Raw genomic sequence first — 144,179 nt, 5'->3', positions numbered from 1 at the left:
CGTCCCCACATTGAACGTGATAGAAGCCGCCATTTGAAGGGAAACAGTGCGTAAACAGGTTCGTTCGTGCGCTGCTTTTAATTGTAACAGTATAATGGAAGCAAAGACGAAGACGGAAACAATGTTACATTTCACAGGTCAGTCATTTCTGGTTGTTTGTTACTTTCTGTTACTTGTATATAGCATTTTCATGGAGAAATAATACATCATGGGCGTGTGTTTTTGTTTAGGTTTCCCCTTACAAATGATTTTCTAAATCGGAAATGGATAGTTGCTACTCGGAGAGAGAACTCAACCGACAGCAAATCATTTGCTGAGCTCTCTTCATTTTGAGGAGAATTGTTGCATGGAAAATTATGTAAATAGACGTCAACTGAAGGACGATGCTATACTGAGAGTATTTGGATTTCAAACTCATTTAAAAAAGGTATAGTGTCTTGGAAATCGTGCAATATAGGCCTAGGTTAAATAGTGTGGAAATACTGTCAGTGTCTATAATTTTGAACGTTCCTTTTCCAGGTCACCAAAGCAATCAAATATATATTAAGTATGAATCAGAGGTAGGTCGAATAATTGCGTTTAGATACTTAACATGTGTTGTCAGGTGGTGATTATACTTCCTAAATTGTCAAATATTTGATCAAATGTTGCAAACTCAACCACTTTTAGAGGTGCTATCAGCGATAAAAACTAATGTGCGAATGAAATTCCTACGGTATTTAAAGTGATATGGGTTATTACAATTAATCATACCAAAATTCGAGTGTAGACAATACTGTGCTAAACAAAAGCAAGCGTGCAAAATGTACACAGTAGTCGGCAAAAAGCAAACAGAACTTGACAGGAAAATTATGCGAATTAAATAATAATCGTACTGTCTGCTACTTTAAAAGTTTCATGTAATTATCTAATGCAAATAACTCGATGTAAACTCGCTCCACCTTGTCAGGAAAGAGCCTTACATTCTTAAATTTCGCGTCTCTATGCAGACGTATTTTGGACATTAGGAAACTTCATTCATTTAAGTATACTTTTAAAATAGACTCGAGTACTCAGTACTTTTTTAAACGAACATGTGTTTAATTTGTGCTTCAATTTGCTCTTGTTGCGTCTCATATACGTCAAATCACAACCCCAGTACTAGGATTCATCCCTGCAAATGGCGGCGATCAGCTGCTTCAATTGGGGGGACAGTTGCCTCACTTCCCCGCTGCGGCTTGGCAGGGGCTTGGATTCCCCCTACACCGCGGCGCCCGGCAACGGCAGCGGCAAATGTTTCCCTTGTTGACGCGGCGGCTGGCGGAACTGGCGTTCCCATTTGGCAGTCTCTAGCGGTTGGCCAATGATGGACCGCCACTGAGGTATGGGACGGGACCCCACTGAAACGAATGCCGGACATTTGCCACGCCGAACACTTGCCACACTTGCCCCTTCGCCAGGTAGATTGAGTAGCGATCCCTCAGGTAAGGGTCGCCCTTCCTCGTACTACTTCTGTCCGCTTTCAAACCGCCGTCTCCACATCTTACTCGATACAACCAGTACGTAAGGGACCTTCTTCTTCGACATCTTGGCCAAATACGGAGCTTCTTTTCCGAAATCGAAATATTTATAACTTTTGGGAAACGAAAGCAATACCGTCGACTATGTCAGTATGTAATTAGTTCTGCCAAGTATAAATATACATCCCTTAGTCTGTAGGGTAGCTGCCTTTCACGCTTACTGATTGCGATAGAAACAGTCCATCGGCATGGGAGCAACAAGAAAGGAACGCAATTGTACGCTAATCATTTCTTTCTCATCACTGCATTTGTGCCCACTTTAATTACTACAACTGCATGCCCAAAAGACAATAAGGAAAGAAGAAATGGGAATGTGAATGTTTGAAAAGAACAACGATATACTCCATATTAATTCACTCTCTAAAATCCAGTATCCTTTGCGGCGAAACACTAGTTCATAAAGTGCAACGGGACAGTGTTCAAAACATGACTGAAAATACGTTCACTAAATAGCGATAAGAACATCTGTGACTGACATGTCATCTAAAGTCGACGTACAATTTTAAAATGTTAGAAATAGGGAAATGAAGTAATACAGAATGCTATGCTTGCAACGTACATTGTTGTTCTACATTGTTTAGCTCTGGTATTTACAGAATCACAGAGAAAGCATCCTAGGTTTTGGAGGGAAAAGCCATAATTGTGATGATCTGCACTACATCAGAAACAAGAAGCACAACTTCAGGAAAAATAATGTAATGTGTGTTTCAGCTCACAAGCGACATTGAAGCAGATACTTCCTGTGACTTAGTATGGGCAGAGGTTATATTCGAAAACCGGAATAAATTAATAACTGGCTCCTTTTACCGATCCCCGGTCTCAGATGAAACAGTTGCTGAACAGTTCAAAGAAAACTTCAGTCTCACCACAAATAGGTACGACACTCATAGAATTGAAGTTTGCAGTGACTTCAATCTGCCTTCCGTATGTTGACAAATATACATTTTCAGACACTATTGTAGATAGAAAACAACTTCCGTAATTGTTCTAAATGATTTTTTAAAATTATTTTGAACAGTTAGTTCACGAGGATATTCAAATTGTAAATGGTTACGAAAACACACTTGACCTCTTAGCCACAAATAATCCTGAGCATCACGACGGATACAGGGATTAGTGAACACACCGTCGAGCGAGTCTCAATTCCGTAACAAAGAAATTCACCAAAACTAAACGGGAAATATACCTGTTTATAAAAGCAGCTAAAAATTCGGCTGACGCCTTTCTAAGAGACAGTCTCCAATCCTTCTAAACTATGTAAGTGAAGACCATATGTGGCTTAAGTTCAAAGAAATAGTATCAACAGTATTCATACCAAATAAATTAATAAGAGACAGAACTGATCCCCCATGGTACACAAAAAGCTGCTGCAGGAGCACCGAAAAAGACACGTATAATTTAGACGATCGCAAAATCTCAAGATTGGCGAAGTTTTACTGAGGCTCGAAATTTGGTGCGGATTTCAATGCGAGATGCATTTAATAGTTTCCGCAACGGAAGTCTCTCTAGAAATGTAGCAGAAAATCCAAAGAGATTCTGGTCCTATGTTAAGTAAACCTGCGGAAAGGCTCAGTAAGCGATGAGGAGGAGGAGGGGGAGACAAGAGACCCAACCCTCCGGAGCAGGTAAAATCGTGGCAAATGTCCGACGTGGCAAATGTTCGAACACCACTGAAACGCCCGGTGCGTTTGATTAACTGTGCCGTGAACCTACTTGAAGGAAACACTAATTTGGGTGAAGACATAACAGTTTTTCATTTTCTTTAAATGCACTCTTTCACAGATTTCATTATTCATGTTTTCTTGTTCCACCATAAACAGATTTCTTGACGACCGTTCATGATTGTTCACTATCTCACTTAGAAAACCGATCGCCCCGAGTAAACATCCTCGGAGTAGTGAAGCAACTTAAATCACTTAATAAAACCAAGTCTTCTGGTACAGACTGTATACCAGTTAGGTTCCTTTCGGAGTATGCTTAACAATCATATACAACCGTTCGGTCGGCGAAAGATCCGTGCCCAAAGACTGGAAAGTTGCACAGGTCACACCAATATTCAAGAAAGGTAGTAGGAGTAATCCACTAAATTACAGGCCCATATCGTTAACGTCGACATGCAGCAGGATTTTGGAAGATGTGTTCAAACATTATAAATTACCTCGAAGAAAACTGTCTATTGACACACAGTCGACATGGGTTTAGAAAACATCGTTCTTGTGAAACACAACTAACTCTTTATTCACATGAATTGTTGAGTGCTATTGGCAAGGGATTTCAGATCGATTCCGTATTTCTGGATTTCCAGAAGGCTTTTGACACTGTATCACACAAGCGGCTTGTAGTGAAATTGCGTGCTTATGGAATATCGTCTCAGTTATGTCACTGGATTTGTGATTTCCTGCCCCGCGGGATTAGCCGAGCGGTCTTAGGCGCTGCAGTCATAGACTGTGCGGCTGGTCCCGGCGGAGGTTCGAGTCCTTCCTCGGGCATGGGTGTGTGTGTTTGTCCTTAGGATAATTTACGTTAAGTAGTGTGTAAGCTTATGGACTGATGACCTTAGCAGTTAAGTCCCACAAGATTTCACACACATTTTGAACATTTTTTTGTGATTTCCTGTTAGAGAGTTGACAGTTCGTAGTAACTGACGGAAAGTCAGAAAGTCATCGACTAAAACAGAAGCTCCCCAAAGTAGTGTTATAGGCCCTTTGCTGTTCCTTTTCTATACAAACGATTTGGGAGACAATTTGAACAGCCGTCTTGGGTTGTTTGCAGATGACGCTGTCGTTTATGGACTAATAAAGTCATCAGAAGATCAAAAGAAGTTGCAAAACGATTTAGAAAAGATAACTGAATGGTGCGAAAATAGCAGTTGACCCTAAATAACGAAAAGTGTGAGGTCATCCACGTGAGTGCTAAAAGGAATTCGTTGAACTTCGGTTACACGACAAATCAGTCTAAACTAAAAGGCGTAAATTCAATTAAATACCTAGGTATTACAATTACGAACAACTTAAATTGGGATGAGCACATAGAAAATGTTGTGGGGAAGGCTAACCAAAGACTGCGTCTCATTGGCAGGGCACTTAGAAAATGTAACAGATCTACTAAGGAGACTGCCTACACTACGTTTTGCGTCCTCTTTTAGAATACTACTGCGCGCTGTGGGATCCTTACCAGATCTGACTGACGGAGTACATCGAAAAAGTTCAAAAAAGGGCAGCACATTCTGTATTATCGCGAAATATGGGAGAGAGTGTCACAGAAATGATACAGGATTTGAGCTGGACATCACTAAAAGAAAGGCGTTTTTCGTTGCGACGGAATCTTCCCACAAAATTCCAATCACCAACTTTCTCCTCCGAGTGCGAAAATATTTTGTTGACACCGATCTACATAGGAAGGAACGCTCACCACGATAAAATAAGGGAAATCAGAGCTCGTACGGATAGATATAGGCGTTCGTTCTTTCCGAGCGCTATACGAGATTGGAATAATAGAGAATTGCGAAGGTGGTTCGATGAACCCTCTGCCAGGCACTTAAATGTGACTTGGAAAGTATCCATGTAGATGTTAATGTAGAAGTAGATTACTTTCATAACAGGTTTTAGTATTGCAATTGCAGTACTTAAACGCAGTTTATTATAATGATAGTACATCTAATAGTACATCTAATAGTCATTTACTTATAACTGAAAATGTCTGACAGTTAATCGTCAATATTTGCTATGTTAATCACTCTGTGAGTGTTAGCTATTGAAACTATCAATGAAGTAGTATCAAGAACTCACAATCAGCTCCATCTCTAAACAGCCATTAACATTATCATTACCAAGATAGACATAACTCTTAACACATCACAGTGGTACAAGTATGCATGCCTACCTACACCAGAGGTGATGAACAGATTGAAACAATGTACGATAAAAGAGATTATTCAGATAGTTAAGCGAGGCAAAAATTTAAAATACGACCAGATACTGGAATACAGTATAAGAAGAGAAAATAGAAACCATAGACTTGGAGGAAGGGATGAGAGGGGAAGCCACCTGATAGAATTTTGCACAGAGCATAAGGTAACCATCGCCAACACGTTTCTTCAGAATCATCAAAGAATAATACATAGTTGGAACAGACTTTTCGAAACCAGACTTAAAATTCCATTTCCCGGTGCTATCCCAGACCGACAATGATTTATTGGTTACGAACTGCAGTTTACAACTAAAGATACAGTAAACGGTGCACATTAAGAAGAAGGAACCTTAATAAGTTAAGACCTAGAATTTTTCCATAATCGTAAAGGTACTGTCAGGCAATGGCTGACTGAAACACAGGAAGGAATCGACTACAATACGAATGGATACCTTTGAGAGAAGAATTGGTGAATGCAGCAGAGGAAATAAATGGGAAAAAGGTACAGTATAAATCCTTGGATAAAACGTGATGAATTGAATTGAGTTGACCACAGGGGACAACATAAAAATGCAGCAAATAAAGTAGCCATGGGGAATAGAAATGCCTAAAAATGACGTTGGCAGAGAGTCCAAAATCGCAACAGCGATTTTGCACTTGGAAAATATAGGTGCTTACATTAAATAATAAAGAAGAAAGATAACTTTGCTCAAAGGAGAAGCAACTGTCAAGAGTCCATTTGGCAAGCCAGAACTAAGCAAATAACAGAAGACTAGAATGTGGAAAGGATATGTAGAAAGGAGACGGCGAGGGGCTATACAAATATGAGCACAATGTTAGATTCTGTGAAATATGTGAACACGTAAGGCAGTACCGATCCTACCACTTAGCTAAGTAGACAGACTGAAAAAAGGCAAACCTGTGTTTATAGCGTTCGTATGCTTAGAGAAACATTTTGACGATCTTCACTGAAAGGCATTCTTTGAAGCTTTGGAGGTATCAGCGATAAAACACAAGGACACAAGACTGTCTACAACTTGTACAGAAACCAACTGCAGTTCTAACACTTCAGAGACTTGAAAGGGAAGCAGTAATTGAGAAGGCAGAAGTAGAGAGGATATAAACAGCAGACCGTCAATAGCAAGAAAATAGTTTCTGAAAAAGATAATTTTTTCACAGCGAATATCAATTTCAATGGTTGGGTAGTATTTTATTAAGGTATTTGTGTAGGTGAGACGTGGACGATGAACACTTCTCTCAAGAAGACAATGGACGCTTTCAAAACGTGGTGATAAAGAAGACTGCTGAGGATTAGATGCGAAGATTGTATAACTAAAGAAGATGTACTGAATTAAACACAAGAGGAAGAGGAAAGTATGGTACAACTTGTCTAAAAGAGGGGTTAGTTAACAAGAGTCCTCCCCCGGTAGCTGAGTGGTCAGCGCGATAGAATGTCAATCCTAAGGGTTCGGGTTCGATTTCCGGCTAGGTGGGAGATTTTCTCCGCTCAGGGACTGGGTGTTGTGTTGACCTAATCATCATCATTTCATCCTCATCGACGCGCAAGTCGCCGAAGTGGCATCAAATCAAAAGACTTGCAGTCGGCGAACGGTCTACCCGACGGGAGGCCCTAGTCACGCGTCATTTACATTTAGTTGATAGGACATATTATGAGACATCAAGGAATCGTCAGTTTGGTAACGAAGGCGAAATTGTAGAGAGAGACCAAGGCTTGTCGACGATAAGCAGATTATAATGGATGTAGGATGCATCATTTATGTAGAGATGAAGAGGCCTATACACGATAGACTACAGTGAAGCACTGTATCAACACAGAGATGAATTGTGATTCTTGTTAATGGAGCCCAACAGTAAATAACATCATCTTTCATTACGTAGATCAGTTGCTTATTTATTGCCAGAATATTTGTTTAATATAGCCCCCAGCACATATACTTGTGATGTATTTGTGTATGCATCTCTATTACTCTCTGCAAACAGTCTTATGATAAAGCTAAATTATTGTTTTGGCCAGTTTTTCATTTGTAGCATTTTCCATAAAACCTGTATTCCTTCACGAAACAATAACCAATAACTGGGTATGTATTAATTATGACTTTCGAATGCACTGCTAGTTCTCAAACCATGTAGAAGTCATCGATGGCAAATGTAGCGTAATGCGGTTCCATATACGCTGCCATATGTTTTTCCGTTGACTTTAAGTATCGTGCGACCATTCTCAGGTATATCAAAGGATGCACTAACGTCGTATGAAACTATTTTTAGTTACCGTTTGTGTCGTGGAAAGCAGGTTAATCAAAAAATAGGTGCGGCATTTTAGCAACCAAATATGGAATCAGCAATTGGATTATAACGCTTAAAATGGTAACTGTAAAACCAATTATTATGGTCCTTCGTAACTACTTGCAAGACTGGGATTAGTGAGACTTTATGGTTACTGAAGGCGATGCATAGAATGTTATATTTGGTACTTTATGCCAAGGTGTTTGATATAACCATTCGATCACGGATGTAAAATCTTTCGGTAAAAGGCTATATATCCTGCCTGTGAAGACAGTTTTAGCGATGCTGGAAAGAGTAATTGACAATTTGGTGTTATTACATGTAATTATGAAGTATTCTAACCGTTACAAATAAACAAAACGAAATAATTAAGAAGTTTGTCTACGTGGCTGTCACCTGCGGCAAGCACAGAAATATTCGTCTGGTAAATAACAAGCGCCATTTTCTTGATGTGGTGTATTTCATTTTTTCGAGACGCTTTTCTACTTTTGCTTAAAGGTATTTCCAGTGGAATCTTTGCGATATTTGTAGATTATGAAACAGTTCACGTCTTATTTTTTTACGTTAGTAAGTGATATAGTTAATCGAGTTTTTGGCTGTCATCTTCATTTCCTCTCATTTGGTCGAGGCTGTAGGTCGCACTATAACTTCACTTACGAGATATAAGCACATTTTCACGTTACAAACTTTTTTCTTCACCATTTTCATCTTCTTTGTGCTAACTGGTGTGGAGCACAATTATCGTTCTGTCACTAGCTTTGGATATTTTACCAAAAACTGACTTAAAACCGTAACTACTGTCTTCAATTTATGTCTCATCTTATTTGGGTTGTTTATGTACATCTTGCCAACGTAACGAAGTGCATGCTGAAAACTAAAGCCTGTTCATTCTGTTCCCTTTGTATCTGTGTGTGTGTGTGTGTGTGTGTGTGTGTGTGTGTGTGTGTGTGTGTGTGTGTGTAGTTAGTCAGGGTGAGTTGTAGAAAGTTGAATGTGAATGTAATATGTCAGAGCGTAGTTGAAAGTTTTTGTGTTCAACTGATTCGAGTTTTGGTTTAAATATTCTTTGGGGGGTTATTGTAAGAGTGAGGACAAAGAGGTTGTGTGCTAGTATGTTGATAACAATCATCTGTTGAAATTTTATTCTACTATTTTATCTATTAACGCAAGCAGTCAGTTTACTCTTGCATGAACCCCTCAACAAAATATTTAAACCAAACCTCAGATCAGTGGAACACCAAAACTTTCGACCACTCTCTGAGAACTATTGCATTCATTTTCAACTTTATATAACTCGCACTGACTAGCCACAAACATATACAGATATAAGGGAACAGAAATAAACAGACGTTAGTTTTCAGCATATAATTCATTAGGTTGGAAACATGTACACAAACAAACCAAATAGCAAGAGACATACAGTGAATACACTGTAGTTACGACTTTAAATCACAGTTTTCGGTAACATGTTTTCAGCTAGTGACAGAAGAATAATAGTACTCCACACACATTAGCGCAAAGAACGCGAAAATTGTGATGAAAAAAGAGCGAACATGAAAATGTTCTGAAGTTCCATAAGCTAAGTTTTAGTTCAACGTCCATCATGTGAGCAGGTGAGAGGAAACGCAGATGTCCGCCAGAAACTAGATTAGCTGTAAGTAATCACTTATTTGGATAAAAAAATGTGAACTGTTTTATAATTCACAGATATTCCACCGAAGATTCCTTAAAGCAAAAGGAGAACGCGTCTTGAACAAATAAAGTACATTGTAGCAAGAAATAAGCGTTTGTTATTTACAAAACGAAATAACCAATGCTTAGCAAATTACAGACCAGCAAATTAGTTTCAGTTTAACTTCTCTAGGTCTATGTAGAATATTGTAAATATTAATGTGTTCCATGTCATTGTAATTATCATTTCACATGCTATTAAATGCCATTTAAAAAATCATCGACCCATTCTGAAAAATAGTAGTTACTTTTACACCTCGATAGATTAAGAGCTTTTGCATACTTATCATGCAGCCGGCCGAAGTGGCCGTGCAGTTAAAGGCGCTGCAGTCTGGAACCGCAAGACCGCTACGGTCGCAGGTTCGAATCCTGCCTTGGGCATGGATGTTTGTGATGTCCTTAGGTTAGTTAGGTTTAACTAGTTCTAAGTTCTAGGGGACTAATGACCTCAGCAGTTGAGTCCCATAGTGCTCAGAGCCATTTTTGAACTTATCATGCGACGAAATACATGACTCTCTACGAAATGTCATTTGAAAACACTATGTTTCGATTTCTTCAACCGTTTACGAAATTTGCGGCTGATACAACCACATGATTTACGACGAGCAGGGCGAAGTGCGACCGATCCAAGCGCGAACCGTCCGCCGACATATCATTCAATATCTCGAGAACGGTGATAGCTAACGTTCTGCTCTCAATTTTAAAAACAATTTCGGTATGTTGGCTATATTTCATACGCAGTAATGTACTACCTAAATTGAGCTATACGCAAAGTCCACGCAATGCGTTTTTACATCTGCACGCTGAATAAAATTTCGTGTAATGGATTATGTAAAAGTGATACAGCAAGTAACTACTAAGAATAACGAAAAGAAATTCAGTCCTTTATCGAGCGAAGATATCAGGCTGTAAAGTGCAGAAGAATCAATTTTTTTCTCCAAATAGATTCCTTGAAATCGGGTGGTAAGTATTCCAGAGCTGCCGCCGAGTCCGTGCCAGCGCTTCGGCGAAAGTTCGTGTAGCCGCGGGTTCCGTACCTGACGTCACGCTCAGGGCGTTCTGTGATTGGCGGCGCGGACCTGCAGCCGTTCGACCAAGACCACCTACAATAGATCGGACCTCAAGGCAGATATCGATAGTTGACAATATGGCAGCAGTCGTGGGGGAAACAAACCAGCGTGCTTGTGTTTCCATAACGCGTGTGTGTAACCAACGACCTATATAAACAACATAGACTGGGTATGGCACCGCCATCTTTGAAGCAACTTGAAAACTTAGCCGCCATGTCTTGTAACGTCAAGGTGCAGCCTACTCTTCGTCTGCTAATACTGAATGTTGTTATTGTTTACTACGCATGGCGTAAAAAAAAAAATCTGCTCTGACATTCTGATTTATCTTCTGTAAAACATATAGTGATGAAGGCTAAAAGAAATGTAACACACTTCTGACATAGACTAATTGAAAAGTTTATTACAAAGTGTTGCAGTTCATTTCGCTGCAATGCCATATAGATTAGGTCAAAAGCAATTTTAAATAGTTCAGTAGGTCCAAAAACGATCAATTGATAGTGCAGGACCTTTCATTGTCCCTTAAACAATATAAGTTTGTATATATTTGCGGAATATGTTTCCCTCTTTCTTCCATTGGCCTTGTTTTTGCACAAATGGTGTAACCTACAATTAAAATACTATTTTAACAGCATCCTGACTAGAAAAGAGTAATGTGACTCTTCTCCAATTTCATCTGGCACCATTAGATGGTCAAAATCGAGTAAATAAATTCGGCCTGTCACCCAACATTCTGAACAATTCCGTACACAACTACAGAAGGAAGTTCTTCTTCCATATTAAGGTTTTGACAGTCCTGAAAATCCTTTCTGCCACTGTTAACAACTTGGATACACCCTTTGAAGCAGTATAAAAACTATTTTTGATGTACTTTTTGCAATGAAACCTGTTTTTCCATCAGTTTGAGAAGAAAGAACTTAAAAAAACTACACATTAAACTTTTTTACAAACTTGCCTGACAACACTTCCTGAAATGTACTCTACCACCCTTTCCGAATATAGAGTTAACCTTCCGTACTCTAGAATGTAGTAATAATGGTCAAATTCCTCAACACCATGTGAATTCTCTACAGGATTTGATATTGGTACCAAAAGTCTCTCCAAATCTCCTCCAGTGCTATTAGAATTTTTTGAGGGCTCTATTTGTGTTATTAAGCACTTTCTGTGTGCCGATCTAAACTGCAAGGCATTGGGATTATTCCTATTGCCCCCACTTCTGCGAATGCTAGAGAAGAATTGTTCTAAGTGATCTTGGCTCATCCTCCTTGTCAAAATAAACTTAAGCACTGGATATTCAGTCCACACATACATTTCCGCCACTTGTTTTAAGCTTCAGAGATCTAACACCATTCCAAAAACACCCATTTTTCTACCTGATAAATATAGTAGATCACCATTACAAAGTTTCAGTTTCCTAAAATACTGAATGGGATTTTTCAATAATTTTACAGACTGTTGTTTTATTACCTTTAAACACTGGTGTTTTGGTGCCTTTGTTCATAAGGTTGCACGAATTAAGTAAATCAAAAGCAGTATCCACCATTTTTATGAACTTAACAGTGCCCTCACAATTGACAAACTCTGGTAACTGTAAGTCTCTGCAAAAAATCATTGCATCAGCAACAGTATTACTCAGTCTGGGCAGCCAATCCTACCTTCATTTTCTGAGATTCAAATTGAATGTGTGTCCTCCCCATTTTATTTGCCACATGCAACACTTCCTGTTCTTGAAATTCAACTAACCTATTAAAATCTTCCCCCATTATTACTTAACCATCCCCATCTAGAAATTATTTTTTTACACACAAAGCATTCCTCATTAATTTCAACATGTGAGCAGCATCCAAAAAACAAAATAGTTTTTTGTCATCATTTGAGGGATGAGGAAACCAGCATTGGGAGTCAATTACAAAAATGGTTCAAATGGCTCTGAGCACTATGCGACTTAACTTCTGAGGTCATCAGTCGCCTAGAACTTATAACTAATTAAACCTAACTAACCTAAGGACATCACACACATCCATGCCCGAGGCAGGCTTCGAACCTACGACCGGAGCAGTCGCTCCGCTCCAGACTGTAGCGCCTAGATGCGCACGGCCACTCCGGCCGACTCAATTACACCTAATTTGTCCGTAACACACCTGTTAGCTGCAGCACCATCACAAACCAACTATATGCACTCCTGTTTCCTCCAATTTATGGAGGCACTGCTGCAGTAAATTAAGTTTCACATTTGCTGTTAAACCATTAAGAAAACAATAGCCAACATGAATTTTCCAACTCCTATTAATCCCAGTGACCATAAACACTAGTGCCTCTTTTGCTATTTGGCTGTCATCACTTTCCTCACATCCTTGCCCTAAGTCAACATAACCCCAGACATTATTACTAGGCCGCAGATTTTAGGTAAAAACCTATTTTGTTCCTGAGTTCCTATTTGCATAAAAATTTGTACTTATGCGTTTCATGACTATTTATACTTAATAGCGTTAACTCTATAGGACCTAAAAAGCCTATTTCGGCGTTAGTGCCTATTTTTGCCTATTTCGGCTTTAATATCCTAAAAAATGCCTATTTCATCATATAAGACAGTGGCTCCAAGTTTTTGCAGCGTAGGTAGGAGGATTGCCAGGCCTGATGGCCACCACAAGTTGCGATGCCATAATAAATGTGGTGTCACCGCCAGACACCACACTTGCTAGGTGGTAGCCTTTAAATCGCCCGCGGTCCGTTAGTATACGTCGGACCCGCGTGTCGACACTATCAGTGATTGCAGACCGAGCGCCGCCACACGGCAGGTCTAGTCTCATTTGCCGAGACGATAGTTAGCATAGCCTTCAGCTACGTCATTTGCTACGACCTAGCAAGGCGCCGTTACCAGTTACTACTGATGCTGTAAAACATGTACCGTCAAGGGCGATGTTCACCAATTATAGATTAAAGTTAAGTATTCCAGCAGCTACGTACGTTTCTTGCTAGTATAATTTCCTTGACCTGTTCCAGACCTCACGCCAGCCTGCGTGAGCTGAAACGCGTGCCTTTCGGCTTCCTCTCATAGTGGGTTGGCTGTCTTGCCAATCCACAACAATAAACTCTTCTACTTTTTTTCACCGCTTGCATCTCTTGTGCCACTGTTCCACAGGGGGGATTTAGCGTTGATGTCAGCTGCTATCACTACCTTTCTTCCCTGTAACGCCGTGGTTACTCTCGTTAGATGATCTAGATGCTGTTCAATATTATCTCTGTACTGAAAATACACTTTTATGAGAGTGATAATTCCCACAGGGGATTGCAGCTCCACGACGTTACAGTGACTAGTTGTGAAGTGCGAGAGTGTAGTGACCCTCAAAAGTTTGTTCGTGATTATGATTGCCGCTCTCTGGTCATCCCCTCTGCTGACTATTTGCCAGGTAGTGGCAGCAAATGTAATTTTCCCAGCTTGGGAGTAAGGCTCCTGTGGACAGAGTCCATCTAGTCTCTTCTCTTCCACCTCCCTTCGGAGCTCCTGCATCACAAGTCGGCTGTTATGAGTATTAAGTTGTCCAATATTTATTTTTAAGGAAAGTACGTATGTATACGATCATTCGGTCAAGTCTTGCTCCAGTCGAACGCAATTCGTCCGTGTGCTAGTACTGATTGTTGGTAAATGTCGTCAAGATCAAATTTATCACCTCGTCTTTCGAATACTGTCTTTAGCAGGTCTCGCAAGGCTCTGAAGTTAGTGGGGAGATTCACTGATTTTAGCTGAATTCTGTCAACAGCCTCCATAACCCAGAAGGTTACCTTTCTACCCTCTTCATGTCCTACACGGACCACATGTCGTAAGGCAGTGGTCAGGGTAGTCGGCTGCTCTAGTCTCGATAGTTGCATGGTGTACTCTAAGTTGGGGTTCACCCTTACTGGGTCGACAGGTGATAGTCTGACTATTGGTGTGCCTTGTGTGGTGGAGTTTGCACTTGAAATTGCCACTGTATTTTTCTGAATCGGTTGTTGTTTATTTATTTGCTCGTCTTTAGAAACTGCCACAGCCACAGGATGCCCTTGCCATTGTTGGTGTATTATCGGCTTTGTTCCCCGGCTTTCAGAGGAGGGAACTGCAGCTATGAAGGGGACGTCAGTTTGTATACCTATGTCCATCGTGTGGAATTCAGTTTGTAGAGCTTTATCCACCGTTTCGATTTTAGCGGCGACCTCAAAAATTCCTTGAATCTGTTTGCCCTCATAGCGTCCCTCCTCCTTTTGCTCGGGAACTTTCGCTATGGCATCCTGTTCGGTATCCCGGGCTCAGTCATACTCGATTCTAGAGATTAATCTCTGTTCGAGCATTCGGTATGTCGGGCAGTTTCGTCCTGTGGCTCCACAAGATTTTTTACCTCGGTTTCTACAGGGTATGCAAATTGCTGCTGCCTTACAATCTTTGCGATTGTGACCATTTTCACCACACTTGGTGCATGCCGACTCCCTGGTACAGAGCCTCAGAATGTGGTCCACGTCACCACAATTGTGGCAACGAGGTACCACGACAAAATCCCTTGTACTGATGGCATGAAAGCCGACATATAATCTGGCCATTGTTGTAATGTTTTTCCACATTGGCACAGTTACTTCAGCAACGTGATGAACAACATCACGACCCCGTGGCCCCTTCTTAAATTTTAACTTGAAACAAGTTTTGAATTCTTCCTCATTCATTCCCTCAAAGTTTTGTTCTCTGATTGTTTCGCAAAGTTCTTCGTTAGTCATAACCGTGGGTACATCATACGTTATTACCGTGACTTTCTTTTCCTCAGTGATTCACATTTGACCACCGTGTTTAGCTTCTGATTATTCAACAGTTTGTCCTTGTCCTGTTCAGAGGCAACTTCAACAATGACAGAGTTCCTACTTGGCTTTATTCCTTTAATTTTAATTTTGCCTTTGACGGGATCTATGGTTGTAGTGAACAATTCTTGGATTTTCTTAACGCTAGTGTCCTGACCAGGCAGCGTCCTAAGAAAGACTGCTGTGTCTGGCCTCTTTGTTACTTTGTCAATTGTGTCTCTTGTGGTGCTTGGCTTCGTGGGCACTTGGGCGACCATGGCCGCCCATGTCTTTGCAGGTTGCCTCCTCAATCTATTGTTTTCTTTTCCTAACTCCTCTGCCTTCAAGTTTTGCGTGGGCAATGGCCCATGCTCCCAATTCATTTTTTATTATAGCAAGTCTTGCTTGACTAATTTTCCCATTTTTGACGTGTTGCTCCATGAGGAACATGATTCTCGAATGTCTCTGTAATACTGTATCATTCTCTGCCTGTCCCAGCTCGTCTTGGGGAGAGGAATCAGACGCAGCGGAAGCCCGTTGAGGCGCACTCGAATCACTCGTTTCGTTTGTAGCCATGATTGTAACGAGTGATGAAAAAGGTGGGAGCCCGTCTCTTGCCCCAGACCAGCTCCTCTGGCATGGGGGGGGGGGGGGGACTTCTGCAGCTCACCCACCGACCTCGCCCCTAGTTCAAGGGCACTCCCGAGCTGCTGGGTTCAACGCACCGTCGCCAGTGCACTGGTGCCCCTCGGGGACTCCGTCATCGACGATTTCACGCGACACTCCTCGGCAACTGCACCCCGCACCCCGGAGAGGCCTCTTGCCCTTCGCCACCGACTTGCCCGAGTTTCCACCTCTCGGCCAAGGACCCACTCAGGTGGCGGGCCGGTCCCCCAGTCGTTCGGCGGTCTGGACCCATCTAACCTGGTCCAGGCGATGTCACCACCTCCTGGGTTTGGCAGAACACGCCCCGGTTACCCAGGGGCGCGGCGAAGCGCCCTTGCAGACTCGCGCCGCGATCCCACGCCGACAAACGTAGTCGCCGGCATGCAGAGCACCTGCTGGTCTGTGCCCTGCGAGCAGAAAGGGACTGGTGTTCGGTCCCTTGACACAGCTCCCCCTGTGCCATGCACCCTTCGCTTTCGCATCGGGTTGGGTCGTAGCTCTCCCTTTTGTCGCAAGGCAGAAATGCCGAGCTTAATGTCTGGCACCACAGGAAGGCGGAAAGAGCCACTTGGGAAGGAGAGGCTATGAGAGACGCGTCACTTCCCCTTGTGAGGACTGCTGCGGCACGGCCGCCTAGAAGTGATACGCCCCAGTGCGAGCCTCCGTGCCTTACGGCGGACCGGCAACGGGCAGGGCCGCGCCGAACGCGCCGTCAAGCGACCGACCTCCCGCGTTTCCTTGTGACTCTGTTGTTTGGTCTTGTTGTATTCGTTCTGTCCTATGTTGGTCTTGTCCCTCCTCTCCCATTGTGTTGTTGTTCGCAGGCCTCTCCGTGGGTCCCTCGCGCCTTCTGTCCTTGCTACCCCACGACCGTCCTGGTCGCAGTTACAACACTTTGGCGACGAGGTAAACGGTGGTCATTCTTGATATGGAGGCGAAGTTGGTCTGTCTGCTGGAGCAGCAGCAGCAGTTCATGCAGCAGCAGCAGCTCCAGTTAGACATCTTACAGCAGTCGCTGCGATTGCTAAAGGACAAAGTCTATGGCCGGGACGCGTTACCGCACCAGCTTCAGGGTCCTCGGGAGACCGATCCTTTCCCGCGTCCACCGTCGTTTCCACCCTTCAATGACGCTAAAGAGGACTGGGAAACCTACTTACATAGACTGAAACAACATTTCACAGCTTTTAAAGTCACAGACGACTCCTTGCAGCGGTCATTGTTTTTTCCCTTGGGCCTCTCCAGACACGTTCTTTCTTCTCCGCAAGTTGGCACCGTTATCTGATCCTGTGGCTCTCTCTTTCCAGGAGATCTGCCTGTTGCTGACAAATTATTATTCCCAACTCTACCACGTAGTCGCCTCTCGGCTGGAGTTCCACCAGTACCATAAACAGCCTGGTCAATCGTATCGTTCCTGGGTCACGGACTTGCTGGGTCTTTTACGTGCACCAATCAGTAGTGTAAGGCTTCGTATGCGGACTCCCTGATCCGGGACATGGCGGTTCAGCTGGCTTCCGACCCTGAGGTCCGTACTGCGGCATTGAAACTCGACAACCCCTCCTTGGAAGACATTCTCCGCATTGCCCACTCCTTTGAAATTGCTCAAGCGGCTAACGAACGTCTTATGGCGCGACCGCAGGTGGCAACGATCGCGCCGTCCCGGCGGTTTCCGCCCTCGCGACGTCGACGTAACCTGGTCGACAGAGGCCAGCGCTATCGGGACTCATCGTTGTCCTACATCTCTGTGGCATCGGCGCCTTCGGTCGCCCCTCGTCGCCTCTCGCGCGGCCCACTTCCGTCTTGCCCACAGTGCTTTACTGCCCATTCGCAGGCTGATTGTCCCCACCGCCGGAAAACGTGCACGCTGTGTAACAAGGAGGGCCACATCCGATCAGTTTGTCGTAGTCCCACAGGATGACCAATCAGTGCGGAAGCTTTTCCTCACGCTCTGCATTTTCACAGAGGATATCAGTTTTCAGGTCGACATTGGGGTCACCGTCTCCCTGATTAATATGGCGACATATACACGGCTGGGCTCCCTGCGTTGTCGCCTCCCTCTCGCCGTTTGGTCGGCTACGAAGACGGTTCCATTCCCCTTCGTGGGCAGTTCGTCGTCCAGGCGACATACAAGCATGTTCCGCGGCTCCTTACCCTCTTTGTCGTCGACCATCCGTCGGCTTCGAATATTTTTGGCCTGGACGCGTTTCAACTGTTTGACTTTTCAATTTCCGACGAAGTTAAGGTTGTTCCCACGGCTGTTCCCTTTCAGGACTTGGACGATCTGTGCTCCGCTTTTGCGTCGTTGTTTGCACCTGATCTCGTATGTGCTTCTGGCTTTCAGGCACACATCGCCCTCCGGCCGGATCCACAGCCTCGCTTTTTCCGGGCCCGGCCCCTTCCGGTGGCTTTACAGCCAGCGGTGAAGCAGGAACTTGATCGGCTCCAGGCCGCTGGTGTGCTGGAACCTGTAACCTATAGTACATGGGCGACACCACTGGTGGTCATACGGAAACCCAGTGGGTCCCTTTGGCTGTGTGGGGACTTTGGCACTACAGTCAAATGCTCAGTCCCTCGTTGACACTCACCCCATTCCCTGACAGGAAGACCTTCTTGCCAAGCTTGCCGGGGAGAATATTTTTCCAAGATCGACCTGGCTGAGGCATACCACCAGTTGCCCTTGGATGCCGAATCTCAGAACATCATGGTTATCAACACGCCTTTCGGATTGTATAAGTACAAGCACCTTCCCTTTGGTGTCTCTTCGGCGCCGGCCATTTTCCAGCGATTACTGGAGCAGCTTACCCAGCCTATCCTTGTATGTGTGGATTATCTGGATGACATCTTGGTCACCGGGATTTTCCGCCAGGAACAGTTGCAAAATCTCAGCGCCTTATTTCACACTCTGCAGTCTGCTGGTCTACACTGTCGGCTGGACAAGTGTTTTTTTCAAGTGGAATACTTGGGCCACTGGCTTAGCAAAGATGGCGTTCGCCCTTCAGGTTGTAATGGCGCGGCCATTGAGGCCCTTCCTCGTCCCAAGGACTTATCGGAACTGCAGGTGTTTCTGGGCAAGGTTACGTATTACTTAAAGTTCTTGCCCCAGGCTGCCTCCGTCGCTCAACCCCTCAATCACTTGCGTCGCAAAGGGGTACCTTTTGTTTGAACTCCTGCCTGTGGCCAGGCTTTCTCCATTTAAAGGTGATGCTGAAGTCTGTCCCTTGCCTTACTCCCTTCTCTCCGGATCGCCCCTTGGTTGTGGCAGCTGATGCGTCAGCATATGGCACTGGGGCCGTCCTTGCGCACCGGCATGCCGATGGCTCTGAACAGCCCATCGCTTATGCCTCTAAGACGTTGACCCCAATGTAACGGAACTACTCCCAAATTGAGAAGGAGGCCCTGGCGATCGTGTTCGCCGTCCAAAAATTTCATTCCTATCTCTTTGGAGCAAAGTTCACCCTCCTGACAGACCATAAACCCTTGGTTACACTTTTCGGATCCCACTCTCACCTTCCCGAGTGGACGGCTCAATGTCTCCAGCGCTGGGCGTTGTTTTTACGTAATTACGCTTACACTATCCTGTATAAGCCCACCACCCACCATGCTAATGCGGATGCTTTGTCACATCTCCCAGCGAGCTCCGATCCTGCCTTTGATCGACAGGAGGTCCTCTGCTTTCACATTGATTCCGCCCGCCGGGATGCGCTGGAGTGTCTTCCTCTTATGGCTGCTGACCCTGTCTAGTAGCAAGTTCTCAACTACGTGGTCCGTGGGTGGCCGTCCTATGTTACTCGTCGGATGCAGTCCAATTTCAGCCCCTGGCGCCACCTGTCTCACAGGATCTCCATGGTTGATGATGTTCTTCTGTTGGCCACGGAGTCAGATGCCCACCGGGTGGTCATTCCGCACCGTCCCAGCCCCCAGTTGCCGTCTCTCCGCGGGCCTGCCGCCTTCGGGTGGATCGGCGGCTCCCTCCCCTTCCCTGGCTCGGGATCGGCTGTCATGGATACCTCGGGCGTCCCTTCCTCCCCGCCGCTAGCGGTTGATACGCCCAGTTCCTCTTCCCACTGCCGCCCACCTCGGCACCGTCCGGGTCGTTTCCGCCCCTACGCGCAAGTTTCAGGGGGGAGGGCTCTGGTACCGCGCGCCGCGGAATTTGAATCCGTGCCAGACGTCATGGACGTCGAAGACTCATAGAGGTCTCTGGACCGTAAGCTGTGGCGGCGCGCGCCTCCTGGCCCGCTTTTAGTGTGGAGTCGCCACAGTGGAACACGTGGTCCCAGCGGCCAATAGCGGCGCGCCCGATAGCTTACTTAAGCGCCGGCCACTCAATCAGCCAGTCAGTCTGATCTCGTTTAGGTCTGTTTACACCTCGCTTGCGCTGGACTGCTGTCTCCCTGGTTCGTGTACGAGTTTGTTTCCTTGTGACTCTGTTGTTACCTTTCTTGACCCTGTTCTTGTCGATGGTGTAAGATGCTTTTGTTGTAAACACACCAGGACCTATACCAACTCTGTTAATTGCCTAAACTCATTTCAATCACGAATCCCGATAGCGGAAACCACATTCTTTTTCATAAGTCACTTACCTGGCAGAAAATCTTCATAACACGAACTACAGCAAGTAGCAACAACGACCAGCTAAATAACAAGATACCATCGGTGACCATGCAGCTCATTAGAATGAAATTACAATGAAATAAACACCCTTAGCTGCTTACAGGCGTTGACATACGTCAATGGGGACAGATGAAAATGTGTGCCCCGACCAGGACTCGAACCCGGGATACAGTTAAGACTCACCGGCCACCTTCTTCTTCTGTGCGAATGCACAAACAGTGCCCGAACTCTTACGGGAATCGGCAACGCGCCGCGAGTAATGAGTATAATGGGTGGGGGCACTACGAATGTAGTGCGGGACAACACGTTGAGAATGTGGGTTTCGCGGGAGGCGTGCCAGGGATAAATCCCTGCTGTCGCGCTATCGTCTGTGTTCTCGGTGGCTCAGATGGACTGCCGGCACGGTAGCTCAGCGTGTTCGGTCAGAGGGTTACATGCCCTCGGTAATAAAAAAAAATTGAGTCAATAGATTAACAAGGAACATAAATGGATGTCTTACGACGTCCGCGCCGAGCAGATTCAACGAACAAAAGCGAACAAAATGAGATTAAAAAAAAAAAGATGGATAGAGCGTCTGCCATGTAAGCAGGAGATCCCGGGTTCGAGTCCCGGTCTGGGCACACATTTTCATCTGTCCCCGTTGACGTATGTCAACGCCTGTAAGCAGCTAAGGGTCTTCATTTCATTGTAAATAAAAAGATTGTACCTGCTGTAGACTCCAAACACTAGGAGGCATATGGTTCGCAAAACAAAGATTTTGTTGAAGAGCAAATAATATATTTAGAAAATATTACCTTATTCATGTGAAATCCAGTTCCATAATTGTCAATAATTCCATTACCCAAACATTATCAGCCATACATCCATTATCATACCTTTCCTTGCATATTTTCCAACAAGAAATTTCATCTCACTTTACATTGGTTGGCCTACGGACACAGAAAACATGTCCATACACATCCCTATCCACTCGCTAAATGCTAGTCCGACCAACCGCAGAATCTCTCACAGAGGGAGCAGAGCACTGTCAGCGGTATTAACACAGTCTACAGGGCTGCCAACATACAAACAGGTTACTTACGATACCGCTAACTGATCCTCCTTTTCTGTTCCACTCGCGAATGGATGGCTGTCGGTAAACCTCTGTATTGGCTCTAATTTCGCGAGTTTTCTCATCGTGAACATTCCTTGAGATGTATTGGGGGCAAGTAATGTATTGTCTGACACTTCCCGGGTAGTGTCCACTCGAAATTTGAATAGTATGCCTCTGCGTCACGCACAATGCCTCTCTTGCAACGCCTACCACTGGAGTTTGTTGATCATCCCTAGCGCTCTCTCGCAGATTAAACGATCACGTGACGAAACGCGCCGCTCTTCGTTGGATCTTCTCTGTGTCTTCTCTCAGTCCTAGCTGGTAACCGTCCCAGACTGAGGAACAGTACTCGAACAAGCCCTTTATAAGCCACTCCCTTCGTGAAAGAGTTACATTTTCTTAAGATTCTTCCAATGAATCTGAGTCTGGCATCTGCTTTTCCTGCTATTTGTTTTATGAGGTCATTACACTTAAGGTCCCTCTGGATAGATACTCCTAGATATTTTACGGTGGATACTGATTCCAGCAATTTGTCATCAACAGTGTAGCTGTACAGTAGTGGATTTCTTCTCCTGTCTGTGCGCAGTATGTTACATTTATTTACGTTCAAGGTCAACTGCCAGAGCCTACACCATTCGTCAATCTTCTGCAGGTAGTTCTACATCTACATCTAAACTCCGCAAGCCACCCAACGGCGTGTGGCGGAGGGCGCTTTACGTGCCGCTGTCATTACCTCCCTTTCCTGTTCCAGTCGCGTATGGTTCGCGGGAAGAACGACTGCCGGGAAGCCTCCGTGCGCGCTCGAATCTCTCTAATTTTACATTCGTGATATCCTCGGGAGGTATAAGTAGGGGGAAGCAATATATTCGATACCTCATCCAGAAACGCAGTGAACAGCAAGCTACACCGCGATGCAGAGCTCCTCTCTTGCAGAGTCTGCCACTTGAGTTTGCTAAACATTTCCGTAACACTAACACGCTTACAATATAACGCTGTTACGAAACGCGCCGCTCTTCTTTGGATCTTCTCTATCTCCATCATATCTTCTCTATCTCCGACCTGGTACGGATCCCACACTGATGAGCAATACTCAAGTACAGGTCGAACGAATGTTTTGTAAGCCACCTCCTTTGTTGATGGACTACATTTTCTAAGGACTCTCCCAATCAATCTCAACCTGGCACCCACCTTACCAACAATTAATTTTATATGATCATTCCACTTCAAATCGTTCCGTACGCATACTCCCAGATATATTACAGAAGTAACTGCTACCAGTGTTTGTTCCGCTATCATATAATCATACAATAAATGATCATTCTTTATATGTATTCGCAATACATTACATTTGTCTACGTTAAGGGTCAGTTGCCACTCCCTGCACCAAGTGCCTATCCGCTGCAGATCTTCCTGCATTTCGATGCAATTTTCTAATGCTGCAACTTCTCTGTGTACTACAGCATCATCCGCGAAAAGCCGCATGGAACTTCTGACACTATCTACTAGGTCATTTATATATATATTGTGAAAAGCAATGGTCCCAAACACTCCCCTGTGGCACGCCAGAGGTTACTTAAACGTCTGTAGACGTCTCTCCATTGAGAACGAAATGCTGTGTTCTGTTTGCTAAAAACTCTTCAATCCAGCCACACAGCTGGTCTGATATTGCTTAGGCTCTTACTTCGTTTATAAGGCGACAGTGAAAGGAAAACAAACGTCTCAAAAATGATATCGACAGGCAGTGCAAAATGTCTAAGCAGGGATGGCCAGAGGACAAATGTAAGGATGTAGAGGCTTATCTCACTAGGGGTAAGATAGATACTGCCTACAGTAAAATTAAAGAGACCTTTGGAGAAAGGAGAACCACTTGCATGAATATCAAGAGCTCAGATGGAAACCCAGTTCTAAGCAAAGAACGGAAAGCAAATAGGTGGAAGGAGTGTATAGAGTGTCTATACAAGAGCGACGTACTTGAGGACAATATTATGGAAATGGAAGAGGATGTAGATGAAGATGAAATGGGAGATAAGATACTGCGTGAAGAGTTTGACAGAGCACCGAAAGACCTGAGTCGAAACAAGGCCCCCGGAGTAGACAACATCCCATTAGAACTACTGACAGCCTTGGGAGAGCCAGTCCTGACAAAACTCTACCATCTGGTGAGCAAGATGTATGAGACAGGCGAAATACCCTCAGACTTCAAGAAGAATATAATAATTCCAATCCCAAAGAAAGCAGGTGCTGACAGATGTGAAAATTATAAAACTATCAGTTTAATATGTCACGGCTGCAAAATACTAACACAAATTCTTTACAGACGAATGGAAAAACTGATAGAAGCCGACCTCGGGGAAGATCAGTATGGATTCCGTCTAAATGTTGGAACACGTGAGGCAATACGACTTACCTTAGAAGAAACATTAAGGAAAGGCAAACCTATGTTCCTAGCATTTGTAGACTTAGAGAAAGCTTTTGACAATGTTGATTGGAATACTCTCTTTCAAATTCTGAAGGTGGCAGGGGTAAAATACAGGTGGCGAAAGGCTATTTACAATTTGTACAGAAACCAGACGGCAGTTAAGAATCGAGGGGTATGAAAGGGAAACAGCGGTTGGGAGGGGAGAGAGACAGGGTTGTAACCTGTCTCCGATATTATTCAATCTGTATATTGAGCAAGCAGTAAAGGAAACAAAAGAAAAATTCGGAGTAGGTATTAAAATCCATGGAGAAGAAATAAAAACTTCGAGGTTCACCGATGACGTTGTAATTCTGTCAGAGACAGCAAAGGACTTAGAAGAGCACTTGAACGGAATGGACAGTGTCTTGAAAGGAGGGTATAAGATGAACATCAACAAAAGCAAAACGAGGATAATGGAATGTAGTCGAATTAAATCGGGTGATGCTGAGGGATTTAGATTAGGAAATGGGATACTTAAAGTAGTAAAGGAGTTTTGCTATTTGGGAGGCAAAATAACTGATGATGGTCGAAGTAGAGAGGATATAAAATGTAGGCTGGCAATGGCAAGGAAAGCGTTTCTGAAGAAGAAAAATTTGTTAACATCGAGTATAGATTTAAATGTCAGGAAGTTGTTTCTGAAAGTATTTGTATGGAGTGTAGGCATGTATGGAAGTGAAACATGGACGATAAATAGTTTAGACAGGAAGAGAATAGAAGCTTTCGAAATGTGGTGCTACAGAAGAATGCTGAAGATTAGATGGGTAGATCATATAACTAATGAGGAGGTATTGAATAGAATTGGGGAGAAGAGGAGCTTGTGGCACAACTTGACTAGAAGAAGGGATCGGTTGGTAGGACATGTTCTGAGACATCAAAGGATCACCAATTTAGTATTGGAGGGCAGCGTGGAGGGTAAAAATCGTAGAAGGAGACCAAGAGATGAATACACTAAACAGATTCAGAAGGATGTAGGCTGCAGTAGGTACTGGGAGATGAAGAAGCTTGTACAGGGTAGAGTAGCATGGAGAGCTGCATCAAACCAGTCTCAGGACTGAAGACCGCAACAACTGGGAGCCTGTATGTAATATTTTCTGGGTCTCATGAACAAATAAAGCGAGTTGAGTCTCACACGAGCGTTGTTTGCGGAATCCATGTTGATTCCTACAGAGCAGATTCTGGGTTTCCAGAAATGACATGATACGCGAGCAAAAAACATGTTCTAAAATTCTACAACAGATCGACGTCAGAGATATAGGTCTATAGTTTTGCGCATCTGCTCGACGACATTTATTGAAGACTGGGCTACCTGTGCTCTTTTTCGATCATTTGAAACCTCCCGTTCCTCTAGAGACTTACGGTACACGGCCGTTAGAAGGGGGGGCAAGTTCTTTCGCGTGCTCTGTGTAGAATCGAATTGGTATCCCGTCAGGTCCAGTGGACTTTCCTCTGTTGAGTGATTTCAGTTACTTTTCTATTCCTTGGACACTTATTTCGATGTCAGCCAGTTTTTCGTTTGTGCGAGGATTTAGAGAAGGAACTGCAGTGCGGTCTTCCTCTGTGAAATAGCTTTGGAAAAAGTTGTGCAAATCGATACTGTGGTACTGTCCTCTACCATTATTACTTTTGACAGACAACGGCAGTATGAGCGAATAGTCTTAATGAGCTTGCGACGCTCTCCACTTGATCATTTATACACATTGTGAACGATAACTGTCACCCGACTGCAGCACTACTGAAATTGGAATGTACGCAAAACATACGAGGAGAATAAACAAACTCTAAAATCTGCTATGCGCAGGTCTCTCACTGTAGTCAAAGATAGCAGGATCTAGAAACTCTTAAAACAGAAATAAATTTCCTTATTGAAAATGGATTTATCAACAGTTAGTTTTTACTAGAAACTCTGCTTGCACAAAAGCCACTGCACGAAATAAATATGCAACTCTAAAGCACTGATCTAAACTACACTGAAGCACCAAAGAAACTGGTATAGACATACATATTCTAATACGGAGATATGTAAACAGGCAGAATAGGGCGCTGCGGCAGGCAACGCCTATACTGATAAGGCAACAAGTGTCTGGCGTAGTTGTTAGATCGGTTACTGCTGCTGCAATGGCACGTTATCAAGATTTAAGTGAATTTAAACGTGGGCAGCAGCATCTCCTGGGTAGCGACGAAGTGGGGATTTTCCCGTACCTCCATTTCACGAGAGTACCGTGAATACCAGGACTCCGGTAAAACCTTAGATCTCCGACATTGCAGCGGCCGGAAAAAGATCCTGCAAGAACGGGACCAACGATGTCTGAAGAGAATCGTTCGAAGTGACAGAAGAGCAATCCTTCCCCAAATTGCTGCACATTTCAGTGCTGGGCCATCAACAAGTGTCACCGTGTGAACCATTCAACGAAACATCATCGAGATGGCACGTCAACACCGCCATTGGACTGTTGATAACTAGAAACATTTTGCCATGTCGGACAGTCTCGGTAAAATTGTAACTAGGGGATGGACGTGTATGGGTATTGAGACAGCCTCATGAATCCATGGAACCTGTTTGTCAGCAAGGGACTGTTAAAGATGGTGGAGAGTCTGTAATGATGTGGTGCGTGTGTAGTTGGAGTGAGAGCCTCTGATAGGTCTAGATACGACTCTGACAGGTAACACGTACGTAAGCATCCTATCTGGTCACCTGCATCGATTCATGTCCATTGTGGATTCCGACGGACTTGGGCCATTCCAGCAGGGCAATGTGACAACCCACACGTCCAGAATTGCAACAGAGTGGCTCCAGGAACACTCTTCTGAGTTTAAACATTTCCGCTGACCACCAAACCCTAGACATGGACATTATTGAACATATCTGGGATGCCTTGCAACGTGTTGTTCAGAAGAGATCTCCAGCCCCTAGTACTGTCACAGATTTATCTACAGCCCTGCAGGATTCATGATTTCATTTCCCTCCAGACATTAATCGAGTCCATGCCACGTCGTGCGACGACACTTCTTCGTGCTCGCGGGCGCCCTTCACGATTCTGGGCGGGTGTACCAGTTTCTTTGGCTCTTCAGGGTACATTCTGTTGTTCTAACAAGAGATTTAAATGCTGTCGCGTGACGTGATGCGTCTGGCAGAGGAAAATTACACGAGGAAGCCGCCTTCCACAAGGATGTGCGCTAAGATTTACCTTACAAGGGAACCTCCTCATCGCACCCCCCTCAGATTTAGTTATAAGTTGGCACAGTGGATAGGCCTTGAAAAACTGAACACAGATCAATCGAGAAAACAGGAAGAAGTTGTGAGGAACTATGAAAAAAATAAGCAAAATATACAAACTAAGTAGTCCATGGGCAAGATAGCCAACATCAAGGATAGCGTCAGTTCAGGAACGCCGTGGTCCCGTGGTTAGCGTGAGCAGCTGCGGAACGAGAGGTCCTTCGTTCAAGTCTTCCCTCAAGTGAAAATTTTTATTTTTTATTTTCAGACAATTATTATCTGTCCGACTGTGAAACTATTGCGTTCATTTGTTGCAGTTTATGTGTCAAACTCTTATGTTTTCATCACTTTTTTGGGAGTGAGTATCACATCCACAAGAAAACCTAAATCGGGCAAGGTAGAAGGGTCTTTTTACCCATTCGCCAAGTGTACAAGTTAGGTGGGTCGACAACATATTCCTGTCATGTGACGCACACGCCGTCACCGGTGTCGATCAAATGTTGTCGGTTCCCATTGGAGAGGCACGTGCTTTCGTCTACTAATCTCACGGTTTTGCGGTGCGGTCGCAAAACACAGACACTAAACTTATTACAGTGAACAGAGACGTCAATGAACGAACGGACAGCTCATAACTTTGCGAAAATAAAAGAAGTGAACTCTTCACTCGAGGGAAGACTTGAACCAAGGACATCTCGTTCCGCAGCTGCTCGCACTAACCACGGGACCACGGCGTCCTGAGCTCACGCTATCCCTCATGTTGCCTATCTTGCACATGGACTACTCAGTTTGTATATTTTGCTTATTTTTTCCATAGTTCCACACAAGTTCTTCCTGTTTTCTCGATTGATCTGTGTTCAGTTTTTCAAGGGCTATCCACTGTGCCAACTTATAACTAAATCGGAGATGGGTGCGATGGGGAGGTTCCCTTGTTAGAGTAAATCAGTAAATAGTAGTTTACACAGTAAAATACACAGGTACAGTTCACTTCTTTGCAAACGTACTTGGAAAAATAAACAGAAACAGAGGTAAATTACTGTGTACGAGCAAGCTGCTACAGCTGTCCTTCTCGCTTCGTCGTCTCCTGCTGCACTGCTTATACAGAACTGCAGGTGGCAGCTGGGCGTGAACGCATGAGCAGCAAAGGAATGATGACACCATATCAGTACGTCAGCACATTGTGAAGTGCCTGCTGCAAGTCTGTGTCTCAGCTACGTTCATGGCTGGTGACGGCAGCGGGCAAGGTGGGCGCAGCCTGGTGGACATACTGCAGTGACCAACATTGCATATCCCCTCAGCGTTGTCGAAGACAGCCCTGCGACGCACTCAGGTGGAAGTTGCCGACTCTGGTTGATGCCAGCTATAGTTAGAGAGGTCTTGGCCACCCACCATGTAGTGACCAAGACTGCAGAAGATAGAAGATGCTCGCAGGAGGCTGTGCAGATCCGCTTGGCCTGGTCGGTGCGAAGATCAACCACAATAAGCCAATAGAGGAGGTGGAGGCTTGGCTGCTCAACAGTTGGGTTGGGTTGTTTTGGGGAAGGAGACCAGACAGCGAGGTCATCATCGGATTAGGGAAGGACGAGGGAGGAAGTCAGCCATGCCCTTTGAAAGGAACCATCCCGGCATTTACCCGGAACGATTTAGGGAAATCACGGAAAACCTAAATCAGGATGGCCGGACGCGGGATTGAACCGTCGTCCTCCCGAATGCGAGTCCAGTGTCTAACCACTGCGCTACTTCACTCGGTGCTCAACAGTGACCCAATGGGCAGCAATGGCAGACCCCTGGTGTGGTATGCTTCAGATTTGGCTGTCTCAGTGTAGAAGTCAGCAAGCAAGTAGCAGGCTGGGACATCATCAGTCAGCTCAACGCGGTTTCACTCAAACTCATTAGACTGTCATTCTCTCTGGTTCTTCAACATTGGCAGAATGACAGCACAACAGAATGTGTTGTGCTCCGAAAGTTGTGTTACTTACAGGGGCTGAGGCCCGCCTATGATGCAGTGTCTCTGAGTGCATGGGCATATTTGACTCTATTTACGGGACCCATCAGTACTTCTTGCCTTCGATAATAATTACAGGCTCTCTAGCTCGGTCTTTGTTGTCAGACATGTGGGACGCAGCTGTCGATACGACAAATTTTAACTGAGTGTGTTTTATATGCGGGTTGGAGGGAAGGTTTAAGTTTCCCCCCAGACCTGCCCTCTTTTTTAACTAATAATGAGGCGAGTGCGGCTAGAGTTTTACGTTTTTGTGTGATGTCTGGACTTTTTCCCAAAATATTGGGATTGAGATCTTAATGTGCTGTAAAGTGGTTTGGTCATCCACTATTTGTCAGTGGTCACCCAGCCACAGTTAATTATTTTTACCTGTTTTGTACTGGTATTTTATTTTTAGTTTCATCTACCTGTTTTGATGTGCTGTGTCCAATCTTGAAATTTGAGCATTTACAATTCTCGCAAAGATCGGCTCTGAATTGATCCTTGTTTAACAGATCTTGGCTGCACTCGTCAACATTTCTTTTGGGTACTGGCGCTTATAACCTCGTTGTTGTGCGCCCTAAAACACTAACCATCATCATCATCATCGGACTTTGTGTTGACGTTGGACTTCGCAGTGGCGCTTTCCAGCGGAGTTCCATATTGTTACCTCACAGTGGGTTGGGTTGGGTTGTGTGGGGAAGGGGACCAGACAGAGAGGTCATCCGATTAGGGAAGGAAGTCGGTCGTGCCCTTTCAAAGGAACCATCCAGGGATTTGTCTGGAGCGATTTAGGGAAATCACGGAAAACCTAAATCAGGATGGCCGGACGCGGAATTGAACCTCGTCCTCCCGAATGCGAGTCCAGTGTGTTAGCCACTGACCTCACAGTGCCTTGTTAAGTAATATAGCAGTTTTTTCATTTCTGTTTGCCCAGTTCCGATGTCCGTTGTATTCAGGGTACACGATGATGACGAACATCAGTCCAGTTCTACCCTACTCCGTTCTGAGCTCACCTGCTGGAATTTTAACAAAATTTTATGCCTGCACAATTAAATCATTCCTCCATCGTATCAAAAAATTCGTCCCAAATTTTACATCTAATTAGCTTCTACATTATTCTATAAATACAGTTACATAATTTTACATGGTGAAAAACTTCGTTGCGCTTGGGAGCTCGTTACATGAACTATTTCCTTATTATAAAGTTGGTCCGTTCTTACAGTTAAGCTCTTTATTCTTTTTTTTTCTTTCCTACAAATTGTATCAGGTGATTTCTCAAACCTCTGCCTTGGTATATCATTTGGAACTTTGTCATTGGCATAGAAGTTTCCCTGAAGTTTCCTTGAAACTAAGCTTACGTAACAACTACTTGCGGTATTCCCATACACAATGTGCAGTTCAGTAGCTGCAGTTACGTCTCTTATTTTACGGTTACTTTCAGACTGACTAAGCCTTGCAATGACATGCCTTCTTATATCTTTCCTTTTCAGAACTAACTTCCTTATGCTCTTCGGCAATTCTTTGTATACGTTAATTCTTAGCGGTACTTTACGCAGTTTAGGAGATTTCACTTTCATGATACCAGACCCTTGCGACTTTGCCCCGCTTGCAGTTGACCCCTTCAGTTGAAACGAAGTCTCTCCGTATTTCACTGTGCTTTTTAGAACAATAACACGACGTTTTCTCTCCCCTCTCCCGTTCCCCCCCCCCCCACCCCCTCCATTTCCTACAACATTGTAGGTATTTACCCAGATCCTCAGGCACACATTCCTGAGAGTATTGTTGGCTCGATCGTTAGGAAAATATTTCTTTTAATCCTGGTGGGAGTAGAATCCCTTAATTTTATCACTTTTAGGATAAGCCGGAAGATACCTTCCTGGTTGTGGTATCGGAACAGTTCTATAACGTCCAACACACCGGAGTTGACATCTCATTTCTTCTTGGGCAGAAGCGAACACTTGCTGTGTGTTCTTAAAGCAACATAGTCTCCCACATGGTATGTTCGTATTTGTCTTAATTCCCTGTCATTACGTAATTTACGTAACCGTGCATGTTGTGTGAGTGTAATTAACAGTTTCCTTACCTTTTCCTCTCAGGACCATTCTTCTCTGCAGTGTCTTTATCCATTCACTTTTCTGTCTAGATTTACTTATCAAATCAGCTGCAGTAAATTGTGGGTCATGCAAAGGAAGAGTGGCTATCTCCTGTTCAAAAAGCTCCAAGTATTCCATGCATATGGTTAAGTGGTTGTATGCATATATTCTAATTAATCTATTGACCTCTGTAAAGAGACGTCTACACGGATTTCCCTCTGTTTTTGTTACAGTAGAAATGTTTACCAAGTGTGACAAGTAATGTTTTATGCGTTATCGGATAACAGTTCAGCAGGTTTGCCAACTGCTGGAATGTAATGACTTACCATTTTCTTGATGATAGAAGCCGCAGCTGTCGCGTTTGTAGCGTATAACTTAACAGATTTAGCGACTATCATATAGGGCGACGACATATTTATCTCTGCCTCTCGCAAAGGGGAGAGGACCGGCAATGTCCATTCAAACTATCTGAAGTGGCTGCATTGGTTAGTTAGTTTGGATTTTTCACAAAAAAGACAGGTTTTTAGAAGTTGCTGTGTCCGCTTTCTCATGTTGGGAAAACGGCATTGTTATGCATATACCAGATTAAGGTATCTTCGAATTCAGACACGCCAAGTGCCAGAATTACGATTTCGCCTGTAGCAGAGGTCATCATTGCGTATCATGGGGTACTGGTTCCGTCTGTGTACTGGGTTCTGTGAAATCAGTGTTTCATCTTTTGCTAATGGTTTTCTGCGTCCTGTAACTCAGCCACTTTCTTGCACATGTCTAAGTAATACTGATGTTAGTATCTGTCTTGCATTAACAGTACTCAATAATCAATTGTTTGTTCAATTAGCTCACATTTTCGGACAAACCTTGTGGTAATTTTGATAACGCTACAGTGTTATCCCTTCTAGATACGTAAATTATCTCATACCTGTACACTTGAAGAAACAAAGACCAATTTGCTAAATAGGGGTGTAGTAACTTCCATGTCATGAGAAAACTCAGTGCTTTGTGGTCACAATAATAGACTATAATTTGCTTACCATATACACTCCTGGAAATTGAAATAAGAACACCGTGAATTCATTGTCCCAGGAAGGGGAAACTTTATTGACACATTTCTGGGGTCCGATACATCACATGATCACACTGACAGAACCACAGGCACATAGACACAGGCAACAGAGCATGCACAATGTCGGCACTAGTACAGTGTATATCCACCTTTCGCAGCAATGCAGGCTGCTATTCTCCCATGGAGACGATCGTAGAGATGCTGGATGTAGTCCTGTGGAACGGCTTGCCATGCCATTTCCACCTGGCGCCTCAGTTGGACCAGCGTTCGTGGTGGACGTGCAGACCGCGTGAGACGACGCTTCATCCAGTCCCAAACATGCTCAATGGGGGACAGATCCGGAGATCTTGCTGGCCAGGGTAGTTGACTTACACCTTCTAGAGCACGTAGGGTGGCACGGGATACATGCGGACGTGCATTGTCCTGTTGGAACAGCAAGTTCCCTTGCCGGTCTAGGAATGGTAGAACGATGGGTTCGATGACTGTTTGGATGTACCGTGCACTATTCATTGTCCCCTCGACGATCACCAGTGGTGTACGGCCAGTGTAGGAGATCGCTCCCCACACCATGATGCCAGGTGTTGGCCCTGTGTGCCTCGGTCGTATGCAGTCCTGAATGTGGCGCTCACCTGCACGGCGCCAAACACGCATACGACCATCATTGGCACCAAGGCAGAAGCGACTCTCATCGCTGAAGACGACACGTCTCCATTCGTCCCTCCATTCACGCCTGTCGCGACACCACTGGAGGCGGGCTACATGATGTTGGGGCGTGAGCGGAAGATGGCCTAACGGTGTGCGGGACCGTAGCCCAGCTTCATGGAGACGGTTGCGAATGGTCCTCGCCGATACCCCAGGAGCAACAGTGTCCCTAATTTGCTGGGAAGTGGCGGTGCGGTCCCCTACGGCACTGCGTAGGATCCTACGGTCTTGGCGTGCATCCGTGCATCGCTGCGGTCCGGTCCCTGGTCGACGGGCACGTGCATCTTCCGCCGACCACTGGCGACAACATCGATGTACTGTGGAGACCTCACGCCCCACGTGTTGAGCAATTCGGCGGTACGTCCACCCGGCCTCCCGCATGCCCACTATACGCCCTCGCTCAAAGTCCGTCAACTGCACATACGGTTCACGTCCACACTGTCGCAGCATGCTACCAGTGTTAAAGACTGCGATGGAGCTCCGTATGCCACGGCAAACTGGCTGACACTGACGGCGGCGGTGCAGAAATGCTGCGCAGCTAGCGCCATTCGACGGCGAACACCGCGGTTCCTGGTGTGTCCGCTGTGCCGTGCGTGTGATCATTGCTTGTACAGCCCTCTCGCAGTGTCCGGAGCAAGTATGGTGGGTCTGACACACCGGTGTCAATGTGTTCTTTTTTCCATTTCCAGGAGTGTATATATTAGTTGAATTTTCTAAATGTCCAAACCACTGCTAAAGTTTCCAGCTCAGTAGCGGGATAAGTCCACATTCAGATACCATGTAACTAGCAAAACTTATGACTCGGGATTTTCTTTCTCCTTCTTCCTCATGAATTTGAAATAGGCAAGCTCCTAAGCCAGAAAAAATGAATTAGTAAGTAAGTGGAAATATTAATTAATTTCAGGATGACGCAGAAATTGGAATTTACTAAGGCTTCTTTTAATGCAGCGTAGTTGGTCTCACAATCGCTTGCCCAGATCCATGGTGCAGTTTTCTTTAAAAGACCTAGCAGGTTTGAACTGTTCAGAAGTTGATCAGGAACAAATCCAAGGAAAAATGAACGTAAGTCCAAGAATGCATTAAGTTGTTTCTTAGTATGTGGGTATGGAAAATTTTTGATGGCATTTTTCTTATCAGGGTCACGTGTTGTCCAATTAAGGGTAATGAAATGATCAAGAAATTTAACTTTCTCGTCGACAAATATAGATTTTTGTAAATTAGCTGTTACTCTTGCCTTTGAAAATTTGTGTAGCGTCTTTTCTAGTAACTGTGTGTGTTTTTCTCGTGCCTATGTAGCTTTTAGTAGATTGTCAACATATGGCGTAACTTGGTCAAGTACATCAGGTTCCAGTATCATATCGACTGCAGTTTTCAGTACTGCTGTACTTACATTTAAACCAAATGGCAGGACACAGAACTGATTGCTTCTACCAGCAAACATAAAGACAGTATATTTCCTAGATTCTTCAGCGGTTCTCACCTGCCAGTAGGCGCTTTGTAGATCATACTAGTGCGGAATTTAACTCTAAAAAAATATCTGTAATTGCTATTTCAAGCTCTCTGGGTGAGTTTGTACAGGGATGATAATTTAGTTAACAGCCCTTGCATCCAAAACCAAACGAACATTACCTCCATGTTTTGTACACGTTAACAGCGGACTGCGATAAGACAACGTTGATGGTTCAGTTATGTGCCACTGTAGCGTCTGTTTTATTTCACAACTAAATGCTGCTTTTTTTCGGGTATAAGATAGAGTACGTATTGAAGCAATGACTGTCATGGGGCTGGATATTTATATGGTACTAATGATAGCACATTTTTCACTACAGAGATGTACATACTTCAACAATAATTCTTTTAACTCATTGGATTGTGATGAGTTAATAGTGGTTGACTCTCTATACCACCAACTTGACTACTATGTGGAGCTGTGTTACAGGTGGATATGGTTTGGATTTTAATTAACTTAACTTTTATCCCTTGACAGTACTTACCATGGTTCAAATTTGCCTTTATCAAATCTATGGTGATTCTTCAGTTATCGACATTCAGACTGTATTTACGCATGGAGTAGTCTATTACCATGCCATTCTCGTGCAAAATGTATAGGCCCAAAATACACTTGATCTAGTCCAAGTGCGTTTAAGAACTGTCATTGCATTACGCCATTTTCAAATGTTACTTCTACCTGTGGCTGGACCCTGACATGTCGCGATTTAACTCCGATAGTGCCCAGAATTTGTCACTTCTAGACAGGGTACGGAGATACCTTTGTAACCTCTCTTACTTTATTATGTAAGCTGGTGAACATAATACTTACCATAGGATCTGTATCAAGCACAACGCCGGTTGGTACACCTCCTATTAAACCATATACAGTAGCCTGTACAATTTGCTTGCTTTGCTCACTAGACTGAAAGTGATTGGTTGCTAATTATTCTCTGATATCACGTGATGGGCCAAAATGAAACTGTATTACACGAATGTCTTCTTGGTAGTCTGTTTCATCTTAACATATTGCCACAGTAGTCGGATTGTACTTAAGATGTATTGAACGTGTGTTTGATGTTATCATTATGTGTTGCCTATGTGTTGCCTATGTGTCCTATTTGTACAGAAAGCAGATGGCAGTTATAAGGGTCGAGGGGTATGAAAGGGGAGCAGTGTTTGGGAAGGGAGTGGAGACAGGGTTGTAGCCTATCCCCGATGTTATTCAATCTGTATATTGAGCAAGCAATAAAGGAAACAAAAGAAAAGTTCGGAGTAGGTATTAAAATCCATGGAGAAGAAATAAAACTTTGAGGTTCGCCGATGGCATTGTAATTCTGTCAGAGGTAGCAAAGGACTTGGAAGAGTAGTTGAACGAAATGGAAGTGTCTTGAAAGTAGGGTATAAGATGAATATAAAAAAAAGCAAAACGAGGATAATGGAATGTAGTCTAATTAAGTCGGGTGATGCTGAGGGAATTAGATTAGGAAATGAGACACTTAAAGTAGTAAAGGAGTTTTGCTATTTGGGGAGCAAAATGACTGATGATGGTCGAAGTAGAGAAGATATAAAATGTAGACTGGCAATGGCAAGGAAAGCGTTTCTGAAGAAGAAAAAGTTGTTAACATCGAGTATAGATTTAAATGTCAGAAAGTCGTTTCTGAAAGTATTTGTATGGAGTGTAGCCATGTATGGAAGTGAAACGTGGACGATAAATAGTTTAGACAAGAAGAGAATAGAAGCTTTCGAAATGTGGTGCTACAGAAGAATGCTGAAGATTAGATGGGTAGATCACATAACTAATGAGGAGGTACTGAATAGAATTGGGGAGAAGAGGAGCTTGTGGATCGGTTGGTAGGACATGTTCTGAGACATCGAGGGATCACCAATTTTGTATTGGAGGGCAGCGTGGAGGGTAAAAATCGTAGAAGGAGACCAAGAGATGAATACACTAAACAGATTCAGATGGATGTAGGTTGCAGTAGGTACTGGGAGATGAAGAAGCTTGCACAGGATAGAGTAGCATGGAGAGCTGCATCAAACCAGTCTCAGGACTGAAGACCACAACAACAACAACATGTGTCCTTTCAAACCATATGTCGTAGTGTACCACAGATGCTGCACGCGGCTAAAATTCAGATGTGAGTTGCAGAGATGCTATTTACCATGTGCAGACATCATGAGCAGTTTGAGTGGCAAAGACTATTTTGATAGCAGCCAGTCACAATAAGAGGAGTTGAAGGCCATCAGAAATGGAATTCATTGTTAAAAGTAATGGAATCATTCTAAATTTTCTTAGTAAATGGTGCCTGAATTGTTTTACAAGGGACTGAATGAGTTGTGGTCGAACTGTTATTGGGGAAGAGTCAATGTAGAAGAGCCTGAGTGGACTGGGTGCTCTCAGAACAGGTGACATGTGAATAGCTAACTGTACCGGCACTAACCGCAGTGGTATAGTAGAACTTGCAGTTTGAGTTAAGTTTCTTTTTGTATGAGTATTGTTTGACTTGAAGTATTCAGTGGATATGTATCGTGACTTTCCACTAGTCAATACTTAGTAAGCCGTTAACGTGGTGAATTTTTTAGGTAACCGGAGAGATACGGCCAGTTGATTGTGAGGAGTGGGTTAAATATTTACTGGAAGCGAGAGATATATAGTGCAGGCTGTACAGAGACCGGATTCTGGTTAAAGAGTCGTGATTGTAAATGGGGCTCACACGCTGATCTAAATGTTTGTCTAAGTTCATGTCAGTGTCTCTGTCTACGAACTCATTAACGGTTGAGTGTTGCAAATAATAATTGTTTGGTGTGGGAATAGTAATTGTTTGGTACACACTGACAGAATCGAGTGTTCGACATGGAGAGCTGTAGAATTATTCACTCACTGAGAGACTAGTTTGGTGCGTTATTGTCGTAAAAAGGTGACTGGTTTTCGCTTTGAGTAATAGAAGTCAACTAGCGACGACTGGTATCTCGCTGGCACTAACGAATTTTGGAATTTGATAATGGATTGGTGATACATTGGTAATTTGGCCCACTCGTTGCCAAGATGTTACATGAAAAACCGACTCATAATTAGTTGAAACCCTTTACTTATGCATATCAGGTCTTTATCATTACTTACACTTTTCTGTAACGAATGGTCGCAATCAGCCAGCATCTCAAGAAGTTTAATTTTGCTACTGTTGTTTAAGTGGTATGGTACAATGTAGTGGTGACACATAGGCTTTATTGTATACATTTTTTGTGGGTTAGGGCATGCTGTCACTCGTTCACTATGACCGACTTCTTTATACAAAAGAAAAACAAACTGAGGTGTGTTAAACTGAAAAAAATGTTTTGGTTCTTAATTTCAAAGAAAATTGAAATTATCCCCATAAATTAAAGAATGGCAAAAGACCTTCTCTACCTAAAGAAAGCAAGGGAATTATTTGAATGGAAATAATAAAATTTCGATTCTTGATTTTCTGGCACTCCTGCGCAAATAATCCATTCCCACGAGTATTAACATCCATAGTTCTGATCCATAGCATAGAACTGATTCAATCATTACCTTACCTACTCTTTTCTTATTGCTGTTGGAAATATTCTTATCCCACCTAAAAGAATTCATACACCCTAACACTTTTCTGCTTTGCTGTAGTCTGTATTTTACTTCTGTATGGCCCAATCCATTTTTATCAATATGTGCCCCGAGATATTTAAATTTCTCTACCTGTCTCATAGCTGCTTTGTCACTGATGTGTACTTCAAATTTGGCATCACTATTCACCACCAGATATTCTATTTTTGTTAGACTCATTTGTAGTCCCCATTTTTTTGTATTCCTGATGTAATCGTCGTATCATGAACTCAAGGTCATAAACATCTTGTGCTATAATAGCTCGATCGTCAGAAAATCTTAATGAAAATATCTGTAAGTCTTTGACAGTGATTTTCATTGCTCTGCAACTGTTCTTCCAGTTTCGCAGAGCCACTTCTACATATAAATTGAACAAGATAGGTATACTGCAACCTTGTCGCAAACCTTCAGTGACATTAACAGGTTCTGATAACTCTGAACCTCGTTTAATCTGTGCCACATTATGTCTGTACATTTTAATAATAATTTGTAAAAGGTGATCATCCATACCTGTATCTTTCATAGCTTCCCACAGTTTAGATCTGGGGACTGTATCGTAAGCTTTTACTAAATCTGCAAACGCAATGTGTAGCTTCTCTACTGCTATAAATTTCTCCATTAGTTGCTGCAGAATAAACAGGTTATCGGTGCATGATCTGTTCTGCCTAAACTCTCTCTGGTCTTCCCCTATATGGTGGCCAACATTTTGTCTAACTTTTTCAAACATTATCTTGCCAAATAAGCGACACATTGTACAGTTGACACTAATGCCTCTATAGCAGTTTATGTCTTATTTCCTTTCTTGAAAATAGAAACCATATATGACTTTTTCCATTCTGAGGGAATTTCAATCCTTTTACAACAGTTGTTCATCAGGCAAGTTATTTGTTTCTTCAGATATCTTCCTCCAGCCTTCAATAATTCTAGAGGAATGTTTTCTGGACCAGATGAGCGGCCATTCTTCATTTTAATTACTGCACAACTCACTTCCTCTATTGTAATGTTTATATTTCGATCAGTTACTTCCGTCTTCTCTTCATTCTCTTGCGTGTAATATGGGCTATCTTCAGTTAAAAGGTCTGCATAATGCTTTTTCCATCAATTATTGATTTCTGCTGTAATGATGGTCTCTCCCATGTATATCTGTGGATATCTAATGCTTTGTTTACTTCTATTTTCTTCATACTAGTTACTGTCCTCCACACTTCTGTTGTGTCTGATCCGCCTATTAGACTCTCAATTTCAATACATTTCCATTCCCACATCTTGTTCTTTTCTAATTAAATTCTGTTTCTTAATTCGTAATTTGTTGTCTGGTTTTTTTGCCTGTCCTGTTGTGATTTAGTTGATAACCATTTTTTGTAGAGATTTTTCATTTCCCTAACCAACATCTTCAGGTCATCAGACATCCATGAAGGATCCTGTTTACCTGCACTCTTACTCTCAGTCCCTAGTACCTCTGGAGAAATTTTTGTAAGTGCTTTTTTAATACTTTAATATTCTACTTCAACATTGTCATCTTCTGGAATCGCTTTTAGTTCATTTTATAATCTATGTTGAAATAAATCCTTGATGCTGAACTGCTTCAGGAGAAAGAGCGTATACCTTGCCTGCCCTAATTTCTCATGGTTGCTGTGGTCAGCCACTTGTCCAGTTGTTGATGGTTTTCTTATAAACGGGTATGTCAACTTTGCTAAAACTGAGTAGTTGGCTCCCCGCATGATTCTACAGTCTTGAACTACCATTTTTGGCCGTTGCTTGGTAATGATGTAATCAATTATTGACTTCTGCTGTAAAAATGGTGACTGTCATGTATATCTGTGGATATCTTTATGTGAATAGAGTATGTCCACAATTTTCAAGTCATATTGGTTACAGAATTCTACAAGATTTTCTCCAGAACTATTAATGACATTTTCTCCATATCTTCCTACTACTGTATAATTTACTTGTGAGCCAACCCTCGCATTAAAATCTCCTGCTATTATTACTTCTTGGTACTTTTTGACTTGGTTGAGTAGATAGTCTAATTTCTGGTAGAAATGGTCTTTGGTTTGCTGTGCCACATCATCGTTTGGTGCATACACCCCTGTTATAACTGTTTCAGTGCCATATACCTTGATGGTAATAGTGACAATTCTTCGCATATAAATGCATAGTCCTTGATGTAAGTGCTCAGAGCTTTGTTAATTAGAATGGAAAGACCTGCTTTTGCTGGTTTATGTTTATCAACTCTACGTCTACATCTACATACATACTCCGCAATCCACCATACGGTGCGTGGCGAAGGGCACCTCGTACCCCAACTAGCATCTTCTCTCCCCATTCCACTCCCAAACAGAACGAGGGAAAAATGACTGCCTATATGCCTCTGTACGAGCCCTAATCTCTCTTATCTTTGTGGTCTTTCCGCGAAATGTAAGTTGGCGGCAGTAAAATTGTACTGCAATCAGCCTCAAATGCTGGTTCTCTAAATTTCCTCAGTAGTGATTCACGAAAAGAACGCCTCCTTTCCTCTAGAGACTCCCACCCGAGTTCCTGAAGCATTTCCGTAACACTCGCATGATGATCAAACCTACCAGTAACAAATCTAGCAACCCGCCTCCGAATTGCTTTTATGTCCTCCCTCAATCCGACCTGATATTAGTGTTTTATAAGCGATCTCCTTTACAGATGAACCACATCTTCCCAAAATTCTACCAATGAACCGAAGACGACTATCCGCCTTCCCCACAACTGCCATTACATGCTTGTCCCACCTCATATCGCTCTGCAATGTTACGCCCAAACATTTAATCGACGTGACTGTGTCAAGCGCTACACTACTAATCGAGTATTCAACCATTACAGGATTCTTTTTCCTATTCATCTGCATTAATTTACTTTTATCTATATTTAGAATTAGCTGCTTTTTTTTACACCAATCACAAATCCTGTCCAAGTCATCTTGTATCCTCCTACAGTCACTCAACGACGACACCTTCCCGTACACCACAGCATCATCAGCAAACAGCCGCACATTGCTAACCACCCTATCCAAAAGTTCATTTATGTAGATAGAAAACAACAGCGGACCCACCACACTTCCCTGGGACACTCCAGATGATACCCTCACCTCCGATGAACACTCACCATCGAGGACAAAACTGGATGAAATTTCCATATTTCTCATTCCCTTGTCCCTTCTTTTTTGTTTCTGACAGAATAATTATGTCCACCTTCAGTCGACTAATTTCGTTCTCTATTTCGGTGTGTTTATTTGTCAGGCTTTGAACGTTCCATGTACCAACTCTCAATGTCCTTTTCCTTGCCAATAATTGTCGTAAAGAGTTTCTATCCGATTTCCGAGGCTCCGCTTTAGATTCTCGAGCTTGTAGGAGTTTTTTTGTGGATAATGGGGTGCTGGCCCATTGACTCAACCCCCAACTTGGAGGACCAGGATTTGATTGGCTTCACCCCCCTTCCCTAGATGGGACACATTTCGTTTGGCTCCTCTGCTGAGTCCTGTCCGACTTGGGTGACCCTGCCAGTAGCTACGCTACCGCCGGCATAGCCCTCAACTTCGTTGGAGCATGAAAACCCTCCCGCCCGGTACTGAAGGTACCTTCGATAAGGCAGTGTCCCTTGGGAGGGACACTAATGATGAAATAAGAGTTAGTGTTATATCCTAGCCAGTAATGCCACCCGAGCCCGCTGCCAAAAGGTTGGCAGCATCAAAGTCCGGACGCCGTCCGCATAAGCAGCGCCAGCGAGACAGGAAATCGCCGCAAGTCTGCGCGCGCCACCGCTGGCTTCTGGTTTCTTAAGAGCTGGAGTCGCGAGCGCTAGGACAGTTCTGTATTCGCCGCTCAGTTGTATACTCGCCACCGAATTGTGTACTTGCTAGTCAGTTGTGTGTTCATCGCAGCAGAGTTGTTGTTTGTCGTCAGCCGACGTTGACCTAGCCACTCCGACTCGAACTAGACAGATTTCTGTAGACACGGAGTTCACTACTGTGTTTCTGTATCTTCGTTAATAAAGATAAGTACCGACTTTTATTTAATCAGAGTGTTTGGGTTTTCATCTTTCTGTTCACGGTTCCAGCGGACCGGTCGGACCGCTATTAAAAGTGTGGCGGTGACTTCGTAAGCCGTTTCTACAGCGAATTGTTTGTCGCTACGAACGCCGCCACAAAAGTTAGAATGAAGGAAAATGATACAGTGATAGACAGTGAAAGAAAATCATTAAAATGGTACGAACATATGATGAGAATGCCAGATCATCGGCGGCCAGAAGAAGGTTTATGAATGGAAACCACCCAGCAGGCTTAAGCGCGAAGACCACGACGTTCTTCGATAGACTATATAAATGGAGTAATGGAACATCACAGCATCGACAAGGAAGATGCACTGGATAAAAAGGCTTGGCGGAGGATAACAGGAATACAACAAGATGTTATTATTTAATCTTTATATTAATTAATCCTGCAATAATAATAATAAAATTCATTAAAGAAGATATCACTGGTTATTACCAAACAGAGATGGTATTTGATGCTAATATTTAAGTGTGCAAAGTTCAAATGTTTAGTAGCTTTGAAACGTCCCCTTAGAAAAATTAGTGAATTACTGTGCTGGTAAACCCCTTACGTTATTTGATTTTCAAACAGCTGAGCAAAACTGAACGTACTCAGACATTTCTCTCTTTACTTATTCTGATCATCACTAAACTGACACACAATATTTTTAGCGCAAAGCAATCTAACTTTTAACAATCCCTACAAAAGAATGGCCCTGACTAACAATAACCTATACCTTTCATGAATCACTTACCTCACAAAAATCTTCATTACTCGAACTACTGCAATACAGCGAGCGCCAATACTGCCAGCTAAATAAAAGATTCTAACTACTGAAGTCACTGACTACTGATAGGCATAGTTAGCAAATGAAAGATTTTGATAAAGAACAAACAATGTATTTACCTTAATAGTGTTCAAAAGTCATAATATATATATATATATATATATATATATATATATATATATATATATATCAGTTCATGACATCCAGTCTTACAAATTTACTGTCTCTGATGGACACACGTCCAGATCATCCGCTCTCAAAACTCCGCCATCTCTCTCCCCACATCCACCACTGCTGGCGGCTCACCCCCAACTGTGCAACACTACGCGCTGTTAACAGCCAACTGCCCAACACTACAATAGCATATACTCCAACAATGCAAACCAACCACAGCCTTCACACAGCACAGTCAGTGATTTTCATACAGAGCGCTACGTGGCGGTGGCGTTACCAACATAAAAACGTAAACAGCCTACTTACAGTTTAACACCAGGTCTGAGATAATATTATCAGAAAGAAATTATTAACTTAAGTATAGAAACATTCAAAGCAGTTCGTTTATCTTACAGACACAAGATATCAAGAGAATAATTCTGGATTATTTATCTGAAGTACTAATAAATAGACGTGTAGCGAAGACATTAATTTTATTGCGCGAACCAAACAGTCTGTAGCGAAAGATTATTGTATTGTTGACTGAGTAAACAGTTACATCTCTGGATCTTAATTTGACGACAGTCTTCTTTAATAAGAAGCTTCTTTAATAACCAGGCTCGTAAGTAAGCAGTTATTTACCTGACATCAGATTATGACAAAACATCGTAAGTGGAAGGTGATTGGCAGTCTTGTGATCAGTTAAAACGTATATTGAGTCAACGTCATTTCGATACAGACAACGAGGATACAAATGCTTCAACGGCGCGCGTAGAACTTCGACCATAAATATAATAGACTGGCCCTGACGTCATTTTCGTGGCTCCAACATCTCTGGGCTAAAGTCACGTGAATGTTTGCAAAACATGGTTGTTTCGTGTTGCGCTTATGGCTGTACTCAGCGTTTTGTCGGGGGAAATGGCATTACATTTCACATGTAAGTGTTCCTATGACAGTGCAGATGCGTTTACTGAAATCTGCTGACGTGACTTTTATATGTTTTTTACACTTGAAATAATCACGTAAATTAAAGTGTTGATAGTGATGCCTGTAAAGTCAGACTCATATTACATTTTGGAAAGTATCTGTGATAGGACATCACACACATCCATGCCCGAGGCAGGATTCGAACCTGCGACCGTAGCGGTCGTGCGGCTCCAGGCTGAAGCGCCTAGAACCGCTTGGCCACCAGTGGCCGGCTACTCATAGGTTCCCTAAGGATGAAAACCGAAGGCAGCTTTGGTGGATACAGGCCCTGAAGCGCATAAACTTTAAGCCATCTGCACATACGCGCCTTTTTGTATATACAAGTGAAATTATAAGAAGGTAAGAGCACCTATAGTCGACACATGAAGAGAATTTTTTTTTACCTTCTAATACTATTAAATAAATGTATGCTCTAAAATTATTTTCTGAAACTTCAAAGTCTCACCTTTCATATAAAATATCATTTTTTTTAAACTGATAGTTTAAACTTTTCTAAAAATAGTAGGAACTGAACCTTTGAAGTGCACCTAAAATTGATACTCTAAAATGGGCCTGCTCCTAATTTTGGCACCTATAGTTGAAATAGTTCCCATATCCCATTTTCTTTTATAAGTGACTAGAGCTCAAAATGCGGCGAATCCAATATTTAAAGTTTTGACACGAGCCCACTCTTACTGTTTAAAAGAATTTTATCGAAATTTTACTTTAATTGATAGTTTATAGTAATTTCGCCCCACTGCCCACCAGAGGGGCGTTCGATGTATTTGTAAGATTTTATAAATGGTACTGTGAACAAATCAAGGTCAAATGTAGTTCTGACATAATTTTTCGCAAATAAAAAAGTAATTTTTGTTGGAAGCGTTTGGCAGTCAACTGAGAAATGTGGGTAAAATACGATACAAACATAGAATGGCAGACCGCTGGTTTGAAATCCCGCCACGGTTTTGCCAACAGTCACGTGGTTATTGTTGGTGCCACACCAGCCCTATAGCTTCTGCACAGCAAGGCCAGTCTACTAGTATCTATGGTCGAAGGGGTAGAAGCATTTTCTAATCGGAATTATTTTAGATTTACTTGTTTAAAAGATATCATATGATATTTTTGTTGGAATTCATAACATTTGTTAGATAACTGCAAATACGTACTGCGATGTTTTTGTTGTGTTAACGTAGCGCGTATACCCTTGTTCATTATATACAGGGAATTTATTTTAATTAGTGATTATAATAACCGTATACATAATGTGCGTAAATTCGTTAAAAAACAGTGTATACATTTATGTGCTAGCTTCAACTGCAATATTAAGATCTATTCCAAATTTGCAATTTCACACGTACAAAGTGTCCAAGAACTAATATTTCTGATCGCTTACGATTCAGATGGGTGCACATAAATGATTGTAAGACTATAATAACTTAAGTAAAATCATTTTGAGCTGGAACGGAGTAATCTCAGACGATTACTTAATCAGAACTTATGCACATAGCAACGATTTCGTCTTTTGTAGTAATTATTAACAAATTGTGTCACACATAGGACATTATGTATAGTCTGATACTTATAGTATAAGTGGTATTTGTTGTATGAAGCTTATACTGGTTTCAGGCTTGTGTAATTAATTACTGTGTAAGGTTAACTGCTGCCCGAATTCATTGTACACTGAAGTAGAGCCAAAGAAACTGGAACACATGGCTAACACTGTGTAGGGCCCTCGCGAGCACGCCGGAGTGTCACCACACAACATGGCATGGATTAATATCTGAAGTAGTGCTGGAGAGAATTGACACCATAAATTTTGCAGGGCTGTCCATAAATCAGTAAGAATATGAGGAGGTGGAGAGCAACACGTTGCAAGCCATTCCAGATATGCTCAATAATGTTCATGTCTGGGGAGTTTGGTGGCTAGCGGAAGTGTTTAAATTCAGAAGAGTGTTCTCGCTGCCACTCTGTAGCAATTCTGAACATGTGTGGTGTTGCATTGTCCTGTTCAAATTGTTCAAGTCCGTCAGAATGCAGAATGGACATAAATGGATGCAGTGGATCAGACAGGATGCTTACTTACGTGTCACTTGTCAGAGTCGTATCTAGACGTATAAATGTTCCCATTTCATTTCAACTGCACACATCTCACACTATTACAGAGCCTCCACCAGCCTGAACAGTCCAATGCTAACATGCAGGGTACATGGATTCATGAGGTTTTCTCCATACCCGTACACGTCAATCCGTTCGATATAAATTGAAACGAGACTCGTCCGACCAGACAACACGTTTCCAGTCATCAGTAGTGCAATGTCGGTGTTGATGGACCCAGGCCAGGTGTAAAGCTTTGTGTCGCGCTGTCTTCAAGGGTACATGTACATCTACATCTACATCCATACTCCGCAAGCCACCTGATGGTGTGTGACGGAGGGTACCTTGAGTACCTCTATCGGTTCTCCCTTCTATTCCAGTCTCGTATTGTTCGTGGAAAGAAGGATTGTCGGTATGCCTCTGTGTGGGCTCTAATCTCTCTGATTTTATCCTCATGGTCTCTTCGCAAGATATACGTAGGAGGGCACAATATACTGCTTGACTCCTCGGTGAAGGTATGTTCTCGAAACTTCAACAAAAGCCCGTACCGAGCTACTGAGCGTCTCTCCTGCAGAGTCTTCCACTGGAGTTTATCTATCATCTCCGTAACGCTTTCGCGATTACTAAATGATCCTGTAACGAAGCACGCTGCTCTCCGTTGGATCTTCTCTATCTCTTCTATCAACCCTATCTGGTACGGATCCCACACTGCTGAGCAGTATTCAAGCAGTGGCGAACAAGCGTACTGTAACCTACTTCCATTGTTTTCGGATTGCATTTCCTTAGGATTCTTCCAATGAATCTCAGTCTGGCATCTGCTTTACCGACGATCAACTTTATATGATCATTCCATTTTAAATCACTCCTAATGCATACTCCCAGATAATTTATGGAATTAACTGCTTCCAGTTGCTGACCTGCTATATTGTAGCTAAATGATAAGGGATCTTTCTTTCTATGTATTCGCAGCACATTACACTTGTCTATATTGAGATTCAATTGCCATTCCCTGCACCATGCGTCAATTCACTGCAGATCTTCCTGCATTTCCGTACAATTTTCCATTGTTACAACCTCTCGATACACTACAGCATCATCTGCAAAAAGCCTCAGTGAACTTCCGATGTCATCCACAAGGTCATTTATGTATATTGTGAATAGCAACGGTCCTAGGACACTCCCCTGCGGCACACCTGAAATCACTCTTACTTTGGAAGACTTCTCTCCATTCAGAATGCGTTCTGTTATCTAGGAACTCTTCAATCCAATCATACAATAGGTCTGATAGTCCATATGCTCTTACTTTGTTCATTAAACGACTGTGGGGAACTGTATCGAACGCCTTGCGGAAGCCAAGAAACATGGCATCTACCTGGGAACCCGTGTCTATGCCTCTCTTGAGTTTCGTGGACGAATAGCGCGAGCTGGGTTTCACACGATCGTCTTTTTCGAAACCCATGCTGATTCCTACAGAGTAGATTTCTAGTCTCCAGAAAGGTCATGATACTCGAACATAATACGTGTTCCAAAATTCTACAACTGATAGACGTTAGAGATATTGGTCTATAGTTCTGCACATCTGTTCGATGTCCCTTCTTGAAAACGGGAATGACCTGTGCCCTTTTCCAATCCTTTGGAACCCTACGCTCTTCTAGAGACCTACGGTACACCGCTGCAAGAAGGGGGACAAGTTCCTTCGCGTACTCTGTATAAAATCGAACTGGTATCCCATCAGGTCCAGCGGCCTTTCCTCTTTTGAGCGATTTTAGTTGTTTCTCTATCCCTCTGTCGTCTATTTCGATATGTACCATTTTGTCATCTGTGCGACAACCTAGAGAAGGAACTGCAGTGCAGTCTTCCTCTGTGAAACAGCTCTGGAAAAAGACATTTAGTATTTCGTCCTTTAGTCTGTCATCCTCTGTTTCAGTACCATTTTGGTCACAGAGTGTCTGTACATTTTGTTTTGATCCACCTACCGCTTTGGCTTTGATGCCTTCTGGAAGTATAATGAACATTGATGCTTGTTTCACACGTACTGTCTGAGTTCTGAAACTTAAGCGTCAAGTATACTGTGGTTCCTCTTTCTCCAAGCAAATTATTCTTTGAGGGTAGGTTTTTCCTGTTGTAGCTTTGGGTGCTTTTTCTCACAAAGAAGTATGTTTCTTCATAGGCTATTCATCTGGATACTGAGTTCTCGTATTTAAAGAATTCAGTGCACAATTGTTTTCTCTTGTGTTTGCTGTGGAAGTAACTGGCACAGCTGAGGCCGATTGTGCACGTTTTTTGTAACGCGTCTATTAACTATCTGGCAAAATTTAAGGCCTAGCAAGGTATTAATTTAACATTCAGTGCAGCCGAACGCGGTGAACCACGTAGGTCAACTGAAAAGATGGCCCCAGGCGCCGAACAAAGACTGGGAAAACCGGGGGTGAGTGGGCGGGACTTGTTCCGGGTGAAATCCTACCGCTAACGAGTCCTGTCGACGAGTCGGCTCGCCTTCCTGCAGCAACCCTGGTCGTCATACCGCCGTGTTAACACTTTGGTCGGCATCAAGCGGTTAAGAAAGACATCCATCTGGTAGTGAAACCTGTTGGGCGCTGCGAAGACTTAGCCATGTACTTAAGCCACAGCTGGGGCTGGTTATTGTACCGGTGCTATTTAATGCAGTTGTTCGGCGCATACCTTGAAGAGATTATTGCGAAAGGCTTAGATGGGAAAAGAGGAATATGTATCGTTGGAAAGAGAATAGAATGTATAAGATTTGCTGATGATATGGTATTAGTGGCAGAAAGTGAGCTGACAGTGGATAACGTGCTGAAAGATCTGATTGAAGCTTGAGTGGAATATGGGATGCAAATAAACACAGCAGAAACAAAGAGTATGGTCATCAGTACAAGACGCAGACTGTCCAATATTAAAATAGGACAGCCTACCATTAGCCAAGTTCAAAAATGGTTCAAATGGCTCTGAGCACTATGGGACTCAACTGCTGAGGTCATTAGTCCCCTAGAACTTAGAACCTAAGGACATCACACACATCCATGCCCGAGGCAGGATTCGAACCTGCGACCGTAGCAGTCGCGCAGTTCGAGACTGTAGCGCCTAGAACCGCTCGGCCACTCCAGCCGGCTGGAGATGATGTCTGCTGAAGGTTGTAAGAGGACATCACAAACATCCATGCCTGAAGCAGGATTCGAACCTGCGACCGAAGGGGTCTTGCAGTTCCAGACTGCAGCGCCTTTAACCGCACGGCCACTTCGGCCAGCCATTAGCCAAGTAAGTGCATTTAAATATCTTGGAAGCACAATAACTGAAGACTTGAGATGTCACAAGGAGGTGGAAGCTCGAATTGGCATAGCGAAGGAGGCGTTCAACAGAAAGAGGAGACTCTTATGTGGCAAATTAGATAAAGGCTTGGCAGTTAAAGGCATGGCAACTGTTTTCTCTGGAGTGTGGCCCTATATGGGGCAGAAACATGGACGCTGAGACGAGAGGATGAAAAAAGGTTAGAAGCATTTGAGATGTGGATGTGAAGCAGAATGCAGAGAATAAGCTGGATGGAAATGTTGAGTAATGAAAGAGTATTGGAAAGGGTTGGTGAGAGAAAAATGGTTCAAATGGCACTGAGCACTATGGGACTTAACTTCTGAGGGCATCAGTCCCCTATAACTTAGAACTACTTAAACCTAACTAACCTAAGGACATCACACACATCCATGCCCGAGGCAGGATTCGAACCTGCGACCGTAGCGGTCGCGCAGTTCCAGACTGTAGTGCATTAATCATTCGTGCATGAAACAATGGCAGACATATCTCATAGTCAGATAAATTATGTAGTCAAGATAGAATATTAGTTGCTCTGTTACAGGATATGTGGCAAGAACTGCAGCAGGAGAGCAAATGACTCGGAATGATTTAAAAATGAGATACCTCTTGTATAAAAATCCCACTGTACCTGATACTGCGTGTATTAGTGTCCCCTTTTGTGTGTTGATGAGATAAATGCAGACGCAGAATTCGCTGCTGAATAGCAATAAGTTGGGTGATGTGCGACCCTGTGAAATTGCAGATTAAATATCTCGCCGTGCACAGCAAGAAAAATCGGACTTAGTGCTGCAAACAAATCAGATTGTAGGTTCTAAAATAAATGTTGTAATTAGTCTTGTAATAGTATGCAGATGACCTGTAATCATTCACGTCACTGAACTTATGTCTCACAAAAGAGGCAAAAATAATGGAAAATGACAAATACATTATGAAGTCATCCAATAAAACGAGGTCCATGAGGAAAGCTGTGCAGGATCTTTCGGAAAAGAAGGCAACTCACAAAAATATTGTGATATCGCACGATGGGAAGAATGTCACTGACCCTAGGGCAGTTGCAAACAGCTTAAATTCATGTTGTGCAACTGTTGTTGGAAACTTAGTGAAGGAAAAATTTGGTAATCCACATTGAAAGAACTTTTATCTCTTGAAATAAATAATATATCCAGTTCCACAGTCCAATAGGCCCAACAGAACTCGTAAATACCATTAATACACTGAAGAGTAATTGTTCAACTGATATTGATGATATTCCAGATTATATTATAAAAATATCAGCAAGACACATACACTCTCCTTTATTAGACACATGCAGTTCATCCTTATCATGTGGTGTCTTCCCGCAGCAACTGAAAATGGCCAAAGTCATACCCCTATATGAAAAAGGTGATTAGCAATGTATGGGTAACTATAGGCATATGTCACTGCTGTCAGGGTTTTCGAAAATTATTGAAAAAGCGTTCCTTTCACAACTAACTACATTCTTCAACAAGGTAATAGTATTTATGGATGTCAACATGGCTTCAGATCACAATGATCAACTGAAACAGCCAGTTTCAACATGATAAACCATTTCTTAAATGCAGTGGATAACAATAGAAAAATGTCAGAGTTATTCTTAGACCTAACAAAACCTTTTGATGTGATTTATCGTTCTGTGTTCCTGAGAAAGTTCGAACGATATGTGTGCCAAATCAGTGGATTAAATCATACGAGTATTTGGAACATCGCTCTCAGGTAACTGAAATTAAGTACATGGAAGGAAATGAACTCCAGGCACACCTGTCAGAACTATGTGGACTAAGTCATGGTGCTTCACAGGGCTCTATTTTAGGCCCCTTTCTTTCTTTGGTATACATTTTTTATTTCCCATTACACGTTAGGGACTTTGAACCAGTACTGTTTGCAGATGACGCCAGTCCATTGAAGGCAATAATGAAGAAAATATTTCTGCATCTGCAAAAGATATTATGAAAGAAGTGTCTGAATGGTTTGACAGAAGCAGGCTACTAATTAATTCCTAAAAAACAGTACTCAGATCAAAATAAAAATGCAGCACAACCAGTAATATGTATACATAAGCAAAACATTAGTGCTGTCACTCAAACTAAATTTCTTGGGAAAACCTTAAATGGAGCTGTCACGTCACATCCCTAAATTCAAAACTAGCAAAAATGAGCAACTAGTGCAGAAACAGTTAAGGCTGTATACTTTGCTCTTGTACATTCATTACTGAAATGTGGCACACTAGGCCATAACAGTTTTCAGGAAACAAAAGGAAATATAAGAATAATGAAAGAAGCTAGCAGCAGAAAAGCATAACCTTCCCTGCATTTATTTACTGGAAGTAGTCATGCACGTCAAGAATAATATGCTGAGAAACCTTTTTCCTCAAAACAAAAGTGTCCATGCTTACAGTACCAGATCAGACAGTGACATACAAGTTAGTCATTGTAGCACCACATTATGCCAAAAAAGGTGTATATTGTGCAGGAACAAAACTATGTAACAGATTACCAAGTCACATAAAATCTGTACTTACAGAGCTTTAAAAAGTCTGTGACAGCCTACCATTTGAAAAACTGCTACTATTCAGTCTCACATTATCTTATACAAAAAAATGTAATTGTATTTTTAATTGTTAAAATAAGTTATAATTATACAGTATTTAATAAAATTTGTAATTATTAACTGTATAGATCCAATTTGTTATAAAAATTTAAATGATGTATGTTTGATGTTTATAAAACCAATAAATAAAAACGTTTTCTGTCCAACATCCTGTGTATGTTATATGCACTGAAAAAGAGATTTATATAGACAAATAAATAAGTTAAAATAAATATGCTTCACAGCAGAAATGAATAGTTTTATGGCAGCAGTACAGAGAAAGTTGAGACTGGATAAAGATGAATTAAAACAGCACATTGACATTACTGCTTCTATGTGAAGAAATTGGATCGATGAAGATTAATATGTCACATGACACGTGTCAGTGCCAAGGTTGGTGTGCTATTTCACTTTCTTTTTGGGGAAGAATCTTATTTACTTTATAAGACAGAAACGACCTGATGTTAACTATCCTACTCATTAAAAATTTATTTTCAATCATTCATAGATTAATACTGGCTAGAAGATGTCAGTTTCATGGTCACAACTATTTTTTAGGCCTGTAAATATAGGATATGTCAGGACGCAACAAGTCTAAAAAGCACTGATATATGATATATCAATAACGTACTACTGTCCACTACGAATCAAGGAAAATTTATGAGATATTCTGTATTATTAGCGTTGGGTTATAAAATTTAACAGATCTAGAAAAACTTGCAATTCGTTTTATTTATTTCCTGATAAAATATTTTGAGTAAAGTAGCTGTAATCGTCATTACTGAAATAATCAATCCTGATAATGTTTGTATTAATTTTTATTATGTGTCTTGTGGGCTTTCAAAAGCAAAATGAAATGTGATGGTGTGGCCCTGAACTACACACCCTCAGACTCAGAGTTGACATATTAAAAGTTTTGGCTGGTTTTGTTGTCTAGGGGCTGGGATACGTAGTTGCCGCATTACAAGCCAAATACTGCTGAGTCTACAATATGAATAGACTCGTGAATCGAATGGTAGAAGGTTCCTATCACTCGGCAATTGCGAATTTTGAAAGTTATATGGAAATTTATAAATGAAAGATTGCAATTAAATATATTCTGCAGGTACTATTTTAACGACTTTAAATGACGGGTACGATTGCAGAAGTACCTTTAAGAATGACCTTTATTGCTGTAAATACTAACTGGTGCCGATGATCCACTAATGAAATAAAATATAAGTTGAATAACAGGGAAACAATAGATTCGTACATCACGTAATTAGTTATGAACAACAACATAGCTCGCGAGATATTCACTTCTAAATACGTACTACTTCTTCCCTGCCGAAGCCACGGAAATTTCACAAGTGCACAAGTCGGCACTACTAAATATTTCGCGACCATGCGCAAACTGCTCCACCCTGCAAGTCTTTCCCGCGACCGTGCGCCCGCCGCGCTGTACTGTCCAGAACTCCCCCTTGTCCCGTGCGAATCCCTCGCGCCGCCCTGTTCAGAACTCCTCCCCCACTTCCATACAGTCTCTCCACTTGTCCTATTTGGAACGATCGCTGTGATTGGCTAGAGCACTCCTGCCCTATCTCCAAGCCAAGGCACACTCACAAAAGTAATGCAACACATTTGAAATACTGGATTTACTTTTAAACAACTTGAACTTAAATAAATATATCTATGGCTGGACCATAAACACGCTCTAACAAACATTATTAAACACATAAACAGATTAAATAAACATATGTCAAAGGAATAGAACAAAAGTAAGCCAGTAGCCTAATGTTTCTGTGCTTTCTAAAACACGGTAAATAATTGACCAATTTATTCATGAATAGTATATATCGGATATAAACAAAGACATATTTATAAGCATGCCGCTACCGTTTTTTCGTGTAACTGTGGAGTACTTATGGCCTGACGCGATCGATAGTAATCGGCCACTTTGACCTCCAATAACTCATGTACTATTCAAGTTACATGCCTGTAATTTATACCAATTTAGGTTTACACTAATAGCTTTCTAAAGACACGTCGATCGACAAAATCGGATGAACTGTTTAGATTTCGGAAATTCGTTGCTGGGTATTACTTGTATAATTAATCATCAGATACTAAACTTTAAACTCATAAAGGTATTGAAAATATGACTACACCATCAGAATCGTCATGCAGGTAATGGTAAGGTACTTGTTTCTTTTTGAGGTATCATGATTCATCTGGCTAGTATTAATTTCTATACGAACTGTGAAATGGCTGCCATTAAGGTTTCACAAAGTCCACCATCTTTGTCACTCCTGGCATGTCTCCTCCATCGACACACCCTCACTGTCCCTGGACCCCGGCTAACGTTCGGCGCCATGTGGCCGCTGACGAGCGCCGGCCAGCCGAGAAGCCCCAGTGCGGCCACACCAATTCCGAACTTAGAATATTTTCAGGGCGCCACAATTCGCCTGTTACCTCACAGTCTAGAGCATTGGTTCCAAACATGGGGATAATTACCCCCAAGGGATAAAATGAAATTTTCTAAGGGGCAAAAACAAATTAATTCGATTGTGTTATGGTTACGAAACAATTATTTCTTAAGATTATTATTATCACTATTTTGTAAGTCTGTAATACGAGTACCAATTACTAACTTACCAGTTCTTATCTTTGTTTCAAATACGAGCATTAACCCAAGACACAATTTGCTTGAGATTAAAGATTACGAAACGAATGTATGAACATCTTCTATTCACATAGTCGACTTACCACACAGAAACTTTTTACTTTGTGCCGTGCATCTGTGACAGTAAAATTGAGACGTATACATCACATTTGCTTTAATATCTCATCAAAATGCCTTCTCTGGAAAGGGGAATGAGCGTTTGGTCTCATTGGCCGCGAGGCCCCTTGTGGGGCATGTCCAGCTGCCTTGTTGCAGGTCTTATTACATTCGACGCCACATTAGGTGACCTGCGCGCCGGATGGGGATAAAATGATGATGAAGACAACACAACACCCAGTCCCTGAGCGGAGAAAATCCCCGACCCAGCCGATAATCGAACCCGGGCCCCTTACAAAGGCAGTCCGTCACACTAACCATTCAGCTATCGGGGCGGAGCAGGCAGTTTCTGCAATGGACTAAAAATTGCTTCATTATTTATTTGGGCAACAGATAATCCACCTAGTTGACAGCACAACAGCAACTATGTAGCGGTCACTGAATGACTGCAGGGCCTTCACAGTGCTATTATTATTAGTAATAGTTGTCAGACATAAAGCTTGGGCAGCCTAAGGTCCTCCAGTTTCGACCATTTCAGAAGGAGTCCAGGAATGAAGTAATTTACAAACGGTAAATGTAGCGCCCGTGTTTTAATTCCGTTGCATTTAACTGGTGGTGTAGAGAGTGGGTGAAGCGAGAGTCGTTGGGGAGAGGAGTGGTGCAAAGGAGGCACATTTTGTAACAAAACTGACAATCGCTAGTGTGGATAGTTAGCTTTCTTTTCTGAAGCGGAATTGCAGATAGCACTCGTGATGCACTACCAAGTGTTCTACCACTCTATAAAAAATGCTTTTTACACTACTGACCATTAAAATTGCTACACCAAGAAGAAATGCAGATGATAAACGGGTATTCATTGGACAAATATATTATACTAGAACAGACATGTGATTACATTTTCACGAAATTTGGGTGCATAGATCCCGAGAAATCAGTACCCAGAACAACCAACTCTGGCCGTAATAACGGCCTTGATACGCCTGGGCACTGACTCAAACAGAGCTTGGATGGCGTGTACAAGTACAGCTGCCCATGCAGCTTCAACACGATACCACAGTTCATCAAGAGTAGTGACTGGCGTATTGTGAGGAGCGAGTTGCTCGGCCACCATTGACCAGACGTTTTCAGTTGCTGAGAGATCTGGAGAATGTGCTGGCCAGGGCAGCAGCCGAACATTTTCTGCATCCAGAAAGGCCCGTACACGACTTGCAACATGCGGTCGTGCATTATCCAGCTGAAAGTAGGGTTTTGCAGGGATCGAATGAAGGGTAGAGTCACGGGTCGTAACACATCTGAAATGTAACGTCCACTGTTCAAAGTGCCGTCAATGCGGTGATTGAGACATGTAACCAATGGCACCCCATACCCTAACGCCGGGTAATACGCCAGTATGTCTATGACGAATACACGCTTCCAATGTGCGTTCACCCCGATGTCACCAAACAGGGATGCGACCATCATGATGCTGTAAACAGAACCTGAATTCATCCGAAAAAATGACGTTTTACCATTCGTGTACCCAGGTTCGTCGTTGAGTACACCATCGCAGGTGCTCTTGTCTGCGATGCAGCGTCAAGGGTAACTGCAGCCATGGCCTCCGAGCTGATAGTCCATGCTGCTGCAAACGTCGTCGAACTGTTGGTGCAGATGCTTGTTGTCTTGCAAGCGTCCCCATATACTGACTCAGGGATCGAGCCGTGGCTGCACGATCCGTTACAGCCATGAGGATAAGATGCCTGTCATCTCGACTGCTAGTGGTACGAGGCCATTGGGATGCAGCACGGCGTTCCGTATTACCCTCCTGAACCCACCAATTCCATATTCTGCTAATAGTCATTGGATCTCGACCAACGCGAGCAGCATTGTCGCGATACGATAAACCGTAATCGCGATAGGATACTATCCGACCTTTATCAAAGTCGGAAACGTGATGGTACGCATTTCTCCTCCTTACACGAGGCATCACAACAACGTTTCACCAGGCAACGCCGGTCAACTGTTGTTTGTGTATGAGAAATCCGTTGGAAACTTTCCTCATGTCAGCACGTTGTAGGTGTTGCCACCGGCGCTAACCTTCTGTGAATACTCTGAAAAGCTAATCATTTGCATATCACAGCATCTTCTTCCTGTCGATTAAATTTCGCGTCTGTAGCACGACATCTTCATGGTGTAGCAATTTTCAAAAAATGGTTCAAATGGCTCTGAGCACTATGGGACTTAACATCTGTGGTCATCAGTCCCCTAGAACTACTTAAACCTAACTAACCTAAGGACATCACACACATCCATGCCCGATGCAGGATTCGAACCTGCGACCGTAGCATGTAGCAATTTTAATGGCCAGTAGTGTAGAAGTAAGCAGATCATTAGTTCATGATGTAGTACAACATTCTAAAAACAAAAATGTTCAAAGAGAACCGTTTTTGAAACTTCCTGGCAGATTAAAACTGTACGCCGGACCGAGACAAGAGCTCGGGACCTTTGTCTTTCGTAGGCAAGTTCTCTACCAACCGAGCTACCCGAGCACGACTCACGTCTCGTCCTCACAATTTTACTTCTGCTAGTTCCAACGCACATCCCGCTGAAGATTGAAAATTTTACTCTGGAAACATCCCCCAGGCTGTGGCTATGACATGTTTCCGCAATATCCTTTCATCCAGTAGTGCTAGTCCTGCAAGTTTTACAGAAGAACTTCTGTGAAGTTTGGAAGGTAGGAGACGAGTTACTGCAGGAAGTAAAATTGTGAGGACGGGTCGTGAGTCGTGTTTGGGTAGCTCAGTTGGTAGAGCACTTGCCCGCAGAAGGCAATGGCACAGAATTCGAATCTGGGTCTGGCAAACAGTTTTAAACTGCCAGGTAGTTTCAAAATCAGCGCTCACTCTGCTGCAGAGTGAAAATTTCATTTTGAGAACTGTTTTTTCGTTCTAAGATTTAGTTAGACACATTGATGACGTTAGTGGTGGTGGTGGGGATGGGGGTGGGGGTTATTAGGTAATACCTGATTGGACTCGTGGTTAATGGCCTCAGAAAGCTTTCGTTCGTAAGTAATCACATTGATGTGCAAAACTGAAGGACAAAATGGAACTTTTACATCACGTGTCACTGCCAAGTAACACAGCTCGATCAAACTTGGACCATACATAGAAAGGACTGCTACAGAATATTACAGAACCTATAAAAGAAACACACAATGAGACCAACAGATGCACCGTTGACCATCCATTAGCTGTCAACTGCGCTAGTGGAGGAATGAAAAGACCTGCCACAAGAACTCCTAACGAACCTTGTGGATAGCATGGGAGCACGTTAAAGAGCCATCCGTCGTAAGCATACATCCTATTAAGAACCATAAAAATAGTTAAAATGGCTCTAAGCATTATGGGACTTAACATCTGAGGTCATCAGTCCCCTAGACTTAGAACTACTTAAACATAAGGACATCACACACATCGATGCCCGAGGCAGGATTCGAACCTGCGATCGTTGCAGCAGCGCGGTTCCGAACTGAAGCGCCTAGATGAGCCATGTCCCACCGTCTGTAAAGTCCAGAGGACCATTGTTATTCGTGGTCACTTCAGCATAATTATTGTATTTGAATAAAACTGCCATGTCTGTTCGTCTCGTTGTAGAATTCTTTCATTTACCTTCTCTTATACTGTAGCAGTTCTCTCTACGTATGGTCCAAGTTTCGTCGATCTATGTTACTTGTCACTGTCACATCATGCAAAAGTTATCTTTGTCCTTAACCTGTAAGTACGTATTTTCACGTTAATACAACATCTAACAATTGCTGACTAGAAGCTGTCTTCGCAGTACCCTCCAATGAGCGTAATAGGAGTCGTCCAGGCGTGGTGTGCCGGTAGTTTAACACTAATCTTCCGGCTAGTCTACGACAAACAGTTCTTGGGTATCACGGACCAGCTTCATGCACTGGTTATTGTTAGCTACACTTAGGTTATCCCGTGTGTACATGTTTGTATTATCGGCTTTGTTTAGTGCTAGAACAAATTTTTTCTTGCTTAGTATCCGGTAGCAGCATTTATTGCAGCTGTGTCCGTGAAGACACTAAATACAACCATGCCGCTATTACTTTTAATAGAAATAAGAAAAAACAAGTAAGAATAGAATTCTTGGGGCAGCTTTCCCTTGCGCTTCTGCAAGACCGTCCCCAGCAAACGACATCGTCGAAAACTTTGACAAAAAAAGTAGCTGAGAAAAATGGAGAGCTTTATGGTCTGAAAAGTTCTGAAGTAGAATCAACTGTGACCTCACAAGGACGGTGTGTGAACCACAAGAGCAAAAACAAAAATACGTTATATATGTTTGTAAACACTGCAAGAAATACATTTGGCTTGAAAATTGTGTTACTGTGTGCCAAGACTATAGCGTCAAAGTATGCCACTTAATACGTGCACTATTTGACAGCAGCTCATTTTATGTATCTTCATTTGGCGTAAATGATTTTGACCAAAATATAAAATTTTTCTTTTAAATAGATTTATTAAAGCACTACTTCATTCACGAACTTTCCTCCATAATATACATAGCGCTACACAATTCATGTTACAAATTCTAGAGGTCGCACAGGGGACTTAATAGACTGGCACATGCACATGTACCTGGCTGAAAATGACTTACATGTTCGTGGCGCCCGCATAGGTAATGCTGGAATTCATTATAGTGTTGGCCCACCCTTAGCCTTGATGACAGCTTCCACTCTCGCAGGCATACGTTCAATCAGGTGCTGGAAAGTTTCTTGAGGAATAGCAGCCTATTCTTCATGGGGTGCTGCACTGAGGGCGTTCCAAAACATCCCAAAGTTGTTCTACAGGATTCAGGTAAGGACTCTGTGCAGGCCAGTCCATTACAGGGATGTTATTGTCGTGTAACCACTTCGCCACAGACCGTGCATTATGAACAGGTGCTGGAACGTGTTGAAAGATGCAATCGGCATGCCCGAATTGCTCTTCAACAGTGGGAAGCAAGAAGGTGCTTAAAACATCAGTGTAGGTCTGTGCTGTGATAGCGCCTCGCAAAACAACAATGGGTGAAAGCCCCCTCCAAGAAAAACACGACCACATCAGAAGACCACCGCCTCCGAATTTTCTGTTGGCACTACACACGCTGGCAGATGGCGTTCACCGGGCATTTGCCATACTCAGACCCTGCCATCGGATTGCCACATCGTGTACCATCATTCGTTAAACCACATAACGTTTTTGCACAATTGAATCGTCCAATGTTTTCGTTCCTTACACCAAGCGAGGCATCGTTTGGCATTTACTGACGTGATGTGTGGTTTATGAGCGGCCGCTTGACCATGAAATTTTCTCACCTCCCGCCTAATTGTCATAGTACTTGCAGTGGATCCCTGATGCAGTTTGGAATTCCTGTATGACGATATGGATAGAGTCTGCCTATTACACATTACGACCCTCTTCAACTGTCAGTGGTCTCTTTCAGTCAACAGACGAGGTCGGCCCGTACGCCTTTCCACTTCACTATCGCATCTGGAACAGTGGACCTAGGGATGTTTAGGAGAGTGGAAATCTCGCGTACAGACGTATGACACAACTGACACCCAATCACCTGACCATGTTCGAAGTCCGTGAGTTCCGCAGAGCGCCCCATTCTGCTCTCTCACGGTGTCTAATGACTACTGAGGTCGCTGATGTGGAGTACCTGGCAGGAGGTGGCAGCACAATGGACCTAAAAGGAAAAACGTATGTTTTTGGGAGTGTCCGGATACTTTCGATCACATAGTCCAGGGTGATTCCGTGATGATGTTACAAGTTTTCAAGGATGAAGGAGACGGATAAAGGTATGAATTTGAGGTAAGGGCCCTCATTCAGAAACGAACGAGTCGTAAGTTACAAGCGAAAATCATTTTGATACCTCCGACATTATGTATGTACCTGTAGCGTTGTTGCTAGGAATGTAGAGTATGCAACCTTCAGAGGTTGTAGCATGGACCAAGGCAAGAAGAAATGTCTGTTGAGTATGGGCTCTAAAATGCAAACGTGAGGAGTTACGGGCACTTGTTCATCTCCAGTAGAGTGAAACACATCTCCTCTATTGAATAAGTGCTTATACCTCTTAAGGTATGCATTTTAGAGCCTTGTTTAACAGATATTTTTTCTTGTGTTGATCCATACTACCACCTCTGAAAGTTGCCTAACCTGCAATCTTAGCAACAACTGTACCTTTACAGCTATCCTTCTGACAGAGATATAAGAACGATTTTTGCTTACAACTTTCGACTCGTTCGTTTCCAGCACAGGAACCCTTACCTCAAATTGATTCATTTATCCCCCTCGATCGTCGTTGAAAGTTTGTAACATCATCACGGAATCACTCTGTTTCTACACTTATTTACAGGCCCAGGCACCTGTAACTTTGACGCTCTGTAGCGTTCCTCACATGGATACCTATGTAAAAATTGATCTACTTTGTTCCGTTTACAACAGAAGTGTGCAGTTTTGAAACATACTCTATATAACAATGCAAATTAAAACCACTTGTCACATATGTAAATGCATTCCTTTATTTTAAGAATGTCAATATTCCATTCTAAATATCTGTCAATAGCTACTTTAATATCATCAGCTTCTGTTTTCACATTATTATCAGGTATCTTAACTTATTTGAGACAGCTTACACAGCTACATTAAACCGATGACGTCAAGTAGCGCAAAATCCATCACAAGCCATTTCTGACGTTTCTTAAATACTTCACAGGCACGAACACCACCTATACAATATTCATCCATTTTTTGCCAGGCAAAGCTGTATGTTGCTTTTCAAACTATACTCGTTTCCCACATAAAACTATATGTATCTCCTGAGTGTAAAAATGTGCAATGATTTGTAAGTCGAAACTACGAGCAACCAATATACAGGGTGGTCCATTGATAGTGAGTAGGCCAAATATCTCAAGAAATAAGCATCAAACAAAAAACTACAAAGAACGAAACTTGTCTAGCTTGAAGCGGGAAACCAGATGGCGCTATGGTTGGCCCGCTAGATGGCGCTGCCATAAGTCAAACAGATATCAACTGCGTTTTTTAAAAGTAGGAACCCCCATGTTTTATTACATATTCGTGTAGTACGTAAAGAAATATGAATGTTTTAGTTGGACCATTCTTTTCGCTTTGTGATAGATGGCGCTGTAATAGTCACAAACGTATAAATACGTGGTATCACGAAACATTCCACCAGTGCGGACGGTATTTGGTTCGTGATACATTACCCGTGTTAAAATGGACCGTTTACCAATTGCGGAAAAGGTCGATATCGTGTTGATGTATGGCTATTGTGATCAAAATGACCAACGGGCGTGTGCTATGTATGCTGCTCGGTATCCTGGACGACACCATCCAAGTGTCCGGAGCGTTCGCCGGATAGTTACGTTATTTAAGGAAACAGGTAGTGTTCAGCCACATGTGAAACGTCAACCACAACCTGCAACAAATGAAGATGCCCAAGTAGGTGTTTTAGCTGCTGTCACGGCTAATCCGCACATCAGTAGCAGACAAATTGCGCGAGAATCGGAAATCTCAAAAACGTCGGTGTTGAGAATGCTACATCAGCATCAATTGCACCCCAACCATATTTCTATGCACCAGGAATTGCATGGCGACGACTTTGAACGTCGTGTACAGTTCTGCCACTGGGCACAAGAGAAATTACGGGACGATTGCAGATTTTTTGCACGCGTTCTATTTAGCGACGAAGCGTCATTCACCAACAGCGGCAAGGTAAATCGCCATAATATGCACTACTGGGCAACGGAAAATCCACGGTGGCTGCGACAAGTGGAACATCAGCGACCTTGGCTGGTTAATGTATGGTGCGGCATTATGGGAGTAAGGATAATTGGCCCCCATTTTATCGATGGCAGTCTAAATGGTGCAATGTATGCTGATTTCCTACGTAATGTTCCACAGGTGTTACTACAAGATGTTTCACTGCATGACAGAATGGCGATGTACTTCCAACATGATGGATGTCCTGCACATAGCTCGTGTGCGGTTGAAGCGGTATTGAATAGCATATTACATGAGAGGTGGATTGGGCATCATTTCCCGCACGTTCACCGGATCTGCCGTCCCCGGATTTCTTTCTGTGGGGAGAGTTGAAGCATATTTGCTATCGTGATCGACCGACAACGCCTGACAACATGCGTCAGCGCATTGTCAATGCATGTGCGAACATTGCGGAAGGCGAACTACTCGCTGTTGAGAGGAATGTCGTTACACGTATTGCCAAATGCATTGAGGTTGACGGACATCATTTTGAGCATTTTTTGCATTAATGTGGTATTTACAGGTAATCACGCTGTAACAGCATGCGTTCTCAGAAATGATATGTTCACAAAGGTACATGTATCACATTGGAACGACGGAAATGAAATGTTCCAACGTACCTAGATTCTGTTTTTTAATTTAAAAAACCTACCTGTTACCAACTGTTCGTCTAAAATCGTGAGCCATATGTTTGTGACTATTACAGCGCCATCTATCACAAAGCGAAGAAAGTGGTCCAACTAAAACATTCATATTTCTTAACGTACTACACGAATGTGTAATAAAAATTGGGGGTTCCTATTTTTAAAAAACGCAGTTGATATCCGTTTGACCTATGGTAGCGCCATCTAGCGGGCCAACCATAGCGCCATCTGGTTTCCCCCTTCAAGCTAGAGAAGTTTCGTTCTTTGTAGTGTTTTTGTTTGACGCTTATTTCGTGAGATATTTGGCCCGGTCACGAGCAATGGACCACCCTGCATGTGGCGGTGCACAGTCTAGACCCAAAAGAAAGATGGGGAATACGTGTTTTAATTCACTGTGTCTAGCACCGTGTCATACATACGTTTTTTTTTGCATTTGCATGTACGGTAGACATCGCTCATCTCAGCGATTCTGCACCGCGTGAAGGCTGCTTTCACCAGCATTAAAGAGTAATTTTTTTTTTTAATCTTTATTCTGGTCCTAAGACTCTGGTGCCATGAAGCATTGCGTTATTTCTTAAAGTGCGAATGAGTAATACGCAGCTTCGACTTAACTTCTTTTTTATTTTGAAGCTTAACTTCTTTTTTATTTTGAAAGTAAGAATGGTTAAGAAAAAGGTCAATGTAGAGAATTCTAAGTGTAAAAGTCTGATTTGGGTTGAGATAAAATTAATCAGTGATATTTGGAGGGCGACAGCAACTAATATTGTTTACATAAGGAGATACAGCCTACAGTTGCAGGTTAACTTTACCGTTTACCTAGGTTTCAACGTTAGTAATAACGTCTTCTTCAGAACATAAAATATTATTTAGATGTTTCCCTAAAACAAGCCATGTCCTAAGTCAACTTTATAAACTTGATGCATAACCATAAGGTTCTGTCACTTCTATTAAACAATGTAGTCGAATTAAGTCGGGTGATGCTGCGGGAATTAGATTAGGAAATGAGACACTTGAAGTAGTAAAGGAATTTTGCTATTTGGGGAGCAAAATAACTGATGATGGTCGAAGTAGAGAGGATATAAAATGTAGACTGGCAATGGCAAGGAAAGCGTTTCTGAAGAAGAGAAATTTGTTAACATCCAGTATTGATTTAAGTGTCAGGAAGTCGTTTATGAAAGTATTTGTATGGAGTGTAGCCATGTATGGAAGTGAAACATGGACGACAAATAGTTTGGACAAGAAGAGAATAGAAGCTTTCGAAATGTGGTGATACAGAAGAATGCTGAAGATTAGATGGGTAGATCACATAAATATTGAGGAGGTATTGAATAGAATTGGGGAGAAAAGGAGTTTATGGCACAACTTGACTAGAAGAAGGGATCGGTTGGTAGGATATGTTCTGAGGCGTCAGGGGATCACAAATTTAGCATTGGAGGGCAGCGTGGAGGGTAAAAATCGTAGAGGGAGACCAAGAGATGAATACACTAAGCAGATTCAGAAGGATGTAGGATGCAGTAGGTACTGGGAGATGAAGAAGCTTGCACAGGATAGAGTAGCATGGAGAGCTGCATCAAACCAGTCTGAGGACTGAAGACTACAACAACAACAACATTAAACAAGCTGTAGCAAATTCACTTTAAGCCCGTTGTATGGGCCTCGTCGCGTCATTAGAGACTTCTAATGACACGACGAGGCCCATACAATGGGCTTGAAGTGAATTTGCTACAGCTTGTTTGATAGAAGTGACAAAACCTTATTGTTATGCATCAAGTTTATAAAGTTGACTTAGGACATGGCTTGTTTTAGGCAAAAATTTAAATAATATTTTATGTTATTACTAACGTTGACACCTAGGTAAACGATAAAGTTAACCTGCAACTGTAGGCTGTATATTCTTATGTAAAGTGACTACATACACATGTCATTCGATTACAACCTTGAAGGGAAGTTTTTTGATCGTGCCAGTGTAAGAGACGTCATCGGGCTGATCGAACTGAGTGACAAATGAGAGGCAGCCACCGTTGGCCCCCAGTTCCTGCAGCGACTGCCTGTAGTCGGTCACGTGTCCTTTGTAGAACTCCCCATCCGGGTGCTGCCGAACCTCGAAGAGGTAGCGAGCCCCCGCCGCACGCGAGCCCTGTGCTACGTGGCCCACGTGCACGTAATGCGATGTGAAGTCTTCCACCGTGACGGACTCTGCCCGCAGCACGAAGAGCGCCGAGTCGAACTCCAGCAGGTTCACGAATGGGGCAACGGTTCTGAAGGCACCATCCGGCGCCGCGACCAGCTCGCCTCGGTGGTCCTGGCGCACGTGCTCCTCCACAGCTGCCCGACTGCCCGCCCAACAGCACGAGTACACCAGCGGGCACTGGACGACGCTCGCATCTGGCCTGAAGGCGCACCTCTCCTCGTGGCACCGCTTGCACTTGGGCTGGAGCAGTTCCGAGCAGCCCACCTCGCTGTACTTGCACGGAATACGCACGATGTCCGCCACCCGCTCCATGGAAAGAGAGCGCAGGTTGGGCTCCAGCTGTTCTCGGCACGAGGGACACTTCCTGAGCGTCGGGAAGCACTCGTGGCACATCAGGTGCTCGAACTTGCATCTGTAAATAGGGCGCGTCAGTGTTTCCCAACACACCTGGCACGTAAGCATCTCCGACAGCTCTTTCATCTGTCGCTCCATTGTGCAGTGGGTATCCGGAAGGTAGACACACGCGAGCGACTCTGACAGCTCTTCCGCCTGGTGGGCCATTGTGTAGCACGTATCCAGAAGGTTTCTGGAAGAAATGGACTTCTGTCATCGAATGACTGAATGAGGCAGAGAGAGACAGAAAAAATGACAAATATGGATGTAAAAAGAAGACAGAGACACAGAAATAGAAGACAAAGAGAGGTGAAAAAAAGACAAAGAGAAATAGTACAGTTGAAAACGAGACAGAAAAAAGAGAGATAGCAGAAAAAGACAAAGAGAGACGGAAAGAGACAGAAAGAGAAAAAAGAGAGAGCTGGTACATGTCTTCAGTCCTGCAACGCATTGAAATCCCCACTCTATAGTACTGTGCATGGGCCATTGATAAGGTGGAGACTCACACAATAATTCGTTATTGGCACCATCGTGAATGTTAAGTCTGCACCTGACGAATCGAGATGTCTTTAGCTACCTCTAACAAGGAAACCTCCCCATCGCACCCCCCTCAGATTTAATTATAAGTTGGCACAGTGGATAGGCTTTGAAAAACTGAACGCAGATCAATCGAGAAAACAGGAAGAAGTTGTGTGGAATTACGAAAAAAATAAGCAAAATATACAAACTGAGTAGTCCACGGGTAAAATAGGCAACATCAAGGAGAGTGTGAGCTCATGACCGCCGTGGTCCCGTGGTTAGCGTGAGCAGCTGCTGAACGAGAGGTCCTTGGTTCAAGTCTTACCTCGAGTGAACACCGGCACAGTAGCTCAGCGTGTTCGGTCAGAGGATTTAGCTACCCTCTGTAATAAAACAACTGAGTGAACGGATCAATGAACAACTAGAGCAAGTATCATAGGACGTCCGCCACGAACATAGTCAACGTACAATTTAGAACAAAATGAGATTCACAAAAAAAAGTGAACAGTTTACTTTCCTTATTTTCGCAAAGTTATGATCTGTCCGTTCTTTCATTGACGTCTCTGTTCACTGCGATTAGTAGACGAAAGGACGTGCCTATCCAATGGGAACCGAAAACATTTGATCGCAAGGTCGTAGGTCAACCGATTCCTCCACAGGAAAACACGTCTGATATATTCTATACGACACTGGTGACGGCATGTTCGTCACATGACAGGACTTGTGCACTTGGCGAGTGGGTAAAAAGATTCTTCTACCTTGTCCGATTTAGGTTTTCTTGTGGATGTGATAATCACTCCCAAAAAAGTGATGAAAACATAAGAGTTTGTCACATAAACTGCTACAAATGAATGCAACAGTTTCACAGTCGCACAGTTTTCCCTGTGCTCTGTCAAAACATATGATTTGTTTCGCAGTTTGTTTAGGTGTAGCGTCCCCACACTACGACGCAGTTACCTCCCATCGGACGGACGGACGGACAGATAATAATTGTCTGAAAATAAAAAATTAAACTTGTCACTCGAGGTATTACTTGAACTAAGGACCTCTCGTTCCGAAGCTGCTCACGCTAACCACAGGACCACGGCGCTCCTGACTCTCCTTGATGTCGTCTATCTTGCGCATGGACTACTCAGTTTGTATATTTTGCTTATTTTTTTCATAGTTCCACACAACTTCTTCCTGTTTTCTCGATTGATCTGTGTTCAGTTTTTCAAGGCCTATCCACTGTGCCAACTTATAAATAAATCTGAGGGGGGTGCGATGGGGAGGTTCCCTTGTAAGACCTGTCAATAGCGTAGCAGTACCAATACAAGCAAAGATAAACATTAGATGGCGCGTCACATCCGGTGACATAATAACGTTGTTACCTGGTACACTGCCAATTGTATGACCTAAAATTGACAGGAAATTGAAGGTCACGCATAAGCTGTACCATTAAGACAACGAGGTCAAGCCTCTTGGGAAATTGCGTGTACTAAAAACGCTAGGAAAGCGAGGGGTACCAGCCACAGGTTCAATACAAGGCAAAATTTATGGTCAGCCATGTAGTGTGCAAATACAAGCCAAGATAGGGCTCTAGGATGAGGTCACGCCCCGCTGGGCAACTAGCTATTAAGTTTCCCTTGCCCCCGCCCTCCCCCCTTCATAATATAAATCCAGTTGTATGGGAATCGTCATTCACGTTCTAACTGCCAATAGCAGCAGCAGAGATCAGGAGAAAATCGTTTTGGATGCATATGGAAGTGTCTGTTCCCAGTTGAGTGTGCAAGAGGAAGGCATCTTACTCAAAGAAAGCACTCCATCATAAGGCCACATGTGGCCCACCGGAACCATCCGACCGCCGTGTCATCCTCAGATGAGGATCCGGATCGGAGGGGTTTGTGGTCAGCACACCGCTCTCCTGGTCGTTACGATGGTTTTCTGTGACCGGAGCCGCTACTATTCGGTCGAGTAGCTCCTCAATTGGTATCACGAGGCTGAGTGCACCCCGAAAAATGGCAACAGAGCATGGCGACCTATATGGTCACCCATCCAAGTGCTGGCCACGCCCGACAGCGCTTAACTTCGGTGATCTTACGGGAACCGGTGTATCCACTGCGGCAAGGCCGTTGCCTCATCTTACTCAAGGTGGGAGGGAAAACAACTCTCTCACACCAAGGAATAGAGTATGATATTGCATGAGATTGTTCATTGCTGTGTTATTCCAGAAGCATGGCCGATGTCTTCTTTGATCCCAAAAGATTCTGCAACAGAGACAACTGATTTGTTACGAAGGAAGTTTCATTTCAGATGGTGGGTTGTCCTTGAAGTAGCATGGTTGCATTTGGTGATTTCAGTCTGCACTGGATGATACTCTACTATGTGCTGGGTGCAACCATTGTAGAGTGGTTGATGAAAAACCAGCACCATCAAAGCTGGGCTCAGCTGTATGAGGCAGTGATGAATGGTATACATGCAGTTACTACACCAGAATAGCACATTTATGTGAAGGGATTGGAGGAAGTTAAGAGTGGCTGGACTGATGTGTTGTAATATTGAGGGCAAATATTGGCCCTCACTTATCATACTCCGATCGAAACTGCATGTCAACAGGCGTGAAGCAGTGATTGGAGTGTTAAATGTGAAAATGTTGGAGCAATGGTGGCATGAATGCGACATGCAAGATTGCAAGATTTTCCATACGTGGCGAGTGAGTGAAATGGACCTTCTTCAACAACGAAAGGAATCAGGTTACCTTACATTCAGAAGGCTGTTGCACTCAGCGACTGTTATATTGACTTGTATATTTCAGCTATCAGTCGTCCTTTTTAAATTTTATCGGCAGATGTAGATTTCAGCTAGAAACCAACCATTCTCAATGCACTATCATTTTTTATCAATGCATGTAATGCCTGCTGGTCGGGCTTCATCCACAGTTCATTGAATACTACAGTAGTAGTACAATAGTAGTACATTACATGCATTGATCAAGAATGATAGTGCATTGAGAATGGTTAGTTTCTAGCTGAAATCTAGAACTGCCGATAAAATTTAAAAAGTTGTAGTATTCGATGAACTGTGGATGAAGCCCGACCAGCAGGCATTACATGCATTGATCAAGAATGATAGTGCATTGAGAATGGTTAGTTTCTAGCTGAAATCTAGAACTGCCGATAAAATTTAAAAAGTTGTAGTATTCGATGAACTGTGGATGAAGCCCGACCAGCAGGCATTACATGCATTGATCAAGAATGATAGTGCATTGAGAATGGTTATTTTCTAGCTGAAATATAGATCTGCCAATAAAATTTGAATAGGTCGACTGATAGCTGAAAGCTATTATTTACAATGAAAGGAATGTAATTTTTCAGAATGACTATAAATAGGTGATGATTTAAATAATAATAGTAATACCTCCTGCAGATCGTTTTATACAGCTACATCTCACTGGAAAGCGTGTGTGTGCGTGTGCGTGTGTGTGTGTGTGTGTGTGTGTGTGAGAGAGAGAGAGAGAGAGAGAGAGAGAGAGAGAGAGAGAGAGAGAGAGAGAGAGAGGGAGAGCGAGAGAAGAGAGAGAGAGAGGAAGAAAAAGAGGGCGGGAGGAGGCAGGTCCCTTGGACATTACAGTATTTGATTGACTCATTATACTAAAATGATGCCACAGTGTATTCTGCAGCAGGTGCAATTTTCCCCAAATATGATATATCCATTCTAAGATATACCGGGTGATCAAAAAGTCAGTATAAATTTGAAAACTTAATAAACCATGAGTTAATGTAGATAGAGAGGTAAACATTGACACACATGCTTGGAATGACATGGTGTTCTATTACAGCAAAAAAAAAAAAAAAAAAAAAAAAGAATCACCCCATATTGCTAGATGCGTGAAAGATCTCTTCTGCGCGTCGTTTGGTGATGATCGTGTGCTAAGCCGCCACTTTCGTCATGCTTGGTCTCCCATGTCCCCAGACCTCAGTCCGTGTGATTATTGGCTTTGGGGTTACCTGATGTCGCAAGTGTATCATGATCGACCGACATCTCTAGGGATGCTGAAAGACAACATCTGATGCCAATGGCTCACCATAACTCCGGACATGCTTTACAGTGCTGTTCACAACATTATTCCTCGACTACAGTTGAGGAATGATGGTGGACATATTGAGCATTTCCTGTAAAGAACATCATCTTTGCTTTGTCTTACTTTGTTATGCTAATTATTGCTATTCTGATCAGATGAAGCGCCATCTGTCGGACATTTTTTTAACGTTTGTATTTTTTGGTGCTAATAAAACCCCATGTCATTTCAAGCATGTGTGTCAATTTGTAACTCTCTACCTACGTTATTCTGTGATTTATTAAGTTTTCAAATTTATGCTGACTTTTTGATCACCCAGTATTTGAATACATGACTGAATAACTAGCACAGTATATAAGGGGCATTCAAATGAAACCCGGTCATTAGTGTAAAGTAACGGTAACTATTTTACTAACTCAAAAATGTATTTATACACAGTGCACATACTCAAAAATAGTGGCAAAAACTGTTGGCATATTTATCCCATTGCAAATCTAGCTGGTCTATTATATCCTTGAGGAAGCTAGTAGGCGGCTGTCGGATCCAGACCTGGACCCAGTCACACACTTCGTCGTCCATTGCGAATCGATTTCCGCGAATAGCTTGTTCTAGAGGTCCAAACACATGGAAGTCGCATGGTGGAAGTTCGGGACTGTACTGTGGATGAGCCTGCCCAGGACGAGCATCGTCTTCCAGCGAGTCGCACCCCTCAAGGAATCGTTTGCGCCATTCCACAACACTAGAACGACTCAGACTGTACTCACCGTACACAACCTTCATCCGCTGATACATTTCATGGCCTCCAACTCCCCCCGACGCCAAAAATTGAATAACTCCTCGTTGTTCCTGCTTACTCTCCTGCATGTTCTGTAGCGGACGATAACTTGTGTGACCACCTTCTCTACGTCGTGAAACCACACTGGTGCTATGCAACATCAAACGGTGCACACGCTTCAGTCTCTCTGCCAATAGAAGGCGCCACCGTACCTGCAGTTACATGGTGCCACCTTACGTGTAAGGCAAAGGTAGACGCAGCGACCAGGTTTCATTTGAATGAACCTCATATAATTAAATGAAATACCCCATTAAACAAATAGAAGAGTGTGATATGCTAACAAAACAAATTACGCAGCACAACAAAAAAGTATGTAACTGGCTTTATTAGTGTGTGACATCACTATAAGAGAGCCCCTAGCAGACTCATAAATAACCACAAACAAATGGCTCTGAGCACTATGGGACTTAACTTCTATGGTCATCAGTCCCCTAGAACTTAGAACTACTTAAACCTAACTAACCTAAGGACATCACACAACACCCAGCCATCACGAGGCAGAGAAAATCCCTGACCCCGCCGGGAATCGAACCTGGGAACCCGGGCGTGGGAAGTGAGAACGCTACCGCACGACCACGAAATGCGGGCAAACCACAAACAATACAACAAGAATCTCCCTTTCCTCTGTCCTTTTCCCAGGCTCCCACTCCCCTCCTTCCATCCTGTTTTTTCCCTGCCTACCCTCTCTCTGCCTCCCTTCTGTCCCCTGAGTCCTTTTGTATTCCCCTCATCTGCCTTTCCCCACTCCCTGTCACGTCTGCTCCCCCCCCCCCCCCCAACTTCGTTCTTCTCTCCTTCCCCCTCTTTTTTTCCCCTCGTCTGTCCAGGTCCCCCACCATCTGCCCTTGGTTGTGGTGTGTCATCTTCGTGCCAACTTTTTAGTGCAGTGATTTAAGTGTTGTGCGTCTCTTCCGAAGTGTTGCGAACAGAAATCACTGTCACTGGGTGTGATTTTTATATCTCTTGTGAACAGAAACCAGACTGTGGCTGAGTTTTTTTTAATTGTCGGTCTACTATTTTACCTGTCTGCTTCCTGTGTATTTTATTAGCATCACCCTTTGGTTTATGTTTTAACTTCCACAATTTTCCACATCACCAACCCTTTGTTTTATGTCTTAACTTCCTCAGTTTTCCGCCATTTTACAATTTATGTCACCGTTTTTATGGCCTGCTTTTATTATTTATTACCTTCTTCCTGTTTTAAAAATTCTGTAAGCTGAAGAGCAGCCTACTAAGCTGCTGCCAGCCCGCCCCCTTTAGGGGGAATCGAAACTCATTAAAGGAAAAAAAAACCACAAAAATCTAGACTGCAAAGAATTTTTCCCTTCATAGGAGAGAAGCGCACTGTCCTCTAAATACACGTGGAGGAGACCGCAGCCTGAACTCCCAAAACTCGACGCCCAACACCAAGCCACACCACAATGAAGACGCTGTCGACAACACAATGTGTCCATTGTGAGGGTGCTGCCGACTCAGCATGGTGAGCGGGTGCACTGCTGTGCAGGTCTCAAACCAGCTGAAGAATGACTGACAGCGCTGGTCATGAGACAGACAGCACCACCTAGCTATGAATCTCTCTGGCTGGAATGAGAGATGGCAAGTCATTACAGGAAGTACAAGTGCCAAGACTACCACAGGTGTCCTGTGCATATTAAAAAAGCGGGAAACCCCCCTCTGCCCCTCCCCCCCTGGGCCAATAAGGATCAATGTCCCCCCTCCCCCCTCCCATGCCCTCGTGTTTTTCCATACTCTGTAGTGAGAGGGAGCATTACAGATACCCAGAACTGATGTTCTTTACTATCACTGAAAGCATGAACTACCGTAATATGCCTACGAGTAAGCATCTGGTTCTGAGCTAAAGCATACTGTGAGTTCAGATTCATTTACATGAATTGTAAGGGAATATACTTCATCATTCATAAAAGAAGTTAGCTATTAGATGGAACTATTTTTTTACAAGTAGTTGCACATCAGTCTGAGACCTCTTGTTTAGTCAGTATGTATTACCAGGTATATTAAAATGCATGTATGACAGCCAGCATCCCCAGCTCAGTGAAGCACTAACACAATCATGCTCAGAAAAAAAACAGAACAACTAGAGACAGGAAGTTCATATCCACAGGACATGTACATTAGTATGTTCTGCAGGAATGATTAGCAGCTGAACCATGTCGGCCCATGGGTTCAAAGTCAACGTCAATATCGTGGCGCAACACCACCTGAGCTGTGGCGCTCGTTACTGACACGCCAGTCTCTTGGATGTCCATTATCGATCCTTCGATGTTTCTTATCTTTGCTTGCCTTGTTGTTTTCGGCATTCGCGGGGCGAGTGGCAGTTTACGTTTGCTCGGGCTACCTGCTGAGACGCCGCGAGGTACGAGGTGGGAAGCAACCGCGTATATGTGGAGTTGGTTGTACGCGGTCTGCCGGTTCAGCATGGAGGATATGTGTTGGCTGCCTGCCTGTCTGCTCTCCTGATTTTGCTCGCCGTGCCTTGCGACCGCCTAGCTTCGGTTGCTGCCTGGTGTATCCTACACGAACCATACCGGACGTCCAGCAGAAGTTAAGCAGCTTTGTGTTTCTTTAAAGAAAAGGAGCAAATGTATAAGACCTTTTGTAACCAATTTTGGTGGCCTCTTAAGCGTGGCCTTCGCGTTTACACTCCCTTTGGGGAGAGCTAATTCTTTTAAATTTAAATAGTTGTGGTTCCCTGTCCTTTATAATCTTTTGGGGGTTTTATTTGAATTTTCTCTTTGGGGTTTCTACCTTGTGCTTGGTTAAATGTTTACTTGTATAGCGGGAAGTGACTCCTGGTTAAAACTCGGAGAAGGTGTTTGATGTTACTGCCGCTTCCGGCATTTGTCTTTTCAATTAAGTGTTTTCATCCCTTCGAGCGACCTGGTGTCACTCCTCATTAATTAATGCTGGTTTATGTGTACTTAATTTTGAATTGGCCATTTGAATTAATATTTTGGAGCGCAGTATAGCACTAAGGTAACCTCATTGTATACCATCTTGTGCTCAGGTCTAGTACCTTCATTTTCAGTGGCACGAGTTAGCTCCAATACCGGTTTTACTGATGTGCTCCCTTCAGAATCTTGTCTTGTGTAAGTTCCCCCCATGTGTGTCTGGAAATACAGAGATGAGGTTTAGTGTGACTTCAGTGCTAGTCAGTTAATGGAATCTTCATTTTGGCTTGGCTTCCACTGAAGAGTTTTAGTGGAGCGTAGTGTGTTTGATTTGTTATTCATTGAATTATTGTAAGTTTGTTTATTTAATGGGGAGCAAGACATTTAAAGACTGTTGGTATTAACTCCCCTAGTTGTGGGGTGTTGCTAATTCGTTCCAAATGGCCTACTACTTATTCAATGGCAAGGCTGTTGATTAGTTGATTACTGTGAGTACAAATTCACGCTATTTATTTGTTAACGAAATTGTTGAAGTGTCTGTGTCGTGATTCAATCACTAGCTACGTGTTTGAGCTATATTGATAAACCATACATTGCCTCCTTAAAATTTGTTACCAGCAGAAACCCTTAAGACAACTAAGTTTTGTCACTGGTTATGTTAACCTTTACTGGGGGCAATATTTCATGTAGTTAAATTTTGTCTTAAAATGTGTATTTATCTGATGTAATAAACGAGTGATAAAAGAAAAAAGCAAAGGGGCCTGGTCCTTCCCATTGTGTCCGGTTTGTAACACGTATCACACCTACTGGTAAAATGTGTCGTTGTCGCTATAAACCAAAGGTAATGGATCAGTGTGACCTGGGCAGATGTGCATGATACCTCACAGCTGTATGCGTGAACTGTGCCATCAAATCAGTGAATTTGTAACAGGGCATGTTATTGTCATGAGACAATGTGATGCGTCAACCCTGGAAATCGCTGCTCGTGTGGGACGAAATGCATCCGCAATGGAACGGGTCTGTGCAGAATGTTTCACGGAAAGCTTTGGAACATGACGAGATGGGTCAGGTCGCACCGCCCAGACCACCCCCCGAGAACATCGACACCTCGTTCGAATGGCATTGCTGAACTGATCTATATCCTCCTTGGCTCTGGTGCAACAGTGGAACAGTGCAACACATCGTACACTATCAGGGGCGATAGTCCATTGTCATTTATTATGGCGTGGATTACGTGCGCGTCGTCCACTTCTCTGCTTACGTTTGACGAATGCTCACAAACAAGCTAGACGGCAATGGTGTGTGGAACGATGCCACAGGGAACAGGAATGGCATAAGAGAGTGTTTTCGGACGAATCCTGGTTGTATTTGTTTGAAAACGATGGTCGCATTTTGGTTCACCACAGACAGAGGGGTGCCACCACAGTGACTGCATTCGCACAAGACATGCAACATCAACCTGGGATGCTAATGAGTACAGCCACAAACCACAGTTGGTGCATGTCTAGGGTACTGTGACCAATGTGACCTACGTAAATGACATCCTGCGACCTGTAGCCATACCCATTCTGTACAACACCCCAGACGTCATGTTTCAGCAAGACAATGCACGACCACATTTGCTGCACGATCACATGCCTTCTTGGTGTCATAGGACGTCAGCCTTTTTCCCTGGCCCGCCAGATCACCAGACTTGTCGCTAACCGAAAATGTGTGGGATATGGTGAAACGACTAGTGCACTGCTATGACCCAATGTCAACCACCACAGACGATCTTTGGAACAAGGTGGACGCACCACAGGACGCCATTCGTGCCTTATACATGTCAATGCTCTCTCTCACACGTGGAACAAATTATCAGAGCCATTGGCGGACCCTGGGCCTACTAGGCAACAGGACACATGCTGAACCGAGGCGACTGAAGTACTAATCATTTCTGCAGAACATACTAATGTATGTGTCCTGTGAATATGAACTTCCTGTCTCTAGTCGTTCAGAGTGTTCTGTTTTTCCTGAACATGGGTATACAGGGTGAAAAGTATTTAAACCGACAAACTCTGGGAGGTTGTAGAGGACATCAAAACAAATATTTCCCCATAATGTCATTTTTTCCTATGAGGAGTATTTAAACGGGTAGAGGAAGATTTCTCTGGCGGAAAATTAATTAAACCAACAAACATTTTTCCATTTTTTTAGGGCCAAGAGACAACACATTAACACAATCCAATTTCAACTACAGTAGATCTTCAAAAATGCCTCCATAGATAAGTAAACAAAGATTACACCGTCGGATGATGTTCTGACACGGGCAAAAACCCCAGGAGTATCCTGAATTGTTCCTGCTGCTGCTACTATCCGTGCAACCAGATCCTCTTCTGCTGCAACAGGAGTTGCGTAAACAAGGTTGCGCATCTCTCCCCACACAGAAAAGTCCAGAGTGGATATATCTGGGGATCGAGCAGGCCATGGTACAGGACAACATCTTCCAATCCACTTTTCTGGAAACCGTCGGTCCAGGAATCGACGCACACGACGACGGAAATGTGCCAGCGCCCCGTCATGTTGGAACCACATGCGTTGTCTTGTAGGGAGCGGGTCGTCTTTCAGCAATTCTGGTAATGCTCTGGCGAGAAAATTGTAATACGACCTGCCATTTAATGGCCAATGTAGCAGAGACGGCCCAATTAAACAGTCCCCAACAACACTGACCCACACATTAACGAAGAACCGCACTTGATAAGCGCTAGTAACTGTGGCATGTGGATTATCCTCACTCCAAACATGCGAATTGTGCATGTTGAAGACTCCATCACGCCTGAATGTTGCTTCACCGGTAAACAAGACAGAGGATGGAAATCTAGGATGCATTCACACTGTTCCAGGTACCACTGCAAAAACTGAGCTGTGGGTGGATAATCAACTGGTTCCAGGTTGTGGACACACTGTAAGTGAAATGGACGTAACAATTGCTTTCAAATGGCTCTGAGCACTATGAGACTTAACATCTATGGTCATCAGTCCCCTAGAACTTAGAACTACTTAAACCTAACTAACCTAAGGACATCACACAACACCCAGTCATCACGAGGCAGAGAAAATCCCTGACCCCGCCGGGTAACAATTGCTCTCGAAGGACTGTTCTTACATTCTTCTGATTCGTCCCCATTTTACGTGCAATTGCACGAGTGCTGATTGAAGGATGCCGCTCCACATGCCGAAAGACAGCTTCCTCAAATTGCAGCCTTCTTACCGTGCGACGGCGTCCCTGTCCAGGTAATCTGCTAAATGACCCGGTCTCACGCAGACGTTGGTACACAGCAGCAAAGGTCGTATGATGCGGGATACGGCGATTAGGATATTGTTGTTGATAAACCCGCTGTGCAGCTCGTCCGTTGTGGTGCGCTATGTAGTACGCACCAACCATATCAGTGTACTCACTCCAGGTGTATCACTCCATTAGTAAACAGAGACAATGCACTACTACACTGGTGGACAGCAGTTGCCTACAACTGAAGAGCGTAATACGGCCTCTAACAACTGAAGAACGGAATACGGCCTCCACCGGTTTAAATAATCCTCATAGGAAAAAATGACATTAGGGAAAAATATTTGTTTTGATGTCCCCTACAACCTCCCGGAGTTTGTCGGTTTAAATACTTTTGACCCTGTATATGCACATTTAAGCTTCCCCGTCCCCTTATAGAACAGCTCCCATACACTTATCTTACATTTATAACATTGTCGTCTTTTCCTCTTAATATACACTACCCTTCATAAGTTTGGAAACACCCTGCTGCGAATTATAACGGAACAGGTTGGGCGTGACATAAGTGAGTTATTGGTTATAATACAGAATAGAATGCTGAAATAACGATTAGTAACGACGCTTGCAGTATTCTACAGGTAATTATCGTCCACATACATACTGGTATTCTTCAGTTTTATATGAACTGGCTTTACGTGTCCAAGCAGTTTCACTAAATAGGCCAGGTGGCCCTAGTAGTGGACACGAGTGTACGTTGTTTACAGTTTCGTTCAGTTGTAGTTCCGTTTGTTTGAAGGTAGGACACACTGCAAAAGTAGGCAGCATATGCAGCGAAAGTAATTGAATATGATCCTAGAATGCCACATTCTTTTTGACTCTCGGGTAAGGATAATCACTGTGCTCCACGAAAGTGATAGTGTACGACAAATATCAACCATCAGTGGAGTTGTCAAGACCATATACCGGCATCGAGATGCAGGCTCCTATGATGAGCGTCGTCACTCAGGAGCAACCAGGAAAGTGTCAGATTGCTAGGAAAAGTACTTAGTAGCGACCAGTAAAAGTAACAGATTCAGATTTGTCCGTGAATTGATTGCTGAACTGAACAGAATTGGGGATACACCAGTGAATGAGCCTGGAGCGAGACAGTGCCTGGCAAAAAACAAACTCCAGCATTCGGTAGCAGCAAGGAAACCATTGTTGCGTCCTATTAACAAAAAGAAACGGCATCAGTGGGCCACGGCACACCAACAATGTACATCAGTGGATTTGGAAAGAGCCTTACTCATTGTTGAATTGAAGTTCGAAATGACTGGCAGTAAACGCCGTCAAATCGTGCTCCTTTTACCCCATGAACGCTTGAATCCTCAGTGCATAATTCCAACTGTGAATCACGGATTCTGTGATGGCAAGGGGACCTTTTAGAAGGAATAAAGTCGGATATTTGGTGAAAGTAGATGGAAAAATGAACCAAAAGGTTTGTCATTCACCAGCGACGTGCCAAGACATCTGGCTTGCGTCTGAATGGGAAAGGGTTTGTCTTGCATCAAGACAACACCTGAAACATACGTTCCGCTTGTGTCAGAACTATGTGAAGTCTCTAGACGTTCAGAAAACTTAGGAAAATATGGATTGGCTTCCTTAGTCCCCTTATTGCCACCTAATCGAGGTACTATGATATGAGTTGGACAAGAGAATCTATAAGTATGGAATCGTGAGAAGGACACACTTTTGGGAGATCCTGCAGCAAGAATGGAAACGAGTTCCAGCTGAAACCCTGAAAATAGCTGACCAGTCACATGCCGAGAGTATGCAAGGCAGTGATCGAAGCAAAGGGTGGCTATTTTCAAAAGTCCAAAATTCAATTTTATTATATATTTCCTTTCAATTGCCCATAATTGTTGTTGTTGTTGTATTCAGTCCTGAGACTGGTTTGATGCAGCTCTCCATGCTACTCTATCCTGTGCAAGCTTCTTCAAGTACTTACTGCAACCTACATCCTTCTGAATCTGCTTAGTGTATTCATCTCTTGGTCTCCCTCTACGATTTTTACCCTCCACACTGCCCTTCAATACTAAATTTGTGACCCCTTGATGCCTCAGAACACGTCCTACCAATCCTTCTTCTTGTCAAGTTGTGCCACAAACTCCTCTTCTCCCCAATTCTATTCAATACCTCCTCATTAGTTATGTAATCTACCCATTTAATCTTCAGCATTCGTCTGTAGCACCACATTTCGAAAGCTTCTATTCTCTTCTTGTCCAAACTGTTTATTGTCCATGTTTCACTTCCATACATAGCTACACTCCATACAAATACTTTCAGAAACGACTTCCTGACACTTAAATCTATACTCGATGTTAATAAATTTCTCTTCTTCTGAAACGCTTTCTTTGCCATTGTCAGTCTACATTTTATATCCTCTCTACTTCGACCATCATCCGTTATTTTGCTCCCCAAATAGCAAAACTCCTTTACTACTTAAAGTGTCTCATCTCCTAATCTAATTCCCTCAGCATCACCCGACTTAATTCGACTACATAATTACTTGGTATTTCAAAAGTTATGGAGGGCAGTGTAACACCTTACGATGCTATGGGGGGGAGTACAAAGCGCGTTCAAAAAGTTTTATACAGTCGTCTCTAATTTTATTTATTTTTTCCAGAAGGATAATGAATTTTTTTGTGAACATACTTGGAACATTTAGCTATAAGTTGGTATATACAAGTATTTTCTTTTATTTATAGGTGAGCCGTAATGGACCGTTAAGTAGATGTCAGGTTGCGACAACGGTCTGTGATGAAGTTCTTCAAGGCCGGCGGTGACTGCCACATCGATTCACAGGAAGCAGGAAGTTGGTCCCTGTTTATGGGGAAGACACAGTGGATCGCAGCAATATCCAGCGGTGATTGCAGATGTTTAAAGGAGGTGACTTCTCTCTACTGGACAATCCACGATGCGGTAGACCATCAACGGCAGTGAGTGAGATGAATAAGGAGACCATTGATCAAATCATCCAAAATGACAGATGTGTGACGACACGACAGCTTGCTGAAATTACTCGTTTGTCATTGGGTAGTGTGGTATCACTGGTACAGTCACTAGGGTACAGAAAAATCTTTGCACGTTGGGTGCCTGGATCGTTGACAAGTGAAGTGAAAACGACGAAGAAGAATGTGTGCGAGGGTCCCATGAAGACCATTACTGAAGAGTGGAAACAGTGTTTTGATGACGTCATTACCCAGGATGGAACATGGTTGTTTCCTGAGAGCAAAACTCAATCCATGGAGTAGCGTCATCCAGTTTCCCCTCAGAAGAAGAAACCAAGACTTTCACGAACAGCAGGCCGAAATGTGATGGCCTCCTTCTTCTGGGATCAGTGTGGTGTCATTATCATTGACTTTTTGGAACCTAGCTCTACAATTAACCGGGACCGTTACTGTTTGTCACTGGACAAGCTGCGTCGTGCCTCTTAGACCCACAGACCACAGCTTCAGGGTCAGCTCATCAGACTACACCACGACAATGCCAAACCCCATACAGCCCTTATGACGCAGGAGAAAATCAGGAAAATGGGTTGGAAAATTGTTCCTCGTCCTCCCTACAGTCCGGACTTGGCTCCGTCTGATTTTTACCTCTTCGGTCGTCTGGAGGCCCACCTGCGCGGTAAAACATTTGATAGTGAGAAAGACCTTATTTCCTGTGTGAAGCGCTGGTGTAAAATTCGAACCCCCGAATTTTACCACAGTGCATTTACATCATGGAAAGAACATTGGGTACTAGGCGCTACAGTCTGGAACCGCGCGACCGCTACAGTCGCAGGTTCGAATCCTGCCTCGGGCATGGATGTGAGTGACGTCCTTATGTTAGTTAGGTTTAAGTAGTTCTAAGTTCTAGAGGACTGATGACCTCAGAAGTAAAGTCCCATAGTGCTCAGAGCCATTTCAACCAAAGAACATTGGGCCAGATGCGTCACAGCTGACGGAGTAGGCTCAGCGTATAGCTAAATGTTCCAAGTACGTTCACAAAAAATTTCATTCTCCTCCTTCAAAAAATAAATAAGAGACGATTCTGCTAAACTTTTTGAACGCACTTTGTAGTTTAATAATTTGGGGTCTGTACTGCACAACAATATTACATGGAGATTAGCAACACATGTACAATATTAGTGCATTGTTCATTTTCCCACGCGCTATTCGAGAATGGATTTAAAGTAGCACATATCTCTGCATAACCTAGAAGAGAACGACTAGCGGTAGAAAAAAACAATGAATTTAGAAACAGACCCATTTCTTAGACATCGTCACGAAGGGGAAACTTTTGCTACTGCTATCATGTAAAATCTGTCCCTGTCCACTCGCTAACGGAGGGAGGGAGAAATGGCTAAGTGTATGCTTCCGTACGAACGCTGATTTCTGTTACCCTGTCTTCGCCCTTACACCAGACGTACGTTCGTGGCGACAGGATGAAGCTGCAATCAGTGCAAATCTGCATCTACATCTACATGATTGCTCTGCAGTTCACATTTCAGTGCATGTTGTTGTTGTTGCTGTTGTGGTCTTCAGTCCTGAGACTGGTTTGATGCAGCTCTCCATGCTACTCTATCCTGTGCAAGCTTCTTCATCTCCCAGTACTTACTGCAACCTACATCCTTCTGAATCTGCTTAGTGTATTCATCTCTTGGTCTCCCTCTACGATTTTTACCCTCCACTCTGTCCTCCAACGCTAAATTGGTGATCCCTTGATGCCTCAGAACATGTCCTACCAACCGGTCCCTTCTTCTTGTCAACTTGTGCCACAAACTCCTCCCCAATTCTATTCAAGACCTCCTCATGAGTTATGTGATCTACCCATCTAATCTTCAGCATTCTTCCGTAGCACCACATTTCGAAAGCTTCTATTCTCTTCTTGTCCAAACTATTTGTCGTCCATGTTTCGCTTCCATACATGGCTACACTCGATACAAATACTTTCAGAAACGACTTCCTGACACTTAAATCTATACTCGATGTTAACAAATTTCTCTTCTTCAGAAACGCTTTCCTTTCCATTGCCAGTCTACATTTTATATCCTCTCTACTTCGACCATCATCAGTTATTTTGCTCCCCAAAGAGCAAAACTCCTTTACTACTTAAAGTGTCTCAATTCCTAATCTAATTCCCGCAGCATCACCCGACTTAATTCGACTACATTCCATTATCCTCGTTTTGCTTTTGTTGATGTTCATCTTATATCCTCCTTTTAAGACACTGTCCATTCCGTCTGACTGCTCTTCCAAGTCCTTTGCTGTCTCTGACAGAATTACATTGTCGTCGGCGAACCTCAAAGTTTTTATTTCTTCTACATGGATTTTAATACCTACTCCGAATTTTTCTTTTGTTTCCTTTACTGCTTGCTCAGTATACAGATTGAATAACATTGGGGGCAGGCGACAACCCTGTCTCAGTCCCTTCCCAACCACTGCTTCCCTTTCATGCCCCTCGACTCTTATAACTGACATCTGGTTTCTGTGCAAATTGTAAATAGTCTTTCGCTCCCTGTATTTTACCCCTGCCACCTTCAGAATTTGAAAGAGAGTATTCGAATCAACATTGTCAAAAGCTTTCTCTAAGTCTACAAATGCTAGAAACGTAGGTTTGCCTTTCCTTAATGTATTTTCTAAGATAAGTCGGAGTGTCAGTATTGCCTCACGTGTTTCAACATTTCTGCGGAATCCAAACTGATTTTCCCCGAGGTCGGCTTCTACCAGTTTTTCCATTCGTCTGTAAAGAATTCGCGTTAGTATTTTGCAGCTGTGACTTATTAAACTGATAGTTCGGTAATTTTCACATCTGTCAACACCTGCTTTCTTTGGGATTGGAATTATTATATTCTTCTTGAAGTCTGAGGGTATTTCGCCTGTCTCATACATCTTGCTCACCAGATGGCAGAGTTTTGTCAGGACTCGCTCTCCCAAGGTCGTCAGTAGTTCTAATGGAATGTTGTCTCCTCCCGGGGCCTTGTTTCGACTCAGGTCTTTCAGTGCTCTGTCAAACTCTTCACGCAGTATCGTATCTCCCATTTCATCTTCATCTACATCCTGTTCCATTTCCATAATATTATCGTCAAGTAAATCGCCCTTGTATAGAGCCTCTATATACTCCTTCCACATTTCTGCTTTCCCTTCTTTGCTTAGAACTGGGTTTCCATCTGAGCTCTTGATATTCATACAAGTGCTTCTATTTTCTCCAAAGGTCTCTTTAATTTTCCTGTGGGCAGCAGAAAGTAGTTGAGTGAAATTCCATGAGAAGATCCTGCCACAGCGGAAAAAGCCTTTATTTTAATGGTTTCCACCCCAATTCGCGTGTGTTACTCGTGGCACTCTTATTTCGCATAGTACAAAACGAGCTGTTCTTCTATGAACCTTTTGGATGTCCTCAGTGAATCCAATCTGATACGGATCCCACATCGCAAAGCAGTACTTCAGTAGAGAGCGAACAAGCGTAGTGCAGGCGGTCTCTTCAGCAGAGCTGTCGTTTTCTAAGTGCGTTGCCAATAAATCGCAGTCATTGGTTTGCTTTACTCTCAACGTTATCTGTGTGATTGTTCCAATTTAAGTTATACGTAATTGCAATCCCTAAATATTTAACTGAATTTACAGCCTTTAGATTTGTGAAATTTATCATGTAATCAAAATTTAGCGGATGTCTTTTAGTGCTCTTGTTGACCGCTTCACACATGTCATTACTGAGAGTCAATTTCCAGATCTCTAAACTATCCTAGTCGCGTATCCCAAAAATTACGTCTTCTTCCCTCCAGGGATTCCCATTTGAGTTCATGGAGCGTTTCCGTAATGCTCACACGTTGATCCAAACTACGGAAGAGTAAATGTAGCAGCACACCTTTGAACTGTTTCGATGTGTTTCTTTAAACAGACCTTGTGGGGGTTCCAACCACTCGAGCAGTAGTCAAGTCGTATGAGTGTTGTTACGTGGTCTCCTTTACATATGAGCTACACTTTCCTATAAGAGGCTCAATAAACCGAAATCAGCCGTAAATTCAATTAATTCCTAGGAATTACAATTACGAATAATTTAAAGTGGAAGGAACACATATAAAATGTTGTCGCGAAGGCGAACTGTTGTGTTTGCTCAAGAGCTAACACCGTTTTACGAGTGGAGGCCGAAATGCACGCGTTTTAGCTCACGCAGGCTGGCGTGAGGAGGGAAGAACTATACTGACGTGAGGTCTGGAACATAACAAGGAATTAGAATTCAGAAAGCGGACGTAATTTGTTTGATACTTAACTTTAATCCATTAATGAAGAACGTCGCTCTTGACGGTACATGATTCACAATATTATCTGTTCAGAAGACATAGTAACTGAATATGGCGCCTTGCTAGGTCGTAGCAAATGACGCAGCTGAAGGCTATGCTAACTATCGTCTCTGCAAATGAGAGCGTATGTAGACAGTGAACCATCGCTAGCAAAGTCGGCTGTACAACTGGGGCGAGTGCTAGGGAGTCTCTCTAGACTAGACCTGCCGTGTGGCGGCGCTCGGTCTGCAATCACTGATAGTGGCGACACGCGGCTTCGGTGTATACTAACGGACCGCGGCCGATTTAAAGGCTACCACCTAGCGAGTGTGGTGTCCGGCGGTGACACCACACTAACTAAAGATTGCGTTTTATTGGCAGGACACTTTGAAAATGTAACAGATCTACACTACGCTTGTCCGTCCTCTTTTAGAATACTGCTGCGCGGTGTGGGATCATTACCAGATAGGACTGACGGAGTACATCGAAAAAGTTCAAAGAAGGGCAGCATGTTTTGTATTATCGCGAAATATGGGTGAGAGTATCACTGAAATGATACAGGATTTGGGCTGGACATCATTAAGAGAAAGGCGTTTTTCGTTGCGACGGAATCTTCTCGCGAAATTCCAATCACCAACTTTCTCCTCCGAGTGCGAAAATATTTTGTTGACACTGACCTACATAGGGAGAATCGATCATCACGATAAAATAAGGGAAATCAGAGCTCGTACGGAAAGACATAGGTGTTCGTTCTTTGCACGCGCTATGCGAGATTGGAATAATAGAGAATTGTGAAGGTGGCTCAGATGTTCAAATGTGTGTGAATTCCTAAGGGGCCAAACTGCTGAGGTCATCGGTGCCTAGACTTTCACACTACTTATACTAACTTGTGCTAAGAGCAACACACACACCCACGCCCGAGGGAGGACTCGAACCTCCGGCGGGAGGGGCCGCGCAGTCCGTGACATGGCGCCTCGAACCGGGCGGCCACTCCGCGCGGCGGAGGTGGTTCGATGAACCCTCTGCCAGGTACTTAAATGTGATTTGCAGAGTATCCATGTAGATGTAGATGTAGATTTTACGTAGCCATTCCAGGTGCAGTGAGTAGAAGTACAGAAGTCTAACACTTGTATCGAAGATTGAAGATTATATACAGACCGCTCCTTCTAATTCTAATTTCAATTTTTCAATGTGTAACTGGTGTCAGTCCACAGAAATACTACTCTGCAAATCTTTATAATCTTTCATGTGACGCCTATTGTCGACGGAAAGCGTAGGTTCTACGAACAAAATTATTTTTGAAGTGGAATTTTACTTGACCGTCCGATGGAACGGTCTATTATTAGTGTAGGGCGATGCGATATTCGTATTAGCGATATGTATTCACAGGAATAGTAAGCCACATACCATGAGCATCACTCCATCAGCAATAGCATTATTTTATGTATTTATTTTTTTGTTTGTTTGGTATCCCACATGTTTCCGCCTGAAGCTGTCATAAGGAGGCTGTATCTATGTTAAGAAACAAATTCTATCTAAGAAGCATTTGCTGGGTGCACTTGTTGTGTCGGCAGAAGAGCCAACACCGTGTTACAACTGGAGGCCGAAATGCACGCGTTTTAGCTCACGCAGACTGGCGTGAGGAGGGAAGAACTATACTGACGTGAGGTCTGGAACATGACAAGGAATTAGAATTCAGAAAGCGGACGTAATTTGTTTGATACTTAACTTTAATCCATTAATGATGAACGTCGCTCTTGATGGTACATGATTCACAATATTATCTGTTCAGGATACATAGTAACTGAATATGGCGCCTTGTTAGGTCGTAGCAAATGACGTAGCTGAAGGCTATGCTAAACTGTCGGCAAATGAGAGCGTATGTAGCCAGTGAACCATCGCTAGCAAAGTCGGCTGTACAACTGGGGCGAGTGCTAGAGTGTCTCTCTAGACTAGACCTGCAGTGTGGCGGCGCTCGGTCTGCAATCACTGATAGTGGCGACACGCGGGTCCGACGTATACTAACGGACCGCGGCCGATTTAAAGGCTACCACCTAGCAAGGGTGGTGTCTGGCGGTGACACCACAGCACTCACTTCCGTTCCGGCCCGAGGACGAGTGGAAGAGTTCGTTTTAATGTTGTCGGTATGCCAAGAGGAATGATTTTGGGTCTGCACGTAATAACGTTATCGAACTGAAATCCATTATACTCTTTTTTTCGGTACAAGATAGATTATTCCACGGTATAAGTGTACGCAGCGTTGTTTCTCTCTCGCTACTTCAGTGAAATGTCCCTTGATGATTGAGAAGAAAGTTTTCTAAAATTGTGGGGGATACCGTCCACTTCTGGGCTTCTTTGCTTTCACATGATTTTTATTATGTCTTTTATTATTTCATCCGATGCTGCTTCTGAAACAGAAGTAACACTTTAGTGCGATAGATACACATATACTGTCGGCCGGAGTGGCCGTGCGGTTCTAGGCCCTACAGTCTGGAACCGCGAGACCACTACGGTCGCAGGTTCGAATCCTGCATCGGCCATGGATGTGTGTGATGTCCTTAGGTTAGTTAGGTTTAAGTAGTTCTAAGTTCTAGGGGACTGATGACCTCAGATGTTAAGTCCCGTAGTGCTCAGAGCCATTTGAACCATTTTTATACATATACTGATAAGCCAAAACATTATGACTACTGCCCATCGCGACCTTGCGGGCACGTGACGCGATAACAAAAGTATCTAAGCGGAGCAGACGCGGATCGGGGAATCACCCTTAGCGAAGATACGGGCTGCAAATGGGGAAATCCACTGAGATAAGTGACTTTGACAAAGGGCAGATTATTGTTACGCAGCGCCTATCTCGTAAACGGCGAAGGTGGAGGAATGTTCATGTGCTACCGTCGCGAGCACATACGGCAAGAGGTATCTCTCCGACTTCAGGCCACGAGTGGCCTACCGGGACCTTCCGACCGCCGTGTCATCCTCAGAGCAGGATGCGTGGGGTCAGCACACCGCTCTCCCAGTCGTTATGCCACTGCAATCGCTCAGATGAATGATGATCTGTCTTCAGTAGTGACACGGGCGACAAACCTGGGGCTTAATGCAAAAAAGACGCAAGTAATCTTAATAGCCCATCAGAAATTAATAAGTTCAGATTTCCGCGAACGGCTACCTCCTATTCTGCTCGACGGTACTCCAATACCATATCAGAAAACAGTGAAGAACTTGGGTGTAACTTTGGATGAGCATCTCAACTGGGCGGAGAATACAGTCGCAGTGTGCCGAAAGACGTCTGCTTGCCTCTATGCTCTCAAAAAGTTTCGGAACATATTTCCACAGGACTTGAAACGCCAGCTCGTGCAAGCACTCGTTCTCCACTATTGTGATGTAATTCAACAAGGTACGAGTAGTGAAAACAAAAGACGGCTAGAACTAACCATGAATGCCTGTGTGCGTTACACCTGCAACATTCGCCGATATGATCATGTTAGTGCTTCATACTCCGAGCTAGGGTGGCTGCGGCTGGACAAATTGCGTGACTACCACACTCTATGTCTACTTCACCGACTCCTCGTTGCGCAAGCACCCCAGTACCTTGCTTCAGAGATTAAAAGCCTGTCATGCCATCATAATCGAAACACGAGGTCACTCTTATTTGGTATCCTAACTGTGCCCACACACAAAACAAAAACTTTTGCAGACTCCTTCTCAGTTGCCGCTGTCCGCCTCTGGAACAAACTGCCCCTTATCTTGCGCAAAATTCAATCTCCTGCCGCTTTTAAGAAGAAGCATTTCCTACTATCATCCTCATAACGTTCTCCACAAAATTAATGTCCAAGGCAAATCCTCTCATCTGTCAAATAGCAAAGCTAGCGTCTCCTGTCTTGCTCCTGAGATGCCTTCCTCTTCATCTATCTCTATTAGCCACGCAATCTTCTTTTCCTTTATATTTCCTGAATTATGTTTCATCATGTCTCTCTATTCTTCTCCTCCCTTCACCATGAGTCTCCCTCATACTCCCTGCTGCCAGCACTCCTATCTAAAATCTGTCTCTTCAACAATGTCTAATTATAAAAGTACTTATGATCTACGAATATAAACTCTATATGGTGGTTGGGAAGGGAGTAAGACAGGGTTGTAGCCTCTCCCCGATGTTGTATATTGAGCAAGCAGTAAAGGAAACAAAAGAAAAATTCGGAGTAGGTATTAAAATTCTTGGAGAAGAAATAAAAACTTTGAGGTTCGCCGATGACATTGTAATTCTGTCAGAGACAGCAAAGGACTTGGAAGAGCAGTTGAACGGAATGGACAGTGTCTTGAAAGGAGGATATAAGATGAACATCAACAAAAGCAAAACAAGGATAATGGAATGTAGTCTAATTAAGTCGGGTGATGCTGAGGGAATTAGATTAGGAAATGAGGCACTTAAAGTAGTAAAGGAGTTTTGCTATTTGGGGAGCAAAATAACTGATGATGGTCGAAGTAGAGAGGATATAAAATGTAGGCTGGCAATGGCAAGGAAAGCGTTTCTGAAGAAGAGAAATTTGTTAACATCCAGTATTGATTTAAGTGTCAGGAAGTCATTTCTGAAAGTATTCGTATGGAGTGTAGCCATGTATGGAAGTGAAACATGGACGATAAATAGTTTGGACAAGAAGAGAATAGAAGCTTTCGAAATGTGGTGCTACAGAAGAATGCTGAAGATTAGATGGGTAGATCACATAACTAATGAGGAAGTATTGAATAGGATTGGGGAGAAGAGAAGTTTGTGGCACAACTTGACCAGAAGAAGGGATCGGTTGGTAGGACATGTTCTGAGGCATCAAGGGATCACCAATTTAGTATTGGAGGGCAGCGTGGAGGGTAAAAATCGTAGAGGGAGACCAAGAGATGAATACACTAAGCAGATTCAGAAGGATGTAGGTTGCAGTAGGTACTGGGAGATGAAAAAGCTTGCACAGGATAGAGTAGCATGGAGAGCTGCATCAAACCAGTCTCAGGACTGAAGACCACAACAACAACAACATGTATGTATTTTTCCAGGTGTACCTTTCTAATTGTTTATTTCACTTTTTGTACTAGATGTAGTTCAACATGCCTACTAAAACATATGAATGTAAAATAAGTAGAATGCCTGGTTAGATGTAAGTACATTCTTTGGTGATCAGTAGATTTCGCAGCAAAATAGTGGAAGTTTTTTCCATGATTTTACCCAGGGTGGACATATACAGACCTCTGGATTTTGGTCATTTGTAATTGGCGGCGGTGCACGTCATTGGATGTCGCAAAATAATGAGATGCAAATTGTATCTTGCAGTCGAAAATAAAAACTAGACCAACATTGCTCATAAAACTATAAGAAAATGGACTGCACCTAATTTCGTGGAAAGAAGACATTTACTATAATCGCAATTGTGTTTTCCTTTTTAGTAGATGCTCGATTATAAGAGATGCACGGACGTTAAATACAATTGCTACAGTGCAGTGTTTTCACACGCAGAATGGCAGGCAGTTTGCGGGAGCAATGTGGTGACAGTCCAATGTGTGTGTGCGTGTAGTCTCCCTAGCCAGCTGTGCCCCGACCAGAGGGAGGCGTGTGTGGCAGGTGGTGCTGCTATATTTTAGACAAAGAAACAAGGTGCACTTGGGTTGGCCCTCATTTTTCTCGTATTGTTTGGTTGGCTTTACATCCTTTTCTTTTGGTGAATGGCAGATGCCTGGAACAGGTGTGGCCAGCTTGTCTACTGGAGGGGTGGGGGATGGCCATAGGGCGCAAAGCAGGCCACGGTATTTTGAAACAGTAGCAGCTGGCTGTTTTAAAAGGGATGGATGGAAGGGGGATGATGCGAGGTGGGAGTTCCTAAGACCCCACTAGTTCTTGGCTGTATCTGAAGGAGAAAGCACATTCATCGACTGCCATCCCCTCTGAAAACTTTTGATATGACGATTTTCCCTTGCACATTGATCATTATGATCTGTTGTTTATGAGTGCTCGTTTTTTTCACTACAACTTGGATGTGTAATTAGAGCAGGATGCATTTTCCCTCAGTTGTTGCAGTGTGTATTGGCTTCGATTACCTGCACTGTAGGGTGATTGTGAATCAGGAGTCTGTAGTGAACTTCGACATCAAACAGTAATAGATAAGTCCTCAGCTGTATGCTTACAGGAAATACACTTACTTAACTCCACTCTGTCCAGCATGAATATCCCATTAGTTGAACATATTTCCCACAAAAAAATAAAGGTTAAATAAATCAATAAATAAATTATGACGGTATTCTTGACCGAAGCCGCTACTATTCGGTCGAGTAGCTCCTCAATTGGCATCACGAGGCTGAGTGGACTCCGAAAAATGGCAACAGAGCATGGCGGCGGGATGGTCACCCATCCAAGTGCCGACCACGCCCAACAGCTCTTAACTGCGGTGATCTAATGGGAACCGGTACATCCACTGCAGCAAGGCCGTAATGAAAGAGGTAGCGCTAAATGGTTGGAAGTTTACGACCCTTCACAGAACGTGGGGTTCGGAGGCTCGTCTCCTCTGTAAAGCAGGATAATGGTGATCTGTGGCATCTTGCTGAAAGAGCACAATGCTGGTGCATGCACAGGTGTTCTGTTCATTGTTGAACATGCTGCTCCGCAGCAGACCATCTCTGCCTCTTCACAAATTGACCCAACGGCATCGTCAATTATGATTTCAATAGGCACGGACCATCGGGATGCGACTGCCGGTCAATGGAAACGAGTCGGCTCTTGGGATGAATTACGCTACCGGCCATTAAAATTGCTTCAGCACGAAGATGACGTGCTACAGATTTGAAATTTAACCGACAGGAAGATGATGCTGTGATATGAAAATGATTAGCTTTTCAGAGCATTCACACAAGGTTGGCGCCAGTGGTGACACCTACAACGTGCTAACATGAGGAAAGTTACCAACCGATTTCTTATACACAAACAGCAGTTGACCGGCGTTGCCTGGTGAAACGTTGTTGTGATGCCTCGTGTAAGGAGGAGAAATGGTCGGATTGTAGCCTATCGCGATTGCGATTTATCGTATCGCGACATTGCTGCTCGCGTTGGTCGATATCCAATGACTGTTAGCGCAATATGGAATCGGTGGGTTCGGGAGCATACTACAGAACGCCGTGCTGGATCTCAAAGGCCTCGTATCACTAGCAGTCGAGATGACAGGCATCTTATCCACATGCCTGTAACGGATCGTGCAACCACGTCTCGATCTGTGAGTCCACAGATGGGGACGTTTGCAAGAGAACAACCATCTGCACGAACAGTTCGACGACGTTTGCAGCAGCATGGACTATCAGCTCGGAGACCATGGCTGCGATTACCCTTGACGCTGCATCACAGACAGGAGCGCCTGCGATGGTGTACTCAACGACGAACCTGGGTGCACGAATGGCAAAACGTCATTTTTTCGGATGAATCCAGGTTCTGTTTACAGCACCATGATGGTCGCACCCGTGTTTGGCGACATCGCGGTGAACGCACATTTGAAGCGTGTATTCGTCATAGACATACTGGCGCATCACCCGGCGTGATGGTATGGGGTGCCGTTGGTTACACGTCTCGGTCACCTCTTGTTCGCATTGACGGCACTTTGAACAGTGGACGTTACATTTCAGATGTGTTATGACCCGTGGCTCTACCCTTCATTCGATCCCTGCGAAACCCTACATTTCAGTAGGATAATGTACGACTACATGTTGGAGGTCCTGTACGGGTCTTTCTGCATACAGAAAATGTTCGACTGCTGCCCTGGCCAGCATATTCTCCAGATCTCTCACGAACTGGAAACGTCGGGTCAATGGTGGCCAAGCAACTGGCTCGTCACAATACGCCAGTCACTACTCTTGATCAACTGTGGTATCGTGTTGAAGCTGAATGGGCAGCTGTACCTGTACACGCCATCCAAGCTCTGTTTGACTCAATGCCCAGGCGTATCAAGGCCGTTATTACGGCCAGAGTTGGTTGTATTGGGTACTGATTTCTCAGGATCTATGCACCCAAATTGCGTGAAAATGTGATCACATGTCAGTTCTAGTATAATATATTTGTCCAATGAATACCCGTTTATCATCTGCATTTCTTCTTGGTGTTGCAATTGTAATGGCCAGTAGCCTACACGTTTACTTCACTAGGTCGATGGTCGTCTCTACAAACGCCGTCATTGAGGTGAACAGCGGCTCGAAACGTGCAGCGCGCCACGGCCTGGTGGGAGCAGTACTATACCATGGGAGACAATCTCCTGCGCTTGCAGTGGAACTGTGGTAGCAATCCAAGAGATGTTGACAGCTGCGAACCGCCTGCATTCCTAATGTCTTCTCCAACGGCGATGTCATCTTTCAGCAGTATTAGTTGTCCGTGTCTCGGATCCAGAACCGTGCTACAGTGGTTTGGGGGAGCATTTTAGTGAACTCACGTTGATGTTTCGGCGACCAGATTCAGCTGACGTAAATCCTATGGAACCCGTCTGGGTCGCTACTGGGCACCATTACCGCGTTCGCAAATCAGCAGCCGTTATTTACACGAATTACATGAGCTGTGCGCAGACATCTAATGCCACATACCTCCGCAAACATACCAAGACTGTCGGGACCCTTTTTTTCCAAAGACGGGCAAACGAGCTTTTAACCAGGAGGTCATTGTACTTTGGCTCATCAGTGTACATACGGTCATGAATCATCAGTGCTGTTTCTGTACCATAAATGGTCGTGCACCATACAAATGGTTCAAATGGCTCTCAGCACTATGGGACTTAACATCTGAGGTTATCAGTCCCCTAGAACTTAGAACTACTTAAACCTACCTAAGGACATCACACACATCCATGCCCGAGGCAGGATTCGAACCTGCCACCGTAGCGGTCTCGCGGTTCCAGACTGAAGCGCCTAGAACCGCTCGGCCACACTGGCCGGCGTGCACCATACAGCCTTTGGAAATCATCTTTTATCAACTCCCAGCTAACATATTCACTCCCACCTGCAGACAGGATATTTATTACCTATATACCTCTCTTCACATCTTTCTTCGATCTCTTGTAAGGTGGTAAATGAACTCCCTCTCATGTGGCTGGTCGTCGTAAATCTTGCATGTGGTGCCTTTCTCTTCTAGTTCGCTTTCCCGCAGCACTAAAATCTTATTTTTTCTTTTAAATCATTTCCTCAACCCACACCTTTATCTACTTTTGCTTGGAGTTCACGAATTAGAAGGCAGTAATATCCCACGTTCTTCTCCTGACGCCATTTACCTTGAAGGTTGTATACAAGTTGTGGATTCCAAGCTTCACGAGGTATCAAACCTACCAACCGCGTCACGGAAGAAATGTCTCCGATTGACCCACGATTGGCGTGACAAGCAAACGTACCACACACATCAAAAAACGTTTTGCATCACCTCGGTTCCGAGAGTTCCGGAACCTGTACAGAAAATTGGGATACAGATCAACATAATCATCATTTCCGCCCTTTTTATTGCTCATGAAAACCACACATTGCATGTTGTACCACCATACAGCGAGACCTTCAGAGGCGGTGCTCCAGATTGCTGTACACCTCGGTACCTCTAATACCCAGCAGCACGTCCTCTTGCATTGATGCATGCCTGTATTCGTCGTGGCACACTATCCTGGTGTTCCACAAGGCACTCTTGGTCCAGATTGTCCCACTCCTCAACGGCGATTCGGCGTGGATCCCTCAGAGTGGTTGGTGGGTAACGTCGCCCATAAACAGCCCTTTTCAATCTACCCCACGCATACGCGATAGGGTTCATGTCTGGAGAACATGCTGGCCACTCTAGTCGAGCGATATCGGCATCCTGAAGGAAGTCATTCACATGATGTGCACGATGAGGGCGCGAATTGTCGTCCATGAAAACAAATGCCTCGCCTATATGCTGCCGGTATGGTTCATTATCAGTCGGAGGATGGCATTCACGTGTCGTACAGCCGTTACGGCGCCTTCCATGACCACTATTGGCGTACATCGGCCCCACATAATGCCACCCCAAAACAGCAGGGAACCTCCGCCTTGCTGCACTCGCTGGAAGGTGTGTCTAAGGCCTGACCGGGTTGCCTCCAGACACGTCTCCGACGATTGTCTGGTTGAAGGCGCATGCGTTCAAATCGATACAGAGAACGTGATGCCAATCCTGGGCGTTCCGTTCGGCATTTTGTTGGGCCCATCTGTACCGCGCTGCATGGTGTCGTGGTTGGAAAGATGGATCTCACCATGGGCGTCGGGAGTGAAGCTGCGCATCATGCAGCCTATTGCGCACAGTCTGAATCGTGATACGACGTCCTGTTCCTGCACGAAAAGCATTATTCAACATGGTGGCGTTGCTGTCAGGGTTCCTCCGAGCCATAATCCGTAGGTAGCTGTCATCCACTGCAATAGTAGCCCTTGGGCGGCCTGAGCGAGGCATGTCATCGACAGTTCCTGTCTCTCTGTATCTCCTCCATGTCCGAACAACATCGCTTTGTTCACTCCGAGACGCCTGGACCCTTGTTGAGAGCCCTTCCTGCACAAAGTAGCAATGCGGACGCGATCGAACCGCGGTATTGACCGTCTAGACATGGTTGAACTGCAGACAACACGAGACGTGTACCTCCTCCCTGGTGGAATGACTGGAACTGATCGGTTGTCGGACCCGCTCCACCTAATAGGCGCTGCTCATGGTTGTTTACATTTTTGGGCGGGTTTAGAGACATCTCTGAACAGTCTTAGGGACTGTGTCTGGGGTACAATATCCACAGTCAACGTCTGTCTTCAGGAGTTCTGGGAACTGAGGTGATGCAAAACTTTTTTTTATGTGTGTATTTCGAGAATATTACAATTTAATTCCCAGTATCCTCTACCAATGAATTTTGGGAGTTGACCATATTACTTTAATGATTATGTGGTGGTGGATGGAGAAAATAATATGGATGACGTCGTAACAATACACATCTCTCCCTGTTGTGGCGTACGTTCTCTTAAGCTTTGATGCTGCTAGTGCCAAAACGTTTGCGTAATAACAAGTTGATGAACCATGTCTTTCATGCTCAAACCTCAACCACGTTTTACAGTGGACCACAGAAGTCTTGTGGCCTCTTAAATCTTTTATGTCATGTTAATTGGATCTTCCGTCGGTACTTGATAGAAAAACATTGTAATATATGCAAAGCAGTAGTTTGCTTTTGCTCTACGGTATTAATTTATTGTGTTAACCGGTTTTCGATATATAAGGTCATAATCAGTATTTAAATACTGTCGCCAAAGAAGTTAGAGCGTTTGTAAACGACAGTGGAAAAGAAATTACACATCTAGATTGAAGCACAAATGCCTAGTAAATGATGTCTTTGACAGTTTGGTGGTTTGTTAAATCAAATGTGTTGTATTGACTTTGCTTCTTGCGTCTAGTTCCGTAGAATAAAATTGAGGAGCAAATCTCCAAGTCATGGAACGTGCCAGTACATGAAATTACAGCATGAAAGTAATAACAACTAAAATAAAATGTTTATGAACCAAAAAAAGTCGAGACATAAGTTTAAGTAAACGCAGTCAACAAAAAACCAGAAGAATCAGCTTGTTTTTTAGGAACTTCTCACAGAATAGAAGGAGTGACCCATGAGGAAAATCTTCAGTTTCGATTTGAAAGAGCGTGGATTACTGCTAAGATTTTTGAATTCTTGTGGTACCTTATTGAAAATGGATGCAGCAATATACTGCACACATGTCTCCACAAGAGTTTAGGAAGGCGATCCAAATGCAGATTGGATTTCTGCCGAGTATTAACTGAGTGAAGGCTGCTAATCCTTGGGAATAAGCTGATATTGTTAACAAGAAACGAAAGTAAAAAATATATATGTTGAGAGGGCAATGTCAGAATACCCAGACTAGTGAACAGGTGGTGTCGAAAAGAGGTTCGCGAACTTACACTACTTGTTGCCCGAACTGCCCGTTTCTGAGCCAAAAATATCCTTTTACAATGGGAAGAATTACCACAAAATATAATACCATACAACATAAGCGAATGAAAATAAGCAGACTAATTTTCGTGTCAAACGATCACTCATCTCAGATACCGTTCGAATTGTAAAAATGGCAACATTAAGTCTTTGAACGAGATCCTTAACGTGGGCTTTCCACGACAGTTTACTATCTGTCTGAACACGTAGAAATTTGAACTGCTCAGTTTCACTAATCATAAGCCCATTCTGTGACATTAAAACGTTGGGTTCTGTTGAATTGTTTGTTAGAAACCGTAAAAGCTAAGTCTTACTGTGATTTTGCGTTAGTTTATTTTCTACAAGCCATGAACTTACGTCATGAACTGATCTATTTGAAACATCCTTTACTACCAAGCTAGTGTCATGAGCAAACAGAAATATTTTAGAATTACCTGTAACACTACAGGGCATATCATTTATATAAATAAGGAACGGGAGTGGCTCCAACACTGATCCCTGGGGCACCCCACATTTGAACATACCCCACTCAGACTCCACATCACAGCCATTCTCAACACTGTGGATAATTACCTTTTGCTGTCTGGTGTTAAAGTAAGAGGTGAACCAGTTGTGAGCTACTCCCCATGGTCCAACTTCTGGAGCAATATTTTGTGATCAACACAATGAAATGCCTTAGCTAAATAAAAAAATACGCCTAGCGTTCGAAACCTTTTGTTTAATGCATCCAGTATCTCACAGAGAAAAGATAATATAGCATTTTCAGTTGTTAAACGACTTCTAAAGCCGAACTGTCCTACGTCATTTACCAAACATTGCAACTTGTTTGGCGACGACAGTCAGTAAATGCCTGATGGTGGCCGTGTAAGCTGAAAACCGGTTAACACTATAAATTAACATTGTAGAACAAAAGCAAAGTAGCCCTTTTCATTTATTATAATGTTGTTCAACCAGGAACCGACGGAAGATTCAGTTAACATGGTCAAATGTGCCATCACAGGATAATTATTCATCTTTACTGAGACTACTGAGACAAAAAACAAACTCAACACAACACATTTGGTTTGGCAACCCACCAAACTGTCTAAGATGTCACTTACTACGCGTTTCTGCTTCAATCTAGATGTGTAACGTCTATTTCAATGTCGCTTACAAACATTGTAGATTCTTTGACAACAATAATCAGTAAATGTTTGATGATGGCCTTTAAGTTGAAAACCGGTTAACACAATGAATTAATACTGTAGAAGAAAAGCAAACAAGCGCTTTTCATTTATTATTCTAATGTATCACTTTAACAAGATATTGGACTGATCCGAAAAATGTTTTCCCAAGTAAATTATAGTGCTTACGTATAACAACCACGTTGTCTGTGTTATAAATCGCTTCCTAATTTACAGATATATAATTAAAACTATAGCTATATAGGTAATTACCCCAGTAGACACTGCAGATACATAACATAAATTTACATTAAGGGATCATCTATAATACACCTAACAACCCCGTTGCTGTGTAGTACGTTTCTTGTCATTTACAAATGTTCCATGACAGCTGCAGACTTCTGTGGTACACACATCTCCTCCAGATTTCGAAATGCAATTTGCTTATGAAGAATAATGTGTACTTCAGCAGAGTAATGGAACTGGATGCATAACACAGAATTCCAGCAAGAGATAGTCTACCATACGAGTGTCAGGGTCACGATTTGATATTATTTTCATCTATTACCAAAAGCTCTGTTAAAACCACGGTTAAAAAACTTACATGTTAGCTGTAATTTTACGGATTTTTCCGTTGTAGTCATGTCACGACATGTATGTGGGAGGAAGTAATTTGTTGCAGCTTGAAACTTTCATTTAATATCATAGCAATACAATCACTTTGTTGGAATCTAATTCCCAATGATATACAAGAAATATTCTTTTACAGATTGACAGCCATTCAATCAGGCTAAAATACCGAAGCATTAAAATACATATCGAAAACAGGTAACAAACCCCAAGGATATCAGACGTAATGTTAAATATCTGGAGTGGTAAAATTTCACTGTGGCTGCACAACAAAATAAGTGCTACTAGGAATAATTCTAAAATGCGAAGTGGCGTAGTGGTTAGCACACTGGACTCACATTCGGAAGGACGACGGTTCAAACCCGCGTCCGGCCATCCTGATTTAGGTTTTCCGTGATTCCCCTAAATCGCTTCAGGAAAATGCCGGGATGGTTCCTTTGAAGGTGCACGGCCGACTTCCTTCCCCATTCTTCCGTAACCCGATGGGACGGATGACCTCGCTGTCTGGTCCCCTTCCCCAAATCAACGAGCCAAACATCTAAAATGCATTGTAGGCTTCAGATAAATTACTACACCTAGGCCAGAGCGCCACATACAAGTTTGCTGTAACCATGAGAACTTTTATATGAAGGCTTGCTGTAAATAATGGTGCACATAGTCTCACAGGTAAGATAGTTACAATCAACTGGCGATATTTCCCTTCATAACAAATATCGAGACAATTTGAAATTACCCCAAAATGACCAAATTCTTTCAAAAATCTCAACTTGAAGGCAGAGAACTTCTCAGTCAAGATCGCATTTGTAAAACCTTTATTTACTGTGATCGTTCTCCGTAAACAAAGTTACCATGATCTGATCAGTGAATAGCGTACAAAATGACATGTCAACTTTTACGACTTACTGTTTACCTTCTTGTGGTAACGTATTTACACCTGTTTCTAGAAAATATTTTAGCTTCTGCCCGCTACCAAAATAATTTTATGATTGTATACCAGTTATCACATTTCTATTTAAAAATCCCACATTTATATTTGCAATTGACGATGACATCGGTACACAAGCGGCTTCTAGCGACATTAAATGCAACCTGTTCTGTAGTAACTTCCGCTGCGTGTCTGCTCGATGGTGTTCTTGCATCAGTGATGTACTCTGTGAGCTGTAATGCGGGATGGATGCACTTGGCGAAACACTTTCTAAATACTGGTTTTAACATGAAGATGTATGATCGCTGAAATATTGACCCACTGGACACAGTGGATTGGCAGTACATCTGTGGATTGTTTGATCAACAAATACGCGGGGAAGAAATTGAAGAATGACACTCCTATTGTTTACAATAACGCCACTGCTTCCCTGGTAGTCTTCCTCTTGCGCACAGAAGTCGTGGTTTGATGTTAGATAGTTACAGATCTTCGTTTTGTTAAAAACCCTTTTCAGTATCCCGCATTATATCCAAATTCAAATACTAAGTGTGGCTTACATGATGCCGTTGCAACACCCCATCGAAATGTCGACCAATCCACTTTACATGACGTAACCACAGGTTTTTCGTATTTCCAGCACTACCTTGCCAATGTTCCCCAATGAATACCTCTTGAAGCAATAGTGTTGCTCCAGGTGTAGGGGAATATGACAGTACCGTCTTGACAACATGTTTCTAGAACTTCCCATCCTTCCACTAATAAAGCATACACACGTGACATCGTCCCAGAGCTGCACCTAGTGCTATAAGTAAAGACCTACAGCTTCTGTCACAGATTCCAGTTATTCCTTCAGTATAATATGTTTTTGACTAAGCCTATCTGTAAATCAGTGTATGCAAGGAATTATAATTGGTATGTAAAAGAATAAGATATTTTTCCATGCAATACACCATGGTACACCATCGAGCCACAACTAACTTAATGGAATGTTCATGTTCCTTCTGTAATGCTATCCCTCTCATTGCATAGCACTTGTTACTAAATGATACAGATCAAGATGTTTTATCAGCAGTACCCTGTGAGGAATAAAATTGCGTCTCGAAGCCTGTCAACATCGACAAAAAGTGGTACTGTGTCAATTCAACCTTTTAGTCCTAAAATTATGATTCACTTATGTTCACCAGTCTTTCCCCTTATGAAGTATTAAGATCACAATGTAATCATGTTTAGTTGACCTGTCTAGCACCTTACAAACTGAGCTATAATTGCTGCACATATTTACATCCCTTACAGATACAATTAATCTCTCTGCAGGTGGGCAGTGACTTAAGAGGAAAGCAATTACAATGCGATTGGCGAAGAGTTCTCGGGCTTCCAGCTGGGTGGCGGTGTCTTCAAACTGCGACGTTTCGACGAGTGACATACTCATCATCTTCTGGCGAAGTGCCGAGACTTTGCGGATGCCGGTCCCTTTATACCTGCGGTGTGCCCCCCACCACCTGTCCGCGGGAGGCTGGGTCCAGAGGAGCCGGCGGGCGGGGTGGAGGGGGAAGCGGGTGCGCCGTTCGTGCCTCCGTCAGAGCATTCTGATCGCGTCTCGTGAGCTGGACGGTTCTCGGTGCGTTCCTGGCGTATTGCGGCTAATGCTGGATTCCAGGCCGCGCTCAGTTGATAGCCTTCGTCCCTGTTCACAAGATTCTGAGCGCGGCCTGGAATCCATCATTAGCCGCAATACGCCAGGAACGCAACAAGAACCATCCAGCTCACGAGACGCGATCAGAATGCTCTGACGGAGACACGAACGGCGCACCCGCTTCCCCCTCCACCCCGCCCGCCGGCTCCTCTGGACCCAGCCTCCCGCGGCCAGGTGGTGGGGGGCACACCGCAGGTATAAAGGGACCGGCATCCGCAAAGTCTCGGCACTTCGACAGAAGATGATGAGTATGTCACTCGTCGAAACGTCGCAGTTTGAAGACACCGCCACCCGGCTGGAAGCCCGAGAACTCTTCGCCAGCTGTATACGCCGGGAAAGCATACATTCACATTTACAATACGATTATCAGCATCAAGTTTCGTTATTCACGCATTAAGCATAATTTCCCACATTTTTCGTATTCCTTACATATTTTCCATATTTTTCCCACATTCTAAATGTAAATGTACAAGAATATTTGGGCTGTTATTCCTACACTTCCGCGATTTCTTACGAACTAACAGTGGTTCAGATCCCCAGTCAACATGCCAGATAGAATCAAAAAATTGTCTCCAAGATCAAGTTCCTTGATCTAGGATGTATGTTTGTTTGTAACACATAGAAATAATAATAATAATGTTCGACGAACTGGCTGTATCTCGCAGAAGGCCTCAGACCCTTGCGCCCGACTCCCAATGCTTTTGGATACACCTCTGGATACTATCCTAGATGTAAAGTGACTTGATTTACCTCCAGATGTTGCCCCAGATCCACCCGAAACAATATTCTGGCAAAATGCTAGTTGATCCACTTCCGAACCGTTGATCCACTTCCGAACTATGCTGAATGCAGAGGATCCACCATTGCATGGTATTACAGAGTTAATGATAGTGGATCAATTTCCAAACCCTATCCCAAACCCACAGTGTTTATATAATACGTATATGGGAGGTGTTGCATAAGGAGGATCGAATCTGGAAGCTGACATGTCAGGGTAAGGTGGGGTAAACCCGACCTAGTAATTTCTTGTAGCTGTAAAACGCTTATCTGAGGCCGGATCTTAACGTTATATACGTTAAATTATAGGTGATATAATGGAGCAACTGTTTGTAAAATATTTTTGTTATACCATCAATAATTTTTGAAATATCCGTATTTTAAGAAACGTCCATTTTTGCCATTTGCAAAAATGATGGGGTAAATCCGACCCCCTATTTGTTTGGCTGATTTTGCACAGAAATATTTCTAAATGAACGGTTTTTTTGAGAAATAATTATAAGCAGTTATGTTTTTTACAAAAATGAACAAAATGTATTCAAAAAATAACAATGTTTAGAGCACTAAATGTACTGAAAGTTAAATGAATGTAAATTTTAATTGAATAAAGATGATTTCATTGCACGGCGGTGCAACAGCAATGTCCACTCGGAATGTTAAAATCACGAGCGACAGCTCGTAAAGACATTCCCATTTGCATTGCAGCAACTGCTCGATGAATATCGTAGACTGCGTTTTGTCGTTTTTCGTTTGTAGTTTCGTACCATTTCCCTAAAAATTAACAAAAATTCACTTTATTTACATAAATAATTCCATATACATAAACGATAAAAAAATATGCAGTCGGATTTACCCCGCCATTTAGCGGTCGGATTTACCTCACCATGCCATGTTTCATTTAACACACATAGAAAAAATTTCCACGACATTTCCAACAAAAACGATACATACACTGAATAGGTTACTAAATGCATTACAAAAACCACTCACCGATTGTTTTGCATCGTTTTATTTCATAAGGTAAATCTAGTGATGCAATTTGCACAAAAATTGAATTCAAACAATCGAAAACACGCTTGTTGTTTTTTGGGTGTCTAAATGTCAAATGCGGCAAAGCTGTCGTGGTGACATTTTCGTTAGTTCGAATGCTCTATATGGTTACACTAATGCGAAATCGCTCCGCTTCGCCGTTTCTCACAAATAGATGGCGGTCGGGTTTACCCACTCAGTCGGATTTACCCCACCTTACCCTATATATTAGCAATTTTCTGTGCTGGAGATATTTTCTGTTCTGTGTATATTTTAATGTATCTGTTAATATACACCAACTAAACAAAAGATCTCAGACCAATATGCAACTACTCATCAAAAGTTTGATCAGTTAGATGTTTAGTAGTCAACTTCCAATTCCTGCAAATGAATCCAAACCTGCAATATGCTTCAGTTCTCTGGAGATACTGACTCACAGGTATTCCACAGCAGTTAATACTTCCAGCAATGGTGTAGAACATCAGTACTGGTTGTTTGCCATCATTTTTTAAAAAGTAGGGTAACTCTGCTGGTCTCTCTCACTAAGGAGTTTGGAACAAGAACGGTGAGTCTCTAGTAATGAAATGGGGTTGAGGGAGGGAGGGTGAAGCACTTGATTCTTATAGGCCATGGGGGTAGAGTCGGGTTTCCTGCCTTTTTTAACAAAAAAAATGGCTCTGAGCACTATGGGACTTGACTTCTAAGCTCATCAGTCCCCTAGAACTTGGAACTACTTAAGCCTAACTAACCTAATGACATCACACACAGCCATGCCCGAGGCAGTATTCGAACCTGCGACCGTAGCGGTCGCGCGGTTCCAGACTGTAGCGCCTAAATCCGCTCGACCACCCAGGATGTTTTTTTTTTTTTTTTTTTTTTTTTTTTTTTTTTTTTTTTTTTTTTTTTTTTTCAAGCATACACAGGGGGCTGGAGGTGGCCTCGGCACATGTCGACTTCCTGTCACGACCTGCCACTACTCATTGCGGCTGGAGAGATGCAAAGGCAGGAGGTGGTCTCCATATCACGGGCAGTGTCACCAGCTGACCTGAGATCAAACAGCGGTGTGCCAGCTAAGTGTGCTGAATCCACAGTGCCCTTGCTATGGACACATGGGATGGCTGGTAGCGTCTTCATTGTGATAGGTTGTGGCTGAGTGTAGGAGATGCTATTATTTCTTTACATCATCACATGTTTACAGTCATTCTGAAACATTAAATTTGTTTCATTGTTCAACAAAAAGGGCCATTTCACTCACAAGCATAATGAAGGAAATATCGAATGTGGCATTCACGCCGCCACTGCTCCATTTTAACGTTTCATACTCCTGTCTCTGCTATTAGTGATGTAGCACTAATAAGTAGTTCCAAAAGAGAATTAATCAGAATGACGCAAAAGTACTGCAAAATTGCTGAGAAAACAGGATTACATGTTAATGAAGAAAAGACAGAATACCTGCCCATAAGTAAGAAAACCAGAAAAGATGCATTTCTGACTGTAGATGGATTCAATTTCAAAACTGTTGACCACTTCAAGTACCTAGAAAGTATTTTTAGTAATAACAACAGAACAGATATAGAAATAGATGCCCGTTTATCAACAGCAAACAAGACACTTTTTAGTTTCATCAAAATTCTAAGAAAAAGATCACTTAGAAGTAACTTCAAAATCCACTTATATCAATCGACCATTATACCTCTGATGTTATATGGACGTGAAACATTAATATTTAGAAATAAAGATGAAGAAAAACTGTTAATATTCGAAAGAAAAGTACTAAGGAAAATTTTTGGACCTGTATACGACGAAAATAACATGGAATGGAGAATAAGAAGAAATGAAGAATTAAGAGGGCTGTACGAACACCGTAACATCGTCGAAGTGCTCAAGAGGAGGAGGTTGAATTGGGCTGGCCATATAGCAAGAATGACAGAGAATAGACTACCTAGAACAGCATTGAGCAGAACAATAGGTGGAAGAGGGAGACCCAGATTCAGATGCCGGGATAACATTCGGGAGGACACAACTAGGATGAACAGCAACAGCAACTGGACAAACAGCGCATTGGAGAGACAGAAGTGGAAGAGGCTCATAGAGCAGGCGTATGGTCGATAAGGCCCTTGCCACATGTAAAGTAAAAAGTAAAAAAAAAAAAAAGTCTCTGCTTTGTGTTTGTCGACATGCATTTTAGACCAGAGTGCGGGAACACATTATATTCCATCAACAAGTCTTTAACCCACTTCACTTTCTCCAGCCTTTTTACAGAGACACACGACTCTGGTGGAGTAACTGCAAGTATACCATTCAGCACAGTCTCAAATGGCAGTCTAGTTGAGCCTATGCTTGGATGTTAGTGATTTCTCACTAACCTTTCGGCAGTCGTTACATCCAACTCATAGTAGTGTGTTATCCACTGAAATCACCATTCAAGCTAATCTGAGTACCACCCAGCATCTGAAATGCAATTTTCTTTGGAAAAAATCGGTTGCTGTTTGTGGAATACTTGGCAGTCAAAGAGGAGACCGTACGTGATTCTGGAAAACACAGCAATGAAAAATTTCACGCAATATCACACTCTATTCCCATGCATCAAAGAGGTATTGTCCCTATTACCTTGAGTAAGATATCTGCCTCCTGCACACTCAACTGAAGATTGATTTGCAACCTCCAGAGCGTCCAAAACAGCCTTCTTCCGATCTCTGCTGTTGCTTAGAATGTGAATGACGATGCTCATGAAGTTGGATTTACCGGGTGATCAAAAAGTCAGCATAAATTTGAAAACTGAATAAATCACGGAATAATGTAGATAGAGAGGTACAAATTGACACATGTGCTTGGGATGACATGGGGTTTTATTAGAACCAAAAAAATACAAACGTTCAAAAAATGTCCGACAGATGGCGCTTCATCTGATCAGAATAGCAATAATTAGCATAACAAAGTAAGACAAAGCAAAGATGATGTTCTTTACAGGAAATGCTCAACAAGTCCACCATCATTCCTCAACAATAGCTGTAGTCGAGAAATAATGTTGTGAACAGCATGTCCGGAGTTATGGTGAGGCATTGGCGTCGGATGTTGTCTTTCGGCATCCCTAGAGATGTCGGTCGATCACGATACACTTGCGACTTCAGGTAACCCCAAAGCCAATAATCGCACAGACTGAGGTCTGGGGACCTGGGAGGCCAAGCATGATGAAAGTGGCGGCTGAGCACACGATCATCACCAAACGACGTGCGCAAGAGATCTTTCACGCGTCTAGCAACATGAGTTGGAGCGCCAACCTGCATAAACATCGTACGTTCCAACAGGTGTTTATCAGCCAAGCTGGGGATGATGCGATTCTGTAACATATCGGCGTACCTCTCACCCATCACGGTAGCAGTTTTGCTGCCAAGCGCCATCTGTCGAACATTTTGTGAACTTTTTTTTGGTTCTAATAAGACCCCATGTCATTCCAAGCATGTGTGTCAATTTTTACCTCTCTATCTACATTATTCCGTGGTTTATTAAGATTTCAAATTTATACTGACTTTTTGATCCCCCTGTATATTAAGAAGGGGATGATGGAGGGTGCACTTGATTTCTAATGACCCAGGGGGGCGTGACCGTCCTTTTATTGGTATAGAGGGTGGGTGGCCTTGAATCATGGCTTCTACTGGCACTGTGGGTGGGTGACTTTCATATCCCAGCCTTTATCAAGACGCATGATTGTCCAAGACGTGTGACGTCCTATTAGTTTGTTATCTGGTCTCGTATTGGAACAATAGATGGGTGCGCTTCTCTTTTCCACCATTTTTAGGTCATGCAGTTGCTCTAGACGTGTGGGTAGGATATCAGGCTACACCGTTATCGTATCTCCAAAAGTGGTGTGACACCCGATGTTTATCTCGGCTTGTATTGGTGCTGTAACACTACTCTCGAGACCAGCAACATACCTGCTTCTGCCGAAAATTAAATGCCGCTCAGTGCTTTCCTCATCAATGAGCAGCATCTTTGAGAGCTTTTAGTGATGTACCATGGTGCCGTGGTGCAGGCGATTTTAGTGTGTACCAGAACTGCAGACATGTACTGGCGCACAGTAACTACCCAAATTTATTTCGAGGAGATAAATCTTTATGACTTGCCCTCGTAAGTGTTGTAAAAGGTAGGTTTTCTGCATGAGTAATGGCTAATCTTAAAATATTTTAGTGGTATATGTTAATACGCAACGTAAACACTTTATCCTCAAACATTAAAAACACAGATAGAACTTTTCGAGGGGCTGGCCATGCTCCAACCTTTAATTTATCGTATGTTGGTAACGACTGTCACAAGCGGTCATGGATAGTTATGATGGCAGCACATCTGATTTGTATAGCGTCTCAAGTAAAAATACGTCGTAGTTTCATTCTGGGAAAATAAGTAACACAATAGCAACCATCACGTACTAAGTTCTGTAAGTAGGCTGTTTAGGTTTTTTTATTGGTAACGCCACCTCTGTATGAAAATCACTGGCTGTGCTGTGTGCAGTCTGTGGCTGCTTTGCATTGTTGTAATACTCGCCATTGTAGTGTTAGGCAGCTGGCTGTGAACAACGCGTAGCGTTGCGCAGTTGGAGGTGAGCCGCCAGCAGTGGTGGATGTGGGGAGAGAGATGGCGGAGATTTGTAATTTGTCATGAACTGCTATATTTATATATGATGATATCAAGGTAAATACATTGTTTGTTCTCTATTAATATCTTTCATTTGCTAACTATCCCTATCAGTAGTTAGTGCCTTCCATAGTTTGAATCTTTTATTTAGCTGGCAGTAGTGGCGCTCGCTGTATTGCAGTAGCTTGAGCAGCGAAGATTTTTGTGAGGTAAGTGATTTGTGAAAGGTATAGTTTAATGTTAGCCAGGGCCATTCTTTTGTAGGGAATATTGAAAGTCAGATTGCGTTGCGCTAACAAAATATTGTGTGTCAGTTTAAGCACAGTCCTGTATAATTGTTCAAAGGAGACGTTTCAGTTCTACAGTTCAATCGAAGAGAATTTCCCAAAAAAAGAAATTCATTTGTAGGTGGCGAACACACACTCATATATAATAAACAATATGACAGTAAGTTTTCATTTTCTGCTTTTAACTAATTATGGCATTTCTTTTATCAATGTATACCACTAGAGCATTTTTGGAATTTTAATATGGTTATTAGCGAGCTCGTCTCGTCTGTAACACAATATATGTTGTGGTGATGTACTGACACACATTTAAACAAAATGTCTGTACTGGTACTGATGAAAGACTGATACGAATGACTTGCGTTGTGGGACGGCCCTGCCTTTCAATTTCTGATTTTGCTGCAAAAAAAATTGGTTCAAATGGCTCTGAGCACTATGGGACTTAACATCTTAGGTCATCAGTCCCCTATAACTTATAACTACTTAAACCTATCTAACCTAAGGACATCACACAACACCCAGCCATCACGAGGCAGAGAAAATCCCTGACCCCGCCGGGAATCGAACCAGGGAAGCGAGAACGCTACCGCACGACCACGAGATGCGAGCGATTTTGCTGCAGACAGATGTTTCTGTAATTGATATACAGATCATGTAAGAACATGTCTACCAAACGTTAGGGATTTGTTCTTGAGATAAAAACACTATAAAAATCATTTTAATTAAATCAACTGTGGGTCCTTGGTGAAAGACTGTAAATTAACTAAACAAACACTGTTTTTAGCCTTGTTTCACAATTTATTATTAATATTACTGCACAACCAAGGTTTCGGGTTATAAGTCCATTTTCAAGAGGGGAATCAGTAATGTACTTGAAAATGGACTGATAACCCGAAACCTAGGTTGTGCAGTAATATTAATAATAAATTGTGAAACAAGGCTAAAAACAGTGTTTGTTTAGTTAACACTATAAAAAATTCGTGTGAATATGGTTCTGAAAATTCTTTGCAAGGGACGAAAAAAAAAGGAATTTCCTGTGACAACTGTTTAAGAAATTTACCTCAAACGTGCATTTTTACTCTTTTTTTGAACTGGTTATGACATTTATTTGGTTTGTCCTGTTTCAGAATAACTTCCATCACAAAACGTTACAGCAATGTATTCAGTGCTGAAAGGCGATGTACGCTACATGTATGGGCTTGCAGATGAGTACGTGGACACAGCATGTCAGCTTTATGCCGACCCTTACCCTGAGAGCTAGTTAACTTGTGCAAGAATATGACTCTATCAATGCTTGCAAGAAATAGGCTCTTCCTCATACTGTATATGAATCTCCTTCGACTAGCACAAGGAAAATTGCGGGAAGGGGGGAGGTGTTAATCACATAACGATCCGGAACATCCTGCATGAAAATCTTCTGTAGCCATGTCACCGTCAATGGTTACTACGATTAAACGAGGAAGTCATTCAGCCAAAAATAACTTTTGTCAAAGCATGTCAGGGCAGTGTGCAGTGTTTATGCAGTTCTATATCTACATGAATACTCTGCAAATCACATTTAAGTGCTTGGCAGCATGTACATTCTTTGACATTAAACCTGCCCAGTGGCCATATGCTGCATAGTATAAGTCCATGCCAACGTGGGACAAATAATTTGGCCGCCATAATAATTCTCCAATCTGACTTTCTGCACAAATGCGTAACACTGTAGGCTATAGCAGTTCTTGGAAGATGCCTTGTCTTTCGTGTTCCTGCTGCTCAGCAACGTCTGTGCCCGTGATATAGCAGTAAACAACCAGTCGTGAGCAACCAACGTCTGACACTCAAGACCACTCATTGCCTAAATTTTAATATCGGCTTTCGTCTGAATGCGAAGTCATGAGTGTAATGGAAGAGCAGCTAAAATGTATTTCACTTTTTGACACCCAGTCATAACAGTTCCACCCAATAACACTTTTGCGACAGATCTACATCTACATCTACAACCATACTCCGCAAGCCACCTGACGGTGTGAGGCGGAGGGTACCTTTGTCGATTCTCCCTTCTATTCCAGTCTCGTATTGTTCGTGGAAAGAAGGATTGTCGGTATGCCTCTGTGTGGGCTCTAATCTCTCTGATTTTATCCTTATGGTCTCTTCGCGAGAGATACGTAGGAGGGAGCAATATACTGCTTGACTCCTCGGTGAAGGTATGTTCTCGAAACTTCAACAAAAGCCCGTACCGAGCTACTGAGCGTCTCTCCTGCAGAGTCTTCCACTGGAAGATTACTAAATGATCCTGTAACGAAGCGCGCTGCTCTCCGCTGGGTCTTCTCTATCTCTTCTATCAACCCTATCATACGGATCCCACACTGCTGAGCAGTATTCAAGCAGTGGGCGAACAAGCGTACTGTAACCTACTTCCTTTGCTTTCGGATTGCATTTCCTCAGGATTCTTCCAATGAATCTCAGTCTGACATCTGCTTTACCGACGAATCTAAACTTTATATGATCATTCCATTTTAAATCACTCCTAATGCGTACTCCCAGATAATTTATGGAATTAACTGCTTCCAGTTGCAGACCTGCTCTATTGTTGCTAAATGAAAAGGGATCTTTCTTTCTATGTATTCACAGCACATTACACTTGTCTACATTGAGATTCGATTGTGATTCCCTGCACCATGCGTCAATTCGCTACAGATCCTCCTGCATTTCAGTACAATTTTCCATTTTTACAACCTCTCGATATACCACAGCATCATCCGTAAAAAGCCTCAGTGAACTTCCGATGTCATCCACAAGGTCATTTATGTATATTGTGAATAGCAACGGTCCTACGACACTCCCCTGCGGCACACCTGAAATCAGCCTTACTTCGGAAGACTTCTCTCCATTGAGAATGACATGCTGCGTTCTGTTATCTAGGAACTCTTCAATCCAATCACACAATTGTTCTGATAGTCCATATGCTCTTACTTTGTTCGTTAAACGACTGTGGGGAACTGTATCGAACGCCTTGCGGAAGTCAAGAAACACGGCATCTAAATGGGATCGCGTGTCTATGGCCCTCTGAGTCTCGTGGACGAATGGCGCGAGCTGGGTTTCACACGATCGTCTTTTTCGAAACCCATGCTGATTCCTACAGAGTAGATTTCTAGTCTCCATAAAAGTCATTATACTCGAACATAATACGTGTTCCAAAATTCTACAACTGATAGACGTTAGAGATATGGGTCTATAGTTCTGCACATCTGTTCGACGTCCCTTCTTGAAAACGGGGATGACTTGTTCCCTTTTCCAATCCTTTGGAACGATACGCTCTTCTAGAGACCTACGGTACTCCGTTGCAAGAAGGGGGGCAAGTTCCTTCGCGTACTCTGTGTAAAATCGAACTGGTATCCCATCAGGTCCAGCGGCCTTTCCTCTTTTGAGCGATTTTAGTTGTTTCTCTATCCCTCCGTCGTCTATTTCGATATCTACCATTTTGTCATCAGTGCGACAAGCTACAGAAGGAACTACAGTGCAGTCTTCCTCTGTGAAACAGCTTTGCAAAAAGACATTTAGTATTTCGGCCTTTAGTCTGTCATCCTCTGTTTCAGTACCATTTTGGTCACAGAGTGTCTGGACATTTTGTTTTGATCCACCTACCGCTTTGACATAAGAACAAAATTTCTTAGGATTTTCCGCCAAGTCAGTACATAGAACTTTACTTTCGAATTCATTGAACGCCTCTCGCATAGCCCTCCTCACACTACATTTCGCTTCGCATAATTTTTGTTTGTCTGCAAGGCTTTGGCTATGTTTATGTTTGCTGTGAAGTTCCCTTTGCTTCCGCAGCAGTTTTCTAACTCGGTTGTTGTACCACGGTTGCTCTTTTCCATCTCTTACGATCTTGCTTGGCACATACTCATCTAACACATATTGTACGATGGTTTTGGACTTTGTCTACTGATCCTTAACACTATCTGTACTCGAGACAAAAGTTTTGTGTTGAGCCGTCAGGTACTCTGAAATCTGCTTTTTGTCACTTTTGCTAAACAGAAAAATCTTCCTACCTTTTTTAATATTTCTATTTACGGCCGAAATCATCGATGCATTAACCGCTTTATGATCTCTCTGGGACATATTCGTTGGCTCCAGATGTAACTCCAGCGTTGCACGATCTCATCCTTTGTCGAAAATGCCTGCTGCCGCTCGTTGCTTTGGATAGTATAAAATGCTTTACTGTTTCTGAGTGGTGCTCCACAAAAAATTCTATGGTATGCATTTCATGCTCAGTAGCAACGGAGGCAGATGACGCGTTTTCTATGATGTATTTTAGTACACTAATATGCAATCCGAGCGGGTTTGCGCACTAGCCTCGCATTCGGGAGGACGACGGTTCAAACCTGCCTCATGCCATCCAGATTCAGGCTTCCGGTGATTTTCCTAAATCACTCCAGGCAAATGCCGGTATGGTTCCTTTGAAAGGGCACGGCCGATTTCCTTCTCCAACCTTGACACAGTCCGAGCTTGTGCTCCATCTCTAATGACCTGGACTTCGACGGAACGTTAAACCAAATCTTCCTTCCTAATATGCAAGACATTATTGTGGCTCAGAATTAATTTTATAGCTTGTGACCCAAATAAAATACCTCACTACGTTGCTGCATGTTATTGTTGTTGTTGTGGTCTTCAGTCCTGACACTGGTTTGATCCAGCTCTCCATGCTACTCTATCCTGTGCAAGCTTCTTCATCTCCCAGTACCTACTGCAACATACATCCTTCTGAATCTGTTTAGTGTATTGATCTCTTGGTCTCCCTTTACGATTTTTACCCTCCACGCTGCCCTCCAATGCTAAATTTGTGATCCCTTGATGCCTCAGAACATGTCCTACCACCCGATCCCTTCTTCTAGTCAAGTTGTGTCACAAACTCCTCTTTTCCCCAATTCTGTTCAATACCTCCTCATTAGTTATGTGATCTACCCATCTAATCTTCAGCATTCTTCTGTAGCACCACATTCCGAAAGCTTCTATTCTCTTCATGTCTAAAGTATTTATCGTCCATGTTTCACTTCCATACATGGCTACTCTCCATACAAATACTTTCAGAAACGACTTGCTGACACTTAAATCTATACTCGATATCAACAAATTTCTCTTCTTCAGAAACGCTTTCCTTACCATTGCCAGTCTACATTTTATATCCTCTCTACTTAAACCATCATCAGTTATTTTGCCCCCCAAATAGCAAAACTCCTTTACTACTTTAGTAGTAATTCCCTCAGCATCACCCGACTTAATTCGACTATATTCCATTATCCTCGTTTTGCTTTTGTTGATGTTCATCATATACCCTCCTTTCAAGACACTGTCCATTCCATTCAACTGCTCTTGCAAGTCCTTTGCTGTCTCTGACAGAATTACAATGTCATCGGCGAACCTCAAAGTTTTTATTTCTTCTCCATGGATTTTAATACCTACTCCGAACTTTTCTTTTGTTTCCTTTACTGCTTGCTCAATATACAGATTGAATAGCACCGGGGAGTGGCTACAACCCTGTCTCACTCCTCCCCCCCCCCCCCCCCCAAACACTGCTTCCCTTTCATATCCCTCGACTCTTAAAACTGCCATCTGCTTTCTGTACAAATTGTAAATAGCCCTTCGCTCCCTGTATTTTATCCCCACCACCTTCAGAATTTGAGAGTATTCCAGTCAACATTGTCAAAAGCTTTCTCTAAGTCTACAAATGCTAGAAACCAGTTTTTCCATTCGTCTGTAAAGAATTCGCGTTAGTATTTTGCAGCTGTGACTTATTAAACTGGTAGTTCGGTAATTTTCACATCTGTCAACACCTGCTCTCTTTGGGATTGGAATTATTATATGTTATGTTAATATTATAATTATATGTTATTGTTAATGTGTTATATCTTGTTTCTTTCCATGCATCTTTTTTCTCAGGAATTCGTATGCTTTCGTCAAGCCATAGTCTTCTGGGTGAATCTATTACACTGGCATCGCTTCATTCCTAGCGGCAAATGTATACGATGAACTTTGTGAGTACCTTGCAGTGCATGCTCTATAGGAACACAGGCAAACTTCACATTTTGAGGTCCATGTTCTTATCCCTGGTCAAAAGTGATGTTTAAGGTATTCGGTTAGATTCAGACAACAAAAGAGCCCATTTTTGAAGCCACCCGGAGTGGAAAGAAGCTTCTAACGACGGTGTCAGCAAAAGGCTGCAGAGGGGGCCTAAATGTTTTTACAGAAAAAGCACAGAGAAACGATACGAATCAGCATGTTCGTTTCATAACTATACTCTTGACTTGCAGGTCCTAAGTAACAAACAAAACTCAAATTCCTGTCGTTGACAGACGATTGGAATTGTTTCAGTGACATTTGTATGGCGAACCATCTTGCTACTCGCAAAGCAGACATCTGTGATCACTAACACATCTCACTAAATTGAACTTGCGAGGAGAATTCAGAGTGTAAAGGTACTCTTCAGATTTCGTAAAAGAATTTCTTCTAGAAATTTGTGGCTTCTTCAGCCATGGCAATGAATTTCTTCTTATTATTTCTGTTCTATAGCTACGTACCTTCATGTTCAATGGTCGCCGGTTTTTCTTAACGTAAAATTATCATTAAAAATTTTATATATCGCTAATATTGAACGTATAAAGAAAGTAAATTACTTTTTCTTGATTAAAGAATAAATAAATAAATAGAGAAATATAAAGCAAATGTGGGAACGAAAAGGATGGTCTCTTAAGTCTTCAAATAATTATTGTTTCGTAAGGTATTTTTTATAAAATCACCACCACCTATCGTAGAAAATTAAGAAAACTCTCCAATTCTTTGTCATTTTCACTTACAATGCGGCGGACGAAGTTTCCCATCATTCATGCTACAGCATTTTATTTTGTTGGCGGACAGCCTCTCTTATCTGGTTTTAAAGCTCCCTTTATCTCTATATGCCTTTGGTGTGTTCTACTAATTAAAGTAAGTTTTTGTCCAAAGGCGTATCTACTAGTATATTGTGCATAGGAATCTGTATTCCAGATTGTCCTTTTTTTACAGTAACAACATTTAAAAGTTTCACTTAGTTTAACTGAGTAAAGCCTTTCATTTGTCGCTGTTTCATTCACTGCCGTGTTGACTACGCTTGGAAGAGTTAATTGTTCGCTGTATTTTTTTTTTTTTTTTTTTTTTTTTTTTTTTTTTTTTTTTTTTTTTTTTTTTGCCCATATGACTAACCAATTACTGTCAGTGTATTTTGTTCCCCTCCTCGTCACTTCTGACATATGAAGCATCTCTTTACATACATCCACAGCTTCTATGGAGTTTTGTTTCTTATCTGGGCAAGTATGTAACTGTATTCTAGTTAATACAGCCTAATCCAGCCTACGACGTGCGTGATGTGTCATATATTTACTGGAGGCCTCAGACTTTGTGGTGGCGTCGGTTTCAAAATTCCAGCTGTTAAACAATTCGATGGCGCTTTTGGTTTCATCATTGATTTGTACAAAAGTAAGACATCACACAGCCTTTTAACATCCCACAGTCCTCATACTCCTTCACTCTTCGGTAAAGCTAAAATTGACATTTGAACCTTCAGTGTATTATACAGCCAAATAAACCAGGCTGTTTCACATTTCATCCTATTTGCGATTAGCTTCGCTATTGGTATTACGTGTACTACGTACTACATTTTAGTCAATACGTGATTACGAAGAAACTTTACTTCTCGGAGTAATGATATGTCTCTGGTATTTTCTTTCAGTTGACCTCCAACAACTAGCAATATCTTTCTCCAATTACTTGCAGCCACTTTTTGGGGGTTAGTGAACAAGTCTATAACTAGTCTGCGTCTCTTCAAATCCGTGATTGTTGGCTAATCTTATACTATTTCCTAACATAAGAATTTTGGTCTTGTGGACATTAACTTAGCACCTGATGCTGCGCTGTAGGTGTCGAGTATTTTCTTAAACTTCGTCAGATATTCTTGGTCCTTTATTGCTATTATGACATCATCAGCATAAGAATGAGATTTTCTCTCTGCAGCGGAGTGTGTGCTGATATGAAACTTTCTGGCACATTAAAACTGTGTGCCGGATCGAGCCTCGAAGTCGGTACCTTTGCCTTTCGTGGGCAAGTGCTCTACCATCTGAGCCACCCAAGCACGATTCACGCCCCGTCCTCACAGCCCTAATTCTGCCAGTACCTCGTCTCCTACCTTCCAAACTTTACAGAAGCTCTTCTGCGACCCTTACAGAACTAGCATTCCTGAAAGAAAGGATATTGCGGAGACATGGCGTAGCCACAGCCTGGGGGATGTTTCCAGAATGAGATTTTCACTCTGCAGCGGAGTGTGCGCTGATATGAAACTTTCGTGTGCCCGCGAAAGGCAAAGGTCCCGAGTTCGAGGCTCGGTCCGACACATAGTTTTAATCTGCCAGAAAGTTTCATCATCAGCATAAGCTTTACAAGAAAAATCTGTACTGAGGTGTCAAAATTCCGGCGTACCTCCTAATACCGTATCGGACGACCTCTTCCTCGGCGTAGTGCAGGAACTGGGCATGCCATGGACTCAATAAGGTTGGAAAGCTCCGGCAGTAATACTGAGCAATGCTGTCTCTACAGCCGTTCATAATTGCGACCGTGTTGCTGATGCAGGATTCAGTGTGCCGAACTAACCTGTCGATTATGTACCATGAATGTTCGATGGGATTCGTACTGGGTGATCTGGGTGGCCAAATCATTCGCTCAGATTGTTCAGAATGTTCTCCAAACCAACAGCGAACAATTGTGGCCCGGTGAAACGGCGCATTGTCATCCACAAAAATTGCGTCGTTGTTTCCAAGCAAGAAGCCCTCGAATGGCTGGAAATGGTCTCCAAGTAGCCTAAAATAAGCATTTCCTGACAATGATCGACCACAGGACCCAGTCCGTTCAATGTAAACACAGCCCACGCCATTATGGAACCATCAGCAGCTGGTACAGTGTGTAAACTTTTACATGGCAGACCCCTCCCTATTCCTGAATCGGTAGAAGTCGGTAAACGCCGGGAGGCTTCGGTAGGCACGCAGTTTCGACTGCTGCCAACATTGCGTAGCTGACTGTGTTGTGCAAGGTAGCCATTGTCGTCTGCTTCGTTATTGTTTTGCGCTGTACAGTTCTGTGTGTTTTTATTGTGCAGTCGTGTTAAACATTATCCAAATGAGTGAAGAGGCAGTTGCTGGCCCATCTCGGGAGTCGCCAACAACCCCTACCGGTAGGCCTACGGTTAAAAGGAAACCAGTATTTCGTAGCGATGCTCGCAAAATTATATTGCGTGTGATTGAATGTTGCGAAAGGGAAAGGGAGCAGAAAAATTTGCTTCACCCCGTTTACAAATCTTTTTTTTTTTTTTTTCGGCTAGGAACCTTCATGGGCGTACGGAGAACAAATCAAAATTTCATCGCAATTGGATGAATGGTTTGGGAACACACAGAGGGCAGACATACATACATTCATTTTTATATATAGAGATTGACAGTTACGTTATACTATATGACCTGTTTAAGTATATTTAAATTTTATAATTAATAGTTTAAAATTGCGGGGAATGAAATAAAATGAAAAAAAAAATTACGAGCAGTGGGTTTAGAATCTGGATCAGCTGCATGACAAGCCTTTACCTAATCAATTGCGCTACACGTGTTACATTGAACTTACTGTTGAAACATTGTCCATTCCTCTTTTCGGGCGTTCGGAGAACAACTCACCAAAGTTTCATTGCAATCGGATGAATGGTTTGTGAGCGCATAGTAGACAAACATACATAGATTTTAATATACATGACGATTTCAGTTTCGTTTACTATCATCATTTAAAGCGAGTTTTACTTCCAAGCCTTTCGTCTGCTTTCGTGTAAGCATGAGGCGCAATTTGTAGTGCCAGCACTGCAACTGGTAGGCGTGCCTTGTCCCCCCTCCCAAACGCCTCCTCTCCCCTCGGCAGCCAGTGCTTGCTTCCTCCTCTCCCCGCACCCCCTCACAACTCTGCCGCCTTACAGTTAACACACTGTACAGTGCCTTGCTGACAAACTGGATCCATGGCTTCGTGGGGTCTGCGCTAGACTTGTACCCTGTCATCAGCTATTACCAACTGGACTCTCTGACCAGGCCACGGTTTTCCAGTCGACTAAGATCAACCAGAAAGGTCAAGAGCCCAGGAGAGCTGCTGCAGACGATGTCATGCTGTTAGCAAAGGCATTAGCGTCGGTCATTTGCTGCCATTGCCCATTAACGCTAAATTTTGCCGTACTGCCCTAAGGATACGTTCGTCGTACAACCCACACCGACTTCCATGGATATTTCACGCAGTGTTGCTTGTCTTTTAGCACCGACAACTCTACAAAGACGCCACTGCTCTCACTCCTTAAATGAAGGCCGTAGGCCAATTCGTTGTCCATGGTGAGAGGTAATGCCTGGAATTTGGTGTTCTCGGCACACTCTTGACACTGTGGATCTTGGAATATTGAGTTTCGTAACACTATCCTAATGTACTGTCCCATGGATGACTGGAATACTCTCTTTCAAATTCTGAAGGTGGCAGGGGTAAAATACAGGGAGCGAAAGGCTATTTACAATTTGTGCAGAAACCAGATGGCAGTTATAAGAGTCGAGGGACATGAAAGGGAAGCAGTGGTTGGGAAGGGAGTGAGACAGGGTTGTAGCCTTTCCCCGATGCTATTCAATCTGTATGTTGAGCAAGCAGTAAAGGAAACAAAAGAAAAGTTCGGAGTAGGCATTAAAATCCATGGAGAAGAAATAAAAACTTTGAGGTTCGCCGATGACATTGTAATTCTGTCAGAGACAGCAAAGGACTTGCAAGAGCAGTTGAACGGAATGGACAGTGTCTTGAAAGGAGGATATAAGATGAACATTAACAAAAGCAAAACGAGGATAATGGAATGTAGTCGAATTAAGTCGGATGATGCTGAGGAAATTAGATTGGGAAATGAGACAGTTAAAGTAGTAAAGGAGTTTTGCTATTTGGGGAGCAAAATAACTGATGATGGTCGAAGTAGAGAGGATACAAAATGTAGACTGGCAACGGCAAGGAAAGCGTTTCTGAAGAAGAAAAATTTGTTAACATCGAGTATTGATTTAAGGGTCAGGAAGTTGTTTCTGAAAGTATTTGTATGGAGTGTAGCCATGCATGGAAGTGAAACGTGGACGATAAATACTTTAGACAAGAAGAGAATAGAAGCTTTCGAAATGTGGTGCTACAGAAGAATGCTGAAGATTAGATGGGTAGATCACATAACTAATGAAGAGGTATTGAATAGAATTGGGGAGGAGTTTGTGGCACAAGTTGACAAGAAGAAGGGACCGGTTGGTAGGACATGTTCTGAGGCATTAGGGGATCACAAATTTAGCATTGGAGGGCAGCGCGGAGGGTAAAAATCGTAGAGGGAGACCCAGAGATGAATACACTAAGCAGATTCAGAAGGATGTATGTTGCAGTAAGTACTGGGAGATGAAGAAGCTTGCACAGGATAGAGTAGCATGGAGAGCTGCATCAAACCAGTCTCAGGACTGAAGACCACAACAATAACAACAACAACTGTCCCATGCATCTAACTCCACTTCCACCTCGCGTCCAAAATCTTAATTCCCGTCGTGCGGCCGTAATCACCTCGAAAACCTTTTCACATGAATCACCTGAGTACAGCTGCACCAATGCTCTGTCCTTTTATACACTGTGTACGCGAACCGCCGCCATCTGTACATATGGCTGTCGCTATCCTATAACGTATTGTCACCTCAGTGTGCATCAAAGACGTGTAACGGTGAAACTTCGCGTTTCCAAGCTAACAAAAGGTGATACAGCGTTATCGCTAAGATCATCATGGAGAATGGACAGCCTTGCTTTAGGAATCGGTTTATGTGTATGAAATCCGTCAGCTGACCATTTGTCATAGTTCTCGAGCTTGACGAACTGTATAGCCTTTTAAGGACGTTTACGAATCCTTGGCTAAATCGTTCTGCGGTCATTACGCTGTAAAGGTGCATGTGACTTATTCTGTCAAATGCTTTCGAGAAGTCAACTGATAGTGGCTGCACTGGTTTTTGCTGTTGACATTGCCGCTATCAAATCAGTTACAGCTTGCACTACAGTATTTCCTGGAACAGCGCATACTGGTTGTCTGATATGATTTTCCCCGTCAGCTTTTGCAATCTAATCTTCAGTGCCCTCTTATAATCAGAGGGGCCCGAACTTAGATAAATGTTTCGTCTTCGTCTCTTTGGCTGTAGGCCGTGGCTAGTCCTACTTTAAAATCCGGCGGAATATCGTTGTATGACCGGATACAGTACTACATCGATGATATGCTGTTTTATCGTCTTCCAAAATTTCGTATACAACTCAGTGCGTATTCCATTACGATCTGGTTACTTCCCTTTTGTTGCTTATTTTATTCTACATCAACATCAATATTCCACAAGGCACCTGTCGATGTTTGGCGGACAGTATTTCTGGTACCCCAGTGGCTATCAGTTAAGCCTCTGTATTAGCTTTAATTTCTCGAATTGTTTCATTGCGGTTAGTTATTTCGCGAGATGTACGTGGAAGAAAACGCTATGTTGCCATCAACATCTACATACATACTACGCAATCCACCATACGGTGCGTGGCGGAGGGTACCTCGTACCACAACTAGCATCTTCTCTCCCTGTTCCAAACAGAACGAGGGAAAAATGACTGCCTATATGCCTCTGTACGAGCCCTAATCTCTCTTATCTTATCTTTGTGGTCTTTCCGCGAAATGTAAGTTGGCGTCAGTAAAATTGTACCGCAGTCAGCCTCAAATGCTGGTTCTCTAAATTTCCTCAGTAGCGATTCACGAAAAGAACGCCTCCCTTCCTCTAGAGACACCCACCCGAGTTCCTGAAGCATTTCCGTAACACTCGCGTGATGATCAAACCTACCAGTAACAAATCTAGCAGCCCGCCTCTGAATTGCTTCTATGTCCTCCCTCCATCCGACATGATAGGGATCCCAAACGCTCGAGCAGTACTCAAGAATAGGTCGTATTAGTGTTCTATAAGAAGCCTCTTTTACAGATCAACCACATCTACCAGAAATTCTACCAATGAACCGAAGACGACTATCCGCCTTCCCCACAACTGAAATTACATGCTTGTCCCACTTCATATCGCTCTGCAATGTTACGCCCAAATATTAAACCGACGTGATTGTGTCAAGCGCTACACTACTTATGGGGTATTCAAACATTACGGGATTCTTTTTCCTATACATCTGCATTAATTTACATGTATCTATATTTAGAGTTAGCTGCCATTCTTTACACCAATCACAAATCCTGTCCAAGTCATCTTGTATCCTCCTACAGTCACTCGACGACGACACCTTCCCGTACACCACAGCATCATCAGCAAACAGCCGCACATTGCTATCCACCCAATCCAAAAGATCATTTACGTAGATAGAAAACAACAGCGGAACTACCACACTTCCCTGGGGCACTTCAGATGATACCCTCACCTCCGATAGAGTAGTATACTTGTTCCGTAAGAATCCGCTAAACATTATCGTAGGAGGCGATTCAATCGCGTTTTAAATGTTATTGATCTCTGGAGGAAAGGAGGCGTTCTTTTCGTGAATCGCTACTGAGGAAATTTAGAGAACCATCATTTGAGGCTGACTGCAGTACAATTTTACTGCCGCCAACCTACGTTTCGCAGATAAGATAAGAGAGATTAGGGCTCGTACAGAGGCATATAGGCAGTCATTTTTTCCTCATACTGTTTGGGAGTGAAACAGGGAGAGAAGATGCTAGTTGTGGTATGAGGTACCCTCCGCCACGCACCGTATGGTGGATTGCGGAGTATGTATGTGGATGTAGATGTAGATGTAGTACTCTCTCTTTCTTTCGTAGCATTAATACCGACTTGCGGGGTCTGCTGTTATGGTTAACCGGATTTGGCGTGTTAATTTTAAGGAGTGGCCGAATACACTTCCTGTCGGCACCCTGTACTCCCCCCCCCCCCCTCCTCACGGGACGGAATATGTGTGTACCACAAGTATCTAGTGTAATCCATGGAATAGCGCGAACGTGTGGCAAATGTCTGCGATTCGTGCTACTGAGGCGGAACGTGATGACCAGCCCAGTATTCATCTGTCGGGATGTGGAAAACCGCCTAGAAACCACACCCGCCCTCGTCGTTAGTCCGCCGGGCGGATTCGATCCAGCGCCGGCGCACCTACCCGATTCCAGGAAGCAGCGCGTTCGCGGTCTTGGTGACCCTGGCGGGTAGCAAGTGTACTACTACCACCTTGCTCGCTCTATTTTGCTACCTTACCCAGAAGGAGCAGGGTGGTAAGAAACAGTATGAAAAGTTTGTAAGGTTGTTGCAGGGTAGATTGTGCTGAGAAATAATTGTTAAGAAAAAAAATTCGATTCGCATTGGCGTCGTTTTCGAGTTAATTAGGAAGGGCATTCAAGAAATAATGAAATACATTGATTTATTGTCCAATTTCGGTTGAAAAAACGCTGAATTTGTTGTTGGACATCGTGGATTATTCCTGATTCAACTCCTATAGTTTCATGAAGTTCCGATAGGTGAGCAGTGATTTACCATCACAAGGAGGCTCCTGCTCATACACCATTTTGGTCTGAAGATAACCACAGGCGCGGCCGACACCGGTTACCAGAATAAATAAGTTTGTGATCAAGACAGATTTTAATAGTAACTATTCCGATAGGTGGCGGCGCTATAAACAACCTTCAAAATGGCGTCTATAACGAAGGTGCGTTCCAAGCAGAGAGCTGTCATTGAGTTTCTTTTGGTGGAAAACCAGAGCATTGTAGATATTCATTGGCGCTGACAGTGAACAAAAGCACGGTGAGCCATTGGGCGAGGCGTCTGTCATCATCGCAATATGGTCGCGCCAACCTGTCCGATCACCTGGGTTCCAGACGGCCGACATCAGCTGTGAATCTTGAAACGTTGGAACGTGCGGACACTCTCATTCGAGCAGTACGTGGATGATGTGGAAGTTATTGTTGTTAAAGTGGTACCACTAAAGTGGTACCATCCTGGCATACAAACCCTTCCAGTAAGGTGATGTAAGGCCATCACATAGAACGGAGATTATGTTGAAAAACAGGGTTTGTAGCCATAGAGTAAATATCTCTGGAGTGAGCATTCACATGCGCAGAACAGATTTTGTGTTGTCAACATACATTGCCGGCCTGGTCACGTGTTCTCGAGACGTCGTGTGTTTGTCCGTATAGCGCCCTGTATATTTCGAATGTCACTAAATCCCTAGTACAGACGGATTCTTTTCGTACGTGTCGTGGATTATTTATATATGTTGCGCAGACATTTTAACAGTATCCATTTGATACCGGGAGTAAACCAGCTACGTAACTTTTAAGGGCAAGTGATATTGCATTCTGCTTCTTTGCGATAGGAGTCACAGTTCAGATGCACTCGATTTTTGGTAGTTTTCGGTATAATACGGCACTTTATGGTATTACAGAGCCTGACGTACATTTTTGCAGTGGTAGGCTTGCAAAAAGACTTGACAGTACCCTTGTACTTTTGCAAGTGTCCTAAAAAACTGAATTTGCCACACATTAGCGATTATATCCCTGCTAATTCGTTCTTTTTTTCTGATATTTCTGCGTATTTATTTTCTCGTTTTTGCGACAAAGCACAATTTTTCTTACTGGTGACACTCTGAAGTGTTTATTTAACACATTTTACGTACTTGCTCCCAGTTTATTAAATAAATAGTAGACTGAGTAAGAAGGCGGGAAAATGGCGAGCGGAGAATAAATGTACTGTAAAGCAAATACAGTTGGTCATGTAACAGTCAACCCATATAACACCATTAAGGGAAGTGGAAAGTGACACAAATGAAAGAGTTTGGGGACATGTTTACTACTATTTTACGCTTCTTAATCAAATGGTGAAGAAAACAAATTCATATTTGATTTGTGCAGAAAATGTATTTAAGCTGAATGCGGAAATTGGTGGTAGGTGCTGTGGAAAATTAAAAATAGTTGGTATGGCATCTACCTTCAGCCACACACGTCCAAATTTTTCTCTGTCTAAACATTCCTCTTCAAAGTGTTTTGAACATACTTTGGAATATTTTGTGGGGACAAAATTACTCTTCCTTATTTTATGGAGCCACATCCTTACTCGTTGTTCATCCTTCGGGAAACTAATATATAAATCACACATAATCATTCTCCATGTCCTAGACACACTTAACATGGTCTCCTACTGTAACTTTATAGTAAACAAAAAGGTTTGGACACACATATCATACGAAGACACTTATAGACTCCCACTCTATTGCATTTATCTGTCTCCCGTCTTTCAAATCTATATACATAATCGACAAGTCACTGATAAATGCTTGGAGGATAGTATTTGCTGAAACAACTAACCATTGCCGTTCTCGTTACACTAGCAAATTTACGAGAGGAAGCGATTGTTTGTAAGCTTTTGTACGAGCCGTAATATCTATTATATAGTAATAAAATCGTAGAAAAATAGGTCTACAGAATCAAGCCTTAATTATAATGCGTCTCGAAATTTTTAAACGTAGTATCCATGAAAAGTTACTAACCCTCCTTTCACATATTTTTCTTTGCATCCGTAGCAACAACAGTAATTCACCATCGCTATTACACTATCAACAAACGGTGAAAACACAACAAAAACTCTTGATATTATAAACTTTAAACTCTGCGGAAAGCACACACGCACAGCGAAGTCGCGAAAACACGTGACAATCGAGGGTTAATGTTGATACCATGCGCAGAACGCAATGCTCGCTCCAGAGATATTTACTCTATGTTTGTAGCCAGAGAGTGGGATGTTGCATTACTTACTGAGCGTCCTCGTAACACCCGGAACGTTCGTATTGTTTCTCACATTCTTGCCTTGTTTCTGTGATGGTATTTGCTGCCTGCTTCTGGGTCTTACTCGGGTAACGCCGGCCGTTTCGGTTCAACCACGACGTGGTTCACTGCGGCACTAAGCACAGGGTGCTCTTTAACTTCGCAGCCCACAGACTGACTTACAGCGGCACCTGCGTTTGCTCCAGCTGCTTCCTAACTTATTCATATGTTAATCATTTTTCCTTCATTCTTTCATAATTCCCTCGCCATTTCCATAGTTTTTGACGACTGATTTATTTCCTGATCAGGTCTACCTTTCACTGTCACTTCGCTTATTCCATTCTGACGTTTTTCCAGATTGTTCCATGCTACTGGCTTTCAACTTTGTTTCCGTCTACTCGTGCTAATTTTCTTGACATAGTTTGACCCTGCTGAATTCGTCAGTTTGTGGTTCAAAAACGACTCTGAGCACTATGGGACTTAACATCTATGGTCATCAGTCCCCTAGAACTTAGAACTACTTAAACCTAACTAACCTAAGGACAGCACACAACACCCAGTCATCACGAGGCAGACAAAATCCCTGACCCCGCCGGGAATCGAACCCGGGAACCCGGGCGTGGGAAGCGAAAACGCTACCGCACGACCACGAGCTGCGGACTCAGTTTCTGGAGTAACTGCCTCTGATATGCTCGCTATTTCCACTTCATTTGCTTTCACTGCATTATTCGATTTTTTCTACTCTCGATTCTTTTCACTGGATTCATTTCGCCAGGACAAAACGTCTGCGTACGTACTCATCTGCTGTGAACCCGTGTCAATAGGAAGCTGTACAAGACTTTCTCCATTACAAGAAACCCTCAACTGTCCCGCTGAGCTCCACGCTGAACGAATGCAAGGTTGATTTTCGTATATTACATGCGCTCTGTGGCCACAAATAAAGCGGCAGGTGGGGCTACGTTTTGCAAACCCTTCTCTCATCATCATTTCGTACCGTTCAACGCAACTGGGTAGGGCGCATATGAACAATTTTCCTCCGTTTTGCTCTATTTTGATATACCTCTTGTCTTGGTATTGTTTCCCAGCTTCCTCCTCTACTATTGATATCGTCTAATCTGAACCAGCCTTTTGTCCTATATGTCTTTTGCCCTGCACATTTCTGTCCATGTATTGTTCTGGTAAGCGGTTATCCTTTATCGTCTTCACATGTCCAAACCACTTGAGCCGTGCAGCACTCACGACGGAAACTCCCCATCGCAACCTCCTCAGATTTAGTAGTAAGAGGGCCCAGGGGACAACCCGACAAAAACTGAACACAGACAAGGATGAAAACAGGAAGACGGTGTACTGAACTGCGAAAACAAGCAAAATAGAAACAGTGAATGGTCCAAGAACGAGATGTGCAATATACAGAGTGGTCCATTGATCGTGACCGGGCCAAATATCTCACGAAATAAGCGTCAAACGAAAAAACTACAAAGAACGAAACTCCTCTAGCTTGAAGGGGGAAACCAGATGGCGGTATGGTTGGCACGCTAGAAGGCGCTGCCACAGGTCAAACGGATACCAACTGCGTTTTTTTAAATAGGAACCCCCATTTTTATTACATATTTGTGTAGTACGTAAAGAAATATGAATATTTTAGTTGGACCACTCTTTTCGCTTTGTGATAGATGGCGCTGTAATAGTCACAAACATATGGCTCACAATTTTAGACGAACAGTTGGTAACAGCTAGGTTTTTTAAAATTAAAATACAGAACGTAGGTACGTTTGAACATTTTATTTCGGTTGTTCCAATGTGATACTTGTACCTTTGTGAACTTATCATTGCTGAGAACGCATGCTGTTACAGCGTGATTACCTGTAAATACCACTTTAATGCAATAAATACTCAAAATCACGTCCGTCAACCTCAATACATTTGGCAATACGTCTAACGACATTCCTCTCAACACCGAATACTTCGACTTCCGTAATGTTCGCACATGCATTGACAATTCGCTGGCGCATTTTGTCAGGCGTTGTCGGTGGATCACGATAGCAAATATCATTCAACTTTCCCCACAGAAAGAAATCCGGGGACGTCAGATCCGGTGAACGTGCGCGCCATGGTATGGTGCTCCGACGACCAATCCACCTGTCATGAAATATGCTATTCAATACCGCTTCAACTGCACACGCGAGCTATGTGCCGGACATCCATCATGTTGGAAGTACATCGCCATTCTGTCATGAAGTGAAACATCTTGTGGTAACATCGGTAGAACATTACGTAGGAAATCAGCATACATTGCACCATTTAGACTTCCATCAATAAAATGGGGGCCAATTATCCTTCCTCCCATAATGCCGCACCATACATCAACCCGCCAAGGTCACTGATGTTCCACTTGTCGCAGCCATCGTGGATTTTCCGTTCCCCAATGGAGCATATTATGCCGGTTTACGTTACCGCTGTCGGTGAATGACGCTATCGATGTTGATGTACCATTCTCAATACCGACGTTTTTGAGATTCCCGATTGTATGATGTCGTCCAGGATACCGAGCAGCATACATAGCACACGCCCGTTGGGCATTTTGATCATAATAGCCTTACGTCAACACGATATCGATCTTTTCCGCTATTGGTAGTCGGTCCATTTTAATACCGGTAATGTATCACGAAGCAAATACCGTCCGCACTGGCGGAATGTTACGTGATACCACGTACTTGTACGTTTGTGACTATAACAGCGCCATCTATCACAAAGCGAAAAAAGTGGTCCAACTAAAACATTCATATTTCTTTACGTACTACACGAATATGTATTTAAAAATGGGGGTTCCTATTTAAAAAAAACGCAGTTGATATCCGTTTGACCTATGGCAGCGCCATCTAGCGGGCCAACCATAGCACCATCTGGTTTCCCCCTTCAAGCTAGAGGAGTTTCGTTCTTTGTAGTTTTTTCGTTTGATGCTTATTTCGTGAGATATTTGGCCCGGTCACTATCAATGGACCACCCTGCAGAGCACCCAAGAAACGCGATGTCGTCATGGTGAAGTGATTATTGTGTTGGACTGTCAACTGCGCGAGCCATGTTCAAACCTCCCTCACCCTCAATTTTTTTTTCCTTCCTCTATTCGCTTTATCGAAATTTGTGTCTGTGTCGTCCGCTTCCAACAGCGAGGTGTGAGGTATAGACCTATAACGACAGTTGATTCTTCATAGTATTACCAGCTGAAAGGAAGTGGCTTCCGAAAGAGAACCACAAACGTTTGATGACAAGGCGACAAGTCAGCTGAATCCTCCACAGGAAAACACATCTGGTGTGTTATGCAGGGCATTAGTGACAGTGCGTACGTTATTTGATAGGAATCTCTTATCGACGCACCTGATTTGTAGACTTGGCGAGTGAGTGAGATATGCCTCCTTGCCCGATAGAGGTCGTCGTACGAGTGTGAATGTGATCGCTCTCAAAGGAAGTGATGAAAACGTTTGTCACATAAGCTGCAACAAATGAACGCAACAGTTTTACAATCACACCGTTTTCCTGTGCTCTCTCAAAACATATTTCAGTAACGTTTTTGAAGTTGTGTTCCGCTTTAGAAGTCTTTACTCTTGAATTCCTTTGTTGTAACATAGCTCACACCATTTCATTTATTGTTTTCATTTCTGTGAGACGCCTATGTGGTATCTCACCTGCTCTCACAATTCATCACATTTACTTGCGACGGTAACGTATTCTTACCACACGACCCGTATTTTATAACCAATGTATAGTATGATGGCTGCCAAGATTACAGAAAGAAAACAAACATTTCATTGACCAGTCAGACAGTTCATAATGTTCTGAAAAAAAATGGTACAAGGGAGTTTTGAACGTGGCTCGCCCGGTTGGCGGTCCAACCCCATTCTTTTCTTTTTTCTTTTTTTACGAGAAAGTTGAAAAATGTGTGCACCCACTGGGACTCGAACTCGGAACCTCCTGCTTACCCCATGGCAACTTATCCACAACGCCGTTGCTGTTGCAGGTTGCTCTTTGTTGTACTTCTCTTTCTTGGTTCTCTCACTGTTCCTATTTTGCCTTTTTTTCACAGTTCAGTACACCTTCTTCCTGTTTTCATGCTTGATCTGTGTTCCGTCTTTGACGGGCTATACACTGGGTCATCTTATCACTAAATCTGAGGGGGATGCGATGGAGAATCTCCTTTGCCAGTCTCTCAGTCGTAGATAGATCCAGTTGCATCTGCCCTCTGATGTCTTCATCCCTGACCACTTCCCTTGTAGTCTTCTCCAAGGCTGGTGGCAGAAACTTCGTTCCGCACGCTTGTAGCTTGCTCGAAACTGCCTTCTTAATTACCCAGCATTTTAGCTGTATGTCACAATCGGCAGGAGATAAGTTTTAAACATGGTATGCCTAATCATAACATGTAAGCTTTCACGGCCGGCGTCTTCATTAATTAAAACTTCTGGGTTGAATTGCCGTGGTCCATACATATGAAACTTCTCCTTCCTGAAAGACACACACACACCGATCGTTACCTACATAAGGATTCGAATCATCATCCTAGGCAGAAGAGAGGAGTCATAAAAACTTTAGTGGACAGGGCTAATAACATCTGTGAGCCAATTTACTTGCAAGATGAATTAAGCCATTTGCGAACAGCTTTCAAGAGAAATGGGTACACTGTCAAGGAAATAGATCGAGCACTCCACCCTAGAAGAAAAATGTCCGAAAATACACGACAACAACAGTCATCTGCAAAAGTTTTTCTTCCATTTATTCATAACATCACGGACCATGTTGGGAAAGTTTTGGCCAAGTTTTAAGTGGAGACAATCTTTCGACCTACCAAGAAAATTAGTGAAAGTTTAAGATCGGTGAAAGACGCACGACACCCCTTAGCTACCCCAGGTGTGTATAAAATTCCGTGTAGCTGTGGCATGGTTTACATTGGAACGACTAAAAGGAGTGTTAATACCCGCATAACGGAACACAAAAGGAACTGTAGATTGGGACAGATTGATAAATCATCTGTAGCGGAACACGTTTTCAAAGACGGTGATCACGAAATAAAATTTAGTGAGACAAACGTGATAGCTAGGACCTCACATTATTATACTCGCATGTATAGAGAAGCTATAGAGATCTATAAGTAGGGAAATAATTTTAATAGAAAAGAAGAAGGATTAAAACTAGACAAGATATGGCGGTCGACTTTGTACCAACGAAGTGACAATCGATTATCTGTAATCGAGAGAGATGGCACTAGCCAGAGACAGTTTTAAAGTCGAAAGCACGTGATGAGTGGTGGCGCCATCTAAGCGCTCTATATAAGCGGGACCTCCAGCGCCTAGCAGCCAGTCGCCGACTCACCTCAGAAGATGTTGCCCGCAGTAGGCAACGAAACGTCAGGAAGGAGAAGTTTTATATGTGGACGACGGCAATTCAGCCCGGAAGTTTTAATTAATGGTCTGCCTCCACAGGAACTCCCTTGTCCCACACAAGGTTAGGCACTTAATGAAAAACATTAGCTCCGTTTGTTACTCTGATCTGTACTTCCTTGATATTGTACTTCACAGACGACTGTAAGCTTCCACGAATTCAATTTTCTCTCCATCCAGCACCAGCTTGTCCTGGTCGGATGTCCTGCTCATTATCATTGTTACAGTTTTACTCTTGTTTAATACCAGCTGGTACACTTTAAACTCTTCTTTAGCCATCCTGAGTCCATTTAGTTTGCCAAAGAAATGTTTCTCTGACCGTGTTTCCTCCTTGAGGGCGTAGAAAGTGCCATAAGTCTTCGGACTGCCTCGCGTTTTGTCAGATGGAACTTCAGAGGAAAAACTGTAAGTTCTAATAGATCGTAAACCTAAACCAGCATCAGTAATTGCACCTGTGCTTAATGAAGCATTGCCGAGCTTAAATTTACCGACACCATTCGTATTTTGTATGATTGTTTCACGAACGTCAACAATGATACTCTTGATGCATAAGCGAGGAAATTGTGGGCAACTTTCAACAGCGTGAGGATGAGTAGGTGTTAGCAACCAATCAACAGATGTGGCCTATCGGACAATTCTGAAAGTGAGTGTGGGGAAATCCAGTCAGGGGATCATTTACTTGTGCGTGAATCGCATGGCTATGTGGTTAATCTGAAGAAAATACACACACTCTACGACTCAGCCAGAGTGGCCCAAGGGTATCTGTAGTATTGTACAATACAGGGTGCATGAAAAAGAGTCATCCGATTTGGTACGTCTATATTTCTGAAACTAATAAACATATGCCGCGCGGGTTAGTAGCGCGGCCTAAGGCGCGCAAGCGCCTATAACAAATTTCCAAAATAAGCATATACAATGAAGTTTGCGTTTTGATGAACTGGAAACTGAAAAACTTTTTTTCATACCTTTTCATAGGTATTCAATATGCTCTTTTGAGATGCCCGATATATGTTAATGCGGTATTGAAATTGTTCCGCCGGCCGAAGTGGCCGAGCCGTTCTAGTCGCTACAGTCTAGAACCGCGCGAGAGCTACAGTCGCAGGTTCGAATCCTGCCTCGGGCATAGCTGTGTGTGATGTCCTTAGGTTGGTTAGGTTTAAGTACTAAGTTCTAGGGGACTGATGAGCACAGCAGTTGAGTCCCATAGTGCTCAGAGCCATTTGAACCATTTTTGAAATTGTTCCCACGCTGCAGCGAGCATGTATTGAGTTACAGCTTTCGCAGGTGCTGTTACGCGATTCCTCAGTTCATTCATTGCTGTCGGTAACGGAGGCACGTTGAGTCATCTATAAAACCCCACAAGATAGGTCCGATGACCTTGAAGGCCAGTAACGTAAGGCTGAATTATTTGGTACAGCGCGACCGATAAATCGTTCAGTAATCCTCTGATTTAAAAATTCCCGCACTTCCAGATGCCAGTGGGGCGGTGCCCCATCCCGTTGGTACAAAAAGTTCAAATGTTCAAATGTGTGTGAAATCTTATGGGACTTAACCGCTAAGGTCATCAGTCCCTAAGCCTACACACTATTTAACCTAAATTATCTTAAGGACAAACACACACACCCGAGGGAGGACTCGAACCTCCGCCGGGACCATCCGCACAATCCAAGACAACAACATCACAGACCGCTCGGCTAATCCCGCGCGGCGGTACAAGAAGTCGTTCTAATCAATCTCCAACAGAGGGAAAAGAAAGTTCTCATGCATATCGACATATGTGCTTCGTGTAACAGTGTTCTTGGCAAAGAAAAATGGACCATACACCTTTTTCCGAGGAACTGCACAAAACACATTACATTTTGGAAAGTCCCTCTTCTGTTGTACAACTTCATGTGGTTGTTCCGTACCCCGTATTCTCATATTATGACGGTTCTCCTTTCCATTTAAATAGTGTTTAGTGACGAGGAAACACTAAGGGTGGAAGAAAACTGTCATCTTCCATCTTGCCAAGAACAAAATTACAGAACTCCACACGTTGTAGTTCGTCACCTTCACGAAGAGCTTGCAGTGGCTGAATTTTGTGCGGTTTCATGGGTAAGTTTCGACGCAACACACGCCAGACCGACATCGGGGCCTGCTCGGCGAACGGACTTATGCCGACTCCTTGTGAAACTATGGCAGATGCGTTTGGCGTCTGTGTCCGACACTCGGGGACGGCCCAGCGATTTGCCTTTACACAAACAGCCTGTTTCTCAGAATCGTTTATGCCATCGTCTAATGCTCTGTGCTGTAGCGGGCTCCACACCATACCTAGTACGAAAGTCATGCTGAACAGTTATTACTGACCCGCACTGCACAAAACGTAGAACAGAAAACGCTCTCCGTTGTCTGACACCATTTTTACTAGAACTAAAGTGGGCGCGAATTCTTTACAGACGAATGGAAAAACTGATAGAAGCCGACCTCGGGGAAGATCAGTTCGGATTCCGTAGAAATTTTGGAACACGTGAGGCAATACTGACCCAACGACTTATCTTAGAAAAAAGATTAAGGAAAGGCAAACCTACGTTTCTAGCATTTGTAGACTTAGAGAAAGCTTTTGACAATGTTGTTTGGAATACTCTCTTTCAAATTCTGAAGGTGGCAGGAGTAAAATACAGGGAGCGAACGGCTATTTACAATTTGTACAGAAACCAGATGGCAGTTATAAGAGTCGAGGGACATGAAAGGGAAGCAGTGGTTGGGAAGGAAGTGAGACAGGGCTGTAGCCTATCCCCTATGTTATTCAATCTGTATATTGAGCAAGCAGTAAAGGAAACAAAAGAAAAGTTCGGAGTAAGTATAAAAATCCATGGAGAACAAATAAAAACTTTGAGGTTTGCCGATGACATTGTAATTCTGTCAGAGACAGCAAAGGACTTGGAAGAGCAGCTGAACGGAATGGACAGTGTCTTGAAAGGAGGGTATAAGATGAACATCAACAAAAGCAAAACGAAGATAATGGAATGTAGTCGAATTAAGTCGGGTGATGCTGAGGGAATTAGATTAGGAAATGAGACACTTAAAGTAGTAAAGGAGTTTTGCTATTTGGGGAGCAAAATAACTGATGATGGTCGAAGTAGATAGGATATAAAATGTAGACTGGCAATGGCAAGAAAAGCGTTTCTGAAGAAGAAAAATTTGTTAACATCGAGTATAGATTTAAATGTCAGGAAGTCGTTTCTGAAAGTATTTCTATGGATTGTAGCCATGCATGGAAGTGAAACGTGGACGATAAATAGTTTAGACAGGAAGAGAATAGGAGCTTTCGAAATGTGGTGCTACAGAAGTATGATGAATATTAGATGGTTAGATCACATAGCTAATGAGGAAGTATTGAATAGAATTGGGGAGAAGAGGAGCTTGAGGCACAACTTGACTAGAAGAAGGGATCGGTTGGTAGGACATGTTCTGAGAAATCGAGGGATCACCAATTTAGCATTGGAGGGCAGCGTGGAGGGTAAAAATCGAAGAGGGAGACCAGGAGATGAATACACTAAACAGATTCATAAGGATGTAGGCTGCAGTAGGTACTGGGAGATGAAGAAGCTTGCACAGGATAGAGTAGCATGAAGAGCTGCAACAAACCAGTCTCAGGACTGAAGACTACAACAACAACATCAAAGTGGGCGAGCACTGCTGCCACCTAACATGAACCAAGTAAAACTCGAGAGTTTGCTCTTTCAAACACTACTGTGTTCTCGCACATATCTCTGTGGTATCGATAGCAACGATGATGCCACGGCATAGTTTCAAAGATTGGCACTACCACGAGACACCGACGACAGTGCCCTCTAGCTGGTGCTGTGCAGCTCTACGTGCTCCGCTACAGATTCAGCCCATTTCATCAGGCGCAGCCAGCCAGGAAACTTCGATTCACCTTTGCTGTACGTACAACGGGTCTAAGATTTCGCATCTGTACAAAGTTATGTATTCTTTCCTGCACCAGTAAACAACCTTTACTCACTGCAGTACCGACGTAATTTTCCTGCTCCTGCTCCTACCCACGCGCCGCCTTCCAGGCGGGATACAAAAATCTCATATAACATAACAGTTATGATTTTTTTTTAAATCGGATGATTCTTTTTGATACACGTTGTATTACATCTACATCTACATCTACATGATTACTCTGCAATTCACATTTAAGTGCTTGGCAGAGGGTTCATCGAACCACAATCATACTATCTCTCTACCATTCCACTCACGAACAGCGCGCGGAAAATCTACTCTGTAGGAATCAGCATGGGTTTCGAAAAAGACGGTCGTGTGAAACCCAGCGAATTGGCGCATGGTGCAGGGAATGGCAATTCAATCTCAATGTAGACAAATGTAATGTGCAGCGAATACATAGAAAGATAGATCCCTTATCATTTAGCTACAAAATAGCAGGTCAGCAACTGGAAGCAGTTAATTCCAAAAATTATCTGGGAGTACGCATTAGGGGTGATTTAAAATAGAATGATAATATAAAGTTGATCGTCGGTAAAGCAGATGCCAGACTGAGATTCATTGGAAGAATCCTAAGGAAATGCAATCCGAAAACAAAGGAAGTAGGTTACAGTACGCTTGTTCGCCCACTGCTTGAATACTGCTCAGCAGTGTGGGATCCGTACCAGATAGGGTTGATAGAAGAGATAGAGAAGATCCAACGGAGAGCAGCGCGCTTCGTTACAGGATCACTTAGTAATCACGAAAGCGTTACGGAGATGATAGATAAACTCCAGTGGAACGCTCTGCAGGAGAGACGCTCAGTAGCTCGGTACGGGCTTTTGTTAAAGTTTCGAGAACATACCTTCACCGAAGAGTCAAGCAGTATATTGCTCCCTCCTACGTATTTCTCTTGAAGAGACCGAGAATAAAATCAGAGAGATTAGAGCCCACACAGAAGCATAACGATAAGCCTTCTTTCCACGAACAATACGAGACTGGAATAGAAGGGAGAACCGATAGAGGTACTCAGGGTACCCTCCGCCACACACCGTCAGGTGGCTTGCGGAGTATGGATGTAGATGTAGAATATTCTAACAGAGGACGAACGAGTGTAGTGTAAGCTGTCTCTTTAGTGGACTTGTTGCATCTTCTAAGTGTCCTGCCAATGAAACGCAACCTTTGGCTCGCCTTCCCCACAATATTATCTAAGTGGTCTTTCCAACTGAAGTTGTTCGTAATTTCAACACCCAGGTACTTAGTTGAATTGACAGCCTTGAGAATTGTACTATTTATCGAGTAATCGAATTCCAACGGATTTCTTTTGGAACTCATGTGGATCACCGCACACTTTTCGTTATTTAGCGTCAACTGCCACCCGCCACACCATACAGCAATCTTTTCTAAATCGCTTTCCAACTGATACTGGTCTACGGATGACCTTACTAGACGGTAAATTACAGCATCATGTGCGAACAACCTAAGAGAACTGCTCAGATTGTCACCCAGGTCATTTATATAGGTCAGGAACAGCAGAGGTTCTAGGACGGTTCCCTGGGGAACACCTGATATCACTTCAATTTTACTCGATGATTTGCCGTCTATTACTACGAACTGCGACCTTCCTGACAGGAAATCACGAATCCAGTCGCACAACTGAGACGATACGCCATAGGCCCTATTATAAGAACATATGTAAAGAATAGTCTGGCTCAGTATGAAACTATCGGAATATTTGAGTTAACACATTATGTGATGAATGCTTTTGTGAATTCCAAACGAGTGAATATTAAAATAAATAACGAATACGATTTTGGAACATTATCCGTTTGAATAGCGATAGACTCCACATCATTCAATTTAACTTCACGTACCAGCCTGTTCCAAAAGGAGGAAGGAAACAGACGTACACTATTCCTCACAAAGCCAAACCTCAACGTTCTTTTCCGTGAATAAGACATTTACACCGTACTTACAGTTATGAGGCTATGCCACGAAGGGAAGGAGCGAGCGTACTCGCTACGAACACGATCGCTCCGTTTGGAAGACCGCAGCTCACGCCTGCACTCCACGGCGGACAAGAACGGACTGCGCTGTCTCCACCGAGATTACACCCGACAACTCACAACGACCTTGCATCGCAAGATACGCGCGGAACCGATCAGATGACGACAAGCTGCCGGCAACACGTCTCCCTCATTGCGATATTGGCCGCCGAACCTCGTAACGCAACGTTGAAGTTAAGAGCACTTGTTGCTTGCATGAAGAGCGGCGTTCCAGTAGTGCTAAAATCAAATTTTCTATCTCTGTACCAGATCCTACATCAAGTTCACATAGGATGAGTCATCGAAGTGGAAAAGGACTGCGAAGTGATTCTGGCGGGACAATTCAGTACCACAAGCGAAAGTAAATGTGTTGTGGACTGGCAAGACAGCCAATCCACAGTGACGGGTAACCGAAAGGCACGCGCTTAAACTCACGCAGGCTGGCGTGAGGTCTGAAACAGGATACGTAATGAATGCTATAAAGAAAAGTACGTAGCTGCTGGAATACTTAACTTTAATCCACAATTGGTGAACATTGGTCTTGTTACTGTACATGCTTCATTAGATAAATAGCAAAGGATAAATGGCGCCTTGCTAGGTCGCAGCAATTGACTTAGCTGAAGGCTATGCTAACTATCGTCTCGGCAAATGAGAGCGTAATTCTCAGTGAACCTTTCGTAGCAAAGTCGGCTGTACAACTGGGGCGAGTGCCAGTACGTCTCTATAGACCTGCCGTGTGGCGGCGCTCGGTCTGGATTCACTGACAGTGGCGACACGCGGGTCCGTCGTATACTAACGGACCGCGGCCGATTTAAAGGCTACCACCTAGCAAGTGTGGTGTCTGGCGGTGACACCACAAAATGCACTATCACACGTTTGCCAAGTACACTGGTATCCAAAATTAAAGCAACAAACCCCTGTTTCACCGTCCTATTATTCACGATATAATCAAACAGTCAACAGATTCTAACAACCTTACCACAACAAAGGTCAAAAATTAATTATGATCGTAGTGTTGCTCACGCTGCTAAATATTGCATTTTCGGGCAACAATAAAGTTAAATTATGTGGCAGGTGTCAAGCACAGTTAATAAAGTCATTTCTTGAAATAATGGATAAACTAGGCACTCAGCTTTTCGTGTTTCCCACGCTGGTCTCGTTTGAACTCATGACTCAATCGTCGAAAACCTAGGTAGTGATGATTCCAAGCTCGGATGCAAAGAGGCCTAGGTGTTATTCTGCGATATTCAAAAGTTTTATAGATGTGTTTCATAAACCATTCATGAAGATTAAACTTTTGCAAGTTAGGACAATGGTGATGTAAAAAAGTAATCAGCACTCCGAATTTAAGTTACACTTCTTCTTTATTACTTTTTTTGCAATATCACGTAACTCGTTCCAAAACATCACTTCACAATATAAAACATACTTGAAAATATCTTCCTCACTGTTAAAGTTCACATTTCATAAACTGACTACAAACATGACGACCAAAGCTTGACTCTCTAATAACCGCTTACGCGCCCAAAAATCAAAGTTACAAGTACGTCAAAGATCATAGTGACAAAAGAAGGAATACACATAAGAATAATATCATTGCAATATATACATATCGCTGTATCGAAGTATCTCTACATTAATGAAATCAAATCTGAAAGTTGTCACAGAAATATGTTAACTATTTTACGGAAACACAGTAGAATATTGCTGGTATCGAGAGGTTGAGGTGAGGTGCAGTAATGGTTACCTAATTCGAGTACCATTACAAGATGTCCGTACGATCGTCTTCTGCACGGAAGATAGCATTTGGTCGACGTACAACCACGCCAACAATGACGTCAGGGCACCAGTCAAACAGAGTAGGTATCCTTCCATTCCATCTGTGGCATGAATCAGCAAACCAGCGTTTAATAGTATTAGTTGAAAACAATCTTGGTTTCAATGTAAGTTTTTTTTATTTATCAACTACACGTTTCACTTTATTTGGCATCTTCAGGCTGATCTTAATTCGGTATTTGTTAGGACGATCGATAAGACAGTGCAGCTAAGGGGCATCGTCGAGTACCTCAGGTCAACATCTCCTTCGTTAACCTCAGTAAATACTTTCTAGATGGACGTGAGTGACTCCAAGACCTGTGATCAAATGGCTCTGAGCACTATGGGATTCAACATCTGAGGTCATCAGTCCCCTAGAACTTAGAACTACTTAAACCTAACTAACCTAAGGACATCACACACATCCATGCCCGAGGCAGGATTCGAACCTGCGACCGTAGCGGTCGCGCGGCCCCAGACTGCAGCGCCTAGAACCGCTCGGCCAGCCCGACCGGCTGTGATCGTGAACGCTTTATGCTACACTGTCTAATGGATCGTCCTAATAAATACCAAATTAAGATCAGCCTGAAGATGCGTAAATAAGGTGACACACGTAGTTCGTAAATAAAAAAACTAAAATTGCAACCCAAACTGTTTTCAAGTAACACTAAACAGTGTACTGTTTGCCGGGTAGTCCCACGTCCACAGTCGCTGTGTACACAGACGGTGCAGTATGGCCCAGAGAAGACGCCTACCAGACTCTCTGCGGTGGAGGGACATAGGACGAATGGAAGCATGACAGTACCAAACTGATGTGGTCCGATGGCATAATGGTAACCGTTCTGTTGTTTTTCGGATGTGGCAACAGTTTACAGAGGCCAAACCGTATCCAAAAGACAAGGACAGGGCCGACCACATGTGACGTCAGAAAAAAGAGGACCGTTATTTGACTATAAGGGCACAAAGGGCCACTGCCGCCGGAGGTTCGAGTCCTCCCTCGGGCATGGGTGTGTGTGTTCTTCTTCGCACAAATTAGTTTAAGTAGTGTGTAAGTCTACGGACCGACGACCTAAGCAGTTTGGTCCCTTAGGAATTCACACACATTTGAACATTCGGCACTGAGGTACCGCATTAGTAGTGCGCAGCAACTGGTATTCGACCTCGCACCATCCGTTAAGCGTGCTGTATCCACAGAGCACAGAAGGATCTATGCTCTGTGGGCACCACCCAAGCCCGACATACCACCTCGACTAGAAGACACGACAATTCTGCTGTCAGGCGACGTCATCCAAAACTTCCCAAGTGCCGTTTTGCTGAGCTGCGAGACCTCGGTACAAGTAACCGTCAGTGTTTTGATAAAAACAAAGCCGGAAAACACTCCTGATTGTACAGCCGTGCAAGCGGGGGCCTACGGCTGACAGTGCGCTAGCAAGAGGAGCGATGCTCAACCCTTCACTGCCACTCAGCAATTGTTGCTGTGCTGTTCGCCAAAGGATGGGGCCCCTCCACGCCACAACACCAACGTGGGGTTGGGGTTGGGTTGTTTGGGCGATGAGACCAAACAGCGAGGTCATTGGTCTCATCGGATTAGGGAAGCAAGGGGAAGGAAGTCGGCCGTGCTCTTTCGAAGGAACCATCCCGGCATTTGCCTGGAACGATTTAAGGAAATCACGGAAAACCTAAATCAGGATGGCCGGACGCGGGATTGAACCGTCGTCCTTCCGAATGCGAGTCCAGTGTGCTAACCACTACACCAACGTGGTGACCAAACCAAAAGTTCTACTGTCACCTCCGTATAACATGTTACTTTTTGAATCAGGAGTCACAGGATGGAGGCTGTGATGTTATCCGTGCATCTGGGTAAGATTACTCATTAACATGGTTCATCAGGAGATAGAAAGTGGACGAAAGCGATCGAAATGTAGCGGTTGTAAGAGCAGAGGAAAAAAAGTGCCAAGGCAAGCGCCAAGGGGAAACAACCTCTGCGACAGTAGGACGGGTAGTAAGGGCAGTAGCGGCTTGCTAGCTGCGACAGTGCATGCAAGGTGTGGTTGTGTTAGTGCGAGGTATCGTGCATCGTTACCTTTGTCGTTGTAGAAGCTCGTTGTGGGGCTTGCTGCAGTTGCTGCGTCCCTGTAACAGTTCAAGGTCGTTATACATTAGCGGGCGATCGATCATAGATCGGCTCACAGACAGTGTAGGGGATATGTGTGGCTGGTTTGCGTGCCGTGTACAGTACGGTTTCCCTGCGGTTGCCTGTTTTTCGGCGGGTCATGCATCTGGGGTTACCAGTAGTAGCTGTGTTGCAGGGGCTCGCCGGTACTGTCGTGTTAGCGTGCTATGGACCATAGATGTTTAGTTCCTAGCCAATAGTGTCTTTGGTCTATTATGCTTCCATCTATGGTTGTGTCTATCTATGGTTGTGAACTGTGCTGTCGCGCTGCAGAATATATTGGGGCATCAAGGATGCCCAGTCTGAGAATAGAAGTTCAAGCTATGCGGCTACGCCTTCAATAATAAAAATTGACATTAAAACAATAACTTTTTTGTTGTCATGTTTTTTTCTGCTTTTAAATGATTTAAAAATACATTAGCTGTGTGGTAATTTTTTATAATTTATTTTATTATATTTTTTTTACTTTTTTATTTTAATTTTTTTATTTTATATTTTTCTTTTTATATTTTTTTCTTTTCTTTTTTTTCTTTTCTTTTTTTTCCGCCATTCGCTCACACATTCACACAATATATACATTGTACTCACACATACATATTACAGTTAACACATTCTCACACTCATTCATTCACCTTTTGATAAAATAATAATAATAAATAAATAAATAAATGATAAATGCTATAAAATAAGATTAAAATATAATTAAATTAAAATAAAATAAATTTTAAGATTAAAATAAAATAAAAATTAAAATTAAAAGTAAAATGGTAAAATGATTAAAATTGTTAAAATTATTAAAATTATATACACAAGATGTGTAGCCTTGTTATTCGCGTAGGTCATTGGGCCATCTGGTGGAGGCCAGGGAACTGTGCTGTTCCCCTCGGCGACCTATATATACTAGCCGTTACCCCCTCGACCGTTCCTCTGCTGGTGTCATCGGTGCGGCCGGCGCGGCGGCTACTGGAGGTGGTGGGGGAAGCGGCGCCTGGGTCTGAACTGGGGTCTGCTGTCTCCCTGCTGCCGCCGTCGGGAGCGGTCCTCGATCTCTGGTTCAAAAATGGTTCAAATGGCTCTGAGCACTATGGGACTCAACATCTGAGGTCATCAGTCGCCTATAACTTAGAACTACTTAATCCTATCTACCCTAAGGACATCACACACATCCATGCCCGAGGCAGGATTCGAACCTGCGAACGTAGCGGTAGTGCGGTTCCAGACTGAAGTGCCTAGAACCGCTCGGCCACTCCGGCCCTCGATGTCTGGGACCGCATCTTTCTCTCCAGGCTGAGTGCAGGGTTCCAAGCCTGACTAAGTTGAAGGCCGCTGTCTTTATTAATTAGATCGTCCCGTAGTCGGATATCGATGGCCTCTTTAGTAACGCAGTCCCAGAAGTAGGAGGATTGACAGAGTATTTCTGATAAGTAAGAAATTCGACAACAACCTAACAAGGCTCTTCGAGTTCATACTCACCTCAACATACTTCCTCTTCTACGGAAATTATTATGAACAGACAGATGGCGTCGTCACGGGATGCCCGCTTTCACCGGTTGTAGCCAACTTTTTTATGGAGAATTTCGAGGAGAAGGCACAAGAACAAGCCAAACAAAAACCAACTCGTTTCTTCCGCTACGTGAATGACACGTTCGATGTTTGGCCACTTGGACGGGACAGCTTAAATGAATTTCTCGAACACCTCCACTCGCTGCACCCCAACATACAGTTCACGATGGAGATGGACCAGGATGGTGCCCTACCGTTTCTTGACGTCCTGGTGAAACGGAAACCTGACGGCAAGCTGGGACTCAGTGTATACAGAAAACCTACACACACCGATTTGTACCTAAATGCCTTCAGTTGCCACCACAACTCCCAGCGTGAAGGCGTTTTGCGCACACTTGTTCACTGGGCACGATCGACCTGCGATCAGCAGAGCCTTCCAGCAGAACAGCAGCGCCTCGAGACAACATTTCGGAAAAATGGGTACAACCAGAAGCAAATAAGAGACGCACTCAGACAGACTGCGCCAAGAGAACAAGAAGAAGAAACAGAAGACCACAAGTAATTGGCGTGCATTCCGTTTGTCGGAAACACCTCAAGAAAAATCGGTAGAATCCTGGGGAAACACAATGTGAAAAGTGTATCCCGACCCCCTGCAAAAACCTTTCCTGGGTTCAGTGAAAGATGACCTAGGCCTTCGAAAATCAGACGTCTATCAAATTCCCTGTCAGTGCGGAAAATTGGGGAGACAGTCCGCACTGTAGAAGAGAGGTGCCGCGAACACAAGTGCCATACCAAAATACGCCAGGCCACTAAATCAGCCGTGGCTGACCATTGTATAAAGACTGGCCATACTATGGACTATGAAAAAACAAAAAATACTCTGTCAATCCTCCTACTTCTGGGACTGCGTTACTAAAGAGACCATCGAAATCCGACTACAGGACGCTCTAATTACACTACTGGCCATTAACATTGCTACACCAAGAAGAAGTGCAGATGATAAACGGGTATTCATTGGACAGATATATTATACTAGTACTGACGTGTGACTACATTTTCACGCAATTTGGGTGCATAGATCCTGAGAAATCACTACCCAGAACAACCACATCTGGCCGTAATAACGGCCTTCATACGCCTGGGCATTGCGTCAAACAGAGGTTGGATGGCGTGTACAGGTACAGCTGCCTATGCAGCTTCAACACGATACCACAGTTCATCAAGAGTAGTGACTGGCGTATCGTGACGAGCCAGTTGCTCCGCCACCATTGACCAGGCGTTTTCAATTGATGAGAAACCTGGAGAATTTGCTCGCCAGGGTAGCAGTCGAACATTTTCTGTATCCAGAAAGGCCCGCACAGGACCTGCAACATGCGGTCGTGCAGTATCCTACTGAAATGCAGGGTTTCGCAGGGATCGAATGAAGGGTAGAGCCACGGGTCGTAACACATCTGAAATGTAACGTCCACTGTTCAAAGTGCCGTCAATGCGAACAACAGGTGACCGAGACGTGTAACCAATGGCACCCCATACCATCACGCCGGGTGATACGCCAGTATCGCGATGACGAATACACGCTTCCAATGTGCTTTCACCGCGATGTCGCCAAACACGGATGCGACCATCATGATACTGTAAACAGAACCTGGATTCATCCGAAAAACTGACGTTTTGTCATTCGTGCACCAGGTTCGTCGTCGAGTACACCATCGCAGGCGCTCCTGTCTGTGATGCAGCGTCAACGGTAACCGCAGCCATGGTCTCCGAGCTGATAATCCATGCTGCTGCAAACGTCGTCGAACTGTTCGTGCACATGGTTGTTGTCTTGCAAACGTCCCCATCTGTTGACTCAGGGATCGAGACGTGGCTGCACGATCCGTTACATCCAAGCGGATAAGATGCCTGTCATCTCGACTGCTAGTGATACGAGGCCGTTGGGATCCAGCACGGCGTTCCGTATTACCCTCCTGAACCCTCCAATTCCATATTGTATTAACAGTCATTGGATCTCGACCAATGCGAGCAGGAATGTCGCGATACGATAAACCGCAATCGCAATAGGCTACAATCCGATCTTTATCAAAGTCGGAATCGTGATGGTACGCATTTCTCCTCCTTACACGAGGCATCACAACAACGTTTCACCAGGCAACGCTGGTCAACTGCTGTTTGACTATGAGAAATCGATTGCAAACTTTCCTCATGTCAGCACGTTGTAGGTGTCACC

The 144,179-nt window shown here is 43.2% G+C and overlaps 1 protein-coding gene and 1 pseudogene across 1 annotated transcript; both read right to left on the bottom strand.

Moving 5' to 3' along the window:
- Positions 1-65,480: 65,480 nt before the first annotated feature.
- LOC126424577 (E3 ubiquitin-protein ligase siah-1-like) lies at positions 65,481-136,498 on the bottom strand. The gene is made up of 2 exons (XM_050087320.1): positions 136,393-136,498; positions 65,481-66,336 (listed from the first exon to the last, which is right to left on the bottom strand). Exon 2 carries the CDS (start codon positions 66,309-66,311, stop codon positions 65,481-65,483), a length of 831 nt encoding a protein of 276 aa, XP_049943277.1. The 5' UTR covers positions 66,312-66,336; positions 136,393-136,498.
- LOC126425646 (5S ribosomal RNA) lies at positions 68,661-68,778 on the bottom strand (annotated as a pseudogene).
- Positions 136,499-144,179: the final 7,681 nt, after the last annotated feature.

The sequence above is a fragment of the Schistocerca serialis genome, chromosome 10, assembly GCF_023864345.2.
Source record: "Schistocerca serialis cubense isolate TAMUIC-IGC-003099 chromosome 10, iqSchSeri2.2, whole genome shotgun sequence".
Lineage (NCBI taxonomy): Eukaryota > Metazoa > Arthropoda > Insecta > Orthoptera > Acrididae > Schistocerca > Schistocerca serialis.
The sequence above is the reverse complement of the archived record's forward strand: the minus strand, read 5'-3'. Positions and strand labels throughout refer to the sequence as shown.

Coding starts and splice junctions, on each gene's coding strand:
- LOC126424577 (XM_050087320.1), bottom strand. CDS start 66,311: ATGGCCCACCAGGCGGAAGAGCTGTCAGAGTCGCTCGCGTGTGTCTAC.